The sequence below is a fragment of the Clavelina lepadiformis genome, chromosome 4 (assembly GCF_947623445.1).
Source record: "Clavelina lepadiformis chromosome 4, kaClaLepa1.1, whole genome shotgun sequence".
NCBI lineage: Eukaryota > Metazoa > Chordata > Ascidiacea > Aplousobranchia > Clavelinidae > Clavelina > Clavelina lepadiformis.
The window spans coordinates 599,424-716,401 of record NC_135243.1 but is presented as its reverse complement, the minus strand read 5'-3'; the positions used below and the strand labels follow the sequence as shown (position 1 = coordinate 716,401).

At 38.0% G+C, this 116,978-nt stretch overlaps 20 protein-coding genes and 1 long non-coding RNA gene across 28 annotated transcripts; 13 read left to right on the top strand and 8 right to left on the bottom strand.

Annotated features, from left to right (window-relative positions):
* The first annotated feature begins 5,737 nt into the window (after positions 1-5,737).
* LOC143452169 (uncharacterized) lies at positions 5,738-13,418 on the top strand. Of its 3 annotated transcripts, none has more exons than XM_076953039.1 (10): positions 5,739-6,287; positions 7,753-7,836; positions 8,105-8,191; positions 9,863-10,103; positions 11,044-11,127; positions 11,199-11,372; positions 11,622-11,705; positions 11,902-12,155; positions 12,511-12,702; positions 12,988-13,418. In XM_076953039.1, exons 3-10 carry the CDS (start codon positions 8,147-8,149, stop codon positions 13,036-13,038), a joined length of 1,125 nt encoding a protein of 374 aa, XP_076809154.1. In that variant the 5' UTR covers positions 5,739-6,287; positions 7,753-7,836; positions 8,105-8,146; the 3' UTR covers positions 13,039-13,418. The 3 variants fall into 3 exon arrangements, with proteins under 3 accessions (XP_076809151.1, XP_076809154.1, XP_076809153.1); XM_076953038.1 differs by having other exon boundaries at positions 7,753-7,847; XM_076953036.1 differs by lacking the exon at positions 7,753-7,836 and having other exon boundaries at positions 5,738-6,287.
* A 2,713-nt stretch (positions 13,419-16,131) lies between these two features.
* LOC143451518 (uncharacterized) lies at positions 16,132-18,693 on the top strand. Its single transcript, XM_076952138.1, has 2 exons — positions 16,132-16,770; positions 16,949-18,693. The coding sequence occupies exon 2, from the start codon at positions 17,020-17,022 to the stop codon at positions 17,986-17,988; it is 969 nt and encodes a 322-aa protein (XP_076808253.1). The 5' UTR covers positions 16,132-16,770; positions 16,949-17,019; the 3' UTR covers positions 17,989-18,693.
* A 34-nt stretch (positions 18,694-18,727) lies between these two features.
* LOC143451519 (uncharacterized) lies at positions 18,728-19,775 on the top strand. The gene has a single exon (XM_076952139.1). The coding sequence runs from the start codon at positions 18,728-18,730 to the stop codon at positions 19,562-19,564; it is 837 nt and encodes a 278-aa protein (XP_076808254.1). The 3' UTR covers positions 19,565-19,775.
* Positions 19,776-20,360: 585 nt separating this feature from the next.
* On the top strand, positions 20,361-21,644 carry LOC143451520 (uncharacterized). Its single transcript, XM_076952140.1, has one exon. The coding sequence runs from the start codon at positions 20,422-20,424 to the stop codon at positions 21,235-21,237; it is 816 nt and encodes a 271-aa protein (XP_076808255.1). The 5' UTR covers positions 20,361-20,421; the 3' UTR covers positions 21,238-21,644.
* Positions 21,645-23,960: 2,316 nt separating this feature from the next.
* On the bottom strand, positions 23,961-25,279 carry LOC143451463 (UBA-like domain-containing protein 2). The gene is made up of 3 exons (XM_076952035.1): positions 25,141-25,279; positions 25,009-25,068; positions 23,961-24,856 (listed from the first exon to the last, which is right to left on the bottom strand). The coding sequence occupies exons 1-3, from the start codon at positions 25,246-25,248 to the stop codon at positions 24,680-24,682; spliced, it is 345 nt and encodes a 114-aa protein (XP_076808150.1). The 5' UTR covers positions 25,249-25,279; the 3' UTR covers positions 23,961-24,679.
* LOC143451462 (vinculin-like) lies at positions 25,270-29,726 on the bottom strand. Its single transcript, XM_076952033.1, has one exon. It carries the CDS (start codon positions 29,629-29,631, stop codon positions 26,440-26,442), a length of 3,192 nt encoding a protein of 1,063 aa, XP_076808148.1. The 5' UTR covers positions 29,632-29,726; the 3' UTR covers positions 25,270-26,439.
* A 2,605-nt stretch (positions 29,727-32,331) lies between these two features.
* Positions 32,332-44,960, top strand: LOC143451960 (ATP-citrate synthase-like). Of its 2 annotated transcripts, XM_076952747.1 has the most exons (26): positions 32,332-32,584; positions 32,927-33,112; positions 34,972-35,085; positions 35,301-35,377; positions 35,508-35,587; positions 35,765-35,817; positions 36,043-36,239; positions 37,047-37,245; positions 37,510-37,627; positions 37,740-37,897; positions 38,119-38,133; positions 38,573-38,702; positions 39,007-39,124; positions 39,207-39,403; positions 39,709-39,785; positions 40,792-40,988; positions 41,235-41,316; positions 41,386-41,467; positions 41,634-41,790; positions 42,040-42,133; positions 42,477-42,631; positions 42,718-42,791; positions 43,079-43,155; positions 43,224-43,367; positions 43,865-43,978; positions 44,049-44,960. In XM_076952747.1, exons 1-26 carry the CDS (start codon positions 32,426-32,428, stop codon positions 44,301-44,303), a joined length of 3,309 nt encoding a protein of 1,102 aa, XP_076808862.1. In that variant the 5' UTR covers positions 32,332-32,425; the 3' UTR covers positions 44,304-44,960. The 2 variants fall into 2 exon arrangements, with proteins under 2 accessions (XP_076808862.1, XP_076808864.1); XM_076952749.1 differs by lacking the exon at positions 38,119-38,133.
* An 881-nt stretch (positions 44,961-45,841) lies between these two features.
* LOC143452137 (general transcription factor II-I repeat domain-containing protein 2A-like) lies at positions 45,842-48,553 on the top strand. Its single transcript, XM_076952999.1, has 3 exons — positions 45,842-46,838; positions 46,952-47,133; positions 47,310-48,553. Exons 1-3 carry the CDS (start codon positions 46,234-46,236, stop codon positions 48,194-48,196), a joined length of 1,674 nt encoding a protein of 557 aa, XP_076809114.1. The 5' UTR covers positions 45,842-46,233; the 3' UTR covers positions 48,197-48,553.
* Positions 48,554-49,813: 1,260 nt separating this feature from the next.
* LOC143451893 (NEDD8-conjugating enzyme UBE2F-like) lies at positions 49,814-51,365 on the top strand. The gene has a single exon (XM_076952660.1). The coding sequence runs from the start codon at positions 50,375-50,377 to the stop codon at positions 50,930-50,932; it is 558 nt and encodes a 185-aa protein (XP_076808775.1). The 5' UTR covers positions 49,814-50,374; the 3' UTR covers positions 50,933-51,365.
* Positions 51,366-54,101: 2,736 nt separating this feature from the next.
* Positions 54,102-55,909, top strand: LOC143453107 (nuclear envelope phosphatase-regulatory subunit 1-like). Of its 2 annotated transcripts, XM_076954257.1 has the most exons (7): positions 54,102-54,236; positions 54,410-54,510; positions 54,688-54,759; positions 54,832-54,905; positions 55,077-55,186; positions 55,474-55,528; positions 55,717-55,909. In XM_076954257.1, exons 2-7 carry the CDS (start codon positions 54,468-54,470, stop codon positions 55,753-55,755), a joined length of 393 nt encoding a protein of 130 aa, XP_076810372.1. In that variant the 5' UTR covers positions 54,102-54,236; positions 54,410-54,467; the 3' UTR covers positions 55,756-55,909. The 2 variants fall into 2 exon arrangements, with proteins under 2 accessions (XP_076810372.1, XP_076810371.1); XM_076954256.1 differs by lacking the exon at positions 54,102-54,236 and having other exon boundaries at positions 54,324-54,510; positions 55,717-55,906.
* A 24-nt stretch (positions 55,910-55,933) lies between these two features.
* LOC143453106 (uncharacterized) lies at positions 55,934-58,714 on the bottom strand. The gene has a single exon (XM_076954254.1). The coding sequence runs from the start codon at positions 58,296-58,298 to the stop codon at positions 56,865-56,867; it is 1,434 nt and encodes a 477-aa protein (XP_076810369.1). The 5' UTR covers positions 58,299-58,714; the 3' UTR covers positions 55,934-56,864.
* A 539-nt stretch (positions 58,715-59,253) lies between these two features.
* LOC143453213 (uncharacterized) lies at positions 59,254-61,815 on the top strand. Its single transcript, XM_076954403.1, has one exon. The coding sequence runs from the start codon at positions 59,420-59,422 to the stop codon at positions 60,617-60,619; it is 1,200 nt and encodes a 399-aa protein (XP_076810518.1). The 5' UTR covers positions 59,254-59,419; the 3' UTR covers positions 60,620-61,815.
* A 1,830-nt stretch (positions 61,816-63,645) lies between these two features.
* Positions 63,646-70,100, top strand: LOC143453206 (uncharacterized). The gene is made up of 12 exons (XM_076954396.1): positions 63,646-63,736; positions 63,870-64,027; positions 64,413-64,552; positions 65,468-65,606; positions 65,816-65,879; positions 65,989-66,039; positions 66,658-66,730; positions 67,020-67,167; positions 67,271-67,335; positions 67,579-67,623; positions 68,083-68,203; positions 68,284-70,100. The coding sequence occupies exons 2-12, from the start codon at positions 63,913-63,915 to the stop codon at positions 69,471-69,473; spliced, it is 2,151 nt and encodes a 716-aa protein (XP_076810511.1). The 5' UTR covers positions 63,646-63,736; positions 63,870-63,912; the 3' UTR covers positions 69,474-70,100.
* Positions 70,087-75,407, bottom strand: LOC143453209 (sialate:O-sulfotransferase 1-like). The gene is made up of 8 exons (XM_076954398.1): positions 74,803-75,407; positions 74,621-74,664; positions 74,247-74,358; positions 73,974-74,149; positions 72,047-72,245; positions 71,594-71,826; positions 71,268-71,474; positions 70,087-71,104 (listed from the first exon to the last, which is right to left on the bottom strand). The coding sequence occupies exons 1-8, from the start codon at positions 74,988-74,990 to the stop codon at positions 70,719-70,721; spliced, it is 1,545 nt and encodes a 514-aa protein (XP_076810513.1). The 5' UTR covers positions 74,991-75,407; the 3' UTR covers positions 70,087-70,718.
* A 6,686-nt stretch (positions 75,408-82,093) lies between these two features.
* LOC143451716 (sialate:O-sulfotransferase 1-like) lies at positions 82,094-82,678 on the bottom strand. The gene is made up of 2 exons (XM_076952434.1): positions 82,494-82,678; positions 82,094-82,329 (listed from the first exon to the last, which is right to left on the bottom strand). The coding sequence occupies exons 1-2, from the start codon at positions 82,639-82,641 to the stop codon at positions 82,094-82,096; spliced, it is 384 nt and encodes a 127-aa protein (XP_076808549.1). The 5' UTR covers positions 82,642-82,678.
* Positions 82,679-82,777: 99 nt separating this feature from the next.
* LOC143453215 (sialate:O-sulfotransferase 1-like) lies at positions 82,778-84,570 on the bottom strand. The gene is made up of 6 exons (XM_076954406.1): positions 84,330-84,570; positions 84,174-84,217; positions 83,816-83,927; positions 83,532-83,707; positions 83,220-83,418; positions 82,778-83,003 (listed from the first exon to the last, which is right to left on the bottom strand). The coding sequence occupies exons 1-6, from the start codon at positions 84,539-84,541 to the stop codon at positions 82,778-82,780; spliced, it is 969 nt and encodes a 322-aa protein (XP_076810521.1). The 5' UTR covers positions 84,542-84,570.
* Positions 84,571-87,394: 2,824 nt separating this feature from the next.
* On the top strand, positions 87,395-88,799 carry LOC143453219 (growth arrest-specific protein 2-like). Its single transcript, XM_076954409.1, has 4 exons — positions 87,395-87,561; positions 87,771-87,834; positions 87,943-87,993; positions 88,597-88,799. Exons 1-4 carry the CDS (start codon positions 87,465-87,467, stop codon positions 88,673-88,675), a joined length of 291 nt encoding a protein of 96 aa, XP_076810524.1. The 5' UTR covers positions 87,395-87,464; the 3' UTR covers positions 88,676-88,799.
* A 159-nt stretch (positions 88,800-88,958) lies between these two features.
* Positions 88,959-89,564, top strand: LOC143453220 (uncharacterized). Its single transcript, XR_013115140.1, has 3 exons — positions 88,959-89,102; positions 89,207-89,271; positions 89,515-89,564. It is a non-coding gene; the product is annotated as an uncharacterized LOC143453220 (long non-coding RNA).
* A 467-nt stretch (positions 89,565-90,031) lies between these two features.
* On the top strand, positions 90,032-91,964 carry LOC143451715 (uncharacterized). Its single transcript, XM_076952433.1, has 2 exons — positions 90,032-90,143; positions 90,224-91,964. The coding sequence occupies exons 1-2, from the start codon at positions 90,032-90,034 to the stop codon at positions 91,411-91,413; spliced, it is 1,302 nt and encodes a 433-aa protein (XP_076808548.1). The 3' UTR covers positions 91,414-91,964.
* Positions 91,965-93,625: 1,661 nt separating this feature from the next.
* On the bottom strand, positions 93,626-99,013 carry LOC143453216 (sialate:O-sulfotransferase 1-like). The gene is made up of 8 exons (XM_076954407.1): positions 98,806-99,013; positions 97,437-97,693; positions 97,278-97,321; positions 96,836-96,944; positions 96,546-96,721; positions 96,185-96,383; positions 95,487-95,995; positions 93,626-95,321 (listed from the first exon to the last, which is right to left on the bottom strand). Exons 2-7 carry the CDS (start codon positions 97,619-97,621, stop codon positions 95,770-95,772), a joined length of 939 nt encoding a protein of 312 aa, XP_076810522.1. The 5' UTR covers positions 97,622-97,693; positions 98,806-99,013; the 3' UTR covers positions 93,626-95,321; positions 95,487-95,769.
* A 1,418-nt stretch (positions 99,014-100,431) lies between these two features.
* LOC143453203 (kinesin-like protein KIF28) lies at positions 100,432-114,412 on the bottom strand. Of its 4 annotated transcripts, XM_076954392.1 has the most exons (25): positions 114,063-114,411; positions 113,533-113,608; positions 108,533-108,725; positions 108,251-108,383; positions 107,925-108,013; positions 107,262-107,376; positions 106,787-107,006; positions 106,378-106,579; positions 105,829-105,988; positions 105,511-105,602; positions 105,178-105,288; positions 104,961-105,100; positions 104,703-104,837; positions 104,216-104,379; positions 103,766-103,914; positions 103,459-103,599; positions 103,307-103,390; positions 103,022-103,225; positions 102,667-102,789; positions 102,447-102,509; positions 102,029-102,223; positions 101,784-101,861; positions 101,575-101,631; positions 101,290-101,328; positions 100,972-101,109 (listed from the first exon to the last, which is right to left on the bottom strand). In XM_076954392.1, exons 1-24 carry the CDS (start codon positions 114,331-114,333, stop codon positions 101,296-101,298), a joined length of 3,228 nt encoding a protein of 1,075 aa, XP_076810507.1. In that variant the 5' UTR covers positions 114,334-114,411; the 3' UTR covers positions 100,972-101,109; positions 101,290-101,295. The 4 variants fall into 4 exon arrangements, with proteins under 4 accessions (XP_076810505.1, XP_076810506.1, XP_076810508.1 ...); XM_076954390.1 differs by lacking the exon at positions 101,290-101,328 and having other exon boundaries at positions 100,432-101,109; positions 114,063-114,412; XM_076954391.1 differs by lacking the exons at positions 101,290-101,328; positions 113,533-113,608; positions 114,063-114,411 and adding exons at positions 110,299-110,366; positions 111,520-111,700 and having other exon boundaries at positions 100,432-101,109; positions 108,533-108,724.
* Positions 114,413-116,978: the final 2,566 nt, after the last annotated feature.

Sequence of the window (116,978 nt, the reverse complement as noted above, 5' to 3'; positions counted from 1 at the left end):
GGAACAACCTATGAACAATTAAATTTGAGGTTGAGAGAAGTCTAGTAATCTCAGACTACAAGTTTCGAAGATATGTCTTATCTACATCGTATGCAAGTGCTCAACGAAGACTCGTTGAATTCAGTCAACTTCGAATGCAACAATGACCGACGAACAAAGCACTCCAGTGAAAACACTTTGTCGGTATTTGGACATTCAGTAATGATTTTTTGTTTGTTTTTTTTCTCTATGTAGTATATATTATAGCGTTATTGTGTAGTTTACCTTAATTGATGGTGGCTTAGTGGCCATACTCTCTAAACGGTTTAAGTCATGCCGTAGAGAAATTTTTCTTTGTGTTATTTTGTTATGCTTTAAACATAGCGGTTGTTTTCGAAGGTTAAACAAATCCCAAGGCTAACACCGATACATTATGTTGAATGTCAATTACTGAACGTATTTGACTAATTTTATATATATGTTTTGCAAAACGCGTATTTCCAAGTGAAATATTCACGCAGCTACACTGGGAAAACCAGATGCTGGAATATTATCAAATGGTCTTGTGATGAAAAGACGAGATTAAACTATACAGAAGAAATAATGTATAGAGTTTTGTTTACGGAAACGGCATACACGAAATGTGAGATGAAAACTTTGCCGACGTTTCCTCATTTTGCAAGCATTCGCGTGACGTGTCAAGACATTCTGTTTTCTATTTAAAGTCGTGACATTGTTTTGTTTTGTACACCAATTTTGCTTTCTGACTTAAGGACAACATATTACCATCTTTTTGCGAATGTATTGCCAATATGAATTGTATTGTAACTATGTTTCAACGTTTATTGTTGTGTGATCTACATTTTACGTGTTATATTGACTTTTGTTATCAACACTATTGTTTTAATTATTGTTCACCGAGAATTGTTTTTATCATGATCAGAAAATATCGTGAGTTTTTTCAAAACTTACGAAATTTTCTTGCGGAAGGTTATGTGATAAATATATCACTTAATATAATATAAAATTGTGTACGACATAGAATTCTCGTCTATCGAATCAGCGAAGCATAACACTGCGTGACGTAATCGATGCTTCCCTCTTACTGTGCGTGCATTTTGATTCATTCAGTCCTTTTGGTTTCTACGTTCAACGCCGCAACATGTCTTTGTGCTGTTGCTGTCACAGTGTTCTATCTTGATGTATTCGTTCAAAGAAGCTTCAAATATAATCAGATTATACAGTAGTCATTCCTGCGTCATTATTGCTGAAGTCTATCAAAGTTCACTGTTAAGTAATACACAAGGAAACAGACTTTGTAGTGTAAGTGGGTAAACCTTACAGGTTAAGGGACCATAAACCACTTTTCATTACAAACTTTAAACATTGTACATGTCTTTTGGTGTTCCATGGGCTATTATCTCACTTACTACTTTGATATTAATGCCTTGGACGTTATCTTTGCTGGTATCATTTTACTGCATCTGCAATCGTACTGTGCACACTGCCAATCCAGAACATTGTTATTTCGTACCGTGTGCATTTTTTTTACTACGAGGTTGTACGGAATTATGATGTAACAGAGAGTTTTCCTTATCAATGATGTTTACCACTTAGAACTTTCTGGAGCTTTGGAACTTTCTTGAACTTATTGACCGTTGTGCTGAATCAGAATTGGTTAGATATAGATCACATGCTGCGAAAATTACTAGAACATTCCAACAATCTATAAAAGCAGGCGATTTCGCACATATAATCAGAGATTTACTTAAAATGTCAAAGAGGAGGAAGCCTAGTGATTTACTTAAAATGTCAGGAACCATTTGGTTCAGTTATTCTGGTGGCTAATTAGCCTACTTTGTTTTTTAGATTATGCATTTTTAGTTGGGTTGTATTTATTGTTAATAAAAAAAGATATTATTTCAAATGGCTAATTCTAAACGAAAGTGCGCATTCACTAACGAAATGCAAAAAAACATCCGTGTTTTAGAAAAGGCAGGAATGATTATGAGGTAGAATGCTTGGTTTGCACGTCAGGAACCTATATATCTGTCGTGCACAAAGGTAATGGTGATTTAAACACACATCTGGAATTAGAAAAACATCGCAAAGCAGTAAGAGGGGCTGTTGCATCAACGAAAATGACAAATTATTTTGTTACAGCAGGAAGCAAATGCGAAGATGAAATCACTGCCGCAGAAGGCACTCTTGCATTTCACGCTGTTAAGCATCATCATAGCTTTTTGTCCATGGACTGTACATCTGTTTTACTTAAAAAGATTTTCCCTGATTCTAATATAGCGAAGAAGTTTAGTAGTGGCCGCACAAAAACAGAAAAAGTTGTTACTAGCGTACTTGCGCAATATTCTATTGATGCTGTTCTGAAAAGTTTTGTTTAATAAATAAAAATAAGTTTTATAATTCATTATTTTAGTTTTTCTTGGTGTCTTACTACTTTAGTTGTCCCTGACGATAGGAATCCAAAATAGTTTCATACTCCTAGTAAAATATGAACCACATTTGTCTGATAAGGCTCGTTGCTCTGAAGCTTCCCGTTTTTAAGCACAAAAATATGGTATGCCTGACCAGAGGTCAAATCAGAGATGGCCCAAAAGCCTAGTGAATTCACGACACTATGTTCAAAAATCCACTCGGTTATACAATGGATAGGCAAAGCATTGCTATTGTGACGTCATATTGACAGACAATGTTTTCATTTTAAAAACCGCTAGTGGGCACTAAAGAGTGTCCGGATTTTAGGCCACGAAAATATGGTAACCCTAAATTGTACATGGACAAGACATATACGACGCTTGTTCTTGTACAGTACTCTTTGTCAACAATTTATAGCATCGGTCTTATGTTATTAGTTTATTACGTCAGAATATAAATTGAAATAGGTCGGAGGACAGAAAATGAAATGGAACTTTATCATTTTGTCTGAAGCGCTAACACATCATCATATTAACTGTTTTCTATAAATTTCTGATAATTTCAAGATAACTTAATCTAAAGCTAACGATTGCTCAATAATCACATTACATCACATTAATAAAACGATATGTATAATAACGCAGTACATCGCCCTGCCCTTCTTTCCAATGATACCGCTTCTAAGCATACAAATCTGCATTGCATGTGAGACACAGATGGTCACTTGATGTTGACAAAGCGCAGTTGAGATAGCATTCTACGCTCAATGACTCAGCGCTCAGAGTTTCAATCGAATTTTGCATAGTCAGGTTTGAGTCTCTTCTCAGTCTGAGGGTAAAGATTATTATAATTTGCCGACTCGATGGCCATTGTACAGTAATTTGGTGGTTACTAGTGTAAGCTATCAATACTATCGAGAATATATTGTGAAAAACTCGATCATACGCTCTTCCGAGGTTAAGCTTCTATACACGTCACTATCAACATTGTATAATGTTTAAAATCACATTGTATAAGACTTACTCGTTGCGGCTTATTTGGTGTAAAGGGAAAATAAGTTCATGACATTAAATTCATTTCATTAAATTCTTGGTGTTTTGCGGCTCCTCGCGATTGTTTCGGCAGATAGAGAATAAAGTTTTCAATGCAAACAATGTCGGCCTATACTTAAGACTGATGCATTCCTACCGAATTTTGCTTTATAGACGATCGTGCAAAAATGTTTACATGTTAAAAAATCCTCCGAACAGGCCCTAATCAGCTTAAACAAAATAAACAGAAACTATTTCATGTTCGGTTCCCATCGTCCCCTTGAAATGCGCTTCTCGAGGTCAAGACAGAGATCGAATGAGCTAATTCAGAAAATGTTGCACTTTTGCGCGGAAACGCAGATAATAATTAAAATTCCTACCTGTTGCTACCTACGCAGAACCTTGACTACACTTGAATATAAATACTAAAAAACGACATCTTAGTCCTTTCAACGCATAAATTGTGTCTTAGAATTAAACCAAAATCTTAAGAAAAAACTCGAATCTTAAAAGCCAGAAGGTTGCGTTTTCTCGATGTTGGCCATACCATGTAAAAATTGGAATTAAAATTACTGTCCGGTCAAGAAGCGCCCTCTTTCCACCAACAAACAAACTCCAACTGACTCCAACAAACTGCTCGGCGTTTCTTCGATTATTAAAATCTTCTTGAAATTCTTGATTCATCAAACTCCCGTGATCATCTTTGCCCTGTCCGATGCCAGGTAAAACACGGAGTCAGCAACCTCCTGTACAGAGAGATTTTGTTTTCCGAGAGGATGGTAGCCTACTTGGCGACTGCTTCATCAAAAACATCTTTCTCTTTCGCAGAAGGAAAATGCGACGTCATGATGTTTGTAGAAGCATAACCGGGACTGTGACGTAAAACAATGACAAGAAATATTTTCAAAGCTACAGCCTATATACAGTATATGACAAATGACACTTACTTCACAACGTTGACTCTGATTCCCTTCTCTGCCATCTCTAAAATATTATTTCTTTTCTATTTAAGACTTTGCGCAAATAAATAATGTTCATCAAAACATCAAAATTTACAGTTTAACATAAATTTATAAAAATATTACAAAAAAATACAAATGCATGACTAGAAAAATAATTACCTAAAGCACTGGTTTTGTGAACTGATCGATCGCGCCTTTGCTCATGCAATATAGAAACACTTTTGCCTGGTTGAAATAGCGACTGAATATACTTGAAATATTGACGATGTTGCTTGCATGCAGAAAAAATGTCGACGATAAGACGCGATTAAAGCGGCAATTTAGTCGAATATCTACCTTTTGTTTTCTCCAAATATGGAATGGCTTGTTGCGTCAAAAAGACGACCGCTTACACATTGACATCAAACATCTCATCAAATTTTTTTCTTGTGGCTGAATGTATGAGCAAAGTAGGCCTACTTTAAGCCTTATTTGGTATTTACAGTAACATTATTTACACGATTCAAGTCTAATATGCCTTGACTCCTTACTTGACCTTGACCTGGGGCGTTTGGTGACTTGTTGAATTTGCATTAAAACGTGTTTTCACGCTTCAGCGGGATATGATTGTAAAAATACCGTTTCTAAGCATACAGAACTGCATTGCATAACGTGACACAGATGGCCACTTAATATTGACAAAGCGCAGTTGAGATAGCAGTCTACGATCAATGACTGATCGAGTGTTCAGTGTTTCAATCGAATTCTGCACAAAGACAAGCTCGGTAACTGGGGTTGTGCGATGATAAACCACCACCAGGTTTAGCGTAAAACTTATAATTCAAAACGTGACTGTTTTGCCATTGTGCAAAATCGTATAATTGCACCACAAAAGGTATAAAATTCAAAATGTTGGAAAATTAAGTAGCTGGGGTGTACATTGTACAATATTGTAGTTTTTATTGAAGTTTTCATGTTTGACATTTTTGACTTTTGTTGTTTTATTTTTTATTAAAGAAAAAAACAAACAATGTCTGCTCACTTAGTTTTTCCCAAAAGTTGTTTCTACCTTGAAGCAGACGTAACCTTGCAAAAAAAATATGTTTCATAAAAGAGCTAGCTTAGACTGCCGTATTTTTCCAATTGGCTTTCAATAATTATTGTAAATGTTAACAGCAGGGATTTATAAGCTAGTTAATGTTACAATGCGTTGTTTAAAACGATAGACTTCATTAAATATAGCTGCAATACTGTATAGCAATCACTTAATGGCACCAACACACATTGGCCGTTGTAAAATTGGTGCCGCCGTAGCCGTTAACTGTAACGGAGCGTACCCCAGCCGTATAGTTGGTTACTGGTATAAAAAGGCTAACCTAGGCTACTTAAACAATTCTGACAAATGTGATGTTTTTATGCGTGTGTAGGCTGCTGTAGGTATAATTTTTCCGGACATTAGGCCTATCTGGCAGCGGTGTGTTCGGTACAGCGGGCAGATGTCAGTTTTCCTTTTATAATGATAGGCTAGGCCTACCGCAACTGCATTACCAGTATCGCCATGGGTACAGGCTAGACTATTGTTTTCAGGGATCTAGTACAGAAGTGCACAACTTGCATGCATGCATTTGTATACTAGACCTTAGCTTCTCAAATTGTGACGTTATGTGGATCAGTGGTTGTAAAGTTCTGCACTCGTTTTAAGATAAGATAAGTAACTCGGATTTCTCTGTATACAACAGTTGTATACTGATATAGGTTAGGTATTTATGATTAAGCAATAAAGCAACACCAAGTTACATTGCGGAGCTGTCTATATACCTGCAAGTTGTAGCTCTTGGTTGGCAGTCTTCGGATTTAATTTCTTTAAACTACTGGGAGCATTACCAACATGGAGGTTTCTGAGGTTTGTATTATCCCAATTTTACTAGACTTACATTGCCAGCGTTTGTTACAGTTTTAAGGTTTATTCTAGTTTAAATTCAGATTGGTATTAATTACTGTAATGCATGTTTAAACAATTTTGTTCGCAACGTGTTGCCACGTTTTCTTGCCTTAGCTGTAGTGCATTGCAATTGTTGTCAATGTCTTTGTAATCATTATTGTTGTCAAATTTTTTTGTCTTTTACGGCATTTATGGTGAAAATTAGGGTCTAGTATACAAGCAACCAAAGGACACCTTTGTATACTAGACCCCAGCTACTCAAATTGTGATGTCATCTGATTGTGCACGTGTATACTAGACCCGACAATTAAACAAATGAATCAATGAAGCTAAAGTTATTTATAGATGACACTTTTAAGCAGGAATTATTTTTCAGCCTTGTCTCATAAATACAATGATTTAACAATTGTCTAAAGAGATCAAGATTTGTCACTTTAACATTTTGCAACGCTTTTTAGCTGGAAGTTTGTTTCATAAAACCTTTTCAATTTCTATGACAAAATTGGACATGCTTAGCAATCACTGAACATCTTGAGTCAAGAAAAATAGGCATGAAACATAAATAGGCAAAAGATGCCAGAACTTTATCATGTTATGATTGAGAGTATGAGACAACGTAATATGGTCAATGCAAGTATGTTCCTGGCTTATGCAATGAACTGGAAACAGTTAGGGCATAAACCAACCTGTTTCGTTTAACTCATGCATGTGCCATGTAAATTGACAGTTTATAAAGAATTTAATTTAAACCCAAGTTGCTAACGCTTTGCCCCCCCCCCCCCTCACCACCCCAGATATTTTCATAAGTAAAGTAAAAAAAGTAAAAGAGTAAAAGTAGATGCCTTAAATGTGATGCCAACCTTGCAACAATCTATACAGTGATATAATTAAATTATCATTTAAAGTAGGTACCAAGATTTGTAGAGAAATTACTAGATTTAAACAAATTTCATATGTGCTGCAGTTTTTCGGTTTTTCCATTTACACTGAAAATTACTGGATAAGAAATCAAACTGAGTTTTGTGACAGGCATGAAACAGTGGTGAAGAATTCTAATGTCACGAGCATTTAATTGCTGCTGGTTATCAAACGTCGTCGTTAAAATACAATTTGATTATCTTTATGTTATAATTAATCTGTCTACTATAGCGTAAAATATCAATAAGTGAGAATAATAATCAAGGTCATCATCAGGAATATCATCAAAGAACATTGAATGTGTGAAAGTGACCTGTATGAAAATCATTACGTTATGAAATTGCTGGTTAATGTTATAAATGATTGTAATTTTCTTTTTATCGATTGTCTGCACCATTACATTGCATGTGCTTATTGAATTTTTATTACAAATAGCATGATTTATCGAGGGTATTAATTTGACGAAGTTATAAAATTTCTTTTCAGTAATCATTTTAAGTAATTTCAGTTGCAGAGTAATTGCACAAATGCAACAGACCAACAAAAGGAGAAACACCTAGTGGATGATGACATCATAATCATCATGTAGAAAGTAATAAGCAGGTTTATGAATAAATTTATTCTGAGAGCGTAATTGTTTTCTTGTAGTTTCCATATTCTCAGAAGTATAATTTCGCTGCTATAAAGATCTCAGGTTGTCTTCCAACATGGCATTCATGAATGGTTACTTGCATGATTACGTTGCTAAATTTTAGTAGAAATGCTTGACCAAGTATAATTACGCTGGAACAATCTTAGAAGTTTGCATCCAACATCGACACAACATCACCGTTAAAACACTAACTTCGCTTTGTTTTTAGGAAGCGGTCGGTGAAAACGTGGAGAAAAAGCAGCAGCACATCATGATAAGTTATAACTGGGATGATTCCATTGATGTGGCAAGGAAGGTATTTCATTCAGACATATGGGTTTATCAGTGTTGGTGTTTTGCTTCATTTTTGATCGAAGAAAAAGAGTTTGAACAAACAACAGAAGAAACACGATTCTGGTAGTAAATCATAATAAGCAATATATATTCATAAGAATATATTTGCCAGTTTATACAACACATACAGGAAACAATGAACTGCATGAACAAAAACATTGGTATATATATATCAAATATAATTGACGTAGATTGTGTGGAGCTGGAATTAGGCAACATTCCTGAATCAGTTGTAAAATTTAGAACAAAAAGAAGCGCTACAGCTCTTAAGTGCTTGGATTAAATTTTTTGCTAAAGCGGCTTTTGTTGATTTTACTGGCTTAATCATTCTAAAATTAAAAAATTGCCAGTGTGGCAGTGTACATTATAAATTAGGCATTCGAAGATGTACTTTTAGTGGTGGAAATTCCACATTTTTTTGGTTTAATGGCATGTAGTTTACTATTCCATGTGGCGTAAACATTGATTTTAAAGCACCGTATATGCTGGCGTATAGGCCCACCACCAGCTTTTGGTTCCAGAATATTACTTTTAACCTATGCTCGCCGTATAAGCCCATGCCACGTTTTGGCCTTTTCCTACAATAGAATAACTGCACTTCGCACGATGAAGTCTTTGTCTGTGATTCTCGCTAGAAGTCGCAACGCTCACAGCAATGCATTGTGTTTTTGAACAAAAGACGTCTTATGACTTACAATCACTGTCAATTGCAGCACAGTTTCCTACAAAATTGCCTGTTTGGCCGTTTACTTACAACATCGATAAATTTTTTTATTACTCTGTTAAACAAATTTGAACTGATTTATGCATTTGTTCACTTTAATAAAGATTCACATTATCTGGTTTACACGCAAAGGATCACGACCACGAAGGCCAAGTGTGCTAATGCGAAAAGATGAAAGCGCAATACCGTAACCGCTATTAAGAACTATTTCGATGCTTTCTTTATTTACCAGAAGAATGCGAGTTAGTCAGTCAGTCATGCGGTCAGAACGAAATTTTTTAGGAAACATATACTTGACGTAAAAGCCCACCGCACTCAAAAGTTTTCCTATACGCCGGCATATATGGTACTCTGTGTAGGAACTCTCGCCTAAGCATGCATCCTTCGAGCGAGTTCAAAGTGCATGAATCCGTTATCAAACAACCAAACCTTTGGCTGCGAAAACAGACAGGAGAAAATGGCTTCTCTTTCTATGTAAAGATTTACACTCAACCACATACCTGGTTCATGTCTAGTCCAAACAATGCTCAGAGATCTACAGCTGGCTCCTTTTCCATAGGTTCTGTTGTTTCTGTTTTCGTCGTCATGCACAACGTAATTTCATTTAAGTGCCAACTTAGTTAGAGTTAGCCAGTACGGTAATCGTAACTTTATTTTCTTACAACATTTGCTCACCATAAACTTGCCTGTACCGTAGTTCCATTTTAAAACTAAGTCTATTCCAAGTCATTATACTCAGAAGACACACAGGAACATGTTTAAAACAATGAAGTCAGTTTGAATGTAAATAAACATTTTTCCTGCAACCCTGCGTAGTGTTTGTTTTCTTAACCTGAACCTTGAGTATATTTCATGGCGACTTGAACAAAATGAAAGTGGTTGCCAATTTAACCGTCCATCTTGGCACAGATATGCGACAGACTGACCACGGCCGGGTACAACGTGTGGATCGACAAGGGTCAGATGAAAGGCAACATCTACGAGAAGATGGCCGAAGGTGTGGAGAACGCCATCATTGTTCTTATATTTGTCTCTCCGCATTATGAGACGAGCGAGCACGCACAGCGCGAGGCGTCACTAGCTGCCGACCTTCACAAACGCATCATCCCTATTCGGGTGCAGCAGGACCACAAACCCAGCAGTTGGCTGCGTGAGTTGCGTGCTTCTTGGATTTTCATTGCTTAAATTAGATTAATTAGTTATTTAGTCACGCAAACTAGAATTTAGTTATTTTTTGTTCCATAGCCAACAACGTCTAAACTCTATAGTTAGTTCTCTTATGCACAGTTTTATAATTCTTAAACATAACTTTATTGTTCCTCTCAACCTTTGCGTCACGGACCAAAGAACCTCTTTGACCCACCTAATCACTTCTACTGTCAGATGGTCGCCTTTATTTTTGTCATTGTGCAACATTATCATGAACTGCATTATAAGAACAAATTTTCCGCCGCTGTCATTTCTATAATAAGAATATCATGATAATTGGGTCGCCACATCTCCTTGATGTAAAAATTATGCCATCCCAGATGGTCACAATGATTAATCATAAGTATGAATATCCCATAGTAGAACATGGTCTCAATGCCTAATTCCTAAGACATGTAACTTGAACTTTTTGTCAGCACTCAGCACATAACAAAGATAAATTTATTGTGTTAAAAGTCCTTGGTTTGTTGAATTATAGTGTTGTTGACAATGTGATGTCATGGTTTGTAGAAATTATTTTAGTTTTGAGATATTTTGTTTCCTTGCAAATGACAGCTACAAGCCTTGTTATGTAACGCAATAAGAAACACGACAGGCAGACTCCAATTGTTCTCTGTTTCCTTCGCAAATATTGTTCTGGGCTATAAGTTGTTTCACACATTCATAACTCAAGAACCATGAGCTATGACATAAAACCTTCTAAGCATCGTTCAAAAATACTCCACTAGTTCAGGTTTGAGAGGCTTTGGCCAGTGACCTTTGACCTGCATATAGCATAAGACAATGTTGCTCGTGTAAAGCGTCAAGTGAAATGCATACCTTATGTAACGCTTTGTGGTGTCAGCTTCAAATCTTCTATGACCTTCGAACTGTTCCTGCAGGTCTCATCACTGCAGGCCAGTTCTACCACGACTTCAGCTTCGGTTCGTTCGATGACAACTTCAAGGATCTACTTGACAGCATAGGTGAGTTGTGATTGGTTTATTATTTCAACTCGTGGCCTTGTTTATTACATCACAATAACTTTTTCTTTCAGCTTCCACACCGGGAGTCGAAAACATCAGAAGCGACAATTTTGCAGCGTTGTCCACGAACAAGAAGGATGTTGAAGAAGAAGAAGATGTTGTTTTTGAGACAAAGACATCGCAAGAAGAGGGTCGATGGGCGACGTGGTCAAAGAACCAGGGCTTGCTGGACACCGACGGAGGAGGTGGAGGAGCTATATGTATATATATAATGTATTTAATCTATGCTAAGAATTGGGAATTCCAACCAAAAATCATAAAATGAATATATACCAGAACCAAAATAGTAGAAAACATTTTATTCATTTTAATTCGTGCTTTGGCACTTCTATGTCATTTTACAAATGATTTGCTACACCCAGTATTTTGCCCCAATAATAATTCACAAATTCTTGTGAATTTAGAAAATTATGCCACTGCTCTTATTCTTGTAGAGGTCGCCAAGAAAGAAGAATTAGATTTCAACGAAGACAACATCAGTGACCATCTGAGAACATTTGCAGATGAAATTGATCGAGGTCCTCATTGTAGATATTTGAATATGTCAAACAGATGTAGAATTAGAAAGAATTCTGATCTTTGCAAAGTTTAAACAGTTCAAGTCTTGTGCATTCTTATTATCAATAAAAGTCAACTAGAAATAAATGGGGATTTATTGAATGTTGCAAAGTTTTACTTTTCATATTTAGCTATAAGATGTCTTTTTCGCATCAGATAACCGGACCAAGTTGTTGGACATCTATGTCCATATTTGGAAGTCGCATGAGCTGCTAGGTGCGGCTGAATATTTCCCGACAAGACTCGACTTGTCGCGCGTGACCCTCGACATCGACCAGATATCAGCTCTTTGCTATGTCTTGAAGAATGTGGAGAAGCAGGTCGAGATCCTGGACTTGTTCGAGTGCGGAATCCAGCATCAGTCTTTCAACATCATCGCCTTGACATTAAAGAAGATGAGAAAGACACAGGTAGAAATATGATGTCGATTGTTGACATTGCGGTGAGGTGAAAGAGAATTGAAAATACCAGGTGTCGGGCAAAGGCGCCAACAACACCCATGTCTCTGTTTAAAATTGTTGAAAATCAAATTGTTGAACAACTATGGGACGAAATTTACCAAAACATTAACATCTTAGCTTTGTCACGTGCCTCACTGCTCGCTTTCAATCAATTAATCATTGGTTTGATCTGTACCACGTCACTCATGGTTATAGTTTGCCATTTTCATCACCTCGATTGCCATGACAATACGCGTGGTGCAAGTAATAATGACGTCAAACCCCGTGACGTCTCTTTTATTATAATTATGACGATGATTGACAGATCCGAAAGCTGAACATCGGCTTTAACGACCTGACGTCAAACTCAATCGACCAGATCATCTCCTTGCTGCCCGTGATCAAGGACAAGCTGTTGTTGTATGCCTGCTTCTCGGATGATCGCGGAGGACGGAGATGCGCGAACCAGGAGGAGAGAGAAAAGCTCCAGCGAGCTCTCAACAAGCTCACAACTTCTGTGAGTATCACGTGCTTGCATACGTCATCAACGCAAACAAGTGATTGTTTGCGATTTCTTTTCAATCGCGTCATTTTGTTTGTTCTTTGTCAGTGGCGTAGATGAGGCGAAAACAGAATGCTAACTGGAAATAAGATGATGTGACCCTGCAAATGCACGGTCGTAGCACATTTAAGGCTCATCATGAACCCCAATAACAGCGCTGTAATGTTTCCATAGAAAGGAATCTGCTTAAATTAAACTCGCATTTATCCTCGTTATTTTTACAACTTATTTACTTTTCAGAGGCCCAAGGTCTATGTTGGATTGTTTACCTCGCTTCAGGCACAGAGATGATTGTAACGTAACTAGTGATGACGTCGTTATTTCTTTTTAGTTTGTTTCAGTTTGTACATAGAAATCTTCGTAAAAAGTTAATCTCCCGCCGCTCTATAGAAGCATTGTATGAATGTATTTGTATAAAATGTATTTTCTAAACTTCTCGTTTAATTCATCTTTGGTTTCAACTTGATGACTGAACACATTATGACTTGTTACTTGAAAGTTTGTGGTTGCATTTGAGCGTGTTTTAATTTCTATAAAATTTCGCCACAGTTGTAGACCTCGTGATGCGCCATACAAGGTTCACGCAACAGTTTATCAACAAAGTTGCTTTCAAGATGTTTTGTTGTTGGTTCGAACGCTTGTTAAGCCCAGTAATACATTATTTGCATTAATGTGGCTCGTTCATATACCCAGTTGTGCCGCCCTAGTAATGCATTTAAGCGAAGTATTAACGACATTCGCTCCTGTTCTGTGGATCCGGTTAAAAGTGTCAGATTGGGGCATATTGTACATGCATAAGGTAGAGGGGGATCACGACATATGGCCGTGAACAAACTCACCGGCGACAACTGGTAGTGGACAACTGACCGGCAACAAATTGGCCGGCGATCAAATTAACCGTGACGTAAACTGGCCGGCGATAAAATTAACCGTCGATAAATTGGCCGGCGATCAAATTAACCGGCGACAAATTGGCCGTCAAAAGGTCAAAATTCTAATTCATGCTTTTGAAACATTAGAGGAAGTTGTGCCTGATGAAATGCTTCCGCTTCTCGACTACTTTGAGCGTACTTACATCGGGCGTCGCTTTCGAACTCAGCTCCGAAGAGACCCGCCATATTCACATGACTTCTGGAACGTCCATGTTCGGGTGTTAAATGGCGAAGCCAGAACCAACAACAAAGTTGAAGGTCACCACAATCTAATAAACAGGATGTTATCAATGCAACACCCAACCATTTGGAAATTTATAGAAGCTTTGAGGAAATTGCAGAACATAAACAAAAACATGATTGAGGCGCTCTGTGCCCAAGGGCCTCCTGTCAAAAGGAGAAAATACAAGGATCTGGATGCGCGACTTCAAACCATCGTTGAAGATTTTGCAAACCGTGACATATTAGATTTTCTCAGAGGCATCGCCCACAACCTACAATTTGCGCAATAAACTTCCTTATTTGTCAAATAACAGTTTGTGTAAATTTTAGTGCCCTTATTATGTAGTGTCATATGTGTTTTGCAGTGAACGTCTTTTAATGTTGTTTCTCGTATTTCCGGAAATATTTCTGTTAATTTCAATAAATGTTTCAATGTGTATTGAAATAAAAAAAATTTTTGTTAAAAACAAAGGAAATAGTTACAAACAAATATTTACATATCATATACTACCATCAACTTAAACACAATAATTCAGCACTTGCACGGTCAATTTACCTCCCGGTCAATTTTCATTCCGGTAAGTCTGTTCCCGGTTAGTTTGTTCGCGGTCAATTTACATCACAGTCAGTTTGTTTGCGGTCAATTTACGTCACGTTCAGTTGTCCCCGGTGAGTTTGTTCGCGGTCATTTTCCCGCGGCCATATGTCGTGGAACCAGGTAGAGGTTTGGTTGAATGGTAGAAAGGAGTTTTACTGTATCACGTACGCATTACATAGGTTCATTCCGCTGACTGACTAACCAAAATTTAGCCAACAGTCAAAATAATACAGTAGTAACCAAGGGGTGGGGGTAAAGTGGACCAGCTTGTGCTTCAGCAGGATGAACAACTGCGGCTGGAGATCTAAAAAATTGACAGATTTAAAAAAACAGCTTTAAAACAAGACGCATTATTGCGTCATCAAACCATAGCAATCTATGATCGGGTATTTCATTAACGTAATTGCAAAACGTTCTACTGTTTTATTTATCTTACGTAATCGCAGAGTGCTGGTTGCCACTGTGACGATTACGTCACGACTCACGAGTTGTTTTTGACATGTTTGGAATTTAATTTGGGATATTGGAATTCATTTGTTTACCAGATTTGAGTTTTCCTTAATTACGTCAGATAATTTCCTCGCTTAAACTAGTTTGCCACATATAAATACCGTTGTAATGTTTACCATCTTCCTTTTCGTGTGATCGATTTCACTGGTTACTACAGCGCTATGTAACATTCAGTAAGCTTTGCCCGAAGAATCAAGCAACTAACAGCATAGTCACGCAAATTTGAGAAATGAGAACTCATCAATCGAAGCAGAAGCAAAACAAGTCACCAACCATCAATCGTCCTCGCTCATATTCAAACAATTACCGCCAGCAAATACGGACTTTATGACAGATAAGTTCCTTGTGTAATACCTCACACGAGTAGTACACAAGCGAATTATTAAATGTCATACCACCAACCGCGCTGTGCAGATCCGGAAAGAGATTTTTGGTTGCCTGGAAAAAAATGTAAAAAATTAAGTTAACTGCTTTGTTAATTGCTTGGTAAATGACAACCCAAAGCCTAACAACTACTAATTAATAGATTGTTAATTTCAGGAAAGTAAAACTTACGTGTGAGCGGGAGATTTTCTGGGACCCCCAATCACATTGCTCGTGGGAGCACTCGGTGGCAGTGAAATGGGCTGCAAGGATCCTGGCTCCATAGGGACTGCGGCTATGATAACATTTCAGCGACTGAGTATGAATAGATGCATTGAAAAGCAAAAGCTACCTTAAGCCGACGTACCTTAGTACCGACGGCCGCTTGAGGGGCGTCGGGGGTGGATAGAAGTTTGTTCGAGTACTGGACCTGTTACGTTTATCTAAAATTTGTTTGCAGTGCAAAATTGATCATTTTGTTTTGTTCATTGATTTTATACTTTATATTTTACATAACTTTGTTGTATTTCGTGTTTGACAATCTAGTATGGATGCTTAAAGCACGCATGTTGCTTTGCCACTCACGCGTTTGTGCATGGTCTTGCCGTGCAACATTACTCGTTTGTTGTTTTGGGTTCTATGATCTTCCTTGTATTTTTCCAGAATGACAATGGTCTCTATTGCTTGTTGCATGCTGCATGCTGGCTAAACGAAGTCAGATCTAGACCAAGTTAACTACGGACTCGGCTAGACGTAGATGTTTGTTATGTGCAGCTGATTTATCTGTTGTCAATTTTCGTCCATTCCGCACAGTATGAACAAAAATGGGGTCTTGTTCAGCAGTGCGCAACCACAGAATGCTTTTGCATACTAGAATACTAGACCCTAACTTAGCGCTTTTCAACCTTTTTTGCGGCAACCCAAATAGGCTATCAAGTTTAAATTAATAGCGACGCTTTGGCGACCCTATTTCCCAAACTACATTTAACTCAGCTTGTAAGCATGAAGTGAACGACACACAAGTAAGACAGTTTGAACAGGAAAGTCCGAATTTAGTCAATGTGAGCTGTGATTTTGTGTTGTTGCTACAACTTTGTCAAAATTTGGAGCAATCTTGCTGGATGCCGATCTCATGTCATTTTCAGGTTGAAGACAGTTTCCCCCGTATTTGTTTTGATGTGGGAAAGCCCAGAAAACTGCTGTAACAATTCGCTATTCAGAAATGTCAAACGATTATTATGCAATAGAATGCGGTACCTGGTTATATAAAAAAAACTTTGTGAACTGCTGTAGGTGACGATCCAGTTTTTGACAGTGGCCCAGGGGTTGAGAAGCACTCGCCCAAACTACTCAAATTGTGACTTCACCTTGTTGTGCACTTCTGCACTGGACCTGTTGGTTTGTAATAATGCAATTACAATCTATAAAATATACATAAAAGCTATATATAGAACCTTAGCCTGTTTGAGCTTGTTAAATTGTGATGGAATCTGTGTTGTGGTCATACTGTAGGTTATTAACTTATCCAAAGAAATTATAATGTCTTAGTGGTCAATGATTACCCTTAACCTTGCAGGTTTTTATCGAATTGTGGAATTAGGATATTTATTGCTTCAGTTATTTTCTGTTAGAGTAGAGTCACTTATCATGTTTAAGGTGGATAAAAGTGACACCGTTAATATTATTGGAAGCCTCTTGTTGGACGAACTGAGATTATTCCATCAAGATTGTAAAGTAGAATTAACACAAGTTAACGAGAAACTAGATCGCTTGATAAACACCATCTGCAAATTGTCTTCCCATTTACATGAACCTTTTTTGATTTCTACGGAGACTGACACAACTTTGACAACAAATAATACCCTAGGTGGCAATCTTCCAGAAACTGGCAATATCCCTACGAATAACAATGACAGCAAGAGCATTTTACCCGGATCTGAAATAAATGAGCATATCACAGTGAAGGAAGAAATATATGACAGTGAAGATTTCAACATCGTTGGCTGCGCGCAAGTGAGCAGTGATGGGAATAAATTTGAAAATAAAAATGTTGTTGAGTCGTCCTGTGATGCTGTAGTCCGACAATTAAATGATTCCAGTTCTAGAGAAATTACAGTTGATCACCACCAAAGTCCTGGTGGCAGTTCTGTTCCAGTTAACTCATTCCTTAACGTAGACATTGCTGAGAACAAAAATGCTTCCCCCTCTCAAAGTTGCGTCGTTGACACAACCACTTCTCACTGCAATGATTTAAAAAGTGCAAAGCAAGACGTTAAATGGCCAGATCTTCCACAGAGAAATCCAAAACAGCGATGTACTGCTAAGGAAGTAAAGAAGTTGCGCACAAAAAGATGTTTGAAGCCGTTTAAATGTGATGTCTGTGGACGCTTGTACTCAAAACCGGATTCTCTCAAAGACCACAAGATGATGCATTCAAATATAAAATCACATCAGTGCCAGGTTTGTGGAAAATTGTTTTCCAGCAATGATCGATTGGAGCGTCACGTCAAAAGACACTCGAACATTAAACCTTTTCAATGCAATGTCTGCTCCAAGTCATTTTCCCAATTAGGAACGTTTCATTCTCATCTTGTCGCCACCTCACACTGGTCTTAATGATGTCATAACTGTTTATGATATGCCACAATGCTGATAACTTACTCTTGTTTGTTTTAAAGAAACGGGTTTTAATAGTTATGACATATCATGGTTTATCATCTTATCATTTCTATATTTGCTGTGAAACCTATTTGTGTCAGTGATGTCTTGTTTTATCTTGCTCCGCAGTTTTAGCAATGTCAACAATAGAATTTTAGTTTACATTTCTGAGGATGTTGTATCCCAATATTTTAAAATTTTGCAATATTTTTTACATTTAAATACTGCTTTTGTATATTTTATGGAGAGTAACCTATTCTATATCAACTTCTTTTATTGCATAGTCTTGAACAGTACATGGTTTTCTTAAAGCATGGTGCAGTGAAGTGCTCTGCCTCTTTTAGAAGATAAGGCTTGCCTATTTACATTTGTTTTCTTGCCCATCTTTTAACTACAGTGAACAGGTGTTTACTAAAAGATGGTGTTTACTGCACTTTAAATAAGTGGATGACGTTTACTGGCTATGTCGGGTTCCACTTTAGTGAAACCTAGCAGTTGTCTCTCCCAGCATAGAGGGCACATCATTAGCTTGGTCATTCTAAAGTCACCGCTGTGTGAGCCGAATATTTGTTGTTTGTTCTACTTATTCTATTCCTGTTTAGTTATATAACAATGTAACCTTGTTGTTTGTTTGTTGTTCGGTTTTTCAACCATATTCTTTAGTTTGTAGTGGCAGGAGATCAAATAAGAGTTGATAATGAGTTGCGAGGAACCTTACTCCATGGAGAGTTTAACTATGATGGTGTTGAACGAGTTAAAATCAATCAACAAGAATATGACCAATGGCCTACAGTCATTACAAAATGAGATGACAGCTTTTCGGAGAGATGTAAAAGAAGAAATAAGAAGCTTGATCATAAAGGAAGAACGAACAATAAAAGAAGAAAGACTAAGCCCCACTATTGTTGATGTCAATGGTTTCCCTGGTGAAAGTATGGTCGGGCAAAGTCCGTGTGATGTCGTAGCTTATGAGGAGTCTGTCTTCTGTGAAAGTGATTGGGATAACGATGAAGAGAACGAAGAGATAAAGGAAGAAGAAGAAGATTTCGTTTTTACTCCTTCCATGGAGCATCATGATAATAGCGAAGAGCCTGAGACGGTGCACCAGGTTTTAGAAAAAATAAAAATCCGACGTCAGAATGTGAAATTAAAGAAAGTGAAAAAAAGGAACTTGAAGCAAAATTCCAGTGAAACGTCGCAGATGTTCTGCAAAATCTGTCAGAAGAATTTCCACTTGAATGCGAATTACAAGCGACACATGCAGCTGGCACACGAGGAAGATCGACCGTTCCAGTGCACTTATTGTGGCAGCAAATTCCCCAGAGTGGACCACTTAAATGACCACGTACTGATCCACACCGGAGAAAAACCGTTCTCATGTGACACGTGTGGGCAAGGATTCAGAAGGAAGTGTGACAAAAACAGACACTGGCACCGAATGCACAACAAACCACGATCTTACGCTTGTTTACTTTGTCAGGACACATTCAACTTCAAAAGTGGTTTACGAAGACATATGAAGGAGGAACACTAAAATACAATTCAGATCTGTACGTGTTGTGTTTACAGATTTGTATTTGACAGTTTTTCCATGTTGGTACTTTGTATATATGAGAATGTTTTAAGCTCATTTCATTTCCAAATATAGAAATCATTTCACTTAATCATGAAAACGTTTTGACTGTAATATCTCTACTTTCTGTGTAGTTCTATCTCAAATCGAAAAAGTAAAATTGCAACACAAAGTTTTTAGTTTTTGCCAAGATTAGCTTTGAAAGGAACATTTATTCAAAAACTTCCTGGTTCTCATTAAAATCAAAACCAGCTCTTGCCATGTATTAAAAAGACGCTTTTTTCTTACCTAATGATGACATTCAGCAATTTAAGACACGAGTTGAAACAGTCGCAAGTTTGCTTAGGTGAGGAAATAAAACTGGAAACCGCTTTTAACACACTTTCTAACTTTTACCTAAAAAAGACTTCTATATTTATCCTTAGGGGCCAAACATGACCCTGAAAACCCCTAACATCCTAACATTAGGCTTGCATGACAAAGATAAAAATCTCAAACTTAGGAGACCCAAGTATGGTGTCATAACCTGCATGAAAGTTTTTTTCATGGTAAATATACTTTAAAACTAGTTTCTGAAGTTATATTAAACGACGTCACCGTAGTGAAAGATTTATTAAAAAAAAAATGTAAAATTTCCCTGATGTTTTGCATAATTATGTTTAACGTGCTACAGAATTGTTTTTTTTCACTTGCAAATGAATGGAAATATTTAGGTGTAGAGTGTAGACATTCTGTTTCTACTTGTCCTTGTGTAACATGATGTTTTTTTACGCATTTTCTTTAGTTTGTAGCGGTAGGAGATCAAATAAAAGTTAATAATGAGTTGCGAGGAACCTTACTCCATGGAGAGTTTAACTATGATGGTGTTGAACGAGTTAAAATCAATCAACAAGAATGTAACCAATGGCCTACATTCATTACAAAATGAGATGACAGCTTTTCAGAGAGATATAAAAGAAGAAATAAGAAGCTTGATCAAGAAAATGGAGGAAAAAATACAAGAAACATCGCATTCCAATATTGTTGATGTCAATGGTTTCCCTGGTGAAAGTATGGTCGGGCAAAGTCCGTGTGATGTCGTAGCTTATGAGGAGTCTGTCTTCTGTGAAAGTGGTTGGGATAACGATGAAGAGACGAAGGAAGAAGAATTTATACTTACTTCTATAGAAGAGCACGAGAGCAGTGATGAGGAGTCTGAAATGGTGAATTGGATTGTAAAAGAACCAAAAACTCGACGTCAGAATGTCAAAGTAAAAAGAGCAAAAAAAGGGAAATTAAAAAGAGATTCCAGTAAAACTCTGCTGACATTCTGCAAAATTTGTCAGAGGAGCTTCCACCTGAAAAGACTTTTCAAACGGCACATGCAGCTGGCACACATGGAAGAACGACCCTTCCATTGCCCTCATTGTGTCAGTAAGTTCCGTAGAATTGACCATTTAAACGCCCACATACTGATCCACACCGGAGAAAAACCGTTCTCGTGTGAAATATGTGGTCGAGGGTTTAAAACAAAGAGCGACATGAAAAGACACTGCCAGATCCACACCAAACATGATGTTTATGTTTGTGAGGTTTGCGAGGCCAAATTTACTTTCAAAAGTGCTCTGCAAAGGCACATGAAGACAGAACATTAAACAATGTTATGTCATATTTACAATGTTAGGAGACTGAAAATTTGTCGGTTCTTTGTTTGAAATTTTCTTTTAACTCAACTCGTTTAAAAGTAGAGCATTTATTTCACTTAATTATAGACATTTTAATCTACAGTCACAATTTTAATGACAAAATCTAAGGATTCGTTTTATGTGAGATCATATATGTTATAATATGTTTTACCTCAAACTATTTATGCGCTCACTATTTTTAAGCTTGGTCTGCTTTAATAAAGATGCTTCTTTGCTTTTTTGTTTGTTTATGGACTGATGTCGAAAATTTTGTCATACTATACAAGAACTTTTCAACTGTGACGTTTTGAATATGTCGTAAATATTTGTTTTCTTCATTTTATTTAAAAATACTTAAATTTTAAACTTTTTTCAGAGTTTTGAGATTCCACTTAAACAGAGCAGAATGCCCTCACGCTCAAGTGAAGTAATCGCGAGGTTGATCCTCGATGAGTTGCGATTCATTCATCGGGATGTGATGAGCGAGCTGCACAAGCTCGGAGAGGCCATTCAGCTCCTCGTCGACTTGCATCGAGGCAAGGTTGCCATGGAAACAAGAGACTTGTTTCGAAATGAAGATGTTGACGTGGTCGTTGCGAACAGCAGTCTTGCGATGGACTTGGAAGAAACAATTGAGAGACGGAGAGAGAGCATCTCGTCAGATGACACGATCGACCACAACATCATCGATCTCACCCATTCTCCTGGTGGCACCTCATCTGCCATCACTGAAACAAACCTGATGACACCATTGAAGGATGTGACTTGTTGTGATAAAATAAGCGCCAAAAATTCTGACGTAACAATCGCAATTGACTGCGAGGAACTTTCCTGTGCTCCTGCAGATAAAACACCATCACTCGATGGCAGTGTTTCAACAGATTTCAGCGATTCAGATTCGGAAATGACAGAAAATTTCCTGGAACGAAGCGGAACAAAGTCACTGACTCGTCCTTCATTGATAGAAGAGTCGATGGACTGTCGAGTGAGCATCATCACCGACCCGGTCACAAAAGAAAAGTTATTCGAGTGTCCGTTCTGCAACAAACTGATGAAGAAGCAAAAAGACTTCAAGAAGCACCTTGCTGTGCACACTGGTCACAAGCCGCACATCTGCATGTTCTGCGAGAAGGGCTTCAGCAGGAAGGGGAGGATGGTTGAGCACATGCGGACTCACACCGGCGATCGACCTTTCCGGTGCGACACCTGCGGTCGAGGTTTCTGCAGCAAGAACTCACTTCAATGTCATGTGACCTGCCATAAGAAGAAAGCCGACGCAGGGTCATCAGAGGTCGTATCGAACCAAGCAGACGAACGCTTTATGTGCGTCATCTGTGATAAGATGTTCGAACATCAAGCGCAGATGGCGAGTCACATGAGAGTGCATGCAGTCTTCTGACATCACAACTTCGGAAAGTTTTTCATTTCATTGAGTACACCGGCTGTTCCCTTGGCCTCCACTTCACCAATATCGGGATAAAAACGATAGCGGCAAGCGACCACTAAGCATGTAGAGAAACTTTGACAAGTCTATCTTCGACATGCATGGAATATCTTTTGAAGATTTGAGCCATTATTATTGTTTTCATAAAGTTTAGGAGCTCTTACCCCGACCATCTTTTGTGTAGCCATGGTCTTTATTTTATCTATTGCAGTAGACAATGCATTACGATGTTGTATAGTTCCAAAGAAATTACACCAAATAATAGTGTTTTACGTCTTTTTATTTGCCTAAATGAAACTTGTGCAATAATGACATCGAATTAATTAGCAAAAACTTATCACCTCATAGACATTTCAATTGATGTTTCATTATCCGCTATGGGAGGTGGAAGCTATGATCAGAATCGTACAATGCATTTAATTTCAACTGAGGAGCTGACTTGTCTTAAATCTCGATATGGCTCCACCTTTACCGGACATAGTGGTCACATGCAAAGTGGAAAGAGGGAGGTTTTGTCATGTATTTCCAGCAAACAATGGAGTAAAATACTAAGTTTCGAGAAAATAATTTGTCTTACGTACCAAATATCAAGTGTGTCATCTGTCAAGTGTGCTTGGTGCTTTTTTAATCATTATGATAAGTTAAGTTGATGTGGTAATTACTAACATTGTTTATCATATTTGTATAACATTGTGTTCAAGGTTATAAGATTGTTGTCGCATTTGTATTCATTTTATCCTACAACCATGACATGTTTTATTGTGTCCATGTTTTCATTTTAACGCCCGTTTATTGTCCGTGTGTAGTATTCATATACATGAGTGTGTTGGTTTTGCACTTACGACTTTTCAAGATATTCGAGTATTTTTCCAACTTTCTGCAGTATTCGTCATTGCAAGCAAGTGATTATCTGACGATAATTTAAATGGATTTTTTTTTTTTCATTTATAAATTCCTGTTACTTACGACATGTTAAATACATTGCAGAGAAATTTGCCATTTTCTTGCTTGAATTTTGTTACCAGACCGAGATGGACGCTCTCGCGCTCCCAGCCACAAAATATACTTTGTTGCATGTTTCATACAAAGAGCTTTATCAAGAAATTTATTTTACAAAGAAAAATACACAAAAAATTGTTAGCGTTTAAAAACGTTTTTATATCTTTTCCGAGAAGCTCGCCAATGTGCGTTTTTCTGCAAAACCTTGGAAGTTGAAACAGTGTTTCATTTTAGAAAATTTCCACTGCAATATCTGCATCTTTTTTTATTGAATATGTGCACACGTTGAAATGAATCGACACCGAAAACGAAAATGATCAATTCCAAACTTAATTATGACATCATAATCAGGTAAACAAAAAACACAAGAAGGTGGAAAATCCCCAAACTGGTCGCAAAAAGTTCAAATTAATTAATTACAAGATTAATTGGCCTCGGCTCACACTAAACAATGATCACAAAAAGAGGTTCAAAGGTCAACGTTAAGTGCGGGGTCGCACAGTGTCACTATGCAATAGACATCATGAATCGTTCGGCTCAAGATTGTCTCTTACAAAGAGATCCTGAACAGCAGTATATGTAGAAAAGCTTGCTTGCACGTTTGCAAGTTACTTCTTATAATAGGAGAGGAAATTATAATTTACAATTTGTAAGATTTTGAAATGATTTCAAACATGGCAAAAGACCTCATTCCTGGGGAAGCTGTACAGTGGGGATAGAACTACACAACAATGCACTCCTCTAAATTGAATAAGTCTTCTAAAGAAAAATAAAGATACAAGACTACCGCATGTCACTCTACAAAGTGCTCCGTCTCAGAACATTTGACAAAGTAGGATAAGTCTCGTTGTCAGAAAAACAAAAACATCAGGTGAAAAAGCAAGTCGGAAATTGTTAATTAGTTTATGTTAACGGAACGTCATGCTCTTGATAGTTCTGTGCAGTCTGTCAGATAATCAAAGCAAGTTGTTAACTCCTTGGGTTCTTCATAAAACCTTGCTGGGTTTGCATTTGTTGTGGTTGTGATGTCGATGGAGAATTTGCCATCATGGCTGGACTTTTATCCGATGCTTGCATCTTCGAAAATGCTAAAAGCGCTTCAGGAAAGGCCGGTGGCGTGGCTGGTGTATTGGTAGGGGGACACATCTGTACATAGACATATTTTAAAACACAGATCTCCGACATCAGTACAAAAGATTTTGTGTAATAGAGCGTCAGCAAATAACTGCATCACATGTTATTAGTATTATGCCACAAAATGTCCTATAAAAACAGCAAAAGATCTTTGTCTAACTCACTGGATGTTGATTGTGTTGATGGGGAATCCCGGACTCTTGAAAATAACGACTCAGGGCAGTCTGTCGACAACAAATTGTCAGGTCAGGTTTGGAATTGTGTAAATAACTAGAGCAAGTGCACCTGATAGTCACCTCAAACTGCCAGTGTGATGTCTTTAGATGTTCTCGCGCCTCGTGGGAGAGACAGCCGGCCGCAAGGACAAACTGATTCACCATAACCTGATGCTTTAAATCATCCATCTTAACAACTCATTAACAAACCTAATAAAGCAGAATGTTTAGGTGGCAGCGAATTGATTAAGTTTAGTTTTTGCAATGCTAGTCTAGGCACTTGACACATATGGATTAACAGAGCATAATATACACCAATATTAGTGCGCATGATACAACAGCACATCGATATAAAAGAGCATGAGCACAAAAACCGACAGTAGTAGGAATATTATAAACAATTTCTGTTAAGATAAATGTTTGACATTCATCTCATAAAATTTACATCACATCCCTCAAATCATGTTAAGAACATCCGTTGTTATGAGCACAAAACAATGAAAAAGTCGTTCTATACCCCGGCCTATGAAGTAGATTTGCCACAAAACAGCAGCATAATATCTGTGGTGGAATAACTGGGAGATGGTGGTAGCCAAGAAATACATTCGGTCTTGGTGTGGCAAAAGCTACAGGATTTGCTCCGTAATACAACGTACCCAAATGACAAATTACTTCGATTTTCAATCAAAATATTCTAGATACGTTTCAAATAAACCTGATTATGATAAATTTGATCACAATTAAAAAAACAACATTTACAGCCGACAATTTCACAACACTGTAGCATGAAGATCATGAATAATTTCAAATTAAAATAAACCATCACATCAATTTTTGTCAACAACGACATCACATTAAAGAGTTGTGATTTCACATGAACATAGCATATTACACATCTGTTCCGTTAGACTCATATCACTCGTAAAACAATGTGCTTTAATTCACTAACACTATTACAGAAACTAATCACTGCGGTTGGCATCTTGAATAAGTATTAACAAAGCTATTTTGACATCACAATACAAGCGACAAAAAATTTGAACCAACAACTGTGGAACTTTACGTGAATTTTCCCACTAAAAAGTTAACAGACCACTCTTACAGGGGTAATTAATTACTCATTGTGTATGTGCAAGTGCAAAGTCAACCTGTGCTCTCAGCACCAATGGTCGTTGTTGCAAACAAAGTACCTTGCTATCGTATCAGAAGAACACTCTGGCAAAGTAATTAAAGGTGCTTTGCATCATATCAAAATGTACTAGATTGAATAATAGCAACACGTGCGTGATAACATGTATATAAATATAAGCAATACACTGGCTATATAGTGGCAGCGACGGTTATCTTGCAGCTGGATATGCGCTTTCATGACATGTTCTCCTATTTTCGAACCCATCTCATCGTGATACCGGTGTCCGTACGGATGCGGATCGATGCCGCTTCAGCATACTTCACCGTGTCTTTCACACTCATCATCAGGTTCTGAGCGTTGTGGACCAACATCTCGGTTGCCTGTTCCGCCGCCTCTTCTTCCTCTTTAGTCATGTCAGTGCTATCTCCAAGAGACGCGGCTTTCACTGTAGACAGGATACGGAGCTGAGTGCTGATGGTGGGGATCCTATCCAAAGTCTTTTTCATGTCGTTGCGGATTCGTTTATCCGTGCACTTATCTGCAACCTCCCCCGCCAGCTTTGTTACATCTTTGGACGCCTTCGCAATCTCCTTTGCACAAGCAATAAGATCACTCTTCTTTCCTCCTTCGTTCTTCACCAAACGAGACATCTTGGCCATGAGCAGAGCCATTTTCTTTGCAGCTGCAATGATGTCATTACCTTTACTCTCCCACTTCTTTGCTTCCTCGTGGAGCTCTCGAGCAGCCTCCAACATGGGTTCATTCATTTCTTCATCCTCCTCAGGGAACTCCTCCTCTTCCGGAAGAGGTGGTCGTGGTGGTGCAGCAGGATCTGATGGCAGAGGTGGAACAGGAGGAGCCTCCTCCTCCTTCTGGAGTTGCATCTTCCTCATTTTCTCCTCAACAACTTTGGCCTCTACAGTCTTTCGAACCTGAGTCACAGCATTCATCAAATTTTCGTTCTTTTGCTCGACGTTGGACTGTGCTGCTTGTGACTTCGGATTTTGAGCATACACTTTTGTTGCCTCGGTAACTGGTGCTATGGTCGCTTGAAGGTTGTTCAACTTTCTCTCAAGATCATCAACATACTGCTGATCATCTGTGTTTTTTGCTTCACGCATTCCTGCCACAACAATTCTGTGCGCACGTCTTGCGATATTTCCAGCAGCTGGCAGAACATCAAGTGGCTTGTCCGCTTTCATCGACGACACACATTTCTCGTGATCACGCCGAATTCCATCCTCCGATGCCTTTATGAACTTGGCAACATCAGTTGAGTTGTCAACCATCTCAGTAAGATCATTCATGTTCTCTGTCCACTCATCCTTGAGAGTTTGGAAGTGTTCTTGAGCCATCTTGTTCTCCGGATGCTCCAGCACAATTCTTCCAGCATTGATAACTTCCGGTGTAAGATCGGTCATTTTCTTCGATGCTGCTTTAACCGCTTCCAGTTTCTCTTCGGCTCCAAGTGAGCTGCTGGCGACTGCTTGCTCACCCAACCTGGCCAGCTTGTGGGCTTGCCGGTTCAATTCCAACGCCTTCTGATCAAAATTTTCTTCACGATTTGGCACATTTTTAGCAGTGAGAGCAGCTTTAGAGAGTTGTTTGAGAACTGTTGTGGTATCAGAAAACTCATCAGCCACTACTTGCGCTAAAACATCCTTCATAAGATCTTTCATCTCCTCAAACTTTTCCTGCAACTGCTTTGCAACCTCTTTTGCTCGTGGCGAATCTCCAAGACCTCTTCTCTGCAGATCATCGAGCTCATTGCAAAGCTTCTCACATTCCGATGCGGACTGAAGCAGTTTCTTCCTCAGATCTTTATCTTTTGTTTCTCCAGCGAGACTCCTGGCATCAGCAATCACACTCCGAGCCGCCATGATGCCCTGACCACCATCATTCACGGATGGGTCTTCAAGCCACTTGCTTATATCATCTAGTTTTGCTTCCAAGGTCTGTGGAGTGCCTCCTTTGGGCAAAGCCTTGGCAACCTTGTTATTCAACTGGACTATCTTCTGTGCAACCTGTTTTGCAAGTTGTCGAGCTTCTGGGAGGTGTCCTTGACCTTTGTTGCGATAGTCGTTGACCTTTTCCATCATTTCATCGATCTCGTCGCACAAGTCACGTAGCTCCCGAGCCGTTTGTGCACCGTTGGGATGAGTGTCAAGAATAGTTGCGACATTCCTTGTCGCAGCTGTAATGTCCCGAATGGCTTCGGAACCAGTTCCAGGACCTGGTTTGGCAGAAGGGTCAGCCAGCCATTCTTTAGCAGTGGCAGTTTTTGAAGCAATGGTGTTGCAGGCTTCAGTTAAAGCATCGATGCCCTTCAATGCCGCATCTACGTCTCGTACCAAACCATCCAAAGCATGCTGGATTTGTTGCTGCAGTTGACGAGCCTCAGCAGTATTGCCTTTGCCTTGCCTCCTCAATTCACGCAACTTCTCTGCCATTTTTCCAATTTCATCACATTTTTGGTTGATCTTCTGTCCCATCAGCGGCCCAGCTTCATTGGCAATCACTCTGGCATCATCTAGTGTTTTATAGAGGGCAATGTCCCCATCATCGCCGACTTCAGCATTAGGGTCGTTCAGCCACTGCCGAGCAGAATGCAAGTTTTTGGCGATGTTGTCACGGATTTGATGAAGCTGAAGGAGATTCTTCTGGTCCAATTCAATTTCTTGGTCGGTGGAAACCAGCTGCAGCAAGCGGATGATTTCAGTGATGCTGTTTGAAATATTTTTTACGTAAAACTGACGATTTGCGTCCGCCGCATCTTTGCCTTTGCCGCCTTCATTGACGGTTGTAACGAAAGCCTTCATGCTCGAGATGAGGTTTGGAAGACGAGATTTCAGACCATTTATCTCTGTCGTCAGCTTATCAGCATGATTTGCATTTGTGAGGTCACTTGACCTAGCCATCACCATCCTGGACATGTTGGTCATGCCGGGCGTCAAATTCTTGACATAAGTCACCAAATCTTCCATTCCTTGCACAACCTCTGACACCTTTAAGTAGTCTCTAACATTCTGACAGACATGACAAATTCTACGGACTTCCGCTTCATCAAACACCAACAGCAGGTCAGACACACCCTGCAAGATGCCACGGGCACCTGAAATCAATTTCTCCCGGCCTGCCTTCGAATAAGGATCATTAGTAAGTTCACTAGATGCAGCCACCAGGTGGTCGGAGGCTTTTTCCACCTTCTCAATAGCTGGAGGTGTGTCCATGCGAAGAACTTCATCTTTAGTGGTGCTGGCTTGTTGTCGGCCAACAGTGGCCAAGTTTGTCACAGCAGCCTTGACACCGCCAATAAACGCTTCCAACGATGGCATAGACGCGCCATCCTCGCCAGCTTCGTGTAGAATAACCAAATGCGAAACCTGCTGAGCAACGGGCTCTAAAATCTGTTCAATAGTTTTAGTGTGAAAGACAGGCATGCTTTTACGTTGGCACTTCTTTGTACTAGCCTTTGTACTTAGCGAACTAAATTAACCAGGACGCTCTGATCTCACAAAGCGTTTGTTGACAATTTCCCGATCAGAAGCAAGTCTTACTATTTCACAACGATTCATAAAAACGTCAGTTAAAATTTGTCAGTTTTTTATATTCAAAACAAAAATACATCGTTAGTAAGAGTGAATATGGGCGTGACGTAATAAAAAAGTCGGAAATTTGTTGTTTTGTCACGTGTGAAAACATTTTTTCAATTACCAATTTTGGTAAAGGGAGGGTGAAATTTAACAATTTCTGATTTTGTGATCAAAAAAGCAACAAGTTTTAACAAATAATCCATGTATTAAAAATTCGGTAATAACAAGGAATATTTATCGAGTTTTTAGAGTCATGTTTGTCATAACTGTCGTTTTGTTTTTAATTGGGTAATTCAATGAGTCTTGTCGATTTATGAAATACAGATAGTATTTTAGAGCAAAAAATTCAAGAATTGTTTGCACTCAACTAGTTAAAATTGGCTTTTACGACTTTTCAGTAAACGCTATTACAATATCAACTTCAGATAAGTTGAAATAACGTAGAGAGGTTAATATAAAAAACTAAAGGGTTCGAAACATCAGAATGTTCATGGGTAGATCTAAACGTGGTGTGACTTTTTTACGAGACTTTGGTTACTTTATATTTCTCAAACCAAGCCACTTCATTTTGAGTTAAGCGGTCTAACTACTACAAATCTGTCGGCGATCACTAACAAACGACATACAATAAAAAACTACGCTCTTTATAACTACCTCTATTAGACAACCTTAAAAATAATGTAGCTTTACTTTATATTTACTAACTTTGGTTCGGTTGATTACTTGCTATCTGCATGGTGCTAACCTTTTATCAGTGCAATGAAGCAGAATAATGGTCAAGGTTTGATGGATCGTGCTAAGCTATCAACTTGATAGCACCACGTACGTTTCAAGGCCTTTCATGTTACACCTTTTAAGCCTTTGGGCTTTTTTTAGTTTGTTTACCAGTAGGCTACTACATACGGGTTACTGCACAGTAAATCATCAAAAATAAAAAGTTTGACACTATATAAAAATCAATGAACGAGAGAGCTGAAGCAATGTCCCGAGGGCAAATAACGTGTGTGCATTTTGTCTAATACCATTCGTTTTGTTTCCCAAAATCAATGGCGAAAAATAAGCAAACGAGTTTTATTTAAGAAATGAAAAACTAATGTTGAAAACAACTATTGTAGTTTTGCTTCATCGACATCTTAGAAACAACAAATAAGTAAATAAATAGCACGTCTTCTTGCCCACGTAGCGGATTGATTTAAAAGCGCGATCTGGTTGAATTGCTTCGAGGTTGAAAAAAATAAACAACATTGGCAGGAACGCAGACCTTTAAAGCCTGCAATTGATTGTTGTTTTATAGAACGACAGAGCCAGTGAGTGCTATGATGGTCGCAGCTCTGTTCTGCTTACACTTTAAAGTAGTTAAAAGCGAAAATGAAATGTGCGGATATGCCTATACTTGTTGTTTTGCCACCAGGCTATCTAGAATCTAGCCTAGGCCCTTTTCAAGCAATATCCACGCTGCAAATTAAACGCAGTTTTTTCTCCGGCGGATTTTGGTTCATGTCAATTTTTGACTTAGGCATGCATATGTAGGCTACCTAGTTTTAAGTTGGTCAGTCGGTACGTTTTTAAATTGAAATATTTTCATGTAATGTTAGTGTTGTGTTGGCACAAAAATACAGTTTTTTAGCAGCTGGCATAAACCTTTAACGGACAAAGTTAACTGATTCCACAATTGCACTTGGTAGGGTACAATGGGAACTAAATAGCGTTAGAAGCATTTTATTCAAGCTCGAGACTCTGATTACAGAGTATGGTAGTTTTCGCCGAGATCTCAGGTGTTAGAACAAAATCATGGTGTGCAGTGCGACTCGTGGCTCAAGGCTGCCCGGCGTTTGTGTACGGAAGGTGCGGCCCTAACAATAAAAATTTGGAAAAAAATCAGTGTTTCCCGTTTGCTTTTGTTTTGAGATATCAACTGGTTTTAAACAGTAATTTTTAAGCGTATAAAAATTGGAGCATAAGTTAGTGCCTCCTTTTTTTTAGACATTGGTTTGCCCTGGTGTGCAATGCCATTTTAGAAAAAAATCTTGGGTGTAGTCTCTTGCCATATAGTCTGGCTCGGGACCTTGTCGAGATGTGATTTATAATCTATCATTGTGATATACAAGATATCTATGTCCTGATGGTAATATTCTCTACAGCTAATTTTTTTATTTATTGATTTTAATTCAATAATAATCATGAGTGCGAAGGCCGTAATTTTGGCGTGCTGTTGTACACAAAAGCCTCAATTCTCTGTTTATTTATTAAAAATTTGCGTTCAAACAAGCATTTTCCCTTAATTATTGTAAATCGGCCTGACGATAAATAGTTTCAGCATGCATGTTCATGAATCTGCCATACTTTGCAGTATGGGTGACTGTGTATGAAAGTATTGCGACAAACTTTTTTGGTTTGTGCATCTGCCACATTTTTACCATACATTCACTATTTCACTATATAGCCATTGCTATTGCTTTAAATCTTTCTACTTTATTATTCTGAATAGAGTAATTTGAATGTTAAATTGAATTGCTGATGTCTATTTTTTCATAGGCAAGATTTTCTTTATCCAGTGTTCCTTGTAAACAGTCGACAGACGTGAAAATTTCAGGATTTCTCTTATTTTGCCCTGACTTAGTGTTAAAACCAACGTGTTGTCATGTCAGCTAAAGCAATAGATGAGGTCACGGCCAAGCGAATTCTCTGCAGCAATTTAAGTGAGGATGTTCACCTCAGCAACAAGTTTCGATTTGTTTCGGTCTCTTTGACCACTAATTGGCCCGAAGAAATCAATCACCATTCATGGCTTTTAACTGAGGTAGGTTGAAAAATTAATTTTAAAAATGTTATTACCCAGCTCAATTTATTGCATTGCTAAGTATGGCTTATACAAGATTTATGTATGTGTACATGATATTTGCCTAATCACAGCTTCTGAAATTTCATGTATGTATCGCCTGTAGATTGTAATTTTATTATGCGTGTAATGTAATATGTATTGTAATACGAGTCTATGGTAACGATTTTTTAAGGGCTTAATACATTATATTGCACATATACATGGCGATAATCTATGTTGTTTTGGCAAGTTATCTTTTTCATTTAACAACTGTAAAATCTCATGATGTGTTAATAAGTTGTTTAACATTTTTTCTTTCAGAAACTAATCGTAAAGCCTGACCAGCTAATCAAACGCCGTGGCAAGCTTGGTTTGATAAAAATTAATACGGACTTGGCTGGAGTGAAGAAGTGGGTTGATGACAGGATGCTGAAAGAGATAAACATTGGGAAGACAAAAGGACTTTTGAAGAATTTCGTCGTCGAACCGTTTGTGCCACATGCACAGGTAATCATTGGTTTTATTGGTAATGTTGTCAAAGCAAGTTTTCTGGCTGCAGATTTCATAAATTCTTACCGGGAATTTTTTTGACAAATATAGACCATGGGTTCAATGCGTACTTTGTTCAATATTCTGATAATGTAGACATTGTGCTAAGACATCTTGGCCCACATATTTGCCTAAAATTCAAAGTGAAACCTCCCATGCAAACCTCAATTGATCATCTGCCAACTTTCAACAAGATGTTTGCAATGTCTAGCATTTTTGCTGTTTTTGGATGTAGAAAAATTTTTCATTTTGTGTTGGAAACTTTTTTGTTTCCCAAGAAAGTAAAAGGCAGGTACTTTTTAAAGATGAAGAGACTTACCATTTGAGACCACTCTTGGCATGGAATAATTTTTTTTAATGAAGACAAAAAATGTAAAATTACAGTGCATGCCCATCATTTGTATATTATATAGTGCATGTCCATGTTGACCTCTATTGTTTGTGGTTAGTCAAGCATAACGGCACTTTGCAATCAATGAGTCTGCCAGACATGTGCATGTTACTCCAAAATCATTAGCAGTGATTTCTAGTTGGTCATGCTGCCTGTCTATCCAACATTAGGCAGTGCGCATGAAGATTGGCTTCCCGCCCTTTGTCCACATACAAATAAAACACGTTTGGAGCTCCAAATGAATTTAGTTGCAGTTTTTCTTACGCAGATGTTGTTTTGACCCTGTAAATGTTTGTGATACCTTCCAATGCTGAAGGCAGGCATGAAGATTCACAAGGCACAAGTATCCACTTCCCACCAATTTCAGAGACTGACGGGCAATGTATTTACATCAAACTTGTGTTTAGAAATTATACCGGAGTTAACGATACTTTTTTCCTTAAGAAATGCAAAGTCAGAACGCAATTAAAGGAAGTTAAAATAGCTAAGACAGTTGCAAAAGTTTCCTGTTTCAACCGCTTGCTGACAATTATGTTGGTGTCAAATTTCCTGTTCATGGCGTAGAGGCCATCTGCCAACAAAGCGTGACCCACATAATTAAAAGCAACATATGCTACTAGGTTAAATAAACTGCCAAATGTTGGCTAGTGAGCTGCATTTAACTAAAACGATTTTGAAGGAAAGTGTGGTACCAATTGACCTAGAATGATAATTCTCGGGAAACACATGTCATTTAAAAACATTCAGACACTTTTGCAAATGCAGACACACACATCAACCTTTTCTGGGACATGCTACCTTGGTCATTGCAGAAATTATGAACATGCTTTCTTAACACATGTGCCATCATGCTAGTTTTCATGTAAAAGCTGACATTTCTACTATATAAAGGGGGATAGAGCAAGGTTTGTTAAGTGCTATGGTCATTAGAACGATTGACTATGTAATATTTTAATTTCCCGGTGAATTCATATCTTCAGTCAAAAAAAAAACTTATGATCACACATTTGTTATATCATATGTGTACTTTGTGGGATTGGAGTTTACCTCCAGAATGTAAACTTTGTTAAACACTAGAATTAAAAGATTTTCCTAAGAATGTCTTTGTGCTTGGCTTGAAGTTGAGTAGCAATCTATTTAGCAAACTCCCTTTAATTGGTATTGATCCACTGTCTTCAGGGAGTCCTGTAATTAATTTAGTTTCTGTACTATGACATCACATATAAGTGAGCACTTTATTAAGCTGACAGCTTATAACTCGTAAGTTGCATCGTTCCACGTACAAATGACCAAGAAGGCTTAACTCAGGTTTCTTGTCTGGTTCAGCAAACCTGCTAATGGCAATCAATGGTTTTCTATGATAGTGTTAACTAACGACATGTTTGTTCCGAAAGTGTTTTTTATTTTCATGTGTGTTCATGTGAAGGAGGAGGAATTTTACATATGCATCCACTCGACACGCGGATGCAACACGATCCTCTTCCACCACGAGGGAGGAGTCGATATTGGGAATGTGGAGGAAAAAGCAAATAAAATTGACGTGAGTTGTCTCATGAACATGATGTGCACGTGATCATGATGTCATCGCTTTGCTTGGCTTTTATTTTTGTTTCATCCAAAGTTAATAATTAATGTCATTGATAGCCTTTCAAGCCATGTTCAAGTGTGATCAATTGCTACAGTTTTATATTCACCTTCACCCTGCTAAAGTTGTTTTATTATTGTGACATCACAAACATGTTTATGTTTTCATAGATTGCAACTGGTGATGTCATTTCCAAAGATGAGGTTATAGGCAAATTATTGAACAAACTCTCCAAGGAAAACCAAAGGTAACTTTTCTTGACAATAAACTTCCACACAGAGACGGTTCTCACCATGTACAGTAGACACTGTTGTACCGGTGGCAATTTCTAAAGTATAAGGTTGTAATGCAAACAAATTAAACTTAACATTTTGCAGCTTGCTGGAGCCATTCATAATTGCTTTGTACAAAATTTATACAAAACTTCACTTTACCTACCTGGAGATAAATCCTTTAGGTAAGCATCATGAAAGTGGATGTCACCTCGTATCTTACATAGCTATGTGCTTGACTGGTGACCCAGTATGTTTTCTTGCTTATAACTTGAATTAAATAATAATTTAAAATTTATACCATTTTTAATTAATTTGAATACTTGCCGCGTTGAAAACAAATGAAAATGAGCTGTTTCTAGTTGTCTGCAAAGGTCAAATCTTCGTGTTGGATCTGGCCGCCAAGCTTGATCAGGTCGGTTGCATTGTTGTTCAACATAATTCATCCACTCGTTACAATGATTACACTGGACACCAGTGTCTGTCATGATTTGTAATGAAGCAGAAAGCGATGTCTTGGTTGTTAATTAAATGCACCTCCCTCTATTTCCTATTTGTGTTCATACAAAGCTCCACTTGTTTTGTACAATTGTTCTACAATCGGTTTTTGTGAATATTTATTATTTTTATCGCCCCCTAGTGTGCTGAATTTGTCTGCGCTAGAGAATGGGGTGACGTGAAATTCCCGCCACCATTTGGACGAGAGGCTTACCCAGAGGAAGCATACATAGCTGACCTTGACTCGAAAAGTGGGGCTTCGCTTAAACTGACGATATTGAACCCGCACGGCCGTATATGGACAATGGTAGCAGGAGGTGGGGCCTCAGTTATTTACAGGTGGGTTGACGTTGGATTTATTCAAGGTTTTTGGGTTGCATGCTTGGAATTTCTTCGCCAAACATACAAGTATATAGCGAGCATGTAACCAACAACATAGCACTCAGTGTTAGGGTCAGAATTCCTATCTGAGGTTGTCGTTGTCAGTATCTTTTTTCTAATGTATCAGATTTCTATTATTGTTGCAATCAGCTATTTGCATATGTAACACTTACATAGTGTTTGAAAATACTTATGTATATATACCTAATAACAAGTGCTGATTAGAACGCTTGGCACAGATTACGTTATACCGTAACCTACTTCTCTGTGTATTTTTTGAACACACAACATTGCTGACTAGGCCAGCATTTCAGTCTGTCTCCATTCACGCAGTTGTAATGTTTGCTCAGATCTTGGCCCAAGTTGCTGTTTTCTGTTTTCTGAAAAAATAGCACAAAACAATGTTTGCATTGTGATGTAATAATCGTTTTTTTTTACTATATTGCTATTGCAAAACCATTGCTCATTCGAATAGACAAGTATTCAAATATTCTAGTGACTACTGTCGAGAACGTAGCATGTATGTTTTGCGATATTTATGCTGACAAACAACAGTGATGCTGCAATATCATCTTCAAACAATTTGACCAAAACCTAGACCTGTGCTAACATATGGCCGTGTAGTTGAGTAAATAACGTTATTAAATTTTGAGTGACATTATATTTGTACATACACATTATATCCTTTAATATCTGTAAAATTGGAAGTGAAATATAAAAAAGGTTTTGCTGCAATTTCTAAAAAGTGACTTCTCGTCATTCCAGTGACACGGTGTGCGACCTAGGTGGCGCCAATGAGCTTGCAAACTATGGTGAGTACAGTGGGGCACCGAGTGAGCAGCAGACGTTCGATTACGCCCGAACCATTCTCTCCCTGATGACACGAGGGAAGCGGGACGACGGGAAGGTGCTCATCATCGGTGGAGGAATCGCTAATTTCACCAATGTCGCCTCAACTTTTAAGGTATTGTGATGTCACACGGGATTTTGTATTTTATATGTCTTTAATGTGCTTTTGCATGACTTAGTTCATTGCTAGCGAAGAAAAAATTCATCCAAGTGATGTGTATCAGGCATTATTCCGGCATACCTCATACAGTTAGACACTCGGAGCATTAAGGTTTTGATTAAACACAAAATAATTGAAAACCTTACACCACTACATTTACAGACCATTGTGGCTCTGTTTATTTGATGTTTATGTTGTTATATTTCATGTTCGCTGCAGGGAATAGTACGAGCACTAAAACTCTTCCAGACTCAGTTGAAGGAGAGCAAGGTTTCCATTTTTGTTCGAAGGGGAGGCCCCAACTACCAAGAAGGGTTACGGGTGATGCGGGAAGTGGGTGAGTGTGTTGAAGTGGGTTTCTGTTCCCCTTCCCGTCCTGTGGTTGGGTAACTTGACCCGAAAAGCGGGCTATATTTTCCTCATTCGATTAAATTCTTTCAATTTTGCAGGACAAAGTCTCGGTGTACCCATGCATGTGTTTGGAACAGAAACCCACATGACAGCAATCGTGGGTATGGCATTGGGGAAAACCCCAGTCCCGGAGACGCCCCCGAATGACCCCGGTCACACAGCCAACTTCCTGCTTGGTGCAAGTTCTAGCCAGACAGTAAGTGCGCCTGACACATGAAGTGAAGTGAAGTTAAATTTCATTAAGAATTTTGCTGTGAAGTTATTTGCTGTCTTTGTCTTAGTTATTTATTAACTGAAGACTGATGATATTTAATGTAAATTTCTTACACAACTTTACTTTAAGTCAAATATCATGGATTGTTTGCTCATAAAGCTCAGTTGTTGGAGCACAAATGTTAAATATTAATTCTTTTACAGGAATCGTCATCACAGGTAGTTTTATTTGAGTGACACCAGTGACATAATAATTAATTCATCACCTGATTTTTCGTAAACCCATATTTTATGATTTCTGTTTTGCAACAAAAACACTCCTGGCCTGATGCAAATGATAAGTCTTTACACAACTTATGCCATTCTTGTTTGAATGTGATTTGTTTTCAGTTGTTTCACGTCAATTTTTTTGATTAATACCTGCTAATCTGTGCTGTCAATTAAAGACGTTTAATTTGAACTAGGTTCTGTTTGAATTAGAAACTGATGATGCCTTAAAGGGCAAAATATATATTTCTGAAAATAAAATAAATGTTTTGCTTGATTCGTGAACTTTGCTGATTTTCTTTAATTCGATTTTTAATTTTTATTCTTTTTCATCCGAGTACATTCTTGCTCTCATGTTCATTTAAACTTGAACAGACTGAAATTTTTACAGAGCGGCACCCCGTCCACTTCTCGTACGAGTTCATTTGCAGAAAGGCCTGGTCGAGCAAGTGGTGATTCCCCCAATGGCAACGCTCTCAAAAAGGCGGTGGTGGAGACGGCCGATAAACCGATGTTCACAAGTGTGCATTGTTTTAAATATTTATCACTTATTTCGGCAACACAGCACCAGGGGTGTTAAGTTTGATTTTTTTAAAGAATCGTTTTTAATTCTGCTAATTTGAAAGTTTGAAATGGTTTTCTAAATTCCTCAAACTTTCTACTTCTGCAACAACAGCAGAAAGCATAATTGTGGTCTCTCAAAATTTCTAGTGGTGGTCAAAGCCCAACCTGTTTAAACTTGCTCAAACTTGCTTTGAGCAGTAGGTTATTGTTCCTTTAAGCAGCATAGAACGTCAAAGTATATAATATTTCTATGTTTTTCAGACAAGACCCGAGCAATAATTTGGGGTCTACAATCGAGAGCCGTGCAGGGGATGTTGGACTTTGACTTCGTTTGTTCAAGAAAGAAACCGTCGGCTGCCGCGATGGTTTACCCCTTCACGTGAGCCAATAACTTAAATCTTCATAACATGTCTATGATGTCACTGGTTCTGGCCATTAATGACATCATCGTGACGTCGCAGAGGTGACCACAAGCAGAAGTTCTACTGGGGTCAGAAGGAGATCTTCATCCCAGTGTATAAGGACATGAAAGACGCGATGTCGAAACACGAGGATGCGGACGTCCTCATCAGTTTCGCTTCACTGAGGTCGGCCGAAGAAAGCACCATCCACGCGCTCGAGTACAAACAGATCAGGACGATCGCGATAATCGCAGAAGGTAGGTAGTGGCTTCTTCAATTTAGCGAGGCAATTACATGTGTGACCAGGAAAATCATCACTGTCGTTGCAAGAATGGCAAGGATGAGTTTCGTCTCCTTCCAAACTCTCACAATCTCATTTACCTCCCATTAAGATTTTACTTGTGAAATTAATTAATTTTTGAGTGGTCATTCAAGTAATGGCTGGTTACATCACAATGGTGTTTATTATTATATAAAGTATTCCATATTTCAATCATGTTATCGAAACCATATCATATCGTCACATATTATCAGCGTACAATCATATTTATTTCCATATAAGGTATTCCCGAGGCCACCACTCAGAAGTTGAATAAACTAGCGAAGGAACGGAACGTTTCAATCATTGGTCCTGCCACTGTGAGTTTTCATTGAATCAAATGATTGTTGCTTTAATCTTACTCAGTTTTGGTTTGTTATCTTTCATATATTCCTTATTTTATCTTTCATATATTCCTTATGTTATATTTCGCATATTCCTTATGTTATCTTTCATATATTCCTTATTTTATCTTTCATATATTCCTTATGTTATATTTCGCATATTCCTTATGTTATCTTTCATATATTCCTTATGTTATCTTTCATATATTCCTTATGTTATCTTTCATATATTCCTTATGTTATCTTTCATATATTCCTTATGTTATCTTTCATATATTCCTTATGTTATCTTTCATATATTCCTTAAGTTATCTTTCATATATTCCTTATGTTATCTTTCATATATTCCTTAAGTTATCTTTCATATATTCCTTATGAAACTTTATGGCATGTATGGATTTGTTAAATTTATGAGCCAAGCACTTCTAAACATTTTGGTTCTAACAGTTTATTCAATATTTCCGGTATCTTGTACTTCAACTATCTTGTAAAATAACCTTTTTAAGAAATAATCGTCCTTGTTTAAGGTCAAAGTCATTTCTAGGGCACCACCTCTTTGCTTGTATGACGTAATTCAGTCAATAAAAACTATTCGTGGATTTGTGTTATGTGTTAATAATTAATTAACATATCGTGTAATGTGTATTCTGATTCACTTCCACGGATTTGTAATCCAGTATCGTGACAATTCTAAGAATAATGGGTAGAATTGTCGCATGACCATGTCACGTCAACAAAAACTACAAGTGCATTTACATTTTACATAAAACCTTTGAATTGATAAAATCTTGTTAAACAATCGTACAGTAACATGATGTACATGTTGCCTTATTAGGAGAACGTGATCTAATATTATTGTGGTCTAATATGATCTTATTGTGGTCTATATATGATCTTATTGTGGTCTAATATGATCTTATTGTGGTCTAATATGATCTTATTGTGGTCTAATATGATCTTCCTAATGATCCACGTCTTCCAGGTGGGTGGGATAAAGCCGGGATGCTTCAAGATCGGCAACACGGGAGGAATGATGGACAACATCCTCTCCTCCAAGCTGTATCGCCCGGGAAGCGTGGCGTACGTGTCCCGCTCTGGTGGGATGTCCAACGAGCTGAACAACATCATATCGAGGACGACCAACGGCGTGTGTGAGGGGGTTGCTATTGGGGGTGACAGGTCAGTGGCCGTTTGATTTTGAAATTTTATCACAAAACTCGGTGGTTTGTTAAAATGCCCCGTGAATGCATCTTTCAGTGTCTTCGTATGGTTTTTATGTTTTTTTTCACACATTTTTGTGAAGTGTTTTTGGTAATTCTGAAAAATTGTTGGCAAATTTCTGATCTTTTTATTTCATATAAATGCGGCAAAAATGATGTTTTATTAAAAGTTGATTGACGTTTCTCACACCGATATTGTCTACAGGTACCCGGGCAGTACATTCATGGACCATCTGATGCGTTACGAGAGCAACGATGACGTCAAAATGTTAGTTGTCCTCGGGGAGGTCAGTGATAGTGATATCATAATAATATCGGTGTAGCCAGGGAGATATATGATGTCGATGTTTGGTTAGGTTGGCGGCACAGAGGAATATGACATCTGTGACGCGATAAAATCGGGGAAAATATCGAAACCGGTGATAGCTTGGTGCATTGGTGAGTGATTGGTACGATTGCGTTTGCTAAAAATGTCCTGATACCAACAAGCTGAACACTGCTGCTGTGCCGGCTGAGTTAATGTACTTGGATTACATCAATTTCGCATTGATTGTTACAAATTATTTCCTTCAAAGAACATAAAAATATTATAATCCTGTGGTAGGTACATGCGCTACCATGTTTGATTCCGAAGTGCAGTTCGGCCACGCGGGGGCTTGTGCAAACCAGGCAAGTGAGACCGCTGTAGCGAAGAACAAAGCTCTCATGCTGGCTGGCGCTCACGTTCCTCGTAGCTTCGACGAGCTGAACAGCCAGATAAGGTGAGTGGTGGCAGCCTATGTTGTTGTAAGCTGAAGTGCGTTTTTATCTTTGTATTTTTCATTTCTTGGTTGTGAAGGATCTTTGGCCCTTTTAATGGGGTACAGGGCTAAAATGTTTCTTACTTAAGTTTTGTTTGTTATTTTATTTGAATGTTGTGTGTAGTTTGAGTTTCAATCTATTTCAATACAACTCACATCTAGACACATTAAGTATATTACCAGTGTTGTGACATCACATTGTTTATGCAGTGACGTCTACAAGGACTTGGTTGAACAAGGGGTGGTCATTGAACGTGAGGAAGTTCCCCCACCAACTGTACCTATGGATTATTCGTGGGCTCGGGTTTGTGATGTCATAAAGCTACTCTGCAATGGTTGATATTTTTATTAAGACATAAGTCATTTACACAACGTAAAGTCAGATAATATGTAAATAGCATTGGACCAGTGTTTTTCAACCTGAGGCCCTTTGACGCCTGGTTTTTCACGGAAATATAGCTTCTCATAAACATCCTATATATATATAGTAACAATTTTGAAGTTGGGGTTCGTGAGAAAGTCATTATTACAGCTCGGGTCAACAAGTAGGACAGGGTTGGAAGCCGCTGCGTTAAAGTTTACAAATAGCAAATAATCACCAATAAATTCCTGTGTAAGTGCTGGTAGAATCTTTGCTTCCGTTATAGGAGTTGGGATTGATCCGAAAACCTGCTTCCTTCATGTCCAGCATCTCGGACGAGAGGGGACAGGAACTCCTCTATGCAGGGATGCCGATATCTCAGGTCTTCAAGGAGGATCTCGGTATCGGAGGCGTTCTCGGACTCCTCTGGTTCCAGAAGAGGTAAGATATGTGATGTCGATGGCAACTTTGATCAGGTATTTTCTCGTCATCTTTTGCTCTCTGTTCAACAAGTCGTGTGGTTGTAGGTTGCCTCCGTATGCTTGCAAGTTCTTTGAGCATTGTCTGATGATAACCGCTGACCACGGACCCGCTGTGTCTGGTAATTCTCTATTTCTTGTCTTTATCATTCATGACCTCCGACCTGACTATTTTCACTCCAAAGCGCCACCTGGAGTGAAGTCTAGTCATATTATATATATGAGTCATATAGTCAGTTTATATGCGAGCTGTAAATGCTTCAAACAACTTTTACAAAATCTTTCCTACCTTGTTGTATTATTTTTGATTATTGCGATTTATGATATGAGACTAAAAGTCAAGCATTTGCATTATTGACACAGTTGTGCGACTTCTACTAAAGCTTTAATGTCTTATTTTAAATTTCAGGCGCCCACAACACTATAGTATGCGCAAGGGCAGGAAAGGACCTAATATCATGTTTAACATCGGGCCTCCTAACCATTGCAAGTAGCATCATCCTCATAACACATTAAATTAGTCGACATTATATAACTAACAAACTTGTGCGCAGGGTGACAGGTTTGGAGGGGCACTAGATGGCGCCGCGCAGCAGTTTAGCGAGGCCTACGACAAGGGGATGCTTCCCATGGAATTTGTGAATGATTTGCGCAGAAAGCACACCTTGATTATGGGGATAGGCCATCGGGTCAAGTCTGTATGTCGTCTGTTTTTTTGACGTCATAATAGGATGTATTGTTATCGTGGTAGAATTTTTTGTTATCAGTGAAAACATTTGTTATCTGTATTTACTGTAAAAGGTTTTTAAAAACCACAAGTGCTACGAAATGCTGACATATACTAGAGTTGTTTAAAACTCCGTAGTTTGCCGTCACGACCTTCAAAATGTTACTCGAGTCATTTTGGGCTCTGACTCAAGTCATGAGGAAATGTGACTCGAGTCAGTGACTGAGTCATTACAACACTGCTGATATACTGATACAACATCAGAAAATATGACCCAGGTTGGCTCGATTCACCACATGCGGCGGTATATAGCACTGTCATCACCACCACATGCGGCGGTATATAGCACTGTCATCATCACCACATGCGGCGGTATATACCACTGTCATCACCACCACATGCGGCGGTATAAAGCACTGTCATCACCACCACATGCTGTAATGACCACACTGCTTATATTTGCGCCAGATCAACAATCCTGACCAACGCGTCGTCATCTTGAAAGAATTCGTCAAATCAAACTTCCCGAGGACTCCGCTCTTGGATTACGCGCTCGAAGTCGAGAAGATAACAACGGCAAAGGTGATTTCATTATGACGTCACCATAATAAAAGTGAATGTTTGCGTGACGTAACGATTTTGTAAAATGCAGAAACCGAACTTGATACTGAACGTGGATGGGTTCATCGGAGTCACGTTTGTGGATTTGCTCCGGCAGTGCGGATGCTTCACGGAGGAGGAGGCGCAGGAGTACGTCCAGATCGGCGCGCTGAACGGGATCTTCGTCCTCGGGAGGTCGATGGGGTTCATCGGCCACTATCTCGATCAACGCCGTCTCAAGCAGGGTCTCTACCGCCACCCGTGGGACGACATCAGCTACGTCCTCCCCGAGACCTACTCGTCGTGAACGTTATGACGTCACAAGCCCGGATTGTGTGACGTCGTAATTTTGCACTTGTTTGGCGGCACAGTCGAGTATGTTGAAATGTTTCTAATTTATTGTTGTAAGTTTGTTTAATTCCATTTTGTCGTCACAATTACCTTTTTCCTGCGTGTCTTTTTAGTGAAACCCTGGTACGAAATCGTAGGTGCAGTAGTAACTGTAGTGTCATTATTCATATTAACCAAGAGAACCTATCAACAAAGATTTTATGGAAGTATCTTATATCCCACTGTGACGCTGTGTACTGCAGTATATCACAATAATTTATACGACAATTCACTCCTGTACAGTATTTCATGTGTTTTGCTGGTGATTCTCACGTCATATTTTTCTTTATGTCATTATTGTGACGTTGCGCCATTGTTAAATTCGAGAAATTCGTCGTAGATTTAACTTAGCCCAAAGTCTTCATAGATCATTTTTGTACCAAGTTCTACTGTTTTTATTTAAACAATTTGTAGTCGGTTCAAGACAGAGCGTTTCCTACATTATGCCAAGTTTCCAATACACCGGCCAGTCGTTTGTAATAAGGTTGATATCGATGTATGATTGATGTTTCAACACAGTCTGTATGATTATTTGTTATGCAATATCGATAAAATAGATATATATAGAACGGAATTTACTTGCACTTTGCCCGGTCATAACTTTAGGTCAACTACTTGTCAGGCAATGATGACGTGACAATTGACAAACTGACAACTATTGTTCAGGGCTGGGTCCAGATTTTGATCACGTGACGACCCATACTGGCCGTACATATTCAGCTACAGAGGAATATTAAGGCTAGTGCCGATATTCTCAAAGTGTTTGGGTTTGGAGTACCCCAAGTGTTTAGCGAACACTTTTGTCCGACGTTTGTGTTGATAAAAATTGCATCTTTCTAGTTTAGATTAAATTACAGTCTTCCTTAGTTTGACATTGTGGGGCGGATGGATGCCACCTGTCAAAAGACATGATGATGAATAATGTAGAATATCTTTGTTGCCGAAAGTGGTGGTCGGATTGCTAAACATGCCTACTTTAATACCTTCTTCGAAAAATTGCGTTGAAAAATCCACTTAATAGCTTATACTCTATATTTTTATCAGCGTTCTATCAGTAGCGGCCAAAAACCTGGGCTTTCTTATTGACCTTTTTAATGGGTAAAGAATCGCATAATCTCAATCACTTTACACAGAGCGAAACAGGAATTAAGGTTTAATGAACTGAATATTGCTAGTATTGTAATAAATAATTAACAACGTACTACACTATAGCTACTATATTCAGCTTCATAGAGCTAATAGCATTAGGCTGTTGAGAAGATTGCCAAACAACCAGCCAACACTTCGCACAGTGTAATATTTACTGGTGTAAAATAAAAAATATATTAGCGGCCGAGTATCACGCTATGCAGCTAAACTATAATGTATCACTATCTAATTGTGCCTCGTTTTGGAATGAGGCCAACTTGATATATATATACTCTAGTACAAGGTTGTTCAAATGGCGGATCGCGATCCGGATCCGGATCTTTTCAACTTTTTATATGGATCTTTAAATGTAGCCTTGAAAAAAAAACTTTTGAAACTTCCTTTTTTTTTCAAAAAAAAAAGTTTTTTTTTTCAAGAGAAACTTTTTTTTTCCAAAAAAACTTTCACTTTTTATGTGGATACTAATTGCCAGGGTTGAAATTAATTTTTTGAATTTATAATAGCATAATTTTGCTCCCTCTCAGCATTAAAGCGTATCGTTTTCGTTTACTCATTTACACACCACTAACTCGACTAACTATTCTCTTGTCTTCTCTTCTCGCGGTCAGCTGGTTTTCTGCACAGCGGGGGGGGCCGCGGCGAAACAAAAAACTTCTAGAAATGTATCACTTGTACAAATCATCAGAGTTATTATCAACATGGCCAGTAAGAAGCGGAAAATTGATCTAGAAAACAGACAATTCAATGGTGAATGGACTGAAGATTACTTGTTTGTGCTCAACCCAAGCAATAAACCCAAATGTTTATTGTGTGACTGCACTCTAAGCATGATAAAGAGTCAAAACATCAAACGACATTTCTTTACTCATCATAAACATTTTAATGAGAAGTACAAGCCTGGCTCATGGGCCAGAAAACAGAAAGTTGCGTGTTTAGATAAGTCTGCCAGCTCTCAGAAACAATGCCTCTCAACATTTGTGTCTGAGCAATCAAAAGCCACAGAAGCAACACTCAGCATCAGTCACATTCTGGGCAAGCGGATGATGACATACAGTGATGCTGAAGCTGTTAAAGAATGCATTGTTGAAGCAGTAAAAATCATGCATCCAAGTAAGAAAGAAGTGATCACCAGCATGACAACTCTCCCGCTCTCCAGATTGACATGTACACGGAGATGCACTGATATCGCTGAGGATTTGCATGACCAGGTGTTGATTGAAGTCAAGGACGCTGATTGCTATGCACTAGCTTTAGATGAATCAACAGATATTACTAATTGTGCCCAGCTTGCAGTATTTGTTAGGTGAGTTGATATTATAAGTATAATATTGGTTGTAAATGGAAAATTTCATTGCAAGTCCAGTGTCAAAAACATTTTGTATATATTTTATTTTTTGTACGCAAATTTGCATGCAGGTACTTTCACCACGGAGTGTTCAATGAAGAACTGCTCGCACTGATCACACTACATGGCAATACTACAGCAGCTGCGATATATGATGCACTCATAAGCAAACTTAAGGAGCTTCAGTTGCCAATTCAGAACATTTGCGCACTTTCCACTGATGGTGCACCCGCCATGATAGGAGCATGTCATGGTATGTCATTACTCATTACAGTTGTATGTATGTCATTACAAATGTATTAAGTCTAATAAATATTTCATTGCACAAAATCTAACATAGCATAGCGGCCATAGCCTAATTATTTGTATTGACATACCTCAAGAGGTAATATGACTTTACAGTAAATAACTCTTCCAATTTTTATGTAGGTGTAGTCACCAACTTGAGAACCGAGTACTGTCCTGATCTGATAGGAATCCACTGCATCATCCACCAATCCGTACTATGTGCCAAGCTGTCCGGAGACTTCCAAGAGCTAATGACTGATGCAATGAAACTAATCAATAAACTGAAAGCAAACTCATCTCTAAAGCACCGGCAACTAAGGAACTTTCTAGATCAGCATAATGCTGAATTTTTTGACTTACTCACGCATAATAACGTGAGATGGCTAAGTAAGGGCAATGCTTTGAAAAGGCTGTGGGACCTTCGTAAAGATTTGGTCATGTTTTTGAATGAAAAGGGTCAAACTAGTACTCTGCTTGAAGGTACCAATCTATGTAACTTGGCTTTCCTTGCTGACTGTTTTACCCATCTAAATACTCTGAACTTGAAGCTCCAGGGCAAGGGGCACACTATCATTCAGCTGTGGTCAGCAGTGAAATCTTTCAAGCAACAGCTGTTGCTATTCGTTTCAGATATCACCAAAGACATGCTCCACTTTCCATGCTTGAAAGTGACTCTACAAGAAGTTAGCTGTGATAATGATTGGTCATGCTTTGTCGAATTTCTGCAAAATTTGGACACTGAGTTCTGTAACAGGTTCAAGGAATTTTATGAAATCAGTTCAGTTATAGAACTAATTTCACATCCACTGTTTGCTGATGTTAATGGCACTTGGAAAACACAACTTTCCACTGAATATGCATTGCTGGTGTCTAAAATGCAGGTAGAACTTTGTAATCTTAAAGGAGATGAGATTTGTATCGCAGATCCAAATGTGTTTTGGTTATCACTTGTAACCTTGGAAAGGTACCCAGTTATAACCAGGCTGGCTAGAAGGATCCTTACTTGCTTCGCTTCTACGTACCTTTGAGTCGTTGTTTTCATCAATGAATTTTGTAAAAAACAAGCATAGAACGAGACTCACAAATGCTCATCTTCATGAGCTTATGAGGATATCAGTAAGTGACAGAAAGCCCCGATTCGACGCTATTGTGAGATCTAAACCAACTCATCATTTTTCTCACTGAAATAATCTTGGAGCTGTAGCACACTTCACTTTTGACTATTACAAAGTTATTAATATGTTGTAGGGTACATTTTCATGAATAAAGCACCATAAAAATTAAAGCATGTCCAATATATTTACTATTCATATTTAGTGGATCATCATGTTGTCAGGTTTGGTTGTGGTGGATCATGGCAGAAATCATTTGAACACCCCTGCTCTAGTATGATATACTATTTACTCTCGGACTGTGGAAAGACTTTGCACAGCTTAAACCTGGCGGAGAATTCATCGCTCGAGCCCCGGTTCCCAAGCATGCCATGTACAATGACGTTACAACGACAGCGTCTCTGGAAATCTAACACAGAACACGAGCCATACAGCCGAGAACTTTCGCAAACCACTGACCGCAAAAAAATGAAAAACGACGTAACATATTTTCAGTAAATGAGCGTTGTGCCCAGCTCCAATCTAGCGGTCAGATCAGATTGGCGGACAATAGCCGCTTGGCTACGGTATACATTCAGTGTTTGGTTGCAGGCACTACGGTAAGCATCAGAATTTTTCGCATATGTTAGAATAGTTAGATCGATCAGAGGCAAGTAAAATAGCTTAAAAGGCAACGATATTGCACCAAATTAAAACATGTGTGGCGCATAACGTAAACTGAAAACATAATGACTGAGAGTTCTGACTCCCCAAACGAGAAGGCTGAGTGTACTTCTTAACACCCTGAATAGAAAAGACAGATTTTGACTAATCGCGCGTGCAAAGACGCAAATTTTGGCATGATGACCTGCACGGAAGGCTCGATTCTTGTTGATTTATTATAAATTGGCGTTCAAACAACCAGCTTTTTTGTTTATATCTTATAAATCGGCGTGTAGAATACAAAGTGTGGCATATACCTTGAGCAGCCTCATGCGTGCACGACATAGTAGAAAGTGTGACAGCAGCACGTTACAGTTATTTGGCAAAATTAATTTAACTTAATAAACTTTCCAATCTGGCAAAGTACAATAAAATGAAAGTGCCTAGGTATGCTCAGCAGTAGCTCCGTTTTATTCACGGCATTTTGCTGTTTGTGACACCTAAGGCCATTGCATGATTATAATGGTCTCAATATAAAGTGCTGTGAAAAGCTACAGAAAGCGTTGTCAATTAACAATGACTATAGTTTACAATATATTAAGTGCTGAAACAAATCTGGTTTTTCGTCATTCTGGTTACCAACAATCGAGAGAAAAATGTCTTCACTCTGCTTTCAATGAGTAACGTGCCTTGCAGTGAATAAGGCAAAGTTGTATTTATTCTTTATTAGACTTGTAAAAGGCAAAGTCAAACTTCCTTTTTTTCAAGATAAGATTTGATAAATACGTCACAAAGTACATTATGACATGAGTATGGTTTGACTGCAACACAAACACAGAGAAAAGCTGTTATCAGAGCTGACCAATCCTTGCATAAGATATTGTTAATAGGCGTGCTGTACAGAATTTCATAAATTGTGTGCGATAAGATGCTAGCTTTTTTGCGAACTTGTGTAATTAAAATGATTAATGCAATAATACCTTTTGTTTAGATGTGTGCAAGGACAAAATATTTTTGTGCAACAAATTTTTATACGAAGAGAACTAAAATATTTAACTGACTGCGTTGATTCATGCTACTCCACCTCAAGTGAATAATGTTCATGATTTAGTTATTCAACATTTTTAAATTGGTATAATTGTTAATACTTCCCCATTGTTGCTTTTGCCCACAGTTAAAGATAGCAGGTGGTTGTGTAAAAAGATTTATTGATCAAGATCTGGTTGTTTTTCTGCTTAACATGAACCGCCTGTTTAGCCATTGGTCATTCCATGGCTAAAATTTCTTTTTTGTAGCGATACTTTTTATGTTTTAATCATAGTCTTCAAAACGCTTCACTATACTGTATAGTGGCATTCTTTTATCCTTATGTCTCCTTGTTATCAAAGATGTACGTCTATATCTTTAGGTGTGTAAAAATGTTAATGGAGATATCGCTTCATTGAGATAAAAATGATTACCCTAAAGAAGAAGCTTCAGGAGGCGGAAGCGAAAAAGGGGAATAATTCGCTTGGTCCGCAATCGAGTGACCGAAGAGCCACTGTCAGAGACAAACTCCTGACCAAGGAAATTGCAGAAATTGGGGATCATCTCAACTCAAACTGTCAAGTTGATTTCGAAAACCCGGACAAAATATATGAATTCACGGTGATCATTAAACCGGATGAGGGTTGGTGGAAAGGAGGAGTGTTTAGATTTAGTGTTTTTGTGTCGGAGGATTACAATATCCAACCTCCGTTAGTAAAATGCATTACGCGCTTGTGGCACCCTAACATAAGCTTAGATGGAAATGTTTGTCTTAGTATTTTGCGTGACCACTCATTAGACGGTTCCGGTTGGGCACCCACCAGGTCAATCAAGGACGTTATCTGGGGTCTTTATTCGTTATTTATCGATTTGGTTGACTTTGACGATCCATTAAATATCGAAGCAGCAGATGAATATAAACGCAACCCCAAGCAATTTAAGCAATCTGTCGACACGTATCTGTATCGATACGCAAAACAATGATTGAGCACTCGGTGCTTGATTAACATCACCTACGCAGTGTTTATATTCCTAATTATAATGTGGTTACTATTGCATGCTACTTGATTTAGAAAGCGTGTGTTTGTTGATGTCACAATGCTTAGATTGTTGCAAGAACGCATTGAGCAGTGATTAAAAATCTCAAATGGTAATTAAAGCTTTACTGGCAAACTTCCGAAAGCCTGACATAGTGTTTATTGCATGTTTCTTTGTGTTTTTATAATGGATGTGCATATAATCTAATAAGCATTCAACCTGACAAATCTTTCCATGTTGCCATGCAGTAATGGGAAGAAATATATCTCAAAACATAATTTTTGCATGTGTTGTATTTTAAAATGTTATATCGATACGTATCGCTTGATTATATTTCAGACCAAGTTGTAGAAATAAGAGATGGATTTGTATCAGCGTAGATTTTGTTAATTAATTAATTACAGTGCTAATTCTTTCACAATGCCAGCCGTGGTACTGACTCATTGGAAAGTAGAGATTTTACCTATTGCCTGATATGGACATGTGGTGACGGTATGCACGAAATTTGTGAAATGGTTCTTCCAGATTTTGTACCCCCAGTGTTCTTGAAGGGTGCTAGGCTAGTGAAGATCGACAATGAGATTGGTGACACCGACCGCTTTTACCCGACCGCTAGACGGCAGCAGCGCATTTGGCGTTTTATTTAAATAAGCTTCGGGTTTGTTCTTGCAATTTGTGTTTTCACTTCCACTAGTTTTTATCGAAAATGGCGATAATTCCGTACTAAGCAAGATACACTTTGTTATTAAAAACATTTTGCTTGCCAATAAAATCGTATGAATACAATCGTTGAAAGTGTGTTGGTGGCCTCGATTGGAATGCCCAGCTCCAATTAATAAGCGCTATTCAAACTTTTTCGTAATCGGTTTGATCTCGCCTAACCTACTTTGATAGTTTTCTGAATGGTTGGGGACAGTATAGTTTGTTAATTGCCTTTGCCTGTGGGAAGCGGGAAAACTGATGCTAATCTTAACCGCATAATAAAGTGAGCAGTAAGCACTAAGGCTTAAAACGTGCAATTAAGCTATGAAAATGCATTTTCGATATAACGATGAAAAGCTAGCACCACCACGAAACCCAAGATTACCAAAACCATAATATTTATAAAGCAGTAAATTCAGACTAAGGTTTGTAGGCTAGTTGTCATTTATTTGATATCGTTAAAGTCTTGCAGAGTAAAAATATGCAATAATAGCCTATTTGCCGCATTACTGGAAGAAAGATTTTAATTCCTGCCTAAATTAAACCGAGTTGCACATACATACATAAATAATTCTGTACATCAACCCGCCCGTAATGCTGAGAAACAGCCCCTTCGCATGAGTCAGAAGAGAATAGAAAAACACTTCGGCCTACAGTGGACTTGATGAGGAAGAGGTGTTGGTAATTTATCGCGGTCTACTTCGTCACAAATAGAAGATTATCATCTTCGCTTACGCTGGACATTCACATCAACTTTTTATTGAAATTCTTATGTTATTGTCCCATAGGCCTAGTAGGAAATTGCAATTATTTTAATCGACAATGAGAATACCTTATGCTGAGCGTACTATCTTGAATTATATTATTCGCAGCTGTTTATGGGAACGTTAAGGTGTGCTGTTTTAGTTGGTTTAATTCGTTTTAGTGCTGTTGTTGGGGGATCCAAGATCATGCTCTCACCTTGGCCACAGAAACGGGATTTGATCCCTGGGACGGTGTTTGTTTTGGTGAGGTTTTATTTTTGCCATCCAACTTGAAGGCCTAACTTACAATAACAACTTCTAATCATGCCCTCGACGTTTTCCTTAAACAAGTTTTTTTTTGATAAATATTCAAAATTTGTGCGTTTTTTGATTTATTATGGTTTCGTTTAATTTTAACATAATCGCATTCTGGGTTTAGTGGCGTTGCCAACCTTACATCGTTGTAACATCGTTGTAACTTATATGCTGCACATTTTAAGCCTTCAACGCTTCGCCGCTTTTTCCCATTCGTTGATTGTATGTGAGTGTACTTCTTGTTTGACCAGTCTAGAACAAGGTTAGTACCAAACTTTTCGCCACCCTCAGCCAATGCCGAAAAATAAACAATACAATACAAAAATGATTCGATATCCTTAAGATTGCTATAACAATAGAATAGTGACGAAGCACTAAATTTTCGGAAAACATACTTGTCTGCGAAGAGACTTCCTAAAGCAAAATGCGGCAGGTTCTTGGTACGTTGCTAACCTGGGCTTAATTTTATTCAAAGCTATAATTTTTTATGAACTGGAAGATTTTCCCATTCTTATTTTGTAGAGAGAAGGATAGTGCTTCATTTTTAACAATTGCAAAAAATATTGCTATCTTGCATGTTTTAAGCTCTTGGGCTTTGCCACTTTTTCCTGCTCGATGACTGTTCGTGAGCATGTGGTTTTTTTGTGCTGTAACTGCAACGGTTGGTAACGTAACTTACGCTCTGCACGATTGATGGCGAAAAATAAACAATACAATACTCATTTATATGATTTCGTTGAAACAAATTTCATCTTTGTTGTTCGGAAATGACACTTTCCTGTTTATTCTATTCTTTAACTGACTCATAGACACACACAGTTAAGTCTTCAGTTACAGATAAGCTAGCTGCTGATAAGCTAGCTCACAGCAGTTTGAAGGTGTTTAATTGCTAATTTAACTTCGTATTGTTAATCGTTTTATTAGTAGCTTTCTTTTTCAGAACATTTAAAATCTGAAGATGAAATTGTAAAGAATCTATAGGCTACTGAATAGGATATAATAGGCAGGGTTGCCATACCGTCCTTATTTTAAAGGTCCGTGTCTTAGAAAATATGTTTGTCCTTTTTTCTAAGAAATGTCCTTATTTTCACTTTCGTCCTTATTTTTAGGGCGGAGGTGGGCATTATGTACCAAAGAGATACCAAAATTATGAACATCCAGATAGTGTCTTGTTTTTTTTTAGGAACATTGGTTGCTTTCTCTTGTTGTACACTGTTTAAGGTGGTATTCCTCGTTCATTTTCTAGTCGTCCTTATTTCTGAGTTGAGACTGATGGCAACCCTGCCTATAGGCCTAGGTTGAAAACACTAAAAATCTACGTTGTCAAAATTGCGATAACTTGATGTATATACAGGCTTGAACCTGGACCGGAATTTAATATCAAAGGTAGTTTAGCCTAGACAGCGTTGACGGTATTCCACCGGCTTCCGATTTTGGAGAAAAACATCTTCAGTAAACAGCTAGCCGGTTACGCAATTAGGATTTGAGAGGTTAGGTCACTTTACCTTACTTTGGTAACCCAGTAACCGACGGCCAGTGGTGTAGACGTACTTAATGTTTTGTAATATTTTACATGTGGCATTTTTTTATTTGCAGTTTCATCCTGTTTTATAGCCTAATTGTTTTAAAATCAAGAATTGACTTTTTTATTTTTATGTAAAAGCATTCTTACGAGATCACTTTCATTTTTATGTGTATTGTCGATTGAAGGAAAAGCTGTCATGCCAATGTCGAACAGAATGAACTCAGTCGATCAAACTGAAGGTAAAATTCTGCAATTTGTTTGATTTAAACCGTAACAGCATTTGTTACAACATGTACATCATAATGGTCCCACAAGTTCGATTAAAAACCGAACTTTTCAGTAATTTTATGCTGTCAATAAGTTTTTTTGACATGTTTTTGTTTAAAGTCTTGTTGCTTTCGATTTTGTTTTTGTAGATTTAAAAGCATTTGAGAGACGACTCATGGAGTATATCACCTACTTACAACCTTCCACGTCGCGGTGGAGAAGTAAGTCAAGTGCGATTTGCTTATGATGTCACAGTGTTATCGAAACATTCAACATGTTTTGTTATGCTTTAGTGTTATTGATCGCAATCTCGATCTGCACAGCCACTGGAGCTTGGTTATGGCTGATGGACCCAAACACATCCAGGGTATGCAATGACATTAAGGATGCAAATGCAACTTAGTTAAAATAATTAGTTGCTTTTATGCTTATGTTGCAGCAGCTATAACTGGAAATGCTCTGTTTTCTTTAAACCTTTTTTAGCTGGTAATGAAATTTTTGTCTTCATTTTGTGCAATGAGTTTAAAATATGCTGCAGGAACCATTCCTTCACTCGCTCTGGCTTCATCCGTTTTTCACGTTGAGCTCATTGTGTTTGATTGTCCTCTTCTTTGTTGGCATTCACAAAAGAGTTGTCGCACCGTCCATGTAAGTTACGTTGCCATCAATGCATAAGTATAACTGCTATTAAACACCAACTTATCTATTCTGGTCGTGTTTAAAGAAGCCGTCATGGCAATTTTTAGCTTAAATTCGCAAGCAACTTAGAACATTCAAACAAACCAACTGCTAGGGTAAATCCCAGGCTAAAATACAACACCAACCATACCACCCTCTGCTTGGTCTAGCTAGCTATTTAAATGCTTTCGTAAGAGTCCAACAAAATCATAGAGTTTTTAGTTGTATGGCTTCTAAAATGTTTCTATGTTGAACAGAATTGTTGGTCGACTCCAGTCAGTTTTAGAAGATTACAATATGTCGTGCGATGAGGTGAGGAGCTGTAACGTTTTTATCATGTTTTTGAAGACAACTTTATTTGGCTGTTTATCTATTCTATTTCAAAGTATACAATAATCTTTCAAGGCTGTGCACTTTAGCAGATGAAAGTAGTTTGACAGAGCTACAACTCACAGTAAGTTATTTTGTGGCTGGGAGCTAATGTTATTGATGTTTTATAGAGTGGAAGACTTATTCTGCGACCTCGTCCTGACAACTGACGTTTCTCTAGTTCTATTTTTAAACCATTTAATGTACTCGAAAGCGAAAGACACTTGGTCTTGATTGTTTGCCACGGTGATGTGATTTTGGCGCACTTTTAGCTAATGTAGCTACGTCGACTGACTGAGACAATACATGCAAACATTGTTTTAAAAAACCCGGTGCATTGAGGTGGTAAACCTTCAATGACAATTTATTTTGAGAGATGGACAGTCCTCCAAATAAAACGTAAGACGTTTAAGCTTGCATTAGTAGCAGTATGATAAAAATGTGTCAAATAATACAAAACGAGCAAAGTGTCAGGTAAATTAGCACCACATTGGATGACATGTAAAGTTAGAAAATGAAAATACAATGAATGGATAAAGAATAAGAAATATGAAAGATATTACTGCAAAAGCTCGTGCTGACGTGTTTGGGCTATAACCAGGGTTGCCATCAGTTTCAACTAAAAAATAAGGACGACTAGAAAATCAACGAGGAATTCCACCTTAAACAGTGTAAAACAAGAGAAAGCAACCAATGTTCCTAAAAAAAAAAAAAAAAAAAACAAGACACTATCTGCATGTTCATGATTTTGGTATCTGTTTGGTACAAAATGGTATCGTAAAGTGACAAAATGCCCAAAATAAGGACAAAAGTGCCCACATCCGCCCTAAAAATAAGGACGAAAGTGAAAATAAGGACATTTCTTAGAAATAAGGACAAACATATTTTCTAAGACACGGACCTTTAAAATAAGGACGGTATGGCAACCCTGGCTATAACACTGTAGCTACATTTCACCAATAGAAATTTCAACTAGAACTACGTTAGCAACCCTTCATGGCAATGTACACGCAATATCAATGAATCTTTTATGAGGTTATTTGCAGCAAAGAGAAATATTTTGTTGGCTTAAGAATGATGGGTGTTAAACAAGAAAGAGTATTGTTGTAGAGTTAGTAAGTGCTACAATAACTTTTATAAAAATTCACATGGTTTAATCAGCAAACACTATGGTCAACACACAGCAAAGAATATGAGCAAGTTAATATGATTCAAATTTTATGAACAAGGTAAAAACACAATCAGCTTGTATGATGTAGTGCTGTCAGCATAATGTATTCTATGATGGTATGGTAAAAGGCTTAATATCAGCGTGTGCTTTGGCATAATGTGTCATTAAATAACTAGGGCACGTGAAAGACCGGCTGCATATGGTGCAGGGGTAAGGTTTCTTGTCGTCAGAGTGGGTGTATTCGTGCAGTTTCAAGTTGTCTCTTCTTGAAAATGACTTTTTGCAAACTTTGCACTTGAAGGGTTTTTCCCCAGTATGGGTTCTAGTGTGGCGCTTCAGGTCGTTGGGAAAGACAAAAGACTTATTGCAGATCTTACATACAAATGCCTTCTCACCTGTGTGTATCTTCATGTGCAAGCGAAGATTGGACGAGCTGACAAGGTATTTCTTGCAGATATTGCATTGGTAGCCTTTGTCCGAGTTTTTGTGAGAGTATTGGTGGAATCTGAGGTGTGCTTCCCGATGAAACATTCTATCACAATCAGAGCATTTATAAATTTGGCTCTCAGAATGTACCAACATATGGTTTCTTAAATTGGCATTTTTTGCAAACGATTTCTGACAGACGACACATACATGGGTCTTATCACTTTTCTTTTCATGATTTTCAACCTTTTTCAGTTTGTCATGCAGCCTCATGTCAATTTTCATTAAAGGTTTAGTTTTTAACAAACTCGGACTTTCTATGACAGAAGAGCTTTCGATGTTTCCATTCTCAAAATCGTTCAAAATTTCCTGTTCATGGTTATTCCAATTTAAATCATCGGAATGCACGTTGGTTACAACAGCATTAACCTGTTCATCATTGAATGTGGAATCAGAACATTCTTCTTTAACCTTACTACTTTTTGGAGTTTTTGGTTTGCGACGTGACTTACGCTTGGAAGGATTTTTATCTGAAGTGGCTCTGGTAAGGGTGGTTTTACTTGAAGACAACAATGTTGATGATGGTTCTGGCTGGGAACCCCGCAGGTTAGAAAACAATTTGTCGCTGACGTCATTCTCTTCAGATGAACTGCCGTTATCTGGACGACTGTGACAAATTTTGTTAAATGAAAAGCCAAAGAATGATTGGTCAGATATTTTGGGGGATAAAGCTTCTTGCTTCACAACTGTTTGAAGTTCTGGAACTCGTAAGTCATTAAAACAATCGGAAATATCCATCGCATTGAATGTCACGTTAGTCCCATCTGTAAAAATAGGTTCTTGCTTCACACTGATATTTGAGTCTGAGGTATCTTCGGTGTTTAAGAATCTCACATTTTTAACATCGTTGTTTTGATGCAGGTTTTCAATCTCCTTAGCATCGGAGTTCACTTGACATAACTTCATGAAACTTTCAAACTTTTCTGTTAACTTTTTCACTTCTTCATTCATATCTTTCCGAATCAATTTCAACTCTTCTAGAATCAAGTTTCCAATCACTGGGACAGAATGCACGTTGCAACTGTAGGGACCATCCATGGCATCTAATGACGGCATTAAGTCAGCAGCTATATGGAGGTACAATCTCAGGCAGGTAGTAAGTCTATATTATAACCTAAAAAAAACCTACAAACCGGTATTGCCAATAACACAGCAGATGGAGCATTTCGAACAGCATCATTTGACTATACAGTTTTTTTATTTAACTCTTCTTTCTATAAATTAATATGACATTTCTTTTTACCTACACTCATATTTTACAAAAAAATATATACTGAGGTCTTTTTTCTGGAAAGCTGAAATACTCTGGCGTTGTTGAATACTTTACAGTATCCTCCAATCTAAGTACTAACAGGTCGAACCGAATCATCACGACCTGACGGCTGCAGTTGTTGTGAAGAACGCAACGGACACCAATACACGATTATTGAACAGTGGCAAGCTAGCATTATAGTATGAGTGTTTGTTACAGTAATATGAAATACATCGTAAAGTCAAAATGTCAAACACAATCAAACAGAGTCGTCTATCATGTACGGCTACAACAAAGTTCGAATTGAAAATACTGTATATTCGTGGTTTCTATTTTGCTTGGCAGGGAAGAAAATAACCTAACACACCGACATCTTAAAAGTCGTAATAGGTATTGCTCAAATGCGTTGTAGATAAATTAATTCGAAGTAAAAAGAATTTGCTAGTGCACGAAATATCTTATGAAAGTTTTGTTTTTGTTATCTTTATTGATATACTATATGTGGTCACTCCTTCTTGGCAATATATTTTGACTCACTAAAACAATAACAAACAAAATTTATAACAATAACAAATTAGAATTTAGATGTACGATATTCTAATCTAGATAAATGTTTCTAAAAATTTTATTGAAAATATTCCAATAATCGTATATCCTTAAAAAGAAGAAAAGAGTTTTTTTAATTTTATAAAGATTTCTATGATTGAGCAAGTAGAACGTAAACAACTACAACACGTCACCTTTTATCAAGAACGAACAGTAAAGGGAGTCTTAGATTTATGTTTGCCTTGCTAAAACAAGTTCACAAAATATCGCAATAAAGAGTTCAAACCTACTGGTGACAATTAGCCTACGTTGAAAAATATAAGAATTGAGGTGTTGTATTAAACTAGCCTGGCCCTGGTGTTCCACTAGCCTTGCAGTCATGGATACCAAAGCTGTCGGTTTTTTGCCAGCTGAGGTGCAATCGCTTATATTCGAGGAGTTGAAGTTGATAAGAGAAGAATGGAAACTCCAGATCAAGCAGATTGAAGTGAAGTTGGATAGCTTGCTGGAACAAAATAACACTAAGCAGAATATCGAAGATGTACTTGTTGGTATTGAAGCCGAAAGTAAAACTGTTTCACCTGATATTTCCGAGCTCTACTTTAACATGTGCCCAGATGAAAATGTTTTGACACTAAACGGTGACAAAAAAGTGATTGACATAATTGATCTCACTGACTGCTTAGACGACATAGAAGTTCCTCAACTCCCTTCAACTTCATCTTTAGGAGGAGAGGTTGGGGAGGATGAGATCTCGATGCAGTGTCAGGAAACAGATGAAAGCGAATCAGAGGAAGAGATGGAAAAGAATAATGACGAAACAGAAACATTCGAATTTTCTGCTTTAATTTATGATCATGTTGATGGTGGTGAAATGAACGAAACTTCACCGGTGGATAATGAAGATTCCCATTCTGTCCCGAAAACAGATACTTCTACAATTACAAAAGCTCTTGTGGTGGAGTATGGTGTGGTTATAACCAACTCTGTAACAGGCAAAACAATATTCCAGTGCACGCTATGCGACAAACGGTTTGCAAGTCGGCGTACGTTAAAGCAGCACAACATGGTCCATACAGAGGAACGGCCATTTACATGCACTTATTGCAGTAAAACCTTTAGAAGGAGGTCACACCTTGCTTGCCATGAGAGGACACACACAGGTGAGAAGCCATATAAATGCGCTATCTGTGGGAAAAGCTATTCCGAGAAGGTTGTACTCACAAGACACATGGAGCTGCATAAAAATGACCCCGCTTATTCGGACTTACCTGAGTTTCACGTTTCCATGCCGGGCAATGCTGGTAGACGTTGCTATGTTTGTGACATCTGCGACAAAACTTTCAACCATCAAGCACATGCTATTACCCACTTGAGGACGCACACAGGCGAGCGGCCGTTTAAATGTCAATTTTGCGACAAAGCTTTCCAGCGCAACTCACATCGGAACAGACATGAGAGGATCCACACTGGAGAGAAGCCGTACAAATGCAAGATATGCGATCGTCGATTTGCCGACAGCAGCGGATTGCGCAACCACTCACTACGAATGCATTCACAACCGTGCAATCCGAATTGACTGTAATATTGCATTGCATGAATTCAGAACTGTTCGACAAAACCACTGAACAGGAGCAAGTATCATTAATGGTTTGCCCAAGGACATCATGACAGTAGCGACACTGGGTATCGAACGCAGGTATCCAACACACTATTATAAACGCAGTGCGCTAGCCGCTCTGCTACTAAGCTGACATGGTCTGTGTGAATCAGATTTGCCATTATCTCTGCTCTTGCCATTTGAACCTGTAGCTTTGTCATCAACTAAGTGTTATTTTTATTGTTCAGAGTTTATTTGGGATGAGCCGATATGGAAGAGATTTAATTGTATTTTTTAGCGAATTGGTCAGTAATTGTGTGATAATACACTTCAAATTGGGCAACAGACTGACAATTTGTCATTAGGTGCAGATACCATTAGATTTCGGATTCGCTTGTGTTTCACGAGGCTAGATAATTTCCTTGATGCATAATCCTTAGCACTTACGCATTGAAATAACTGCAAAATAAGTATGTCTTAACCAAGCCTACGCTATGCTTGATAAAACTATAAATTATACCAATTTAGAAAATGTTCCTATTCAGTGTGAAAGTTGTTATGTGATTGTTTGATAAAGTGTTTAAATCTTGGTGCTCTTTTCATCATTGCAGAAACTGTTGTGCATGTAGAGGTTTTGGAAAGTTGTATACATTGTATATTGCTTTCTCCAGCATATGCATCTATAATAGGCATTTTATATTTTCATTTGATCACATTTTTATCATTATTTCAACAATCCTTAGTGTAATTTGCATAACTGTTCAGTGTCCTCACATTGCTATTGTAGTTCGTTGGCCTTCGAGTTTCTATTTTATCACAATACAGATGATAATATTACAAAGAAACCAGCATTATTAGATGACTATGGCTTAGTACCTATTTTATACCAGTATTACACCCATGGGCTTGTTCCACTGCAGTGTATAGTTTCATTTGCTTATTGATCATTAATGTGCAGTATTACACAAGTATCTGAGCATATACTAGTCCATTTACCTAATTTTTGTTCATTATTTTGTATCATTGAGATTGTTTCTTTTATATTGCCTATCTATGTTGTCATGCACTTGTATATCTATATAACTTTTTAAAGTGCCATATACATTCTTATTTACGAACTGGTGGTTCAATATAGCATTAACTTTCGTGTATTATTACAAGTTGTCTATGCCTTACCTGTTGTTGCAAGCTTTAAGGCAGGCGTCACTAAAGATTTTCGACAAAGGGCCAGATAAGCAGAAAACTGACGATCGCGGGCCAAATTCACAATTTGACCAATAGGCTGCAATACAATAAGCTCATTTACGGTTCAGCGAGGCGGGCCGGACAAATCAATCGGGTCGTAGCTTGGTGGCCGTGGCGTTAAGGCTACAGGAAAGAGTTGGAACTTCGTATACAATATTGTGTTGTGTGTATTATTGCTATTTTGCTGTTAATTTATGAAAATTTTGTATTTCAAATTCACCTTCAAGCAGACAGAAGTTATCCTGGTTTTCAAATAATGGGAACGCAACAAGAAGTTTTTCTAATGGAATTATATTATTCCGGCTATTTTGACGTTGTGGCGGTTGGCATTACCGCCAGGTCATTGTCAATTTTTTTTAATTTTGTTGCTGTTTCGAATTCTTTTCCTTCAGTAAAAATGACTGATGTTGATTACTTTGCTGGTTTGCTTCATATCCCTGTGTTGCGTTTGCCACACTGTCCGCTAGATAGCGGCAGTGCATCGCGTTTATTTGCTCAAAGATTTATTGTTCTTCGTTTCATTCGCTTTTCAAGTCAGTCGTCGTTTAGACATGGAGGCAAACAGATTTTTCGAGACGTCTCTCGGCGTCAGGTTACGCTTGTGCTTCGACACATATTATTTGCTAGCACTGTATAATAATATCAAGTTAGCCGCTGTCGTGGATTAAGAACAGCTCAACAGCAAATATATATTAATACAGGTAATTTCTTCCGTTGCACTACACCCGTGCACTCTTTGACAATCAATTCGTTCGATTGTCATTTTGCGCTGTTACTCATGTGTTAAATACAGTTTCGATTTTTTTACGTCTGGGCCGTTCTATAACTGTAAAAGTGCTTGCTGAGAAGAAAATGTCGCTTAAAATTAGATGTGAGAGGTTTTCAGTGAAGGTTGAAAGCTCTCGCCATCTCCCATTGCTTTAATATGCGATGTTCGTTTGTTTTCGTCCGGCAATTATCTCTTCACAACGACTCTAAGATGTTTCCAGGGGCTGCCCCAACGTCGTTAATCGACAGGGACGGCCACAAATATGTTCCGGTGTTGATGGATCAGATAGATTATTATTATCTGGAACACATTCAAATATGTTTTCCATCGTCTGTATTTTAACGCTTTCTGCGCGCCTCACCGATATATGCATCGTAGTCTAGTTAGCGAAGGTTAGTGGCATTTGTAGTTGTGCGGGATCAGTAATTTGAGAGAAAAAATAGCTCGGTGAAAAAGACATCCTACGTAACAATTCAGCTTTTGTCAGCAATCAACCTCTGTTTGTAAGAACAATTATTTTTATGACATCATTTTAGTTCAATCCATACACAGAAGATACAAGTTGGCTTGAAGCGTTTGATGATTTCTTACGCAACTTCGTGTGAGGTGCTTACCGTGCTTCTAGAGCGCTACGAAATCATGAACATCACACTGTGAAACGAAGTCTTTTGGGGATTTTATTCTGCTCAGATTTCATGCGCCAAACCAAGATGTTGCAGTGATGTATTTTATTCATGCGCCGCTGTCGTCAAAGCTCGTCAAAGCTCAAATATAAGTGACGTCATAATCGTCGCGTAGCAAGATGTTGTTTTAAACTGAATTCATCCTTAACTTATTTGCCAAATAAAGCTGAGACCTTTTTCGAATGAAACTCTTTTAAAATAGTAAGGATGGAGGTAATCTTACAAATGTGTAGGAAAGTTGCCCATCGCGGTATTCAATAGTCGGACAAAACAAAAATTTTCACGGAAATAGTTTTTATCTTCGTCCAGCACGATTCATGCTCAGCTGCGCTTCATCGGTTACGGCTTCACTCGTCAAAACAATTCTGCCTTCGCTCAGTAATCGCACAACGCCCATCAGTGAGTTTTACTTCTATCTGTAAAAGGTCTGGGTTAGCCGTTTAATAAGTTAAACATGACAGAGATTTTGTTATTGAACCTGAACAAAAAAGTAGGGTTTCTAGTTGAAGTCTGATTCTTATGTTTCGTTTAGGTGATAGTTAGGCTACTGGATTGACATTCTATGAACTGGCAACATGAATTTGGAAGAATCTTTCAGCGAACAACAAGTTGTGAACCTGTCCCAGAGCAAAATCCAGGACGTAGAGACGATGAGGGCGGAGGTGGCGGTCTGGCTGAAAAGCATGTTAGGTGAAGGTCGAATTCTGAACGAACTTTAGAATTAACTTTTGAAATAACTAAAGTGTCGTTCTTACCTCTTCTTATCAACATTAGTTTTTACTGGAAATAACCATTGAGCTTTTGTTCGACGGGCTACACAGTTCCAAATTCGAGGAATTTAAAAAAGGAAAAATTGTAAATAAATTGTAACTTGATAAAGACAACATTGGTGCCTGTGACTCGATCGGTAAGAAATGAAATACGTCATGCAAAGATCATCCTCAGTCCGAAGATAAAAATTGCGATACCAAACTATTTGCTACATAACCTTATCAATAGTAACCTAAAGATATGGAAAAAGAACCAAATGTGAGTACTGCAATTGGTCGGGTTATAAACGCTTAATTTGTTTCAGGGGAGGATGTTTCACCGGATAACTTGATGGGGGACTTGGGCACTGGAGAAAAGCTTCTTTATTTGGCAAAGTCGCTCCAAATGATAAAGTATCACACCGCCCCTGAACAGGACCAAGATATCGCAATCGACTTGAAACAGGTTTTTGCAAAATATTGTTAAGATTTTTTATGTCGGTGTTCATACTGGTGAGTGCATTTTTTGAATTGCTGTTTGTTCTAAGCCATACATGGGCCTTTAAACCACCCAACTTAATAAATAAGATTCAGAAATTTATGGAGACACACAGAAAGTAGTTGTTGGTATGTGATGATTGGTTGTATTGTATGTTGTATTGTACATTCTATGCGACGCATGGGCGATGACAAGAAATTGTTGTAAGTTTAATGAAAAGTGGCAATTTTCTTTCCAGCTTAGTTTTAATCCAGGTTTTAAACATGACTACACAGTGGGTCTGGTCCTACGAAAAGGATCAGGTCGATATGACAATGCCACCATATTGTACGTGTAGCTCACCATAGCTAAAACGTGATGATGATAAGCAAAGTTATAGGTAGGCCATGAAGCATGTTCGTAAAGACTTAATAACTTACATAACAACAACTTACATAACTTAATAAAAACACCGCCTTGTGTTAATATACGAGCAAATTACCCATCTTTTCTACACGAGTAAGTTGTCACGTTTAACTCGCTCAAAACAGAATGTTATCGCCGTCACAACCAAACGAACCTGCCCTTAATCTGACGACCGCAACTGAACCGTGACGGTGACGTGACCCCACACTCAGCTGAAAATGTCGACTCGAATTCCTTCAGTGTTGATACAACAAGCACAAAACGTTTTTGTGTTACACCAACAACAACGCCCAAAATATTCTCTCTTTGAAAAGCTTGCATCAGTGTTTTTTCTTTTTGCAACGAGTTTTTTGTCATTGACTTAATTGTATAACCTGCGTGTACAAACGAAGCACAAATAGACGCAATATGTAATCTAATAACTTCAAAAAAGACCTCCATCTTAACATAAACAATTTAATTTGTTTTGGGAACCAGCTGGAGGCCGATGAAGTTAAAGAAGATCGCGACAACGCTCGCATGGTTGCTAAGAAACGGCTCAACATCTCGAAATTTTTGACATTTTGCAGCCGGGTCGGGGTGAGAAGGATCACGCTTTTCGAATCTGAAGATATATGTGAGTACAAGAACACATGCAAACCAGCAGAGTGATATGGTATGATAATGTTCATCCTCGGAATGAGGAAAGTCTTTCCACGACTTATACTCGGCCACGATTCCTCATCGCTCGAGCCCCAGTGACCGAGTTATCGTTTGTGCAAGTGCGCAGAAACGCTGTGGAGTTAGTGCCATATATTTAATCGTCTTTGTAATTACGTTTTCAAGTGCTGCAGAGAAACGAAAAGCAAGTTCTCAATTGTCTCCTAAATCTCTCAAAAATCTTCACAAAGTAAGATAAAAACCAAGCATTATGACGTATGTATTCCTCTTGTTTGTCATAATGCGTGACCAAGGTTGTGATTGAAGTAGAATTGCTAAGCTCGTCATTTTTACTTTAGATACGGAATAGAACCTCCCGAGATGATCAAGGAGGAGATTGAACAGGAAGAGTGAGTTTACAAATCATTGAATACCACAAGTGCTTACAACTTCGCATTTTGCGGCGGTTTTTCATTGACGAGTTCCCTGATCGTCACAGTTTTACTTTAACCTTTGCAAGTATCGTAAAATGTTTTCGTCGAAAGCGTGATTCTAAAACTACCAGGTTTCGAAAGTCCGACTTTCCACTTAAAATTACGTCAAGTTTGATAATTACGTCAATTAAACCGAATCGTTCTATTTGGTGGTGACAAAGGTTTGTCCCAATGTAAATTCATATTTCTAAAGCGGTCTTATGAGGAATAGATTTGCCTGTAAGTTTGGTACCTGTTCTATGATGTAATAGTATAAACAACCTGCTGTTGTATAATAAGCTGACAGACGCGTCTCCTAACGCGAAACCGACTCCCCCTAAAGGGTTCATGCAGTGACGTCACGACAAAAACTTTGGGATCGCAAATCATGTGTTTAATGCTTAATTTCGATCACTTTGATAAGATTAATTTGGATCCGTTGCTTCAGCTTGGGCTTATTTTGGCCGAACAGCCTCTATATAACCACAACACTATCAGCATTAATGAATAATTATGCTACTCAAGTGTGAATGACCATGAACTCTTTCTTCTCAGAGCTAAGTTGAATTCGCCGAGAAAAGGCCAGAGAAACCCGGAAGAGGAAATTACGTCATCGAGAATGTCACAGGTTTGAATTTGTTCAAAATGCTTTGCGGATTTGATTCTAAAAATTGCAGACCTCGCCATTACATCTAAAAATATCGCTTTTACCGTGAAATATCATCATAATTATCTTTGTTATGCCAATGACGTCTCTACCAGCTGTTTGCAGGCATTGGCATCGGCTGTATCTCTTTAATGCAACTAACTTATATTCTGTGGTCGGCTGTTTGCCGAAGGTCACACAAGAAGTAATTTTAGTAAATAGTTTCCAGGAAATTGTTCATTTATTTCCGTTATTTTGGCATTATTTTTAGGGTTACAAAATCGATGACATTGAAACGAATTCAAAACCCGTTCCAGAAGCAAATCCTGCAAACAAATCCGAGGCATTCTCTTTTCACCCTAATAAACTCGAAGATTCATTTAACACCAAACTTTGTCGAAACAATAGTCTGCTTTTAGGTAAGCATTGACATGTTTAGATGCAAATTAGAATTTTAATTCCTAATTGTTTCGTAACTGTTATGAAAGAAACCATTCGTTCAATTTTTTTTGTATTTTGTAGCCAAAGCCAGAAAAAGCATCAAGAAACAGCTGGATTCAGAGAAAACACAAAATCAATTGGAAAAGGTACGAAGCGACATCTGATGAAAAGGACATCGCAAAATATCAACGTTACTTGTAGCTTTTTAAGCATCAGAAATAAGTCGGCATTGTCAGTTTGGCAATAAAATGGAAAAAACATCATTTATCCTGCTGTAGCACATAATACGTTGCTTTAAAACTGGTTGTCACGGCGCCGCGCAAGGGCGAGGAAATATTTGCAAACATGTGCGCACTCTTGCAGAAAATTAACTGGTTTTTTGTTTTCAGGGAAATAACACTGGATGCCAAGAGAAAAAGGTTGTAACAGAGGAGGTAAAGAACGAGCCATTGATGAAACGTAAATGTATCACTGAATCATAGACTCATAGACATCTAGATGTAGACATAGACATCTATCTATCATTGACAATTTACTGTGTCAAAAATGCGTTTAATTAGGCTCTGGTTTTTAGCTGTTCTTCAGCATTCGTTACTTTTACGCTTGGCTGGTTATTTACGGATAAAATTATCAAAATCTGAGTTTTCGTAGTAATTTAAGGTTCATGATTTCCAGAAGAGATAACGTTTGAATAAAAAAACAGAATCACGTGTTTAGTCTTGCCCACAGAACAAAGCGTTGATTAAACTCTTTCATTCTTACAGAGTGAGAGTGTTTGTAGAGTTTTGTTAACTGGTTGACACACCAGGCTTAATTCTCACAAAGGCACCTTGTGAAAGGATTATGACAGACTTGAGCAAGACTAAACTTACATGATATATCTTGTACTGCAGATGAATGATATGGTGGTTGTCGATAGTGTCGCCTTGTTACCCATTGAGGATACTACAAGGTCGAAAGTGGAAAACGCAGAAGACCGTAAAGCGTTCGCATCCAACCAACCTAATCTAACCGGTACGACCATGCAACAAGAACTTTGCATTTTGATGTGACAATGTTTCATTGGTGTCGTCAATAAAACATCTCTGTTACAGATAAAATCGATTTAGACCACACTTCACCAATCACAAGCGCTTTAAAAGACGAAGACGACCATCCCGTCCTTAACGCTGAAAATCATGACGTCACGGATGTCATGTACCATACCCGCTACATGGATGACGTCTATTATGACGCGTCTTCGACCACCGGCAATGATATGAGAGACTGCTCAGCCAAATCGACGGAAGATTACCAAACAATTTCTTACAAAACAATTTCTCTTTCCAATAACACTTCTATGACAAGTGATGTCACTGAACAAAACCGCATTCTCGACCTAAGCGATAATGACGTCATCATGAAAAAAGCAAACACGTACAAGAGCTACGATGACGTCATGATTGATTATCCTGAAGATGATCCCGATGAATCCTTTGTAATTGTGTCAGATGCGATTGCCTCCTCTACGCCTACCACCCTCCGCTCTTCTCATCCAAACTCCAACGTCATAATCCCTCTTTGTTCTAAAGCTCAAGAAAGCGAAATATCGAGGCCGAAAGTGGAAATAATAGCGCTAGGTGACGCGCCAGAGCTGTCGAGAAGATCATCATCTTTCTCTTCCACTTCCAGCGCCGCTTCCATGACGAAGCCTCATCCGATTCACATCAAACGTTGCAGCATCTCTGGATCGGATGACCCTCGGTCTCTTCTGAGTTTTGCAAATACGGAGGAGGATGGAAAAGAGAGCGTCGGATCCTCTCAGATCTCTTTGGAGCCAACGAATGATGTTGTTCGTTACATGGGCGAGTCAGGTGACATCTATACAAGTCCGACAAAATTTATCAGAAAACAAAAAACTTCTTCCTCCAATATGGATCCAACGATGGATGCACCAGAAGTCAAATCACATCAAGTGGACGGAAGACGGAGCTTGAGTCGATCAAGTTCCACCGAGGATGAAAAGAGCAAAGGAGCAGGAGGAGCGGAGGTGGATGTTGAGAAAAATGTGTCCTTCAAAGATTACACTGTTCTTGATCCTAAAGCTCTTGAGCATACGAAAAGAAGCTACGCGGAAGAAAGAAGAAATGATGAAACGTTTTCATCGAAACCAAAAAATAATTTGCAGCGGGTCGCAGAAGCAGCAGACCGAAACAGTTTCGTCATCCTCGTAACGTTATGCATGTTCGCTACGCTAGTTATTGCAGGTGTAGTGGCAATGGCTGTTGTGTTTTCTCGAACTTAATTTGCTATTAATGCCAATTTAACGCGACTAAAATGGTGGACAATAACACAAGGTGACGGCAAAATGGTAAAGGAAACCCGCATCTAATAGACAGAGGTCGGACATTTTCGGGAAAACCGCGGTTAAACGTTTAAGATGGCGTATTGGACATTATACATACCATATTGTACAGTGTACACTGCGCAAAGATATGCCTGTATGCTTGGAAACATTGCTGCAAAGTAGCTACGTATTCGTGAGCCGCTTTTTTAAAGCTTCGACTACTGTAAATTTATGGATATTTTGTATATCATTTGTTTCATTCTGCTGTAACAAAATCGCTTCAAATTATCATGACTTCCAATGCAACTTCTTCGTGGCATGAAATGTTTGATAATTTAACATTGCGTTTGCAATAAAACGCATTTTGAACAAATATAGACAAATTAAGCATTGATCGTGAGCAATTTGCTTGGATGGAATAAAGTTTGATAATATTCTTGTACAATTTTAGTATTTGTTCGTACCATTGTAGTATTCAATTACGTAACAAAGTGTAATATGATGTAATATTTAATTAAAATGTAATAAAGGTAATACTTGTATTAAAGTAATATAATTATTTACACAACTTTTAAGGGTCAAATTGAAGTTATGACTTTTTGAAAATCATCGTCCATGATAGAACAGTTTTAAACAATTTGATTCAAGGTTCAAAAGATTGATTGGAAAATCGGATTTTGTACGTCAGTCTATTTTTTAATCATGCTACAAAGTGCCTAAGCCATGAGATATATAATTATGTACAGTAGATTACTATGAAGGTTTAAGAACGGTGTTTTACAAAATTATTTATCGCTTACCATAAAGTTAGAATAACATGACGATTACATATAAAAATAGGAGTTAGTGATAAATTTTTGTGAATACGTAATAAAAATCTCCAGTGTTGTTAATTTGTTGCATTATATCGTTAATTTATAAGATTAAACCGATTCAACCATAAAATACAAGCGTTTGACAAAAGTTCGGCTTTGTAAGCAACCTTCAAAGCAGTTTCAAATAATATTAACCTAAAACAAACTTGCACACGAAAACACCACATAAAGGACAAAATGATAATTCCCAATTTCACAAAAAAATGTGCTGACTTTTAAAAACATGTTTGTTGATCATTTAACTTATTATTTACCCGCTTTCAAGCTGTAAAGTTAAAACCAAAATATAAAATTTTTGACCAAATTCTAACTCATTCAAGTTCTTTATCTATACTAACTCTTGCAAAACTTCCCTTTCATATTTTGGTAGCAAAAAATCAACGCTTCGCTCGTTTAGTAATTTTCTTGCTTCACCGACATCGTGATTAACTTTCTGCTTCATAACCTTGGTAAATGGGTCGATGGTGAGTTTACGTTTTTTTCTTTTATGTTCTCCATTCAGTTGTTGACTGAGACAGAGAATACGTTGTTGTAGATGGTCTGGTGATATCACTGTGTGCTTCTGCAGAAACTCGACCATTTTCAGTGTTGTAGCAATGGGATCGTTGACCAGTTCTCCAAATTCAATTATGATGAATGGTTTGCCACTCGTAACCACATTTTTAATCAAATTGATCCATACATGAGATATGCGTTTGAAGTGATCGTCGAACTCTAAAGACAGAATGACAACGGGCATGACGTAAACAAAAAGCAAAAGTTTGAAAAAGTTTCACCGAAAAATTAGCCATACAACATTTCCCGACAAATGACATAACCTAAAACTTAAAAAAGTTTTTGTGACGCAATGGCGCACTGACCCTTTCAACGTATTTACCTTTTGATTGAAATCGCTTTTCGCTCACGACTGCAGTGTGATCTCCATCGGATGCAAATCGATTAAAGTCGGCGATCATGGCATCGTACGGGTTTCGAATGATGAGAATTGCAGACTGATATGACGACATTGTGTTGTTGGCTAGCATGTGATCTTTGACAACCACGCTGCGGACCTTCGAGATCTCGGGTGGTTCAGCCAGGAATCCTATAACATACGAAAATAATCATGTTTTAATCACAAACATTTTCTCGCAGCTACCATCTGATTTGCAATAAGCGATACGTCCAGTGCTAGCAGCACAACTAAGCATTTTTCATGTTTACCTGTTTTGTACAAACGTTTGTCTCCATAAACGCTTCCAGTGTAAATGCCAGTAGCTCTTTCGAGAAGATAACGAGTCCAAGTGTTTCCAGATCCCGGGAATGTTGCGAGGATTGCTTGGCTGTAATTCGCAGATGGAAGGAATCGGATGTTGTCACATCTTGCATCCTCGGAAAATGTCCGATAAACTTTTACGTGTCGTTCAGTGCAATTTATCTTGTTTTTCAAATTAAATCTAAAGGAATAGACCAAAAACATCAAAAAATTCTCAATCTTTTAATTTTTCTGTTCACGACTGTTTAGGGTTTAGATTTTAACAACGGTTAGTAAAAGCATGCACTTGAAAGCGTAATAAGAAAACTCTCTTTAAACTACAGCAACTCCAATGGAAATAAAAGCAACCTAACATAGTGCCAAGCGTGCTCCGATACATAGATAACATTTTAAAGACTTACCTCTCATTAAATTGACCACATTTACATGCGTTTTTGTCATTCAATGTCGCCAACGATAGCATCTGCATGTTACAAAATAATATGCAATCAAGATGACTAAGATTCTTCCTGTAAGAGTAATCTTCTTCCTCAGAGCTTGAACTTGGAAAGAAACAGCCCAAAAAGTTTGATTTTTCGATAGTTGTAGAGACTTCATGTCCTAAATACTTTTGTTTGATAAAATTGGTTATTTGGTTATTATTTGGTTGTTTAGGAAATGATTGACAATGTAAGCATGGGGCCCTTGATAACTACGTAACAAAATTTAAAAAAAGTTTGTTTGGCTACATTTTTTAAGTGTTTCTGTATGATTTTTAAGCGCTGATTCCAATAATGCTATCAGACTTTTTCTATCATCGATCGTTAACAAGATACAAAGAATTTCGTTTTTTATAATTTTTCGTTAACTGTGGTTTTTTTTATGCAGTTATGATTGCTATGATCTGTGTCTATCAGCATTATGATGTTGTAAATAGACATCTTATTTACTTGAGGAAGTGAATGGGCATGTGTGACTGATGATACTGCCAACAGAAATAGGCACTTGGAGTTTTCTGTCTACTTTGATGTTATTGAAGACCTTTGCTATTGTAAAGATGTGGAAGGACTGTTTAGTGTTTTTGGAATAGATTATGATCCTACTCAGTGGCGGCTTTGCATTAATAGTTCTACCAAAAGTCTTAAAGCAATGTTACTTCACAATGGCTACATATACCCATCAATTCCACTTGCTTATTCATTACAGATGAAAGAAGAGTACAAAAACGTCAAGCAACTGCTCATTAAAATCAGTTAGCTCAGTTTAAACGGTATGTTGGTGGTGACTTTAAAATGTTGGGATTTTTGCTTGGTCTGCAGGGTGGATACACAAAATACTCTTACTTTTTGTGCTTGTGGAATACCAGAGCTGACGGTGAGCACCATGAGAAAATTCATTGGCCGACACGGGAAAAACTAACCCCAGGAATGTACAACGTTATTAGGGAGCCTTTTGTAAGCTGGAAAAAAGTTTTACTACCACCACTTTATATCGACTTAGTTCTGGTAAAACAGTTTGTCAAAGCTTTGCATTTTCAGAGACAATTTTTCAAGAAATCCGTTCAATTTTTCCCAGACTATCAGTTACCAAAATAAAAGGAGGAATATTTGTTGGTCCTCAGATAAACACAATGTTAAAGTGTAAAAGCTTGGAAGAAAAAATGAATGAAACAGAAAAAGAAGCGTGGCAAACATTTCGTAGAGTGGTTGATGGATTTTTGGGAAATAAAAGGAATCGAAATTACAAATAGTTTGTGGAAAAACTTATTAAAAGTTACCAGAACATGGGTTGTCACATGTCTGTCAAACTTCATTTTTTATATTCCCATCTGGATCTGGAGAAAATCTTGGTGACTTCAGTGAGGAGAATGGTGAGAGATTTCATCAGGATATTGAGCCAATGGAAAAACGATATAAAGGCCGCTGGGATAGTGCAATGATGAGAGACTACATTTCGTCTTCGGTAAGGCAAGACAGGAGTGGTCAAAAAAGAAAGGCTCACTCAAAAGTACATTTTTGAATGACTCTTACTGTTTAAAAAAAACAATGTTACTGTACATTTATCTTCAAGCCTTCCTTAGTAACGTTTTTAAACTGGCTTTTGCGTTTAATAAACCGAACAGAACTTTGATGTTGAGTTAAAATCTACTGCGATAGTAGAGCACAAATTGCTACATCAGATGAAAAAAAAGTTTGAATATCTCAAAAAGTAACGATGGTACGACAAAAATAACTGGATTTTTGAACTCAGCACCCAAAAAAACATACAGGGGCATTCAAAGAAGTAGCCAAACAAAAATTGTGTTACGTAGTGATAATTTTTCATAAATGAAACATGAAGTCACATGACCTTGAAAACAAGGTGATACGATTCTGAAAACCTGAACAGCATCACCACCACCACATGTTCCTGTTCCTCCTCTGCAACGAGTTGAGCAATTTGTGTACTGGAGTTCGGCAAATTGCGTCACTTCCTGTCCGCAAATGCAAGTGTCTCCGGATTTTAAGCCAGCGTAGTTTGCAGATCTTTATAAATATTGAAAATGATTTCAGATATATTAAATCCAACCCGCTTAAGCGGTCAGAAAACGGCACTTAGGCTGCTCAGAATTTTATTCTTTACCTGGACGAGCATAATGAAAGACACCAGTTGTGTGTCATATAATTAAATTCCGTTAAGGATAGAGTGGTTTCTACATTCAACTTTTTCGATTGGAAACATCCGACTTTATGTACTAAAGAAGCAAACACTTGTCAATGACACTTTTAAATGACAATTTTAATAAACGTTATCAGACGAAGTTTAAACATCATACTTTTACATATCTTACATTTTAAAGTCTCACAAAATTCCCAAAGTGAACTTAAAAGTTCTGCTATATCATTTTTATTGCTTTTGTGTATTCGTGAAGAACGCTAGGTAAAATAAATAAGCATAAAGTGGATTGTTCTTGTTTTTGTTTTATGTTGTCAGTATGTGCTTTTATCTTTTGTTACCTTCACAATGAAAGTTCGTCTTCATTTTGTATAATTCCAATTCACTGCAAAAACATAAAAAGACTTCATCATTTCAAGACTTAAATCCAGCAGGTTTTAAATACTTTGGTTAACCGTGCAGCATATCAGTAGCAATTAGGTGCAGTGCTAATACATCTAATGTCATTTTTAGAAATTTTTACGTCAATTCATTTCTTCTTTCAATATGCATTGATAAGATGCTGTCTTGTGATGTTGCGATGAACGCAGAGTAACCCTGGTACCATACAAGCATGGCAAGAATGCAGATGATTGATAAAGCTTTTCTTCTGTTCCAACATTTCAACATCATAAGACTCGTTTTCATCGAGCTTGTAGGTTTAGATGCCATGTGTGGGTTTTGGTCCCTGGCACACTCAGAAAATCTATATTTGGTTGAAAATTAATTAGAGAAAAAAGCTTATTATTATATGGACATAAAATTTTATTTGAAAACAATTAACGCAGCTTTCAGCAACATACAGTGTCAAAGGCTTCCTCTCTTATTTCATGAGTACCACGTTATACACATCACTAGCTCTCTAGTTTGTTCATAGCATATAATTGATAAAGATAATTTAAACATTAACGACAAATTTCTGCCAATAAGAAGGTTGTCATAGCATCTTGGCTCTAATATTTATTCTTCGAAAGACGTCAACCGAGCAATCGGCAATTTACAGAATGAAAGTAGCGTCGACAAACTGAAACTAACGACAGCGATTCCGCTATAGCTTAGAGTATGACGGCGTCAATAAATAAACCGAAAATAAACTGGTAAGAACTGGAAGCAGAATGTACTGAAAATACAGAACACCTTACCCTACCTTACCTTACCTTACCCTACCTTACCCTACCTTACCCTACCTTACCTTACCTTACCCTACCTTACCCTACCTTACCCTACCTTACCCTACCTTACCCTACCTTACCCTACCTTACCCTACCTTACCCTACCTCACCCTACCTCACCCTACCTCACCCTACCTCACCCTACCTCACCCTACCTCACCCTACCTCACCCTACCTCACCCTACCTCACCCTACCTCACCCTACCTCACCCTACCTTACCCTACCTTACCTTACCTTACCCTACCTTACCCTACCTTACCCTACCTTACCCTACCTTACCCTACCTTACCCTACCTTACCCTACCTTACCCTACCTCACCCTACCTCACCCTACCTCACCCTACCTCACCCTACCTCACCCTACCTCACCCTACCTCACCCTACCTCACCCTACCTCACCCTACCTTACCCTACCTCACCCTACCTTACCCTATCTTACCCTACCTTACCCTACCTTACCCTACCTTACCCTACCTCACCCTACCTCACCCTACCTCACCCTACCTTACCCTACCTCACCCTACCTCACCCTACCTCACCCTACCTCACCCTACCTCACCCTACCTCACCCTACCTTACCCTACCTTACCCTACCTTACCCTACCTTACCCTACCTTACCCTACCTTACCCTACCTTACCCTACCTTACCCTACCTTACCCTACCTTACCCTACCTTACCCTACCTTACCCTACCTTACCCTACCTTACCCTACCTTACCCTACCTTACCCTACCTTACCCTACCTTACCCTACCTTACCCTACCTTACCCTACCTTACCCTACCTTACCCTACCTTACCCTACCTTACCCTACCTTACCCTACCTTACCCTACCTTACCCTACCTTACCCTACCTTACCCTACCTTACCCTACCTTACCCTACCTTACCCTACCTTACCCTACCTTACCCTACCTTACCCTACCTTACCCTACCTTACCCTACCTTACCCTACCTTACCCTACCTTACCCTACCTTACCCTACCTTACCCTACCTTACCCTACCTTACCCTACCTTACCCTACCTTACCCTACCTTACCCTACCTTACCCTACCTTACCCTACCTTACCCTACCTTACCCTACCTTACCCTACCTTACCCTACCTTACCCTACCTTACCCTACCTTACCCTACCTTACCCTACCTTACCCTACCTTACCCTACCTTACCCTACCTTACCCTACCTTACCCTACCTTACCCTACCTTACCCTACCTTACCCTACCTTACCCTACCTTACCCTACCTTACCCTACCTTACCCTACCTTACCCTACCTTACCCTACCTTACCCTACCTTACCCTACCTTACCCTACCTTACCCTACCTTACCCTACCTTACCCTACCTTACCCTACCTTACCCTACCTTACCCTACCTTACCCTACCTTACCCTACCTTACCCTACCTTACCCTACCTTACCCTACCTTACCCTACCTTACCCTACCTTACCCTACCTTACCCTACCTTACCCTACCTTACCCTACCTTACCCTACCTTACCCTACCTTACCCTACCTTACCCTACCTTACCCTACCTTACCCTACCTTACCCTACCTTACCCTACCTTACCCTACCTTACCCTACCTTACCCTACCTTACCCTACCTTACCCTACCTTACCCTACCTTACCCTACCTTACCCTACCTTACCCTACCTTACCCTACCTTACCCTACCTTACCCTACCTTACCCTACCTTACCCTACCTTACCCTACCTTACCCTACCTTACCCTACCTTACCCTACCTTACCCTACCTTACCCTACCTTACCCTACCTTACCCTACCTTACCCTACCTTACCCTACCTTACCCTACCTTACCCTACCTTACCCTACCTTACCCTACCTTACCCTACCTTACCCTACCTTACCCTACCTTACCCTACCTTACCCTACCTTACCCTACCTTACCCTACCTTACCCTACCTTACCCTACCTTACCCTACCTTACCCTACCTTACCCTACCTTACCCTACCTTACCCTACCTTACCCTACCTTACCCTACCTTACCCTACCTTACCCTACCTTACCCTACCTTACCCTACCTTACCCTACCTTACCCTACCTTACCCTACCTTACCCTACCTTACCCTACCTTACCCTACCTTACCCTACCTTACCCTACCTTACCCTACCTTACCCTACCTTACCCTACCTTACCCTACCTTACCCTACCTTACCCTACCTTACCCTACCTTACCCTACCTTACCCTACCTTACCCTACCTTACCCTACCTTACCCTACCTTACCCTACCTTACCCTACCTTACCCTACCTTACCCTACCTTACCCTACCTTACCCTACCTTACCCTACCTTACCCTACCTTACCCTACCTTACCCTACCTTACCCTACCTTACCCTACCTTACCCTACCTTACCCTACCTTACCCTACCTTACCCTAGCCTTACCTCACCTTACTTACTTACTTACTAATGCTTACCTAATAAGGTAGAAAATAAATTTAAACATCAACGGTAATGAAAATTTTCTCACAGAACAACTTTGTAATACAGTATAATGTATTACATTTATGAAAAAATACTTTCTATCGACGTTACGCTTACTTTTAAGCTACATTGGTGACTGACTGAATTGGTTGCTCGTAATTGACAATGGGTTTAACCATTTGTGTAATTCGAAGGGTCTACCAATAATAGGGTTGTTCTATAGAATCTTGGCTGTAATATTTATTGTTCGAATGACGTCCGTTGCGTCTACGTCGGACGCAGTCAAAGAGAAAGTGGACTCGGCGATACAGAGACTTGACTTGAAAAAGAAATAAGACGCAAAATTGGGAGTCCAAGAGAAAGCAACATGTACACCAAATCCGACGGCATTTTTTAGTAAGGCAAGAGACAAGGCTTAAAATAAATTTGTAAAACTTACAAGAAGATTCAACCAGTTGGTTGTAACCACCAGTTGTTTTTCGGTTGATTTTGTGTCACAACTATGCAGTACTGTAGGTGGTGGCTGCAAAAATATAGCTTGCCTTGTTCTGGCTATATTCAATGAGTCTCATATCTACTGGCCGTGAAGCTTTCCTCAATCAGCATTCTGTTATTACTGAACTTCCTATTAACTCGAAAAAGTATGTCTATATAAATGTCCATTTTGTTGTCATCGTAATATATTCCAATTTCACTAAAGACCAGAATAACATCACGAAACAGTAAATTGTATAATAGACTGTAGAGAGTTCAACTTAGACCTGGAAAAACCTCGTAAGTGAACGCTTATACTTATCTCATGAAAATCGTGTACATCATCCCATAAAACAGGAAATTGCCACAGTTTATTATTCACCACACGTTTAGGGACGTGCGTGAAGAAACAAAATTGTTGGTAGTGCATAATATTTTGATATTTGCTTCATTGTCCTCATATGTTTATATCTTTAAGTATCACAAAACTTTTAAAAGAAAATTTCCTCAGCCGCCGATTCAAGTTAAAATGTTGGTCTGGATAAAATGTCCAGCCGGTTAAAACGTGGCGAACTAGGTGTGACAACACGATGTATATATTGCTAGCGACATAGTTTGTGTTGAGATAAAGGTGCCTGAGTCTTATTAAACTGAGCTTAGCGCGATGACATCACCGATTTAATTTAGACAGTTGTCGCTTTAAAGTTTAAACCATCTGTGTCCACAAGGCTTTCAGCAACATATAGTGTTAAAGGCTTCCTCTCTCTTTTCATGAGTATTACATGAAATATGAAATAAGCTTATTATTATAAAGAAACATAAAATGTCATTTGGAAACAAATAACGCAGGCTTTCAGCAATATATTAAAGGTTTCTTCTCTCGTTTCATAAGTACCACGTTATACACATCACTAGCTCTCTAGTTTGTTCATAGCATATAATTGATAAAGATCGGTTTAACATTAACGACAAATTTCTGCCAATAAGAAGGTTGTCATAGCATCTTGGCTCTAATATTTCCTTTTGGAATGACGTCAATCAAATCTACGTCAGTGTCATTGTAGGCGAAATAAGATCCAGCAATACAAGAAACCAACAAATGATTGAATAAAAGAAGCCTAGAGCTACATTAATCATAAGACAAGATACGAGCCCAATCTTCCTATCAAAAGGACAACTGACATCAACACGAAGTCCAACATCAGTGCATAGTGATGACGTAAGGGGGAATACCGAAAATGGTCCGGTAAGAACTGGAAACAGAAGGTACAGAATGAAAGTAGCGTCGGCAAACTTAAATTAACCACAGCGATTCCATTAGGTAAGAGCAGTGGTCGGCAAACTGTGGTCGTTGATATTTGGAGCTTTTGGCTCACTCAGAAAATCTACGTTTTCTCAAAAAAATAGCTTTCATAAATTAAACACAAATAGTTTGCCTGCAAGAAAAGAAACTGTTGGTTTTGGAGGAAAGTTTCACATCATTTTGTAAAGGTTTCTAAGAACCAAGAAAGGGTGCGACCTCCTTTTCTTGGTTTCCTTGAGAATTCAGATGTTGATATTGTCACCATTTCACAACCTTTCTGGAACAATTCGTGCTCGCTCAAGAGCAGCCAGACGTCTTAATATGACGTCATGGTTCAACTAATATTATATTAATATAGAATATAACATATAATATAATATTAATAATATTATTAATTAATAATATAGTATAATTATAATATAATATTATATCTAAAATAACATAAATTTAATATCATTTAAACTTTAATATATAAGTAACATAACTCAACTTCCTTTCTTCCAGGAACCGATATTGCCTTCTTTGTGGTGGACAGTTATCCGCCTTCAACGTCGTACCTCCTGTCTGCCTACCTTTGTCATTTTTGGACTGAAAAGAATTTTTGTGACTTACTTGACGATATTTCGCTCATTGGTAAGGAGCGAACCGTCTTAGGCGTTTTCGAGTCCTTGCTACAGAGCGTGTAATACCGTTTCCATTTTGTCGTTTTCCTTGAAAATTCCAACGAATATGACACTAAGAGGAAACAACATGGATCGTATTTACTAAACCCACACTTGCTCGCAGAAGGAAGAAGATAGACACGACCTATGTATGGCAGCCTCATTATGCCATCACAATCAAACTCATAAATGGCGACTTAAAAAACTCATGAAAAATACCATATCATGTGTGCAGCCTATAATTGACTCAGTTTGACTACCATTTGTTAAACCTGCATGTTTGTTTTGTAAAACTAACTTTATTTGAATCTTAAATCTTGAACATCTCTTGTCTTCTGTTAAACTGAACTCGGCTCGTGGGCGTGGTTTTCATAGATAGAGCACGGTGAAGCTGGGCTGCTTTGCACCACACTCGATTAAATGAACAGCTAATACAAAAGAACTGTAGGAAGATTTCGTGCATATTAACGCTCAGTAGAGTGCAGAGCAGCACACAAAACTTTAGCAAACAAACACCTTGGTTTGTAAAAATATTAGGTCGTCGAACAACGTAATTTATTTGATCCCAATTAGCCACCAGTTCAACTCCCTAAACCCATTATAACCAATATATATATATAATGTTTTTGCTTTCTTAAACAATCGAAGCTTTTAAATGTGATTTAAAGAGAATGTGTTGGTTAAATATTTTAACAAGGCTTTTTTATTACACGTTTGGGAAAATAGTGTTTGTAAATAATCTGTCCGTATTTTGTTTCGTATTAAATGGTTGAGACAAAATTTCGCATAGACCCCTTGATATCTTTTAGCCCCAGGCCTACCTGGGTCTGAATCCGGCTCCGGTTGCGATGGAAGAGCACATAAAAACATGACCATACAAACCCAACTTAGCTTTTTAGAAGAATGAAGAATTGAAATAAACAATACCAACCGCACCTGACGAATTCAAAACGAAGGTTGCCAAACACTCTTTTCCGGGTATTCTTCAAATTTATGTACAGGTGAAGGTAGCCCAACAAAAAGCGCATATCTGCTGACGACCAAATGAAATAAGAATAGCAATCATCTGTATTAATGCTTCTATGTTGTGGTACGACACCATCTACCGGTATATTAGCGAGCACTATTACTGCCACAGAACTGACAAAACTGAGAAAGACAGTAACGGGCCTTGACTGATTTTACACATTTCGAGTGAAATTTGTTTATCATAGTGGAATTATAGGCGACATGGTACTAGATACAAGGACTGCTCTGAACGTTTTGCTTATTGTGAAACCGGTGACAATTACTAGTAAACAGTGGTATTTTCAACACAAATTTTTGCTTGTTACAAGCTTTTTAGCCGAGCTATCCAAGATCTCGAAATTTTGCAGTGCGGTTGTGAGCGAGTGTTGAGTTTTGGGAGAGTGTTTTCCTACAAGCACATGCTTTATACTTAAGACATTAACAAAAAATAGCTAAAATTAAATATAAATAAAAAACTCGTCCATAATCAAATTTTTTAATTACGCTAGATTTTTTGTCGAAAATCATTTTATGTATTTCGGCAGCAAAATAAGTCACAATACTTTATCTAAGTATCTTTTTTTGCTTCACCAATATTGTGATTAAACTATAGTGATTGTGATTAAACTATGAAGATATATCACGATTTAACTTCTCCTTCATCAACTTGGTAAATGGGTCGAAGGTGAGTTTACGTTTTTTTCTTTTATGTTCTCCATTCAGTTGTTGACTGAGACAGAGAATACGTTGCTGTAGAATGTAGATGGTCTGGTGATATCACTGTGTGCTTCTGCAGGAACTCGACCATGTTCAGTGTTGCAGCAATGGGATCGTTGACCAGTTCTCCAAATTCAATTATGATAAATGGTTTTCCACTCGTAACCACATTTCGAATCAAATTGATCCATACATGAGATATACGTTTGAAGTGAGCGTCGAACTCTAAGAACAGAATGACAACGGACATGACGTAAACATAAAGCAAAAAGTTTGAAATAATGTTATGAAGAAATGGCGTTACAACAAGTCCCGACAAATGACATAACCTAAAACTTTGATAAGTTTTTTGTGACGAAATAGCGTCCTGACCCTTTCAACGTATTTACCTTTTGACTGAAATCGCTTTTCGCTCACTACTGCAGTGTGATGTCCATCGGATGCAAATCGATTAAAGTCGGCGATCATGGCATCGTACGGGTTTCGAATGATGAGAATTGCAGACTGATATGACGACATTGTGTTTTTGGCTAGCATGTGATCTTTGACAACCACACTGCAGACCTTCGAGATCTCGGGTGGTTCAGCTAGGAATCCTACAACATGCGAAAATAATTTTAAAAATGTCTTTTTGCATCAACATGACAAAGTAAAAGTTGTTGATAACGGATTTTTATAATAATTTGTCTCCATAAACACTTCCAGTGTAAATGCCAGTAGCTCTTTCGAGAAGATGACGAGTCCAAGTGTTTCCAGATCCTAGAAAACTAGTGAGTACGGTTTGGTTGTAATTCGCAGGAGGAAGGAGTCGGATGTTGTCGCACCTTGCATCCTCGGAAAATGTCCGATAAACTTTCCAGTGTGGTTGAGTGCAATTTATCTTGTTCGTCAAATTAAATCTAAAGGAGTATAACAAAAAAGTCAAAGCGTATTTTCCATGGTGTTAGTTTCCAAACATTTTTAAGTTTCAAATATTATCTTATACACCGAGGAAGAGCAAAGATTAGAAGACAGCATATTCTTTCCAGAAACGTTATCTTAAGCAACAGCAATCTACTCTAATGCAGTAGAATGAATATATCTCAAGTAATTTGAATACTAGAAGTAAAATTGACCTTTCATTAAACCGACCACACATGCATGAGTTTCTGCCATCCAGAGTTGCCAGTGGTAATTCCTGAATATTACAGAACAGTATGCAGTCACTTGCAGTGAGGTTTTTTCTGTGGATGCTATTATCAACAGCAAATTTGAAAATCGGGCTAAAGCAACCCAACCATCTTGGTGTTTCAACAGATTTGGGAATGCTATGTCCTAAATATGTTTGATATGCGAAATAAAAATATAAAATATTGATTTTGCATTGTCCAGCAATAAAATCAGTAAAAGCAAGTTCCCAGAAAAAAAAAATGAAATAATTCAATCACCTGTAAAACACGGAGATACGATTCTGAAAACCTGAACAGCGTCGCCATCACCACATGTTCCTGTTCCTCCACTGCAAGGAGTTTGGCAATTTGTGTACTGGAGTTGGGCAAATTGCGTCACTTCCTGTCCGCAAATGCAAGTGTCTCCGGATTTTAAACCAGCGTAGTTTGCAGATCTTTATAAATATTGAAAAGGATTCCAGATATATAAAATCAAATCTATTTAAGCGAACCCGTTAGCGACCAGAAAACAGACTTAGGCCATCTAGAATTTTATCTTTTACCTGGACGAGCAAAACGAAAAACACCAGCTAGGAGTTAAAAGTTTGAATTTTGTTAAGGATAGAGTGGGTTCTTTATCCGACTTTTTCCATTGAAAACAACCAACAGTTTTTACTAAAAAGATGTTTCATTACTTGTTTTACTCCGAAATATTAAAATGTGCTCTTATGTAAGACCTAAACAAAGATGTTTTGCCACTCATAAAATTTCCAAATTAAATTGTAAAGTTTTGCTTATATTAAATCATTTTCAATGCTTATGTGTAGTTGTGAGCAATGATGTCAAGCGCAAACAAGCATCAAGTTGATTGCTGTTGTTTTTGTATTTATGTTGTCTGTATGTGTTCTCATCTTTTGCTACCTTCACAATGAAAGTTCGTCTTCATTTGGTATAATTCCAATTCACTGCAAAAACATAAAAAGACTTCATCTTTAATTGTTTGAGTAACCGTGCAGTGTATCAATAGTAATTAGGTGCAGTGCCAATACATCTAATATAACTATTAGGAATTATTACGTCAATTCATTTGTTCTTTCAATGTGCATTGATAAGATGCTGTCTTGTGATGTTGCGATGAACGCAGAGTAACCCTTGTACCATACAAGCATGGCAAGAATGCAGATGATTGATAAAGCTTTTCTTCTGCTCCAACATTTCAACATCATAACATTCCAACATTTCAACATCGTAACATTCCTTTTCATCGAGCATCTAGGTTTAGATGCCATGTGTGTTTGTTTCGTTTCTGGCAAACTTAGAAAATCTACAATTGGTTGAAAATTAATTAGAGAAATAAGCTTATTATTATAGGGGCATAAAATTTTGTTTGAAAACAAATTACGCTGCTTTTTTGCAACATACAATATTAAACTCTCTCTTCTTCTCTCTTCCTCTCTCTTCCTCTCTCTTCCTCTCCCTTCCTCTCTATTTTCACAAGTATTATGTTATACACATCACTAGCTCTCTAGGTTGGTCATAGCATATAAAAGATGGGTAAAACATCAACAACAAATTTCTGCCGATAAGAAGATTGTCATAGCATCTTGGCTCTAATATTTCGTTTTCGAATGCAGTCTATCAAATCTACGTCAGTCTCGTTCAAGGTATAATAGGATCCAGCATTACAAGAGACCACCAAAGAATTGAATGCATGAAGCCTAGAGCTACATTAATCATAAGACAAGATGCGAACCCAATCGTCCAACCAAAAATTCAACCGACATCTACACGAAAACTCAACATCAGTGCACAGTGATGACGTAAGGGTAAATACCGAAAATAAACCTGTTAGAACTGGAAGCAGAATGTACAGAATGAAAGTAGCCTCGGCAAACTGAAATTAGCGACTGTAATTCCATTAGGTTTGAGCTATACCTATGGTCGGAAAACTGTGGGCCGCGGCCTAAATGTGGGCCTTCAAGCAAAATATAATGGGCCGCATATTGCATCCTGTAACCTGTAAATCCTGTAAATGTGGGCTGAGTGATGCTCTTGTTTCAGAGTTGCAGAGCTCTTGTCTATTAGCCTAGTTAAATTGGAGCGCTAGCAATCCACTTCTGAATGTTTTTCCATCTTAACTAAAGGTAACTAACCACAACCAAAACGGCAAACATCTGGTAAACACAACCAATAACCCCCACACATAAAGCGTTAATTGTTACTTCATATTGAGAATGCACATTTATAACGCTAATCCTTCACTTTCTTAACAACTGACTGCTATATTCATCTAGCCGTTAGCGGAACCTCAACCTAGCTCGAACAAACGAATGCACGTTTCCGGTTCAAGGAGGCAATACTCCTAAGAATTAGCGATGCGAGTGCATCTTCATTTGCTAACTGTCTGTTAATTGCAGGTTACTGTATATTGCTAAAACCGGGGGAAAGCACATCACTAGATTAAAATTTTACTGAACTTATTCTAATAGCTTCAAAAAATAATGTCTACTGCCAAAATGAGAAAGGACATTAAAATTATTAAAGAGCTGGTAATATTTACTGCATTAAATATGTTTCGCCTGTAGCGTTTGGCCTTTATTGCTAATGAAGTGAAAACTTGGGCCATCGTAATAAAAGTTTGCTGACCATTGGTCTAGAGGATGGCGGCCTCAAGATAAACAGTGCTTTTTTTTTGGTTGGGACTCAATATTAAGCGCTGAGCACAAAGTGCCAAGAAACAAAAGGAAAATGAAATGAATCTTAAAACCAATTACGAATGAAGTGAAACCAAACGCAGTCTGATTAAACTAAGCTTAGCGCGCTCATTTTTCCCAATTTGCTTTCATCGTACAGGTAAATTCTGTGCTGTGGTCGTTGATATTTGGAGCTCCTGGCTAAATCAGAAGTCTACGTTTTCTACATAAGAATAACTTACATATATTAAACAGGAAACGTTTGCTTGCAAGAATAGGAAATGTTGGTTTTGGAGGAAAATTTCGGATGATTTTGTAAAAGTTTCCATGCAAAGTACAAACAGCAAGTTCTGAACAGTGGGCCTCTCCTTTCTTGGTTTCCTTGAGAATTCAGATGTTGATAATGTCACTATTCCACAACCTTTCTGCAACAATTCGAGCTCGCTTAAGACCAGCCAGACGTCTTAATATGAAGTCATGGCTCAATTAATATTATATTAATTTATTCATATATTATCAGGTCATATAATAGGCTATTATATTAATATACTAATATTAAAAATGTGACGTAATAACTCAACTTCTTTTTTTTAAAGAACTGATATTGCCTTATTTGTGCGGGACTGTGGATTATCTGTTTTCAACGTCGTGCTTCATGCCTGCCTACCTTAGTCATTTTTGGACTGAAAAGAGTGGGCGATATTTTCTTCTCTACCACGGAGCGAACCGTTTTAGACCTTTTCGAGTCCTTGCTACAGAGCGTGTATTTCCGTTACCCTTTTTCCTTTTTCCTTAAAAATTCCAACGAATACCACACTAAAAGGAAACAATATAGATTGTAATTACTAAACCCATACTTAATCGCAGAATGAAGATGATAGACACAACCTATGTATGGCAGACCCATAATGCTGTCACAATCAAACTCATAAATGGCGACTTAACCAACACATAAAAAATACCATATCATGTGTGCAGCCTATAATTGACTAAGTTTGACTACAATTTGTTAAACCTGCTTATTTGTTTTGTAAAACTAACTTTATTTGAACCTTAAATCTTGAACATGTCTTGTTTTCTAAACTTGGCTGGTGGGCGCCGTTTTCATAGGCACAACGCGGTAAACCTGGGCTACTTTGCACTCGATTAAATGAACAGCTAATACAAAAGAACTGTGGGAAGACTTCGTGCATATTAACGCTTCGTAAGGCGCTGAGCAGCACACAAAACTTTAACAAACAAACACCTTGGTTTGTAAAAAGATTAGGTCGACGAACAACGTAATTTATTGATCCCAATTAGCCACCAGTTCAACTTCCTAAACCCATTATAACCAATACATATAGATAAATTCCCTTTCTTAAACAATCGAACATTTTAAATATAATTTAAAGAGAATGTTTTAGTTGAAAGTTTTTAACAAGTTTTAAAATTGAAAATTTTTAACTTAAACAATTTAATTTGTTTTGGGAACCAGCTGGAGGCCGATGAAGTAAAAGAAGATCGCGATAACGCTCGCATGGTTGCTAAGAAACGGCTCAACATCTCGAAATTTTTGACATTTTGCAGCCGGGTCGGGGTGAGAAGGATCACGCTTTTCGAATCTGAAGATATATGTGAGTACAAGAACACGTACAAACAAGCAGAGTGATATGGTATGATAATGTTCATCCTCGGAATGAGGAATGTCTTTCCACGGCTTATACTCAGCCATGATTTCTCATCGCTCGAGTCCCAGTTACCGAGTTATCGTTTGTTCAATTGCGCAGGATCGCTGTAGAGTTGGTGCCATAATTTTAATCGTCTTTGTAATTACGTTTTCAAGTGCTGCAGAGAAACGAAAAGCAAGTTCTCAATTGTCTTCTAAATCTCTCAAAAATCTTCACAAAGTAAGATAAAACCAAGCATTATGACGTATGTACTCCTCTTGTTTGTCATAATGCGTGACCAAGGTTGTGATTGAAGTGGAATTGCAAAGCTCGTCATTTTTACTTTAGATACGGAATAGAACCTCCCGAAATGATCAAGCAGGAGATTGAACAGGAAGAGTGAGTTTACAAATCATTGAATACCACAAGTGCTTACAACTTCGCATTCTGCGGTTTTTCATTGACGAGTTCCCTGATCGTCACAGTTTTACTTTAACCTTTGCAAGTATCGTAAAATGTTTTCGTCGAAAGCGTGATTCTAAAACTACCAGGTTTCGAAAATCCGACTTTCCACTTAAAATTACGTCAAGTTTGATAATTACGTCAATTAAACCGAATCGTTCTATTTGGTGGTGACAAAGGTTTGTCCCAATGTAAATTCATATTTCTTAAGCGGTCTCATGAGGAATAGATTTGCCTGTAAGTTTAATACCTGTTCTATGATGTAATAATATAAACAACCTCTTGTTGTATAATAAGCTGACAGACGCGTCTCCTAACGCGAACCCGACCCCCCTTAATGGTTCATGCAGTGACGTCACGACAAAAGCTTGGGATCGCTTAATGCTTAATTTCGATGACTTTGATAAGATTAATTTGGATCCGTTGCTTTAGCTTGGGCTTATTTTGGCCCGTACAGCCTGTATATAACCACAACACTATCAGCATTAATAAATAATTATGCTGCTCAAGTGTGAATGACCGTAAACTCTTTCTTCTCAGAGCTAAGTTGAGTTCGCCGAGAAAAGGCCAGAGAAACCCGGAAGAGGAAATTACGTCATCAAGAATGTCGCAGGTTTAAATTTGTTCAAAAGTGTTTCTGGTTTGATTCTAAAAATTGCAGACCTCGTCATTATATCTAAACATATCGTTTTACCGTGAAATATCATCACAATTATACGCTTTGTTATAACAATGACGTCTCTACCAGCTGTGTGTAGGCATTGGCATCGCTTGTACCTCTTTAATGCAATTATATTCTGTGGTCGGCTGTTTGCCGAAGGTCACACAAGAAGTAATTTTAGTAAATGGTTTCCAGGAAACTGTTCATTTATCTTCGTTATTTTGGCATTATTCTTAGGGTTACAAAATCGATGATATTGAAACGAATTCAAAACCGGTTTCAGAAGCAAATCCTGCAAACAAATCCGAGGCGTTCTCTTCCCACCCGAACAAACTTGAAGATTCATTTAACACCAAACTTTGTCGAAATAATAGTCTGCTTTTAGGTAAGCATTGACATGTTTAGATGCAAATTAGAATTTTAATTCCTAATTGTTTCGTCACTGTTACGAAAGAAACCGTTTGTTCAATTTTTTTTTGTATTTTGTAGCCAAAGCCAGAAAAAGCATCAAGAAACAACTGGATTCAGAGAAAACACAAAATCAATTGGAAAAGGTACGAAGCGACATCTGATGAAAAGGACATCGCAAAATATCAACGTTATTTGTAGCTTTTTAAGCATCAGAAATAGGCCGGCATTGTCAGTTTGGCAATAAAATGGAAAAAACATCATTTATCCTGCTGTGGCGCATACTACGTTGCTTTAAAACTGGTTGTTACGGCGCCGCGAAAGGGCGAGGAAATATTTGCAAACATGTGCGCACTCTTGCAGAAAATTAACTGTTTTTTTGTTTTCAGGGAAACAACCCTGGATGCCAAGAGAAAAAGGTTGTGACTGAGGAGGTAAAGAACGAGCCATCGATGAAACGTAATCGTATCATTGAATCATAGACGTATAAACATCTAGATGTAGACATAGACATCTATCTATCACTGACACTTCACTCTGTCAAAAATACGTTTATTTACGCTTTGGTTTTTAGCTGTTCTTCAGCATTCGTTACTTCTACACTTGGCTTGTTATTTACCGACAAAATTAATTATTAAACTCTGAGTCTTCATAAAAGTTTAAGGTTCATGAATTCCAGAAGAGATAACGTTTGAATAAAAAAACAGAATCACGTGTTTAGTCTTGCCCACAGAACAAAGCGTTGATTAAACTCTTTCATTCTTACAGAGTGAGAGTGTTTGTAGAGTTTTGTTAACTGGTTGACACACCAGGCTTAATTCTCACAAAGGCACCTTGTGAAAGGATTATGACAGACTTGAGCAAGACTAAACTTACATGACATATCTTGTACTGCAGATGAATGATATGGTGGTTGTCGATAGTGTCGCCTTGTTACCCATTGGGGATACTACAAGGTCTAAAGTGGAAAACGCAGAAGACCGTCAAACGTTCGCATCCAACCAACCTAATCTAACCGGTACGACCATGCAACAAGAACTTTGCTTTGTGATGTGACAATGTTTCATTGATGTCTTCAATAAAACATCTCTGTTACAGATAAAATCAATTTAGACCACACTTCACCAATCACAAGCGCTTTAAAAGACGAAGACGACCATCCCGTCCATAACGCTGAAAATCATGACGTCACGGATGTCATGTACCATACCCGCTACATGGATGACGTCTATTATGACGCGTCTTCGACCACCGGCAATGATATGAGAGACTGCTCAGCCAAATCGACGGAAGATTACCAAACAATTTCTTACAAAACAATTTCTCTTTCCAATAACACTTCTATGACAAGCGATGTCACTGAACAAAACCGCATTCTCGACCTAAGCGATAATGACGTCATCATGAAAAAAGCAAACACGTACAAGAGCTACGATGACGTCATGATTGATTATCCTGAAGATGATCCCGATGGATCCTTTGTAATTGTGTCAGATGCGATTGCCTCCTCTACGCCTACCACCCTCCGCTCTTCTCATCCAAACTCCAACGTCATAATCCCTCTTTGTTCTAAAGCTCAAGAAAGCGAAATATCGAGGCCGAAAGTGGAAATAATAGCGCTAGGTGACGCGCCAGAGCTGTCGAGAAGATCATCATCTTTCTCTTCCACTTCCAACGCCGCTTCCATGACGAAGCCTCATCCGATTCACCTCAAACGTTGCAGCATCTCTGGATCGGATGACTCTCGGTCTCCTCTGAGTTTTGCAAATACGGAGGAGGATGGAAAAGAGAGCGTCGGATCCTCTCGGATCTCTTTAGAGCCAACGGATGATGTTGTTCGTTACATGGGCGGGTCAGGTGACATCTATACAAGTCCGACAAAATTTGTCAGAAAACAAACAACTCCTTCCTCCAATATGGATCCAACGATGGATGCACAAGAAGTCAAATCACATCAAGTGGACGGAAAACGGAGCTTGAGTCGATCAAATTCCACCGAGGATGAAAAGAGCAAAGGAGCAGGAGGAGCGGAGGTGGACGTTGAGAAAAATGTGTCTCTGAAAGATTACACTGTTCTTGATCCTAAAGCTCTTGAGCATACGAAAAGAAGCTACGCGGAAGAAGGAAGAAATGATGAAACGTCTACATCGAAGCCAAAAAATAATTTGCAGCGGGTCGCAGAAGCAGCAGACCGAAACAGTTTCGTCATTCTCTTAACGTTATGCATGTTCGCTACGCTAGTTATTGCAGGTGTAGTGGCAATGGCTGTTGTGTTTTCTCGAACCTAATTTGCTATTAATGCCTATTTAACGCGACTAAAATGGTGGACAATAATGCAAGGTGATGGCTATATGGTAAAGGAAACCCGCATCGAATGGACAGAGGTCAGCCATTTTAGGGAAAACAGCGGTTAAACTTTTAAGATGGCGTATTGGACATTATACATACCATATTGTACAGTGTACACTGCGCAAAGATATGCCTGTATGCTTGGAAACATTGCTGCAAAGTAGCTACGTATTCGTGAGCCGCATTTTTAAAGCTTCGACTACTTTAAACTTATGGATATTTTGTATAACATTTGTTTCATTCTGCTGTAACAATATCGCTTCAAATTATCATAACCTACAATGCAACTTCTTCGTGGCATGAAATGTTTGATAATTTAACATTGCGTTTGCAATAAAACGCATTTTGAACAAATAGACAAATTAAGCATCGATCCCTAGCAATTTGCTTGTATGGAATAAAGTTTGATGAAATTCTTGTACATTTTTAGTAATTGTTCATACCATCGTATTCAATTACGTAACAAAGTGTAATATGATGTAATATTTAATTAAAGTGTAATAAAGATAATACTTGTATTAAAGTAATATGATTTGCACAACCTTTAACGGTCAAATTGAAGTTATGACTTTTTGAAAATCATCGTCCATGGTAGAACAGTTTTAAACAATTTGATTCAAGGTTCAAAAGATTGATTGAAAATCAGATTTTCTATGTTAGTCTATTTTTTAATCATGCTACAAAGTAGCTAAGCCATGAGATATATAATTTTGTACAGTAGATTACTATGAAGGTTTAAGAACGGTGTATTACAAAATTATTAATCGCTCATCATAAAGTTAGAATAACATGACGATTACATATAAAAATAGGAGTTAGTGATAAATTTTTGTGAATAGATCATAAAAATCTCCAAAGCAGTATTGTTAATTTGTTGCATTATGTTGTAAATTTGTTGCATTATGTTGTTAATTTGTTGCATTATGTTGTAAATTTGTTGCATTATATCGTTAATTTGTTGCATTATATCGTTAATTTATAAAATTATACAATTTCAACCATAAAATACAAACGTTTGACAAAAGTTTGACTTTGAAAGCAACTTTCAAAGCAGATTAAAATAATATTAACCTAAACAAATTTATTCACAAAATCACTAGATGAAGGACAAAATGATAATTCCCAATTTCACAAAAGATGTACTGACTTTAATAAACATTTTTCTTGATCATTTTACTTATTATTTACCCGCTTTTAAGCTGTAAAGTTAAAACAAAAATATAAAATTTTGACCAAATTCCAACTGATTCAAGTTCTTCATCTACACTAACTCTTGCAAAACACTTTCATATTTTGGCAGCAAAAAATTAACGCTTCGCTCTTTCAGTAAATTTCTTGCTTCACCGACATCGTGATTAACTTTCTGCTTCATAACCTTGGTAAATGGGTCGATGGTGAGTTTACGTTTTTTTCTTTTATGTTCTCCATTCAGGTGTTGACTGAGACAGAGAATACGTTGTTGTAGATGGTCTGGTGATATCACGGTGTGCTTCTGCAGGAACTCGACCATTTTCAGTGTTGTAGCAATGGGATCGTTGACCAGTTCTCCAAATTCGATTAAGAGGAATGGTTTGCCACTCGTAACCACATTTCGAATCAAGTCAAACCATAAGTGCAATATAAACTCGAAATGGCCGTAGAATTCTGAAACAAAGGCAATCAACATTGCATAAAGAAGAGTTAAAAGTATAAATTGTCTTCCGAAACACCAGGCCCAATAATATTGATTGTGTTTACTTTTTGACCGAAATCGTTCTTCTTTTGCAAATCCAATGTGATCTCCTTTGGCTTCAAGTCGATTAAAGTCGGCGATCATGGCATCGTACGGATTTCGAATGATGACAATTGCAGACTGATATGACGACATTGTGTTGTTGGCTAGCATGTGATCTTTGACAACCACACTGCGGACCTTCGAGATCTCGGGTGGTTCAGCCAGGAATCCTATAAAACGAAAATAAATTAAAAAATGTCTTTTTGCATCAACATAACAAAGTAAAAACTGTTGATACCGGATTTGTATAATGATTTGTCTCCATAAACACTTCCAGTGTAAATGCCAGTAGCTCTTTCGAGAAGATGACGAGTCCAAGTGTTTCCAGATCCTGGAAAACTAGTGAGTACGGTTTGGTTGTAATTCGCAGGAGGAAGGAGTCGGATGTTGTCGCATCTTGCATCATCGGAAAATGTTCGATAAACTTTCCAGTGTGCTTGGTCGCAACTCACCTTGTTCGTCGTAATATTTTGATATTTGCTTCATTGTTCTCATATGTTTATATCTTTAAGTATCACAAAACTTTTAAAAGAAAATTTCTTCAGCCGCCGATTCCAGTTAAAATGTTGGTCTGGTTAAAATGTTCAGTCGGTTAAATTGTTGCGAACTAGTTGTGACAACGCGATGTATATATTGCTAGCGACATAGTTTGTTGTGAGATAAAGGTGCGTGAGTCTGATTAAACTGAGCTTAGCGCGATGACATCACCGATTTAATTTAGACAGTTGTCGCTTTAAACCATCTGTGTCCACAAGGTGCTTGCCAACTTAAACTTCTGCTAAACATTGAATTCTATAGCACTGTTCACAACGAAGTCCGAAAATCGAAAGTATGGACCAAGCAAAACCAGCGCAGATGATAACGCAATGCAGTTTTACGATTTATCTGCAAATACAGAAGCGCACACTAGTGGCAAATATATTTCTTTTCAAAGGCCGCTACAAAATTACTGCGGCTTTAAGGTAAAAATCGAATCCACCTCGATTGAGACCTAAAACCAAAAGGAATGAAAACAATATGAAACCTAAAAAATGAAATGAAACCAAACGAAATCTGAAAAAATTGCCTTTTCGTCAATGTCTAGAAGGCAACGAGATGCTTTGCAAAAACTTGAAATAAGAGCTTACTGGTGATGAACATTCAGTTTGTGTAAAGTTGCTGTCCCTATACTCATAAAAATCATAAGAGCATTTCATAAAACAAAAAACATTTTTCCATTTCGCATTTAGTCCGACAAAATATTTGCTCGATTTTATCAAATATTCTATCATTTCATCAAATTTTGGACGTTTTCAAGCTATGTAACGTAAAAATGAGTTATAAAATTTGAAACAAATTTCAACATAATGATTTTTCATTTTTCATTTCATTTATTCGTTTTCATTGATGGAATGCCACTCTCTCAAAGTATCTCTTTTGCTTCACCAACATCGTGATTAACTTTCTCCTTCATCAACTTGGTAAATGGGTCGATGGTGAGTTTTTATATTTTACTTTTACGTTCTCCATTTAGTTGTTGACTGAGACAAAGATTACCTTGTTGCAAGCATCGCTAACGATTTGGCCTAAACTATTGCAAGTGGTGCTGGAAATCGAACACAGGTCGTATTATTTCAAACTCAGCTTTCTAACTACTAAAGTATTTAAGCCACCAAGCGGACAAACATATTTGCTTATAATGACAGTTTTAAATCAAGTTTAGTTAAATGTTCCTTTCAAAGTTTGGCAGTAAAAAGTCTACAACTCGTTCATTCAGCAGCATTCTAGCTAAATATATATCACGATTAAACTTCTGCTTCATAACCTTTGTAAATGGGTCGATGGTGAGTTTACGTTTTTTTCTTTTGTGTTCTCCATTCAGTTGTTGACTGAGACAGAGAATACGTTGTTGTAGATGGTCTGGTGATATCACTGTGTGCTTCTGCAGGAACTCGACCATTTTCAGTGTTGTAGCAATGGGATCGTTGACCAGCTTTCCAAATTCGATTATGATGAGTGGTTTGCCACTCGTAACCACATTTCGAATCAAATTGAACCATACATGAGCTATACGTTTGAAGTGATCGTCGAACTCTAAGAACAGAATGACAACAGGCATGACGTAAACATAAAGCAAAAGTTTGAAACGTTTTCATGGAAAACATGGGCCTACAACATGTCCCGACAAATTGCATAACATAAAAGTTTGATAATATTTTTTGTGACGTAATGGCGCACTGACCCTTTCAACGTATTTACCTTTTGACTGAAATCGCTTTTCGCTCACTACTGCAGTGTGATGTCCATTGGATGCAAATCGATTAAAGTCGGCGATCATTGCATCGTACGGGTTTCGGATGATGAGAATTGCAGACTGATATGACGACATTGTGTTCTTGTCTAGCATGTGATCTTTGACAACCACACTGCGGACCTTCGAGATCTCGGGTGGTTCAGCCAGGAATCCTACAAAATGCGAAAATAAAATGAAGAATGTCTTCTTCTTGAACATGACAAAGTAAAAGTTGTTGATAACGGATTTTTATAATAATTTGTCTCCATAAACACTTCCAGTGTAAATGCCAGTAGCTCTTTCGAGAAGATGACGAGTCCAAGTGTTTCCAGATCCTGGAAAACTAGTGAGTACGGTTTGGTTGTAATTCGTAGGAAAAAGGAGTCGGATGTTGTCACATCTTGCATCCGTGGAAAATGTTCGATAAACTTTGACGTGTGTTTGGTCGCAACTCACCTTGTTCGTCACATTAAGTCTGGACAAAAGTTCGAGGAAAAATAAACCAAAAGTTTCAATATATTTCTAGTTGTGGTTTACAATGTTTTAGGATTATGATTTCGTCATAGAACAAAAAAAATGTTTAAAACAAACTTGCCAACAAGACAGGAATTTCAACGCACCAGATAATTCAATGCTATATTTCCACATTATAAACAAAACTTACCTCTTATTAAACCGACCACACATACATTCACTTTTATTGTTTATTATTGCAAGCGGCAGGTTTTGCATATCGCAGAATGATATGCATTCGTTATAAATTAAATATTTTCTCCTGGTATAGTTGTCATCAGTAGAATCTGGAATCGAGCGAAAGCATCCCAAAAATCTGGATGTGGCGACATTGGTGGACAAATTAGGTCCTAAAATTTTATTTATTTTTAAATACTGTGGCATAATATATATGGCAACAATCAATTGCTTTGCGTGTAGCGAGTCAAAACTAACTACAGGGTCATTCTTTCAGGCAAAAAAGGAGACAGATGTAGATCTGCAAACACCTGCAGGTCTATGATATAATTTACCTTGAAAACATGGAGATACGATTCTGAAAACCTGAACAGCGTCGCCACCACCACACGTTCCTGTTCCTCCGCTGCAAGGAGTTTGGCATTTTGTGTACTGGAGTTGGGCAAATTGCGTCACTTCCTGTCCGCAAACACAAGTGTCTCCAAATGTTAACGCAGCGTAGTTTGCAGATCTTTATGCAAGTATTGTAACGGTTTATAAGTTCATCAAAGATGGCATATATTGCAAGTGCGGTAGAAAGTGTATGCTGGAAATTTCTATCTGATTTTGTGAAGATGATAATTACCTGCACGAGCAAAATGAAAAACACCATTTGAGTGTCATGTAATTGTGCTTGGTGAAGAGAAGGAATTTTGAATGTAAGTCTTTTGATTGGAAACAACCAACTCTGTTAACTTAAGAATAAGTAATATAATAAATAATAAATAATAAATAATAAATAATATAGTAAATAAGAAAAATAGAATAATTTATTTATAGTTACTGCATTGATAAAAATTAGCAGTCCATCAGCTATTGCCTAAATATGCAAGTTATTTTTTGTAGAAATATAAATTAAAAACTTTGTAGTGTTTTAAAAATAATCAAAGTCTCTTGTTTTGTTCAAAGATAAATTTCATTGCATTAAACCTTGTCAATATATTTTTTTGAATACAATGCTACCTTGCCAAAACAAGTAACTTATTTATTGTTTTCTGTCATGTTTTGAAAGTTTTCTAAATACATACCTTCACAGTGAACGAATTTATTCATTTCTTGTGCTTCAAATTGGCTGCAAATAAAATATATCACTTAATTTATAAACTTTATATCTTAAATTTTAAGTTCAGATGAAATGCACAAGTTAAATATTTAGTTATATTTTAAGTCATTTAATGATATTTTACATTGGATCGTTTTTGATTGAGTCTTGTGCTGGTGAGATGCAATTTCGTGACGGTGGGAATAGGAAATATGATGATGTCACAATGAATTCTGAGTAACCACATAATAGTACAACGAAAATGCCGAGAAAGCAAAACCATTTTCTTTTCTTCAATAATATCAATCTCGCAACATTCATTCTCATCATGCAATCAGTATGAGCCGGGGGTGCAGTGGGTTCTATTGTTAAAGCTTCGATCACACTAAAAAATAAAGCTTTCTGAAGAAAAGGGTTAAGGGTTAGTCATCAACCGGTTTCGGTTTAATAAATAGTACTGTATAACCGCACAAAAGTTGTGTAAATATAAGAACAGCATAACTTGTACACCATTAACAACATGTGCGATTAGAGCACAGGGCGATATTGTAAAAAGAACAGCTGACAAGGGCAAGTCTGTAAGTTTTAGAAGGTTACGGCCGATGAAACTATGAAGTTGTGCTAATGCAACCATAAATAACGTCGTATGTGAGCAAAGCGATTGGCACGAAGCGAAGATCTCTCGCGTTCTTCTCATTTCTCATTTCTCATTTCTCTTCTCAACAATGTGAGCGGTACGGCGGTCAATCAGCGGTACCGATACGGCGGCCAATCAATTATTAATTTTCAACTTAACATTTGAGGATTTATGCAATGAATGACAGGGATTTTGTAACATATCAATCGAAAAACAACATCACTCGATCCAGAAAGGCGAAAAAGATTTATCGTTTTCAAACGCCTGGATAAGAATAAAAGTCCAGGTTTACGTTAAAATGCACTCCAACGCATGACCGAGACTAAAGCCATAGGACAGTGTTTCTCAACCTTTTCGCCTACGGACTATTTTCCATTAGCATAAGTATTCGTGGACTCAGCTAATAAAGGAATAAAAAATAAGTTAGTTAAACACTTAAAGAGTACACTTAAAGCAGAAGCGGTTTTTTTATTGGGCACATTTGCAATGTAAATCTCATTGAGACCCTTGAAAATTACGACCTTTGCTCAACCTGTCTCAGTGAGAACCTTGTCCCTGAACTTGTATCACAAGTTTGTCGGAATCAGGAATTATGGTCGTCAACGCACATCTGACATCGTCTTCTGGTTAAAGTTCTTTCCGGTTCTTGGTTTTAACCATAGCCAATGTTGAAAATCCAGCTTCAGACAAGTAAGTTATATGTTACTTTGTTTTACGCTTGATTTGCATTTGCATGCAGTCTTGTCTCCAGGCGGATGCGCTTGTCGACTTCTCGAGCAATTACCCAAGCAGCAGAGAAAGAAGCGCGCACTGCTTTGTTGTGAGAGTAAACTAATCTTCCCCAAGCGGTTGGGTGATCAAAGCGACTTCTCTTTACCTGATATTCTTTTTCTTTAAACACATCAAGAGGCTTGTTGACGAATTTTTCATGGTTTGGTTCTAGGTGTCGACGAAGTTTTGCTTCAGCTGTGTGCTAAGACTTTTAAGCACAACACACGCTGCTGTGGCCTAACTTCACCATTTACCTCGACCGAAGTAAATCCAAGCGTCAAGTAATCATCATTATATGCAAACACCTGCTTTCGTTTTGCCATGACTAGATATTACATTGAGTTTTAAAATATTTTAACTTTTCGCCACCAACAATGCCTAATCTGGCTTCCTATGCACAGACATTTGCGAACATAACCTGCTGTGACGTGCGCAGGCGAAATCGCATTGCGGGAGAAGGAAAGAAACAAAAAAGGCGCTGACACTTGGGAACTCTTTTTAAAAACGAAAATAAGAGGGTGATTCGCGCGCCAGGAGTTGGAAGAAGAAGAAGAAAAGAAAAGAACAAAAGAATTAAGGGATTGGATTGCCACCAGCGTAACAAGAGAAATAAGCAAGGCTCTTTATCAGACTATTTTAAATTACCGACAATGGATGTTGTAATTACCAAAATTATCCAACACACCAAGGTATATCTCTTGCGACCCCTACTTTTTGAGGCGAAAAGCCGTCGCGAACATTATGACCTATGCCTAATTATATACGGTAAATTAATGGGCTTGCGGAGTCACAAAAGTCTTACGCGGACTCAAATGAGTCCGCGGACTCGGGGTTGGGAAACACTACTATAGGACATAGCGATCAAGGTCGGTCTTAGGATGCGACTGTGTTAGGCGCCGCGCTACTTGGCACCAGAACATAAATAACAATTTAGCTTTTATTTTGTGGAAATCAAAGTGTTATTTCACAAGTTGTTCTCGAAAGAAAATGCTTTGGCGAAAATACATCACGAAGCAAAGATTTGATTGGAGCTGGTTAGCAGAGAGGTGATATTTGATTTATATTATCATCATTATATTGATTAACTTACTTTAGGTTATTTAAAGCCGGCAAGGGACCCCACTCTCTGTTCCTGCGTCGTGCCCCGCGCTTGCTAAGTTCGGCCCCGATGACTATCAAATAACTCTGATAACAATCATGTTTTTACATTCCCTGATTAACCTAATATTGGATGTAGAACTGTTCAGGCCTCTATGCTGGGTCCTTTGCTTGCGAAAAACATTTTCTTTCTACTATTTTTTCATAACTTTTAGTTTTAAAATCAAGTTAATTTATTCTTTGATATAGATCCTGTTTCTTTTCACGTCAAATTCCACGAAGGTGTGAGCGGACATTCATTCTTTATCTTGCCTGGTTTCAAGGAAGAAGCTGTTTTAAGATGCTTCATATGTACGCCCACCTTTCAAAAGCTCATGTATATTCAGGCCAATATGGGAAGCGTCTATGGCCAAGCTCGAAATTAATTCCTAGAAAGTGTCAAGACCCTGGTTGCTATGGAGATTATCATCATCACTTTGCTCTCCAACGTAAATGATGTCACGGTTGAACGGACAACATGGTGGGTGCTTACATTATAAGTGGCACAAACAGCTTGTATCCAGCTAGGGAACCACATAAAGAACTGCGCACCCCAGTGTTCAAGGAAACGTGCCACCACGCGTACTGGTAACAGTTCGTTTGTACAAGATTTTACTATGAGATAGAAACACACACACAGCGTTAAATCATAGATCAGTAAAACTAAAATATAAATCACAGAAGATCTAATCATAATAGGTAATAACAGTAATGGCGATAACGTTTCAGAATCTATAGAAATACGTAATAATCAACCTCAATTACGTCATAATAGCATAAGTGCAATTAACAATGTTACTAAATTGAAGAAACAACGGAATATGGCGAAGGTCAATTAAGGTCACATGTAAAAGTGCAGTGGGGGGGAGTATGAAACATAAATGAACCTCAAATGAGTTAAACAAACTAAACATGACCAAGAACTGACAAAAAAGCGACAACTTCGAGGAATATAAGATCGCCGCCTTCGACGTCACAAACAATGCAGTAGCGCTTCGTATCAAAGAAGGAGACAGACTCCGGATTTTGTCGATTTATTCACCTTGGCCGGAGTTGACGACCTTGACGAGCTTGAACTTGAATCTTTGCGTTTCGAAGCCCCGTTGCTATGGTGAGGCGGGGAGGGTGGGGCGGACTTATGAGGGGGTGGGGTTCCGGGGAATTTTTTGGGGACACTCTGTTTTTCCTGTTGCTTAATTTGTTTTATCAGACGTAAGATTTCTTTGGACGCTAAATCTTCACCTCGTTTCAAGATGTGGTCCATTCGTTTAACCTGAAACAAAACATCAGTCCGTGTGAAAAATTTTCACGTTGAGTCAAGTATCAGAAGACAGAAAATAAAGCGCGCGTACGGCGCAGGATCAACTCCGCCTAATTTCCCACAGATTAAATATTACAAAGAGGAGCGTGCAGCACAGGAGAAGAATCAACGCAAGAACAGGACATGGCTTACCTGAGCTCAATTTCGTAAGACTTGTTCTACGGGTCGGGCCTGTGGTTTCAATAAAGCAAGAGACAGGTTGAGATTGAGTCAGGTAAGCCATACACAGACGCTAGATGGCAGCCATGGTATCGCGCCCATGGGTATAACTTGTGGTGAGGTTACTCGGTTTGGCTGGTTCGGTCGTAATTATCATATCACACCACCGGTAATAATTTCTCACCGATATTAAAGGTTTATCAAGGGAGTCAATATCGCATGGGCGCAGTTCCAAGGAAACCATCTCAAGCAACTCACCAGTAACATGGCTTCACCCTTGTGCTTTGCTTCTTCCACCATGCCCGTGAGCAGCTCCTACAATGATCATTGTTACGTAATAATAGTTGCTTTAATTTCAATCAAAAACAGTCGCTAGGTGGCGCTGCTAAGTCGACAATCGTTCAAAATAAATCTCGGCATGAATTGTTGTTGATATGACCACACGGTGTCACAAAAATGCCACTCACCAGCTTTCTTTTCATGCTCATCATTTCTCTTTTGGCGTCATCGTTCTCTCGCATCAGCCGAACATTGTCTGATTCGATCTGAGAAGACAAAACGCAAACAAGACATTCGGGCGGAAGTTTTCAAGTGGAAGATGAAAAAATATCTTTTTATTTATATAAAATTACACAATTTCCTTTCCATTAGCAATGTGCGTTATATTAACAAGACACAATTATGACGTAATCATAACAAAATCAAATCTCACTTCCTGTTGAGCTTTCTTCGCGTTGCCAACAGCAACATGAAGGTTGTTGATTTCCGACTCTTTCCTGCGGAGTTCCTTCGATTCGTGACTCGCCCGATTCTGAACTGCTTTCTTCGGAGCTTTGTAGGTCATCACCGAGTCCTCCAATGCGAGGAGTTCTTTCGTTGTCATGGTGACGCGAGATGGATCGTCAGGCTGATGATGATTTGTTACATCATAATGACATAGTTTAGAGGAGATATTATTTTTTCGCTCAGTACCGGCACGTACATATGTGTGCTTGCTTTTATATGGCGGTCATTGTCTATATATTGCTTAACGACATGTCGTATCCATTATGGTGGTTAATGCATACCGCAGGTACAAAGCAAACGATACGACTTGTTAGTCTTGATATTGCAGCGTGCTGTCATCTTACCTCAGGTCTTTGCTTCCCCCACACTTGTATGACGACCGGACTATTTTCAAATTCATCCATCAACTGAAATTCAGAAGATCAAGCAAAGATGAAAGCACTCAAAAGTTAAGGTAGTTGTCTTATAATTGTTTATTTGGAAAAAAAAGTCAGATAAAGCTTTCAAACCGGATATTTGATTATAAAAAGCAAATAGCAGACGGCATAGCCTTGATGAAGCTACCTGTTGTGTAACAGGGAAAGTTTTAAACATCTTTTTGAAGTTGAGTTCGGAATTCAACGACGCATCAATTTCCTGGCTCTTGTTCCATTCATCGCTGAGGAGAAATTTGTACTGACACCAGACCTATGACGTCATGACAGTGATCATGACGGTTAGTTCGAGGAGGGAAGTTGTCGGTTAAACTATGTCTCCTACTTTAAATAGGGTTACTCTGAAGGTCAAATAAGGTCGTGGTTTCAAGTAATTAGAACTTTAGATTTCTTAAGTTTAATCAAAAATTGATAGAATCGTATGCACATATAAATGTCTGACGAGTCAGATGCTTAACACATGACGTCATCAGTGATGATCTCACCTTGTGATATCGCTTGGGAAGAGCGAGAATCTTCTTCACGTTGATCATGAACTGGATACTCTTCCCGACCAGCTCTCCCGGCTCCTCCACATACTCATCCACCAACAGCTCTCCAGCTTCTGAGAACGGAAGAGCCTCGATGCTCATCAAACCTTCCTCCGTGCCTCGAAAACTACGGATCGCAAGATTGTCCTCCGTGTCCATCTGTGATGACGTAGTAGTTATGATGTCATGAAGATTTTTGATAAAAACAATTTTGTAAAATGACTCAAGCGTTTCACTCACCAGGTAAGCGAGACTTTGCACATAGAGGTAACAAGTGCCGATTATGACCTCATAATCATCGGACTCACTAAACGGGTAATCACCCTGTAAAAAAACATTTAGTGAAAAATTCTATAAAATTTTGTGGCGTTGGTGAGTTTTGAACTCAGAACCTGATGTTTCTTGTCCCAGTCTTCGTCTTCTTCAACGTACATCTGGTAGACTTCTTGCATCGCGAACTTGCGGTCTATGAAGTCGTTTCTGCCCCACACGAACTCGTTCCCGTTCGTCAATTTCTTTGCTTTGACAGAAACCTGGAGAAAGGACAACAAACAATAGACATCACAATATACTTAAATATTACAATAGAGATGTACAAGATGTTTATTCTTTCGATGACCCCTGACCCCTAATAAGCCATAGATTAAAAAGTTAGTTCGTAGAGACATGTTTTAATTTGTTTGTGACTTCATAACCTACCTCTGTCCTTCCATCCTTCAGTCCTCGAGCTTGCGGACTTATGAGTGCGATCTCGTACAACATCTTCTTATCGAGTTCCTCGGAAATGGCATTTGCTTCATTCACCATGGGCATGATTTGGATCAAGTCTTCTTGGAGGAGCATGTCCTCTGGAAAGGAAGATGTTCAGGTTTCAATTTTAATAAGAGCACTGCCTTAGTTATTATAACTTTAACGCTACACTTTAATGCTAGATTAATTGCTAGATTACTGATGCTTTAATGCTAATTACTTAGTAATTATTGATAGATACTGGATTTCCCATTGATGAGGAGTAAATTTATATTATGTTGACATTATAAATGTAAATCAGATGATGACAACAATAAAACCATTGAAATCATAACCTCACTGATTATACTTAATTGTTTCAACTTAATATTTCAACAGCATCCATCTACAAAATACAACCTTTCGACTTTCCCGCTCGGTTCATGTCGAAGCCTTTATTCTGAGCAATTTCTTCCTGGGCCGAGTTGAACGAAACTTTCTCGACAACTTTCCCTTCTTTCACTTGTTTAGCGGCATCTTGTGGATGGTGGAAGACGTAGAGATGGTTTGATCCAAACATGATTCTGCAAAAGTTAAGCACGATCCAGCTGCAATCATACCCATGCAATAATGCAACAATTTTTGCGGCGGCTTTTTATCTATTTATACCACAGCCCAGTCAGGTGCTAACTAATAAGGTGAAAGGCAGAGGAGTTTAGGTTAATATCCCTCATCGTAGAAAACACGTAATCAGTACGAAAACCAGACCAAGAAGAAGTTGGGAAATGTTTTTGAAGTTCATCTATGAGGTCATGCAACTACTATACAACATACGGAAATCCTAACTAGTAAATAGAATGCAAAAGAAGATCACGAAATCAAATTATCAAGGACAAGGACAAAATACCGGTCGTTGTGTCGAAGTTCAATTCTCTCGGTGATCTCCTTCCCATTTATTAAAAGTTTGCTTTCTGAACCACTAGGTGTCAGATAAATGAGACTGTTTGAGTCATTTTCAATCACGGCGTGGTCCTTCTTTATGCTGTCATAAATAAATAATATTTATAGGAGAAAATTTATGATAAGTTTAAACAAAAAAGAAATAAAAACAAAAGCATTGACATTGTTAATCGATAGTGAGCAAATAGATGGCGCTATCGAGTACTTCAGCCCTTTCAGCACAATCGACGCAGGATCAACGTTCCCAATAGTTGAAACACCAGGTGGCGTCAGGTGCAGAACCATCCCCGTTAACATCGGGTCCTCGTTTAGATTCCATAGATGAGGGATCGTCTTACGAGCTTCCTGTGATGTAATAAACCAAAATTGCGACCGCCGTTTTGCAGTAATTTTTTATCCTAAATTCTTTCCGTGGTTTTGACCTGTTTAGTTTTCTCGACGTCCAGGAGTTTCTGACTAACTTGACGCTGTTCTTCGAGTCTTTGTTGCCATGTCTGGTTCATCATGTCCATCTCTTCCTGGTTTCGCCGAAGCTAAGAACGAAAATAGTTCAACGAATAATTTCCAAACTTCTAATAACTTACCCATTTGACCTGGATTAAACCCTGCCATGAGGTCAGGCGTTACTTAGGGTCACCTTCAAAGAAAATGGTTTGATTTCTACGACTTGTTAGCTTGTACTGTAACTACACATTTCGAAGAAAATTTAAAAAGCGCTCAATTCTCTGACTCCTCTCATTATCTTAATCTCTCACGTTCTCCTCCTGAGCTTTCCTCATTTCTTCAACGTCGTTCGGGGAAACTCCCTGAACCACAACTGCGCCAGATCCTTGATTCTCCAGAAGTTCTGAATAAAACAGAGCTACAATAAACAGCAATCACATACCAAATATCAAGACCAGAGTACAAGAAGCCACCAAACTTGATACAGCATAAAATCATTACAAACAGATTTTCCTGGATTAAATGTGGTCGCAATCAGTTAAAAATTGTCAGTAATACAGCTTAAATAAATTTTCTACTCACCGGCAGCTAACGGTACACAAATAACAAATCAAAATGTATATAAAAACCTTGCAGTCTTTTTATTTCATCTTTCATCTCACGAATCAATTTATCAGTTGGACTCTCATTGACAATAGCCTTCGTCTTGATCGACTTTGCACGGTCAGCGAAGCGTAACGTGGACAAAGTTTCGTCATAATTGATATCGGCTGGACTTAATGCAGCAATCTTTAAATTGGAATACGGGCAAAGACGTTACAAAATTAAACGGAACACACAAATTTTAGACTTGTTAGCAATTTGAAAGCACTTTTACTTTTAAGCAAACAAAATAGTGGCAATAACACTCAAGGCGGTGGTGCTTAGCAGGGGGTTGCACAGGGGCCTGCGAAGGTTGTGCAGGGAATTTGCAAGCTATATTTAAATCTACATAAACATCCTATACAGTAACAATTTAGAAATTGGGGGTACGTGGAAAAGAAATTACTGCAGCCGTGGTCCTCGAGCAGGAAAAGGTTAAAGGTCTTAAAGCATCACAATTATCGTGAATTATCCTGACTAACTGGCTATTTTACATTAATCACTTGGTTTACAAAAAACTTAAACATCAAACTTACCATAACGGTTTTGCTGTTCCCGCCCAACGCATTCTTCAGTAATCTGGTCAAGATTGAATCCCGGTAGGGGACGTTGATGTGTTTGCCCTCCTGCTGGTCAGCCAGAGCTTTGATGCAGTTTCCCAGACACAACAAACTCTTGTTAATCATAGAACCTTCTTTTAGTCTCTCTCCAGTAGCACCAGTGCTGTCAGCGCGTTCACTGGAAGATAATTATGTTAGTTAACTAGAAAACTTATTATGTCATTTTGATAAGCCTTCATCATAAATATTACTGTAATTATGACACTGTAGTATTATGACACAGACGCTGTAGTACCAGTCATATTATACTAAATTTTTCTGAAAGATTCGTTAACTGCCAAAGGTGGATTGACATCATGAACCTGGCACATAGCAAGCAATTTACCTTCCAGCGAGGTCGACAAGATTGATGATCGACGTCTTGGTCATGCTTTTACCAGCTTCATTCTTAGCTTTTTGCGCAAAGTTAATCGCAACAATCGTATGAGCCCGAGAACTGGTTGCGTTCATGTTGGTTGCGGCAAGGGTTCGGTTTCGAGTCCCCTCAGCGATTCGGGCTTCGATGTCAGAGTAGTTGCTCACAGGTGCCACTTGCAACTGCTCAACTGAATATGAAACTTGACGTTAATTCTCCTGCATTGGTTGATTTAATGCGATGTTTTACAAAAACATAGAAATAAAATAAAATTTTACTTTTTAGCTTGCTGTATAGATGAATAAAATAACATTCACATAACACAATAATAATGCAGAGAAATGCAAAGCGCGACAACATCACACTGCATCAGATTCACATCCAATACATGCAAGATGTAGTATAGTATAGTATAGTGTAGATGTAGAGCAGGGGCAAGACGAACCGTAAAATCCCTTCTGAGGATGTTCCCGAACCCTCAGTCCCCCTTTCTTGAATGAAGAAACATTCAACAAATCCTTCACAGTTTCATTGTAAATCTCAAGCATCGAGACAGAAACCTGCAATTTAGTAACAAATTTAACTATTTCTGCTCTACACTGACCGTGCACTACATTGTTGAATTATGACATAACAAGAGTGATACTGATATTGTAATTGCTTTTTATGTGGTGGGCTATTGAGTGTAAAAACCCTGTTGTATACACTCATAACAACGGCAATCTATTTCATTTCTGCCGTACACCGTAACTTTAATGCATCTGTTTTTGAAAAGGCTTTCGTATGCCTCAGTTATCATTAGTTGTTAAATTATGACAGGCATTGTGACATAATAATCTTAATATGAAAATAAATCATTACGAATGTGATAAGTTGACATGAATGTGAACAGCATTACTCATCCAGTCTCCATGGAAACGAATGAAAACAAAGACAAAATCAATCTGACAGAGAGATTTGGTTTTACGAGAACAATAGATGAATGTAACCTGGCACTTTATCATTCGGTGAAATGAACAATAAGAAGGCAAAGATTAAATAAATAATCCCAAGACGTACAGCGTGAGACTATACCTCAAATCTCAATATGTACAGCGTGAGACTATACCTGATACTCGGCCTCTTTCTCTGCATCGTCCGTCAGCTTTTTCTCTTCTATCCCTTTGAAGAGCTCTTCGCATGTTATCGGAATTATTCCTTCCAAAAAATTAAGCATAGTACGTGAGAATGTAAGATATTGCAACAATGTTGACACTAAGAATAACCATATTGATGTGACAATAGCATCACTAAATTTATTTTAGGTTTTGTAACTTATTGATACAAACAGTTTATATATGTTTGTGCAACTGCCCAAAACTTATAAATATTTTTATCGTAAAATAAAAACAATGGCAAAACACCAACACTGCTGTAAAAAACAGTAAAACCTACCCTTATTAGGATTGTAGCCAACCATTGAATAAGACTTTCCTGACCCAGTTTGACCGTAAGCGAATAGCGAACAGTTGAAGCCTTTCCACGCATTTTCAAGAACACCCTTTCCCAAATCATCGAAAACTTTTGCCTGAACAAAAATAACAACGGGAATGATGTTAAAGTTATTGCAAAACTATCAAAAAAAAAGATTTCCTGTGTTAAATCTCACTGAAAGTAAAATTTCATCATTGACAACAAATCGCCCGTCGTCGATAAAAGCTTTGTCACATGACCCACCTGGTCAGCATATTTTGAACCATCGGGTTCCAAGTAACCATCTTCGCGCTCATTGTATCCATCGTGTGACCAATATGAAAAGTCGAATGTATATTTCTTCTCGGGGTACTTTCCTTCGGGGTCGGTGATGGTGGTCGTGTTATTTTCCATCTTGATGACCAACTTGGCATTTCGGACTCTCTCTCGTTCATTGTGAGGACGAGTTAAGGAATTTTTGTTAAATTTTGATGGCAGCCTTGAAATATTTTAATAAATCTAACAAGTACATTTACTAGCAAGTACTACTGCAATTGTACATTTCACAAACATATTGTTTCATGCATCCTTACACACACCTCATAATACACCACAACACAGTTTCAATTAAATGTATTCAACATATAATCAACCATCATGTAAATAGTTCTCCAGCCAGGCAAGCCAAGTTTTTGTGTCAAATTTTTAGCCAGAGGGGGGAACATCAATCTTAAGTCATCGTACATGGAAAATTATTGAGCTGTTCAATTAAACATCGATGACGTTTAAAAAAAGTATATAAATTATGTTGTTTCTGATAAAAAGTGGTTTAGTTTCTAGTATTGACCTTGATTGCTGCGGGGAATCCCCAAAGTCTATACCATCAACTTTAGTTACATGATGGTCAAAAAATCAGAGGGAGATTTTAAATATGCTTTTAATTGTTTCATAGTTTTAAAGATTTTGTTTTTTTGCAAGTGGACATGGATGTGAATTTGCTCACAACTTGCTATTCTATACAAATCTATATGATGCAGGTTTTGTGACATACATTTTCCAAAATTTGAAATGCTTGTTATTGTTGTAAACTATAGTTACAAACTTTATTTCAACACTATTTCATTATTTCAAAAAGTAAAAGCCAAAAATGAAAATACGATGTTTAATTAAGGAATATTCCTAATTTATAGCCTATTAAACAAGTCAAAAATCTATGCTGATATAATGTAAGGTTCATAATCATAAACTACGTTGGAAATACCTTTCATAATTTATAAAAATCTTTAAACAAACATAATTAATTATAAACCATTCAGAGTGATAAAGTTTATCAGTGGATGTCACTTTTTCTCGAAGATAGCAAACAATGATAAATCAAACACTTCAGTTAATAAATGTACAACCCGGCAGCCCACATGGCTAAAACACACATGCTACGTTGACATTTGTCTGAAAGCAAATATGTGCTCACTTGGTTAAACAAATGATTGTGCTCGACGTAAAACTTTGCTAACTATAAAACATTGACATCTATAAACACTAGAATGCTGCTTTATTTTTTCTTACTTACTGGAAATACTAATATAACTACTAAATATAATGCCTTGCTAATTCTACCACAAATTACAATTACCACAACCACACCCAGTTTGGAGGTGTTTTAGGATGGTTTTCATCATTTTTTGCAAAAAGCACACAACTATATTTCAGGCACAAATGTCATAAGATGAATTCAACCAAATTAAATCAAAACAACCGTGATGTCATCATGTACCAGCTACCAAAACAGCAATTGAGCTTGCAGCCAACTTACATGAGATGGCAAGATGTCTATTGTTATTCAAGAGACATGGTGAACGGTTAGTAAAACACCCGCACTGCATTAAAACTGCACACAAGTTGCAACAAGTGCACAACCACGTGATATCTTTTTATACTAAGGCCCCAACTACTCAAACTGTGACGTCATCTGGTTGTGCACTTGTGTACTAGAACCCAAGATCCAACAGAAAGTTCAGTAGAAAGGATATAAATGGCCTCAGCCTCACAGCAACTTGAACATTATCCCCCATCTTTTTCCTTTTGTGGGGATGAAAGACTAAACAAAGACAATTATAAACAAACAATCTGCTCTGTGAGTCACACAAAAATATCACAATGTCAATTGGCGCATTTGAACGATATTTATTGAGTAAATTAAACTGTGAAAATCTAAACTGCGTCTGATTTACACCATAGTCGCGATCGCGCAAAAACTTCTCTGTAACACCACAAGAAAAGATTATTACCTTTATCGCGAATCGGTTTCGACGCGAATAACAGCTCCCTTTTAGGGACGCAATGAATAAGCGCTTTTATGTCGATACAATAGCACCCTTCTTACACAACATCGCCACTTTGTCATACAACAAAGGACCACGTGTAGTGTTACGGACATAAACAGAATCAAATTGTTTACTGCTAATAATAATTGTTCCTTCTATTTGAATCTTTAAAACTTGCCAAAAGTCTCCATTCGTAAACAAACGCAGAAGTTACATTCTGGTTTTTCAGCAATTTCTTCTAGGTTATAAAGTCATAGAGGGTGTGGGCGGAGTAATCATTAAACCGTGCGAGGACGTTCAAAGTTCAAAGTTCAAACATGAGGGCGAATCTCGCTGATAAGAACGCTCAATCGAAGCTGCTCCCGTTACCATGGCGACGTCTGTGATATCGAAAAACGAGACATGTTCCGCTCTACAGCGTTTGGTTTGTTGCGTCATTAATAGAAACAACATTGACAAACAATACTTCAAAAAAACCTAAATGATACAATAACGCTTTCAAGTGATTTCTTCATGTCAACAATACTTTTTTACATGTCAAATATCATCACTCGAATAAGTTTTGCTTATTACGTCACTTTGGGCTTTGTTCATGACAAAGCAAATAAAATTAATTCATACGAAATCCAATGCGAAAAGTGCATTTTGAACCAAATACAATATTTACGTTAAAGTTTAAAATACAAGCTAAAATATGCAATTACCAGTTATTCTGTTTCACACGGCACAGAGGTTGTTTGTGTTTACTACGTTGTGTCATTTAGGTTTAGGTATTGCTGTTACATTGGTTATTGTGATACGTAACAATGAATGATCTACGATCGGCGCATGAAACGATTTCCCGTTGAATTCTTGCTGCAACGCCAAGCTGTAGTAAAAGCTCTTTGAAAAGCGACAGCAGCAACTGTCAGTGGCGACTGATCTTACCTTGCGCGGTTGGACCGAAGGCGTAATCGTACACCTTGGGCAGGACCTCTCCACGTTTGCTTCTAACCTGGTGACCTTCTTTTCGCTTGTAAGCATGCAAGGTACCCCAGGTCGACTTTGTCTTGTTCAAACGGTCCATAATTGTAGATCCGGTAAAATTTGCGCTCACACTCTTCGCTGCAACCTGCTAAGATCAGTCGAACGCAACTCTACGGTCGCAAATGCAGCCTGATTCCAGAACTTTGGTTTGAAAGAGTCTGATTATTTGGAGATGACGGAAGCATCGTGAATCTTTTGTGACGTAAACAAAGACGCAGTGGGATGCAGCAATAAAGGGAGCAGAGAGAATAAGTTAGTGACCTCATTAACTATGGTGATGTCAGTAATTGAGGTCAACCATTACAGAGGACCAAAATTAAAGCAAACAAGCACTTTAGTGCCAACTTGCGAGAACAAAATAGATGAAAACTCTTCCAGAATTGTCGCCGTAGACAAGACACGCCCAAATATGAAGCTTACAGTGGCTTAAAAGTAATTTTCGGATTGCCTTTGCAAGATATAAAGACTTACAATGAAGAAACGCAACAAATGAAATAATTGATCGTACTTTGTCTTCGAAAAAGGTGCAAATTTGCCTAGCATTTGATGACATCATCACAACTTCAACAACAAACTGGCTTAACATGTGACCACAATCACTCTCTGTGACGCAATAATGCAATCGACCAAGAATACAAACCAGAAACGCTACAACCAGTGTGAAAGTAACAGGGATTGTAAATTGTGGAAGATTAGGCTTGTGGAGTTTACTTCCTTTGTTACGTCATATATTAGTGTTTGTTGACTCATAAAATCCGCTTTCCACGACGTTTTAAGACGCAATTGTTGATTTACGAGAATTTCAAAGCAACCGTGGACGATAAGGAAATGTTGGAAAGCTGACGTCATTAGATTTTCGACAAAACGTGATCGGCTTTAATCAACGCTTTACATAAAAATGAAATAAATGCCCAAGACAAGCTTTCTTTGATAATGATCAGAAATAACCATAGTTAACCGAAAAAGTTAAACATGGTTTTTTATTGACTGCATTTGGAGAAACGAGGAGTAAACTTCACTCTCCAATCGTTGACGTCACATTTCTTTCAGCCAACAGCTCGATATTATCATTGTGACGTCATAAAAATCACAACAAATTATTGAGCGTCCACTTTGTCCAGAAGCGATATTGTTTATTTTGGAATGTCGTAAAAGACGTATCCCTGATAGTTTGCCCTGTTGTCATAGCAACCCGTTAGAGATCATTGTTCTGCAACAAGGATCATTATATTTTTAAATAAACAAACTTATGACGCCGTAAACCGTAGAATAATGAAGAACGAATCTATTTACCGTAGAATAACGAAGAGGCTCGTCGAAACTAGTTGATAAATATTGAATACACCGACTAAGTACAACCGCAACATTGGTCATGGTGATATCGCTGATAATCGAAAAAATTTGTGGCTTCATCTGGAAAGTTGATATATCGTTGGTATTACTACAGTATTGTTAACTCAATCTTTCAATCTTTGTTTAGGTCATAAAGACCCGGGATCTTAGTAACAAAAATTATTGATTGATTTTTCCGAAATTAGGAAAAATTTTCCAAATCGTCAAGGAAAGATGTACAAGACGATCATATAAAATGATCTAAAAATGGCAAATTTACTGTAAAAAATCGATAAATTAACTAAACAAATCTTTCCACAGAAGCACACACACCGACATTGCAAACTACGCAGTAATTTACAGCATAACGTAAAAAAGATTTACCAAGTATGAAGGCACAGATGCTTATCAATTGGTTTGTTTTACCACCAGCTGAGTTTGTAGAACTCCATTAATCGCCGTCTCACATTAAATTGCTTTGGACTTGGGCAGATGGGGCAGTAGAATATAGTTTGTATATGTACGTCACGCTTGGCCAATTTTAACAAAAACAATCAACGTTGTAACGTCATAAAGGATATGAATGGGCGAACCCTGACCGCCACCTTTACTCTATCGTCACCTCGCTTCATGTTGCGCTGCCGGCGTTTTAATGGACCTGGTTAAAATTTACACAAATCGGTGTAGGTTAAAAGTGTCTCTCAAAAGACGATAATTATTATAGATCATAAAGTTATGTTTCTAGAATAAAAAAACAGCCATCAATAACAGAAGGCAAATTTCTGCAGAAATAACAGATAAATATAGAGTTAAGGGTAGAAATCAACACCAGAGTATAGAAATGAGTGAAAAATATTTGTTCAGTCGCAGATATTCTGTAATTTTCTCAAAACTTACACCCGATGAAAACAACTTAATCTGATCTGAACCTACCCGAAGACGACCATTACGTCGTAACAAACATCACGCCTATACGTAATAATATATATATTTAAATGATATAATTTAACGTCCTGTGACTCAAGCTAGTTCAAATGTTTTTGTCACAAAATTCGAATGACGTCATCAGTCTAAAAGTGACGTCATGCTGACATTCTAAAACCATATTTTACCTTTCTGCCTCTTTTGTGAAGTCGAATTTCGCAGAATTATTCCAGAATGCGATGAGCGACGAGATCCCGCGCCGTTGTCGTCGTCCAAACTGAAGCTTGACTTTCTCGCTGAAGCGACCTGAGCTTGGAGAATTACTTTATTACCGCTGCCCGCCACCACCGCGCTTCTTCGTCTTTCATTTATTCTCTTTGACGACCACTCCCTATACGTCACAATGGAGTCATTGTTCGACGCATTTGGCGTTTCCGAACGTTTTAGAATTTCTTTCATGTTTTTAGAAAAATTTTGTATGTTATAAAAAATTACGAGTTAAAATTGAAATATTTAAATCTATAAATAATATATCTCAGAAAATTTTCTACAAAAAGTTACAAAATACGTAAAAGTAAATAAACAATGACAATAAAATGTTTTCGCAGCAAAAACAATCGAACTGGGCCGCCAAAGTTTTCACTCAAACTCTATATGGAAATAAAATACGAATTACTATGGCTTGATAAAACAGTATTGTGAAAAAACAATCTAAATAATGAATAAAATAAACTACACATAAAGTACAGTGCATAGAGTATTGGTGATTCTCATCCTGAGAACAGCTGAAACTCGTGTAGGCAAAATAGAAGATGATCCACCTTACAAACATTCTGTACATGCAGTCTAGAAATATTCACAGACATTTTTGCAATTCTAATGAAACTCGAGATATTGATCAGACGCAGGTGAACCATCGCATGTAATTTCTAAGATGCAATTCGATCCTGATTTTCAACAGATTTTGGGTTCCGAGAGTTTAGGAAAGAATTCGTTGAGAAAAAAATTTTACGTTCGTTTTTCCATTACTTCTGTAGGTATGAGAAATCGACTTCTAATTTTTATCTGTTAATCTGCATTGTTGAGGAAAATGACGCATTATGACGTCATTAACCACCTTATTCAATGCTCTATTAGTCTATTTTGTAAACACAATTTAGTGTGCTTCACAAAGAAAGAGTCTTCTTAATTTTACTGTCTTAATCCCGAAGACGACATAATCAAAATCGTTTAATAATAATCATCATCATCCTGTTATACCCCTACATACGCGGTCTAACTCAGAATTATAAGACTGTCTTTTGATTAGCTGAGATAGTGTGAAGTTAAACCAGATTTGTGAATTATCTTACACGCCAGGTGCTGGCGTTCTTAATAATCATAAATATACCAACAACAGCACTGGTCGATAGCAAGCAATGATAGCTAAACTTCTAAATATTTCCTAGTCAGTGCGTCGTGGGAAAACAATCTACAGTACAACTCTTTATTTAAATCACCATAACATGTTGAAATCACCAAATATGAGGCGCAATTGGTGAAAAACAGAACTTTATTGTCTGCCTAGCGATTGTTACTCTATATATTTTCGAAAAAGTCCAATTTTATACTCATCGCTCCGATGAAGTTAGCCAGAATAAGTTAATCAAACGTGGCAGAAAAAAAAGTTTTTAACCAGTTGTGCCTCGTATTTGGTGATTATTATGTCTGGTGGCAACTATAGTATGTTTAAAACGCCTTCTGTATCGCCGCACTCACGTTGCCCGGCTGCCGATGCGCACTTAATTACCAGTTTAATTACACATGTATTCATACCTAAGTCAATGCTTTGAAGCGACCATTCAGATAGAATCGTTGTGAAAACTGACGGCTGGTCCAAACTTGGCGGCGTAATAGATAACATGACGTCATCACGACTTGACCCTTATTTCTCATTAAGAAAAAGATTGAAATGTTTTAGTGTGGCGTGACGTCTAGCCTATACAGCCTGGCCTTTATGCAATTGACCATCTCCGTTTTCATTTTGATTATTTTGATTTTTCAAAGAAAATCCTTCGAAGCATTTTTTGAAATCTTCAAAAATCATTATGCCCAGATATTTTCTTACGTAACAATGCCCATTATTATCCAACTCGCCAGGAAAACTTCATTCTCTTCTCAACGCGAACTATCAGGTCTATCTGCAATCTAAGTTGATCTTGTCATGGTCTTGTGATGCTCTTCCTCAATCTCCTCTGCTTCAACACTGATCTTTGTCACTGATCCCCTTTTAACATAGACATCCCATAAACATGCGCAGTTGTTTTTTTGTCGCGGAGTCACATGCTCGACCCGGGCTGAGTAAGATTTATTGTAAAATCACAACCGAATAACAAGTAGGTCACAATTGTTTCGTCAACAATGTTATAAATTTATCCAGATTTAAATGGCGTTGTGTGGAAATCTATCGAAGAAAGCGCTTTTTAAGGCGGTGGATTGTCGTGATTTACTGCCCACAGACGCTGACCACTGTCCGAGCAAACATCGCGTCATATGTCGATGGTCATCTGCGTGCGAGACTCTATGACGTCATAAAGAAGCATGAGATTTATTAATTTGTACAAAATTTTGATTCGTTTAATTTGGTTAAAAATAAAAAACACAACATCACCATTGATTATGACGTCATAATTACACATGGATACCGCTGGTTTTGATTTTATGAAAAGTGGCCTAAAAAACAGCGATGGAAAAACAAACAAATTTCTCGATAAATTTGGACGGAGAGGCTCATAAATGAAATATTTACATTGTAAAATTATGTTTACTCCAACTACGGGGGTCCTGGAACACGAGGACGAACAGAGTCAACCAAATAAAATTTTATTATCTCTCCTACACGGGAAGTGCTTTTCTAAAAACAGAAAAGCTGAGATAAGATGGAACGCGATTTGCCCTCTTTCATTTTACTGCCTGATACATCATTGTATGGTAACCGACGCCAAATATACGACGTTTACGCGGTATTTACGGTTTCTACGTCATAAAATCTAATTTATTACGTTGCAATTGATCGGTGATGGAAGAGTTATTTGAAATCCACAACGATTGAGTTCGGGTTGAGC

Bases quoted from the DNA above. Each gene is read 5' to 3' on its own strand.
- LOC143453213 (XM_076954403.1), top strand. From the start codon at position 59,420: ATGGATACCAAAGCTGTCGGTTTTTTGCCAGCTGAGGTGCAATCGCTT.
- LOC143451715 (XM_076952433.1), top strand. From the start codon at position 90,032: ATGGTGGTTGTCGATAGTGTCGCCTTGTTACCCATTGGGGATACTACA. The intron at 90,144-90,223 runs GTACGACCATGC...TCTCTGTTACAG, and splicing joins CAACCAACCTAATCTAACCG to ATAAAATCAATTTAGACCAC.
- LOC143453107 (XM_076954257.1), top strand. From the start codon at position 54,468: ATGCCAATGTCGAACAGAATGAACTCAGTCGATCAAACTGAAG. The intron at 54,511-54,687 runs GTAAAATTCTGC...TTGTTTTTGTAG, and splicing joins CTCAGTCGATCAAACTGAAG to ATTTAAAAGCATTTGAGAGA. The intron at 54,906-55,076 runs GTATGCAATGAC...AATATGCTGCAG, and splicing joins TGGACCCAAACACATCCAGG to GAACCATTCCTTCACTCGCT.
- LOC143451463 (XM_076952035.1), bottom strand. From the start codon at position 25,248: ATGGATGATTTAAAGCATCAGGTTATGGTGAATCAGTTTGTCCTTGCG. The intron at 25,069-25,140 runs GTGACTATCAGG...TGTTGTCGACAG, and splicing joins CATCACACTGGCAGTTTGAG to ACTGCCCTGAGTCGTTATTT. The intron at 24,857-25,008 runs GTGAGTTAGACA...GTCTATGTACAG, and splicing joins ATCAACACAATCAACATCCA to ATGTGTCCCCCTACCAATAC.
- LOC143452169 (XM_076953036.1), top strand. The intron at 11,706-11,901 runs GTCCTCATTGTA...TTTTCGCATCAG, and splicing joins TGCAGATGAAATTGATCGAG to ATAACCGGACCAAGTTGTTG. The intron at 12,703-12,987 runs GTGAGTATCACG...TTTACTTTTCAG, and splicing joins TCAACAAGCTCACAACTTCT to AGGCCCAAGGTCTATGTTGG.
- LOC143453216 (XM_076954407.1), bottom strand. From the start codon at position 97,621: ATGATGAGAATGAATGTTGCGAGATTGATATTATTGAAGAAAAGAAAA. The intron at 97,322-97,436 runs GTAAAATATCAT...TTTTATTTGCAG, and splicing joins TCAATCAAAAACGATCCAAT to CCAATTTGAAGCACAAGAAA. The intron at 95,996-96,184 runs GTAAGTTTTGTT...ACTTTTGTCCAG, and splicing joins TGTGGTCGGTTTAATAAGAG to ACTTAATGTGACGAACAAGG.
- LOC143453209 (XM_076954398.1), bottom strand. From the start codon at position 74,990: ATGGCATCTAAACCTACAAGCTCGATGAAAACGAGTCTTATGATGTTG. The intron at 71,827-72,046 runs GTAAGTCTTTAA...CTATTCCTTTAG, and splicing joins TGTGGTCAATTTAATGAGAG to ATTTAATTTGAAAAACAAGA. The intron at 71,475-71,593 runs GTAAACATGAAA...CGTATGTTATAG, and splicing joins CAAACGTTTGTACAAAACAG to GATTCCTGGCTGAACCACCC.
- LOC143452137 (XM_076952999.1), top strand. From the start codon at position 46,234: ATGGCCAGTAAGAAGCGGAAAATTGATCTAGAAAACAGACAATTCAAT. The intron at 46,839-46,951 runs GTGAGTTGATAT...ATTTGCATGCAG, and splicing joins CAGCTTGCAGTATTTGTTAG to GTACTTTCACCACGGAGTGT. The intron at 47,134-47,309 runs GTATGTCATTAC...ATTTTTATGTAG, and splicing joins CATGATAGGAGCATGTCATG to GTGTAGTCACCAACTTGAGA.
- LOC143453219 (XM_076954409.1), top strand. From the start codon at position 87,465: ATGGTTGCTAAGAAACGGCTCAACATCTCGAAATTTTTGACATTTTGC. The intron at 87,562-87,770 runs GTGAGTACAAGA...TACGTTTTCAAG, and splicing joins TTTCGAATCTGAAGATATAT to TGCTGCAGAGAAACGAAAAG. The intron at 87,994-88,596 runs GTGAGTTTACAA...CTTTCTTCTCAG, and splicing joins CAGGAGATTGAACAGGAAGA to AGCTAAGTTGAGTTCGCCGA.
- LOC143451520 (XM_076952140.1), top strand. From the start codon at position 20,422: ATGAGTTGCGAGGAACCTTACTCCATGGAGAGTTTAACTATGATGGTG.
- LOC143453206 (XM_076954396.1), top strand. From the start codon at position 63,913: ATGAATTTGGAAGAATCTTTCAGCGAACAACAAGTTGTGAACCTGTCC. The intron at 67,624-68,082 runs GTAAAGAACGAG...CTTGTACTGCAG, and splicing joins AAAAGGTTGTAACAGAGGAG to ATGAATGATATGGTGGTTGT. The intron at 68,204-68,283 runs GTACGACCATGC...TCTCTGTTACAG, and splicing joins CAACCAACCTAATCTAACCG to ATAAAATCGATTTAGACCAC.
- LOC143451519 (XM_076952139.1), top strand. From the start codon at position 18,728: ATGAGTTGCGAGGAACCTTACTCCATGGAGAGTTTAACTATGATGGTG.
- LOC143451462 (XM_076952033.1), bottom strand. From the start codon at position 29,631: ATGCCTGTCTTTCACACTAAAACTATTGAACAGATTTTAGAGCCCGTT.
- LOC143451893 (XM_076952660.1), top strand. From the start codon at position 50,375: ATGATTACCCTAAAGAAGAAGCTTCAGGAGGCGGAAGCGAAAAAGGGG.
- LOC143451716 (XM_076952434.1), bottom strand. From the start codon at position 82,641: ATGCTAGCCAAAAACACAATGTCGTCATATCAGTCTGCAATTCTCATC. The intron at 82,330-82,493 runs GTAAATACGTTG...TTCTGTTCTTAG, and splicing joins AAAGCGATTTCAGTCAAAAG to AGTTCGACGCTCACTTCAAA.
- LOC143451960 (XM_076952747.1), top strand. From the start codon at position 32,426: ATGTCAGCTAAAGCAATAGATGAGGTCACGGCCAAGCGAATTCTCTGC. The intron at 37,246-37,509 runs GTATTGTGATGT...TGTTCGCTGCAG, and splicing joins ATGTCGCCTCAACTTTTAAG to GGAATAGTACGAGCACTAAA. The intron at 41,791-42,039 runs GTGAGTGGTGGC...TTGTTTATGCAG, and splicing joins GAGCTGAACAGCCAGATAAG to TGACGTCTACAAGGACTTGG.
- LOC143451518 (XM_076952138.1), top strand. From the start codon at position 17,020: ATGTTTAAGGTGGATAAAAGTGACACCGTTAATATTATTGGAAGCCTC.
- LOC143453215 (XM_076954406.1), bottom strand. From the start codon at position 84,541: ATGGCATCTAAACCTAGATGCTCGATGAAAAGGAATGTTACGATGTTG. The intron at 83,708-83,815 runs GTAAAAGATAAA...ATATTTATAAAG, and splicing joins TTTTCGTTTTGCTCGTCCAG to ATCTGCAAACTACGCTGGTT. The intron at 83,419-83,531 runs GTGATTGAATTA...AAACATATTTAG, and splicing joins CGTATCTCCGTGTTTTACAG to GACATAGCATTCCCAAATCT.
- LOC143453106 (XM_076954254.1), bottom strand. From the start codon at position 58,298: ATGCCGTCATTAGATGCCATGGATGGTCCCTACAGTTGCAACGTGCAT.
- LOC143453203 (XM_076954390.1), bottom strand. From the start codon at position 114,333: ATGAAAGAAATTCTAAAACGTTCGGAAACGCCAAATGCGTCGAACAAT. The intron at 107,377-107,924 runs GTATAGTCTCAC...ACTAAATTGCAG, and splicing joins AGAAAGAGGCCGAGTATCAG to GTTTCTGTCTCGATGCTTGA. The intron at 107,007-107,261 runs GTTCGTCTTGCC...TTTCATATTCAG, and splicing joins TCCTCAGAAGGGATTTTACG to TTGAGCAGTTGCAAGTGGCA.